Source organism: Schistocerca gregaria, chromosome 2 (genome assembly GCF_023897955.1).
Source record: "Schistocerca gregaria isolate iqSchGreg1 chromosome 2, iqSchGreg1.2, whole genome shotgun sequence".
Classification (NCBI taxonomy): domain Eukaryota; kingdom Metazoa; phylum Arthropoda; class Insecta; order Orthoptera; family Acrididae; genus Schistocerca; species Schistocerca gregaria.
Window position 1 is genome coordinate 419,487,267 of NC_064921.1, and position 128,058 is coordinate 419,615,324.

The 128,058-nt window shown below is 42.0% G+C and overlaps 1 protein-coding gene and 1 non-coding gene across 2 annotated transcripts; both read left to right on the top strand.

The window, feature by feature from the left end:
- The first annotated feature begins 38,043 nt into the window (after positions 1-38,043).
- LOC126323769 (MAP7 domain-containing protein 1-like) lies at positions 38,044-96,661 on the top strand. Its single transcript, XM_049994771.1, has 7 exons — positions 38,044-38,349; positions 50,883-50,999; positions 52,350-52,449; positions 59,021-59,220; positions 78,661-78,862; positions 90,306-90,388; positions 96,316-96,661. Exons 1-7 carry the CDS (start codon positions 38,240-38,242, stop codon positions 96,506-96,508), a joined length of 1,005 nt encoding a protein of 334 aa, XP_049850728.1. The 5' UTR covers positions 38,044-38,239; the 3' UTR covers positions 96,509-96,661.
- Trnas-cga (transfer RNA serine (anticodon CGA)) lies at positions 78,184-78,258 on the top strand. The gene has a single exon. It is a non-coding gene; the product is annotated as a tRNA-Ser (tRNA).
- Positions 96,662-128,058: the final 31,397 nt, after the last annotated feature.

Consider the following 128,058-nt stretch of genomic DNA (forward strand, 5'->3'; position numbering starts at 1 on the left):
GATGTTAAGTCCCATAGTGCTCAGAGCCATTTGAACCTTATGTTCAGGGTGTCACAGAAAAGCGGAAACATTTCCACAATGCAATAAAACTAGAACTGATGAAGGAAAGAAATTGTATTCATAGCAATTGGAACCTTACAACTTTGCCATTTACGAAACATTGATGGCATTTATCTTTTTTTTTTTAAATTACATCCTTTAAATGGTGTCCTCCTGTACAAATACATTTTTGAAATCTGTTGTTGCAATTCCTCATTGGCCGCTGCAACATCTCAGCAGGGGTACTGTGAACTGCATCCCCAATTCTCTGTTTTAACTCATCCAGGGTTCTTGGTCGAGTCGTGTAGACTTTGCTCTTGAGGTAGCCTCACAAGAAAAAATCAGGCCATCCAGGGGCCAGGGACTGTTACCTAATCGTGAGATCACACGGCTGCCAAACAATTCTCGCACCTATGACACTGATTGCCGTGCAGTGTGCGATGTATCTCCGTCCTGTTGAAACCAGGCTTTTTGAACGTTTGGAAAGTTGTTCAATTCAGGTGTAACGAAAGTTCGTAACATGTCCACGTAACGATCGTCATTGACAATTACTGTATTTCCCTGCTCATTTGCGAAAAATTACGGTCCGATAATCCCATGTGATGAAACACCACACCATACTGTCACTTTACTAGCGTGTAAAGGGCGCTCACGGACGTCATTAGCATTTGTGTTTGCCCAGTAACGGTAGTTCTGTTTATTCACATAATCTGTGAGATGAAATGTGCGTCATCTGGCATCCACAACTTGGTTAGAGCTTCATCGTCTTTGTTTTATTTTTGTTAACATTTGCTGACAGAATCTTCAAAAAATGGTTCAAATGGCTCTGAGCACTATGGGACTTAACTTCTGAGGTCATCAGTCCCCTCGAACTTAGAACTACTTAAACCTAACTAACCTAAGGACACCACACACATCCATGCCTGAGGCAGGATTCGAACCTGCGACCGCAGCGGTCTCGCGGTTCCAGACTGTAGCGCCTAGAACCGCACGGCCACTCCGGACGGCGACAGAATTTAATCGTAACCGGTAATCGTTGTCCTTCAATTGTTGCACCATCTGTAGTTTATACGGAAGAAATTTTAAATCGAGATGAAGAATTCTGAGAACGCTCTCCTGGGACATTCCAACCACTGCTGCTTGCTTACGAAATGAACGCTGTGGGCCCCGTAAGACAGACTCGCGTACATCAATGTTTGCTGGAGAACGCACACTTCTTCGTCGTCCCATTAGTTTCTTCTTGAGGGAAGATCCAGTCTCCAGAGCTATTAATCCAACATTTTATCGCTTGTTTCGACAGAACGCCATCATGACGTCCTAAATTATTAAAACGTCGAAACTCCCTCTGCGCTGCTACCAAATTATCATTGTTTTTATAAAACATTTTTCCAGCTAACACTCGCTGTTGTCCGTTCCACTGATCCAAGATTGCTGAAACGGCGGACTGTTTACTCGCTGTCACGAACCTGCAGTGCTGCCACTTGCCCGTGGCTGCCATTACTCATTTCAAACATTCCCATTATTCTGTGTCACCCCGTATTAGGATGAATAAATAACACTGTAATGCAGACAACGGAACACTCGTAAAAAATAGGCTGAGGCTCGTTTCTTCTTCGAATAAAATACACGCTGACACGCTGTTGGTAACACGCTGTTGGTAATATGCTTTCACACAGACGAGTAGTCACAAGGAAATCAGAAAATAACAACCGATGTGTTCTCATAACATTATAACTGAACGGGAAAAGCTGCTCATATAGTGTAACACTCAGTTCTCCTGTTCGCGGGACAGGAAAAAGGGAACCAGCACGGATGGAATTGGTGCGGCGGATTAACGACCTTTGGATGGTAATCCGGCCAGCCTAAGCCTCGTTTACACGACGACATTGGGTTTCGCCACTCGTTGCGTGGAATTAGTTGCAAACAAGTGGTTTCATATATGACCGTAGACATAACGACACCAGTATACACTTCAGTTTCGTCGTTTTGTGGATCCCTGAGTCGTGTCTGAAAGGAAAGTTTTGGCAGCTGCACGTCACTCGAGCTATGATGGAGTTAAAGCTTGTTGTGTGGAATTGCTGCATAAGAAACGTGTTTCGCTACGTGACTGGATGAAGAAAAGACGTCAGTTCGGTTGCTCAGCATCCTTGCTGAAACAATTTATAACAGAAGGCCCAAGAAGTCTTTTAATTATCTTGGAATGTCACAAGAAGTGTTCACGTTTCTTGTCAATTGAGTTAATTATGTGATAATGAATAAAGGTACTGCAGTGCATGAAGCACTGTCGCCAGAACTGAAATTGCGCACATTAAGGTCGAGAACACTCGGTATGCTATAAGATACGGTTTTAGTTGGTGTTGGCGCTTTTTCATTAACACCAATAATTATTAACATTAACAGTAATAATTATGAACATTAGCAACAATAATTATTAGAAGGCTGCATTAAGACGAGAATGGTTTGCAAACTACTCTCTTGAAGATATATCTGTACAGTGGCAATATTTCAAAATTCTAACAAATTTGAATGGGTAGCACTGCAGCGACGTTTTAAATAGATGAATATTAAATAAGGAATGCAGCTTCTTCGGTTTGTATAGCCTTCCCTCCTGTCTACAGTATCCTTAACAATGAGTGAGCCAACTCGTACGATGGGATTTTAGTCTTGTAGACGAGAGCGTTGCCACAGCTAGAAATACACTTGCTTTTATTTTTCTTAAATCAGTTGTGTATGTACTCCTAACTCAATAAATTTTGCCCTGGAGCTCATATATTGTCAAACCATATATGTTGTGATCGCTCATGATGATCTCAGCGGCAGCAACATGTTGCTTATTTTTGTAATCAGCAGCTCTGAAACCCCACAAACACCTATGCAAGGCATAGATATCCAAAAAGCGAATGTTATTCACCCTTCCCCACTTCATGTTTCAGTTTGTTTACACTTTACGAACACACATAACCTCAGAACTCATGCAATTAATTGGAACGCGCCGAAAGTGTTTCACCAAAGGGTTGCGCAAATGCGCGGCGAGCATGCGCAGTGGACGGTAGCGCAGTTGCTTGCAACCTAGTGTCGTCGTGTAAACTAGGCTTTAACTGTCAGTTTTAGACGGACTTCCCGGGCTCGTTTACGCAAACGATGGGCTGATCCCTAAACTCCGCCTCCGCGAATACGATACGCAAAATGTTAAAATACGATAGCACACACTACTAAATTTACACCATTGACTGACAGATGTCGCATGTGACTTCGTCCCTTCCGGCTCCGGTCATAGTGGCAACGACGTCCGTGGATTCCGCCGACGACCGACATTACCCGAATACAGCAGATGTTTCCAAATCATTACGCCAGTGCGTGGGCGGTCATAATGTGGATTACAGCTTATCCCACTATCCGGCCGTATAACAGTGTTGTCAGATCAACTATTTTGCAGGGATTTCCTGCTGTTTAAAAAATTTACGGCTCTAAAAGAAATAAAAGGGTAAATCACCAGTTTTTTATATCACATTCCTTCAAAGTAATTTTTATTTTGGCGAATGTTGGTACACCTATTGATGAACTCTTAACAGGTTCTTATTGTACAGTGTAACGACTTATAACAGTCTGAGCTGAAAATAAAAAGTCTCTCATTTATTTCCTTGTAATGTTGTCAAAATAAGTCTGCAGTAGCCTCTTCGTTGTTCGTTCCAAGAAAGTGGAGGTGTTCACATAGTATCTGAATTTTCGTAGCTAAAATTATGCGAAAGACGAGGATAACAATGACTGAATGCTTGCAAAACTAAGGTGGCAAAGGATTACAAAGTAATGGCGATGGTAATATGTGCCGCTTGGAGTAAACTGTTTTGAGTTATTGAAATGGTATGAGTGAAGAAATTGAAAACGCAAATAAAGTAATCGGTTATCGCGCCACATACTGCTAACAACAATGGCTTACAAAGTTTCACCGTTGAATCAAGATGTCTCATTTCGCTGTAAGTTGCGCATGGAGCCCTACAGTTAGTGCGGAATGGTTTGAAACAGCGAAAGCTGAACGCGTAAATGAGTGCACCTGGAGTTTAGAAAAAGTAAAGTACACTCAAAACTATTCAAAAGTGAGAGGTAAAGTGACGATATATGTAAGTGTTGCCTACAAGGTAGTAAAAAAGGCGATTATTTTGCGTATTTGTGAAACTGAAATAAATATTTTTTCGTCAGGAAAAACTACTCTTGACAGACATTTAGAAAACGAAGAAGCATGTACGATGGGCTGCAAGACGGTTAGGGTACAAAACTTATAACTTCACTTTCGTCCCAGTTCTCGAATGAGAGCAACAAAATTACGGAGTTGAAGTACGGATCAGTGCATTTATAGCTAACACAGCGTATACTTCAACGTTAAAGAACATTTGCCTACATTACTTAAGTCAGTACGTTACATTCATAAACTGTCGAAAAAGTTACATGTTGTAGAGCGAAAGGCAAAATGTAATAAAGGAAAAGCCACTCCTGTTGTGGATCATATTCCAGGTAGTGAAAATAAAGACGCGTTATGTTATTTACCTCGCAAAATATCTCAATAGCTGTTGATGAGTCAACTGATCTCATTAGTACCAAGCATTTGTGTGTTATCGCTTCAACAACATACCTTCAATAATATACCTTATAAGGAAAACTAATAGGTTTCGCAGCCGACGGAGCTAGTGTTATGACTGGCAGGCACAGCTCCTTGTCTTCACTCACGGAAAGATGATGACGATGAGGTCCGATACTCCGAAGAGCGTAAGTCGTCCGGCACGATGCCGGAGACCCGCACCGCCGTACTAGGCAACGTCCTAGCGGACGTGGTTTGCCATTGCCTTCCTCCGACCATAATGTGGATGAATGATCATCATCATCATGATGGAGACGACATAACAACACCCAGTCGTCTCGAGGTAAGAAAAATCCCTGAGCCCGCCGGGAATCGAATCCGGAACCCCGTGCACGGGAAACGAGACCGCTACCGCAAGACCACCAAAGAGGCATCGTTATCTGCTCACAATGAAAAGTGTATGCCATTCTTTCAATCTGTGCTCCTCCTATTCTTGTGCAAAACGTTCAAGGACCCAGGAGGTGTGATTCGATATACAGAGTGGTCCGTTTGAGATGTCAGAAATGTAAAAATATTATATAGCAGGAACTGTGCAAATTTATCGGCTGTTATCGGTATATACTGGTATAGGTTTTCTGAAAGGTCGCTGTAATCCGCCTCTGTAGGTCGGCCAGATTCTGTGGTCTTTGTTCATACACTGTTGACTTAATATAATGCCACCTTGTTGTGGCGTAACTATCATTTTCGCTCTACAATCGAGCACACCGAGTGCACTAATTTCTGCCACTCCGTATAATGGGTTTCTCAAGTCCAAGTGTTAGCACTATGAACTACGAGCTGTTAGCTTACCTCACGGAGCGAGGGGCAGGGAGGGGGTCATCTGTCTCTCCCCCCCCCCCCCCCAAAAAAAAAGATATTTGAACTCGTTCGCGCATATCCGGGAGTAATTTTTTTCGTCTTCGGCACATTACTGTCGTCAAATCCTAGAAGATTACTGCATTATTAAAAAGTTGTATTTTTAAACAAGTGCATTCTTACATTTAAAAAGATTATTGAAAGCAGTTTTTCACTAGTTTACTGTTTTATTTAATAAGATGTGCTGTGTGTTGTCTCGAGTCCTTGTTTCCTGAGACTAGTATGACCTGCCCCCCCCCCCCCCCTCCAGTTCAGATCCTGGGTACGCCCTTGCATTGTTAACTCCCATCATTTTCAAGCACATTAAAGCAAATTGCTTAGAAATATATACATTTGCTTGATAAATATAACGCTATACTTTCCTGACTTCTCGAACGGATCACCTTGTATATTCGATTACTTTCACACCAGCGCAAACGTCACAGCTGTCTTGCATGATTTTCAAGATTTTGTTAGGGTCAAGCCGGGAAAATTCCTACGTCCAGTATTTTGAGTGTCAGAATAGTATGATGCTCTTGTTCTTTTCTTCACACATGCTAATTCAGATGACCGGTTTCTTCCATCTCACACCATTCTTCACAAACCGAAATGTTCTTATTCTAAACTATACTTACAGTTCTTAGAATTCTTACTACCGATTTTCAATCAACCGAACAAGCAAATGTAAAGCGAAGAGCCTCGGACGCCTACTTTGAGAGACAGTTATTCTTCTTCGCTGTGTTTATGTGTTCCCTGCTCCCGCCAAATTTGTTTGGTGCTTACTTTTTATCTACCCCAGTCTACTGCTGCTGCAGAAAGAGTATTTCTGGAAACTGGGCTAATCAAGACCAAGATCAGAAATAAGCTATCCACCGAAACATTATGTGTGTCAGCGCACACACAAAGATTGGTGAAAATGCCTAGTATTTGTCCTTTGAAATTAAAAACTCAATGATAGAGAGACACAATTGTGCTATGTATGCCGACAGTGAGGAGCTATAAAGATACTTTTCAATCTTTGGTGGAAAAATTTCATAATGCATGTAAATGATGAACAGTCTTTTTCTGTTTTTTTATTTACATTGTTGCTAACCTAAGGTTAATAAGAATTATTATGGTCTTCAATCTTAATAAGGCCGTTCAATTACATGAATAAAGGCTGGCAAATATTTTAGGTAAATTATATCTGAAATGGTCATAAAGCACAGTAATGAAAATTATGCATAATGGCACCTATCGCACGTAAAATGCTGAGTCATTACACTGTATTAGTTTTGTGTGCACTTTTATTTTATTTTACGAATAATAATAATAATAATAATAATAATAATAATAACCTAATAAAATAAGTACTTAGACACATTGTTTTTGAAACCACTGTAGTAGTAATTTCCTAATTTAATAGGATTTTTGTATATATTTTACATTTATTAACGTATAGCAGTAGATTATTAGCAAGGATAGTAGATTGTCAAGTATCTACTTAAACTTCCTGCATTTTCGAGTTTCTGTCTTCTTGCTTTGAGATTGTTGCACCTGGCAACACTGGGGTACAGGCTTCGGACCGCAATCCATCTGGAGCGGTTGTTGGCTGAAACAGACTGTTGCGTGAATACTAATGACTGTTAATTTGAAGAGCAGTGCCAAAATAATTGCTTGAGCAGACGATGTCTCTGGTCCCCTGCGAGCGGAGAGGTTTTTCATTGGACTACCTGTCGGCTGCTATCCCGACTGCGGCTGGCATCGAACTAATTCTCTACTAGCAGGGATTCAGTTGTGGTTAACTAACATAATGGATGGGATAACAAAGAATGATACAGACAAGAGAAAATGCTCCTGTTCAGGTAAAATCTACAATATTGTTCCTCCAATACCATAAATTGGCCAGGTAGTATAACTGTAAATTTGGGAAGGCTACAACCTATTGCTTTTTTGTGCAGGACAAAAACATAAAATATCAAATATTCGATCGTATTAAAAGCACTAAATTAAATTGACCAGGCCCTTGAACTATGAGAGAGTACGAGGAGAGAAAACACGGAGAACATCGTTGACTAGCATGAAAGTACAGGAGGCCCGGACACGGCACCTCAAACTATTCTGGTATCACCTTAAATAGTGTCTGGCCTATTGCGCACTGAAAGATTAGCAGCATAACTACGAACGCTGCTGTATTTAAAGTGGGAGATGAATTTAACTGTCTGCAACTTGGTGAGCGGAACGGCCCATGGTGGCAAACGGTGCACAAAGCATGCTCACCGACACTAAGATGGCGGCGGCTGCCGAACTCATAACCGTCTTATCTCTCACCTCCGTCCAGTTCAATCTGCTAGTAGTAACTGGGGCAATCACTGCGTCTCTTGTGGCCGAGGAGGCCTCAACACAGTAAGCTTCAGCTGTAAAAAAGATGGCCGTGTAGCCAACCTAATTAGCGCTGCAATTACCGTTAGCACCCCTGAGCAGAGGTGCGAAGCTACGGCCCAGGGGTTAGGACTGCTGACGAGACGGCAACTTCCGCGATAACGACGGCCACTCTCGTGTCCTTCCGCTGCAAGCAGCCGTGGGCTGAATTTGAAACTAACGATTGGCTAGCCACTAGCAATATTCGCCGTGTTGCAATATTGCAGAATTATTCAAATTAAGATCCGGAAAATTCGTCCGCCCTTGTGAGTCCACAGTCCTCTGATTAGACAAGCCGATGGCGATCTAAAAACGTCCTGGAAAATTGGTTTGATAGCGGATGGTTAAAGATTAATTACGTCGACTTTGAAATAACAATTTAATCAACTCGATATGCATATGAAACGAAAGCTAATTTTTCAATTAACCCGAATCTCATGTTGAAAGTATTGATATCATTTATTTAATGCACTCTGCCTTTGTCAGTGAGCTGGACCATGCTGCAGTAGAGGCCAGGTGAAATTCAAACCTGTTTGTTTTCTTCGAGCGAATCGGCCGACGATCTCACACGTAAAATTTAGACTGTTAGTTTAGTCATGAAAAGAAGCAGTTTGTGGCATCCTGAGGATGAAAAATATCATAATCGGAATACAGCTCGGAATCTAGGGATTGAAATCGCAGCTTTATTGGATTCCACAAACAGGCAAAATACTAACTGGAAACTTTGGGTGTGAATTGTAATATCCAAAGATAATTTGGTCCAATGAGAATGATAGATTATATTACGCATAAAGTTACTGTAGTTTTTTTCTTTTTTTATTATGGTTTGTGGGCATTAGTTGTCTATGAAGTATTATTACTGCTTACTGGTATCTTTTCCATGATTCCTTTATATTACACTACTGGCCATTAAAATTGCTACACCAAGAAGAAATGCAGATGATAAACTGGTTTTCATTGGACAAATATATTATACTAGAACTGACATGTGATTACATTTTCACGCAATTTGGGTGCATAGATCCTGAGAAATCAGTACCCAGAACAACCACCTCTGGCCGTAATAATGGCCTTGGTACGCCTGGGCATTGAGTCAAAGAGAGCTTGGATGGCGTTTACAGATACAGCTGCCCATGCAGCTTCAACACGATACCACAGTTCATCAAGAGTAGTGACTGCCGGATTGTGACAAGCCAGTTGCTCAGCCACCATTGACCATACGTTTTCAGTTGGTGATAGTTCTGGAGAACGTGCTGGCCAGGGCAGCAGTCGAACATTTTCTGTATCCATAAAGGCCCGTACAGGACCTGCAACATGCGGTCGTGCATTATCCTGCTGAAATGTAGGGTTTCGCAGGGATCGAATGAAGGGTAGAGCCACGGGTCGTAACACATCTGAAATGTAACGTCCACTATTTAGAGTGCCGCCAATGCGAACAAGAGGTGACCGAGACGTGTAACCAATGGCACCCCATACCAACACGCCGGGTGATACGCCAGTATGCCGATGACCAATACACGCTTCCAATGTGCGTTCACCGCGATGTCGCCAAACACGGATGCGACCATCATGATGCTGTAAACAGAACCTGGATTCATCCGAAAAAATGACGTAGGCTACAATCGGACCTTTGTCAAAGACGGAAACGTGATGGTACGCATTTCTTCTCGTTACACGAGGCATCACAACAACGTTTCACCAGGCAACGCCGGTCAACTGCTGTTTGTGTATGAGAAGTCGGTTGGAAACTTTCCTCATGTCAGCACGTTGTAGGTGTCGCCACCGGCGCCAACTTTGTGTGAATGCTCTGAAAAGCTAATCATTTGCATATCAAAGCATCTTCTTCCTGTCGGTTAAATTTCGCGTCTGTAGCACGTCATCTTCGTGGTGTAAAAACTTTAATGGCCAGTAGTGTAGATAGTTTGCAAATGTGGTATGTGTGTTTCTCCTTTTCAGTGATTTAGGTGTTCAGAGTAACCAAAATAATTGTTTGCCTTTCACACATGTGCTAAATGACAGCGATTGAAGGTTAGCTGACATATGTGTTTTTAATAGCAAAAGCCGCAGTGCACACGTTCCAAAGCACAGAGGCGTCCTGGCATCCCTTCCCGCCAAAGAATTTAAAATAGATTCTTATTGTTCTTGACAGACGTTTGCTGTGTATGTTTATAGATGCAGATATAGACAGTTTGGATTCTAATGTAACGTAAGCTAACCTAACCTAATCTCCTTAATGCCGCCAAAAACTGAGGAAAGAGATCGGACAAACTGTCAGCCGAAGTTGTCGGGCGGCCTTGGCGTCTGCCGCCCTTTATCGGCCCCACTGAACAATTCCTGTAATACCGTGTCACCCAAATGTACTATTATAGGCGTCTCAGTTTGCGCTCACCCTTAAATTACCTCGAGGACTGTGCCGTAAGGAAGAGTATCTGGTCATAAAGTCAAGCAATAAATGAAATTTGTCAGATCCTAAACACTGCGGAACCCGTAGCCTACTAGCGAAAAGAATAGGACTCTTTTCCGTGACATGGAGGTACGCTGCGTGTTCGTTCCACAGTAGTAGTTACTAATGAGTCAAATTCATTAATGTAATTACTTTATGGATCTCAATTCTTTTAATGATTTTAATTATACCTGTAGCTGTGACGTGTGTGTGTATGTGTGAGTGTGTGTTATTTATAAACGGTGATGACACGTGGTGGAGGTTGCCCTCTTTAATTTGGTACAGAAGTTTTGTGAAGCTTCTTGCGCCAATAGTGCTCTTGTATTGTTACTGTCTGATCAAATTCTACACATGTTATGTCGATGAAGCACTATTGAAAGCTCTTTAGAATGCCACATGAAAATTATAGAGCTGAATTTCTTTTACATAAAGTCAGAGTCATAACTCGGCAACTGTAAATGTTAAAAGCTACTTCAAAAATTCGCCACATTTTTCGTTATGAGATAGCGAAAACCGCAACTCGATATGATGTCTTGTTCAGGATATATATTGTTCAGGATATATTTAAGATGGCTGCTTTAGCTGTCTCACCCTGTGTATTAAAGAAATGCATGTTATGACTAATCTTAAATTTACAGTACAGCATGAACATCCATAGACCTAAACGTCCTCGATCTTAGAATCAGAGAGTTTTCAACACATTTTAAGATCCTCAGCTTAAATAATCCCCTACTGTCACCCACTGAAGTCTCCTTTTCGTATTTTGCTTACCCACGGCAAAAATCCTGTTTTCTCACTCCGGTATGACCCTAGGCTAGATAAAAAGTGAGTATCTTTGTAACTAAACAGACTAAATGCCTAGTTTTCATACATAAGTTCGTTGTGCCCAAACTTCAAAACTCTGAAGATGGAACATGTTAACTGATTCTTTCGTCGCTTCATGATACAGCAACATAATAACAAATGTAAAGCATATTATTCTGAGTGTTGTACAGGACTATTTTATTTTGTTAACCCTTTTTTGCTTTCCAAGGTTGTCATCAGACTATCCTCGTCAAAGACTGTTTTTGTAAACTAAAGTGACCAAGATGTTACTCGTCTAGGCTGAGGCCCAAACACAATGGAGGTATAATAAAGGGAGTCGTTATTACGTCATAAACTTGAAGCCGACGTCCGCCATGTCATTTGCCCCAAGATTAGCTTATGATGGAAGCGTTTTGATGAAAAAAATGCCAGCTTTTGTCATTTAGGTGTTATGAACGCAGCGGAGGTTGCAAAATTATCGCTCCACATTTGCTGAGCATGTACTGAGTGAGGGCCACACCTACTAGCCACAGCCCTATGTCCTTCAGAGCAAACAAGGCGAAAAAATCAAGTTGTTGGAAGTCTTGAAATCAATGAACACTTAATATTGTATGACTCAACAGGACTTAATACTTCCCCTCTCTTAAACTTCATTTAATCCTCTCAGTTTTCCGTTGCCTCTCACACTTTCTGTTGCCTTCTATGCCCATTTATTTATTATTCTTTTGTATTGGTTGCCTGTGTACTCCATATACTCTGTTAATACAACTGTCAGTTCTATCTTCTACTCTGTTTGTGTATCGCTTTCCGTAAGTAATACCTCTTAGAGCTATTCTTTAGTAGCCTTGTCAAGTACTAATTTCATTTTATTTGGAATTGTTAATTTAATTTGAAGGATGTGGGCAATATGTTTTCGAGTTCAGTGGTTTTTCCCCTTATATTTATTTATGGTTAAGCTTTTTATCTTTTTAATTGCATTACCACCTGCCGCGCGGTTTGAGGCACCGTGTCACGGATTGCGCGACCCATCCCGCTGGAGGTTCGAGTCCTCCCTCGCGCTTGGCTGTGTGTGTTGTTCTTAGTATAAATTAGTTTAATTTAGTGTGTAAGTCTAGGGACCGATGACCTCAGCAGCTTGGTCCCTTAGGAATTCACACACATCTGAACATCTGGATTACCACCGCGCAGTCAAAGACGACATTTACTGTGTGGTTGAGCAATGGAGGTAAAAAAGAATGGAGCTAGCATTAAGCCACAAACTTGAAGTCGACGTCCCCCACCGTACGTAGCCCAAAACACTAGGTTCGCCATATTTACACCTCCATGGCTCACTGCGGTGCTACATCTCCGCGATGTCACTCTGGCTTGCCTGTGCCCATTTCCGACCGATATGGATACCTATGGACTTTCGTGCCCGTACCCCAGATAACACCTGGTGCTTTGATGGCGTGCAGACTTAGTTTTTTCATCAAAAACACAAGCTTGCTTTAGTTGAGGGTGTACTAGTCGATCCGGTCGCAATCTAACGGTTAAAGAAATCACATTTCATTCGTAAGTGGAGCATATGGAGTAATGTTTTCGGATAACGTATCTTTAAGAAAGGAGATATTTATTGCACGAAAATGCGCTGTAAGAATATGATGTGGTGCTGACCAACTATCATCTTGTAGACATCTGTGTAAGGCTTAGACATTTTGACTACGGTTTCGCAGAACATCAAACAATGGAACAGAAAATACAGGCTGGAGTATCAACAATATTGTGAAAAGAATAGATTGCCACTCACCGTAATGACACACGTCGAGCTGCACACAGGCACAGTGTGCACATAAGCTTTCGGCGAAACCCTCCTTCAGAAAGAAAGGTAAACAGAAACGCACATTCACGCAATCATACACACGAAACTTAACGCACACGTGACCGCTGCCTCCGGCTGCCTTAGCCACATTCAGCGAGTGGTGTTGATATTGCAACCTGGTCACTCAATTGTTTGATTTTGTCTAGCGGCTTTTCTTCTTTCTCACAAACAAGTGATGTTTTTATTTGTTAGTATCCTCCAAAGTTTTAATTTACCTATTGTCAGTTCTATCCTGTGTTATTTTTCTCTTCCCGCAAACTTTCCGACACACGAGTCATATCACATTGTGTCAAGGGTCTCGACCCGCACACAACATACCGCTACGTGTCCGAGCTGGTTGTTCATACAGATCTCATGCTCTTAATTCCTCCTGCTGATAACGATTCATCGTTCACATTTCCTCCCTCTTTAAAAAAAGATTTTTCGCTAGAACATCCGGAGTCAGTGATCATGTGTATATGATTTGTGTGTGTGTGTGTGTGTGTGTGTGTGTGTGTGTGTGTGTGTGTGTGTGTGTGTGCTTTGATTCCTTTCTGAAGAAGACTTTGGTCGAAAACTTATGTGAACACTCTTTTCGTCGTGCGTGCTTGCCGCTCAGGTGTGGGTCGCAATCTGTCTGATTCACAGCATAGTTATTTCCTCATGAAGTTTGTTGCAAACAATCCACTGCGCTTCTACAAGAACAATGATGTACATATTTACAATACCAGAAGAAAAAATTGGCATTCATTACGCCACATGAAGGTTGTTTGTAGGGCAAACAGGGGTTCATAATACTGCAGTCAAAAGTTTTGCATCACGTACCCAGTGCTATAAAATGCCTGACAAACACGAAAGTAAAATTTGAATCTAAACTGAAAAGATTTCTCAATGACAACTCCTCCTATTCCGTAGACGATTATTCGTTATTGTAATACGTAAACGGTGATGGGTATGAATTACTGACTAGCATTTGTCTCTCTTCAGTCCAAAAATAGTTTAAGATAAATGTCCAGCGTGGAAGCATATCTACAAAAAAAAATTGATGTTAATGTAAAATCACTCCTTCCATGTCGTTACGATTCATCGTAAAAATGATACATGCAGTATGAAACTATCTATTGTTGTTGTTGTTGTTGCTGTCTTCAGTCCTGAGACTGGTTTGATGCAGCTCTCCATGTTACTCTATCCCTGTGCAAGCTTCTTCATCTCCCAGTACCTACTGCAACCTACATCCTTCTGAATCTGCTTAGTGTACTCATCTCTCGGTCTCCCTCTACGATTTTTACCCTCCACGCTGCCCTCCAATGCTAAATTTGTGATCCCTTGATGCCTCAAAACATGTCCTACCAACCGATCCCTTCTTCTGGTCAAGCTGTGCCACAAACATCTCTTCTCCCCAATCTTATTCAATACCTCCTCATTAGTTACGTGATCTATCCACCTTATCTTCAGTATCCTTCTGTAGCACCACATTTCGAAAGCTTCTATTCTCTTCTTGTCCAAACTAGTTATCGTCCATGTTTCACTTCCATACATGGCTACACTCCAAACAAATACTTTCAGAAACGACTTCCTGACACATAAATCTATACTCGATGTTAACAAATTTCTCTTCTTCAGAAACGCTTTCCTTGCCATTGCCAGTCTACATTTTATATCCTCTCTACTTCGACCATCATCAGTTATTTTACTTCCTAAATAGCAAAACTGCTTTACTACTTTAAGTGTCTCATTTCCTAATCTAATTCCCTCAGCATCACCCAATTTAATTTGACTACATTCCATTATCCTCGTTTTGCTTTTGTTGATGTTCATCTTATATCCTCCTTTCAAGACACTGTCCATTCCGTTCAACTGCTCTTCCAAGTCCTTTGCCGTCTCTGACAGAATTACAATGTCATCGGCGAACCTCAAAGTTTTTACTTCTTCTCCATGAATTTTAATACCTACTCCAAATTTTTCTTTTGTTTCCTTTACTGCTTGCTCAATATACAGATTGAATAACATCGGGGAGAGGCTACAGCCCTGTCTCACTCCTTTCCCAACCAATGCTTCCCTTTCATGCCCCTCGACTCTTATGACTGCCATCTGGTTTCTGTACAAATTGTAAATAGCCATTCGCTCCCTGTATTTTACCCCTGCCAACTTTAGAATTTGAAAAAGAGTATTCCAGTCAACATTGTCAAAAGCTTTCTCTAAGTCTACAAATGCTAGAAACGTAGGTTTGCCTTTTCTTAATCTTTCTTCTAAGATAAGTCGTAAGGTCAGTATAGCCTCACGTGTTCCAACATTTCTACGGAATCCAAACTCCCCAAGGTCCGCATCTACCAGTTTTTCATTCGTCTGCAAAGAATTCGCCTTAGTATTTTGCAGCTGTGACTTATTAAACTGATAGTTCGGTAATTTTCACATCTGTCAGCACCTGCTTTCTTTGGGATTGGAATTATTATATTCTTCTTGAAGTCTGAGGGTATTTCGCCTGTCTCATACATCTTGCTCACCAGCTGGTAGAGTTTTGTCATGACTGGCTCTCTCAAGGCCGTAAGTAGTTCTAATGGAATGTTGTCTACTCCGGGGGCCTTGTTTCGACTCAGGTCTTTCAGTGCTCTGTCAAACTCTTCACGCAGTATCGTATCTCCCATTTCGTCTTCATCTACATCCTCTTCCATTTCCGTAATATTGTCCTCAAGTACATCGCCATTCTATAAACCTTCTATATACTCCTTCCACCTTTCTGCCTTCCCTTCTTTGCTTAGAACTGGGTTGCCATCTGAGCTCTTGATATTCATACACGTGGTTCTCTTCTCTCCAAAGGTCTCTTTAATTTTCCTATAGGCAGTATCTATCTTACCCCTAGTGAGATAAGCTACTATATCCTTACATTTGTCCTCTAGCCATCCCTGCTTAGCGATTTTGCACTTCCTGTCGATCTCATTTTTGAGACGTTTGTATTCCTTTTTACCTGCTTCATTTACTGCATTTTTATATTTTCTCATTTCATCAAGTAAATTCAATATTTCTTCTGTTACCCAAGGATTTCTAGCAGCCCTCGTCTTTTTACCTACTTTATCCTCTGCTGCCTTCACTACTTCATCCCTCAGAGCTACCCATTCTTCTTCTACTGTATTTCTTTCCCCTATTCCTGTCAATTGTTCCCTAATGCTCTTCCTGAAACTCTGTACAACCTCTGGTTCTTTCAGTTTATCCAGGTCCCATCTCCTTAATTTCCTACATTTTTGCAGTTTCTTCAGTTTTAATCTACAGGTCATAACCAATAGATTGTGGTCAGAGTCCACATCTGCCCCTGGAAATGTCTTACAACTTAAAACCTGGTTCCTAAATCTCTGTCTTACCATTATATAATCTATCTATTAGTATTTCATAAAGCGTGGCTCACATACTTTGAGCTTCAGAATGAAATCCTAAAGTAAAATGAAGCATTTGATCTGAGCAGACGTACATTCCAACTATGATATATTTGTTTATTTCTGAAAAACAGAGTTATTAGAGAGAAATATTCCGGCACAAGAAACAAACAGGCTACCGTTGGTAACGTTGTCCTACATATTACACATGTTATGCTATCATGACTTAAAAAGTACTTACACACATGTTAAAGCAAAATCTCCATTTTACGTAGTCTGAACGTTTGAGACCATTCCCTCCAACACTTTCATAGCACTGCACAGTGCTGGAACACCTTCAAGAAAGTTATATCCTTTTTTCGCTTTTTTTCTCAGTAAATTGCTATAAATCGCTATTATTAGCCACACACTGAATGACACATCAGATGTAACTTTTGAGAGTGAGAAGCGGTGTAAATTACAGTCAGGCTAATGCACTGAAAATCTAATAAAACAAGAACTCTATTCAGCATGGAGCTATACATTTCAATAATCATTCACTTTATTGACAAGCACAATGTACGATAGCATGCCTTGCAACTTTCCTTTCGTTTGGTACATTTCTTGGGTAACAAAGAAGATTTACGCAAGTTTTGTGCAAATGTGAACGTTAAAAATTTTGAGCACAAGAGGCTTTATTTACTAACGATGAAAATACAGTAAAAGTAGAATTACATGGATTCCGAAAGCATCCTTTTCACATCACATTTTTCTCTGCTTGGTTATTCAAAATATATCGATAAAAAACAAGTTTCAATAACGAGGCCAAGTGTATCGTATTAAGAGTCTAGAGGAATGTTCGATACGAGTCGTCCGTTTTGAATAGTGAAGTAATGTTAGTAGGTGCTGTCACGTCAGCTTATAGTGCAAATATTCACACTTTTGATGTCAGGTGACGAAGCCAAAGAATTTGAAAGCAAACATATAAAACTGGTTTTAGTGACACACTGACCTGTGGCTTAGCCCGGGGTTAAGTTAGGTTGGAAGGCAAGGTTGGGTTGTGATTTGACGAAGCCTACGAAGAAAGCTGTGGCTACAAACTAATCTGTAGCTTTGCCTAAGGTCTATGCTACGTTGGAAGATGACAGTTTGCTTGTGAATTGATGAAGATAACGGATGCGAAAACTAAAGAACCTGGTTGTAGTTACAGACTGACTTGTATATTAGCCCGTTTGAAGAAATTGCCAACATCACGTTATAGTCGACATATTGTTTACGGCGTTTGTCGCATGTTCCCATGTCACAGGTCAAAGCCGACAACTCGTATCGAACATTCCTCTATATCCCAAGCACTAGATTGAATACATATTCAAGACCAGAGGGGCATTCGAAATTACCCTTCTGAGACTATATTATTCATGTAAGAACAGCAATTTTTAGTATTTAAAGCAGCTGTTGAGTGCACACGACAGAAATTATGAAAAAGAAGCAGTGTTGGGCAGTATTCTACTAATGTTTTGGGCTATTTAAAATGGCAGCAGGCCCCGCTAACCCTGGCTTCAAAACAACGTACAGTTTAATTACACAGCGCCGTCTCCCTCCATTTTTTACCAGCATGGTTTGAACCTGTCTAGATAAGTAATATCTTGTAATATCTTTCCCAACTTTATATACAAGTATTGTAACTACTTTGACGACGATAGCCCGTTAAAATTTGATGATGGCCTTGTGAGCCGAAAATCGCCTAGGTAAATAAAGTTATCGTGCAGAAGTTATATAAGATTGCATTTTTCATTTATTCTTGGGAATTTTAGTTCGGAAATCGTTATGTAACTGAATAACCGAAAAAATAAGTACACACATCAAAAAAGTTTTGCATCAGCTCGGTTCCGAGAGCTCCGGAACCTATAAGAAAATGGGTACAGAGATAAACATAAACATCATTCTCATCCTTTTTATTGCTCATGAAAATCGCACATTGCGTGTTGTACCACCATACAGCGAGACCTTCAGATGTGGTGGTCAAGATTGCTGTACACACCGGTACCTCTGATACCCAGTACCACGTCCTCTTGCACTGATGCATGCCTGTATTCGTCGTGGCATACTATCCACAAGTTCATCAAGGCACTGTTGGTCCAGATTGTCCCACTCCTCAACAGTGATTCGGCGTTGATCCCTCAGAGTGGTTGGTGGGTCATGTCTTTCATAAACAGCCCTTTTCAATCTATCCCAGACATGTTCGATAGGGTTCATGTCTGGAGAACATGCTCGCCAATATAGTCGAGCGATGCCGTTATCCTGAAGGAAGTCATTCACAAGATGTGAGCGATGGGGGTGTGAATTGTCGTCCATGAGGACGAATGCATTGCCAATACACTGCCAATATGGTTGCATTATCGGTCGGAGGATGGCTTTCACGTATCGTACAGCCATTACTGCGCCTTCCGTGAGCAGCAGCGGCGTACGTCGGCCCCACATAATGCCACCCCAAAACATCAGGGAACCTCCACCTTGCTGCACTCGTTGCACAGTGTGTCTAAGGCGTTCCACCTGACGGGGTTGTCTCCAAACACGTCTTCGACGATTGTCTGGTTGAAGGAATATGTGACAGTCATAGATGAAGAGAATGTCATGAGTATCCTGAGCGGTCCATGCGGCATGTAGTTGGGCCCATCTGTACTGCGCTGCATGGTGTCGTGGTTGCAAAGATGGACCTCGCCATGGACATCGAGTGTGGAGTTGCGCATCATTCAGCCTATTGTGCACAGTTTGAGTCGTAAGACGACGCCATGTGGCTGCACGAAAAGCATTATTCAACATGGTGGTGTTCTTGTCAGGGTTCCTCCGAGCCCTAATCCGTAGGTAGCAGTCATCCTCTGCTGTAGTAGCCCTTGGGCGGCCTGAGTGAGGCATATCATCGACAGTTCCTGTCTCTCTGTATCTCCTCCATGTCCGAACAACATCTCTTTGGTTCACTCCGAGACACTGGACACTTCCCTTGTTGAGAGCCCTTCCTGGCACAAAGTAACAGTGCCGCTGAGATCGAACCGCCATATTGGCCGTCTAGGTATGGTTGAACTACAGACAACACCTCGTTCCTGGTGGAATGACTGGAACTGATCGGCTATCAGATCCCCTCCGTCTAATAGGCGCTGCGCATGCATGGTCATTTACAACTCTGGACAGGTTTAGTAACATCTCTTAACAGTCAAAGGGACTGTGTCTGTGATACAGTATCCACAGTCAACGTCTATCTTCAGGAATTCTAGGAACAGGGGTGATGTAAAACTTTTTTTGATGTACACTCCTGGAAATTGAAATAAGAACACCGTGAATTCATTGTCCCAGGAAGGGGAAACTTTATTGACACATTCCTGGGGTCAGATACATCACATGATCACACTGACAGAACCACAGGCACATAGACACAGGCAACAGAGCATGCACAATGTCGGCACTAGTACAGTGTATATCCACCTTTCGCAGCAATGCAGGCTGCTATTCTCCCATGGAGACGATCGTAGAGATGGTGGATGTAGTCCTGTGGAACGGCTTGCCATGCCATTTCCACCTGGCGCCTCAGTTGGACCAGCGTTCGTACTGGACGTGCAGACCGCGTGAGACGACGCTTCATCCAGTCCCAAACATGCTCAATGGGGGACAGATCCGGAGATCTTGCTGGCCAGGGTAGTTGACTTACACCTTCTAGAGTACGTTGGGTGGCACGGGATACATGCGGACCTGCATTGTCCTGTTGGAACAGCAAGTTCCCTTGCCGGTCTAGGAATGGTAGAACGATGGGTTCGATGACGGTTTGGATGTACCGTGCACTATTCAGTGTCCCCTCGACGATCACCAGAGGTGTTCGGCCAGTGTAGGAGATCGCTCCCCACACCATGATGCCGGGTGTTGGCCCTGTGTGCCTCGGTCGTATGCAGTCCTGATTGTGGCGCTCACCTGCACGGCGCCAAACACGCATACGACCATCATTGGCACCAAGGCAGAAGCGACTCTCATCGCTGAAGACGACACGTCTCCATTCGTCCCTCCATTCACGCCTGTCGCAACACCACTGGAGGCGGGCTGCAAGATGTTGGAGCGTGAGCGGAAGACGGCCTAACGGTGTGTGGGACCGTAGCCCAGCTTCATGGAGACGGTTGCGAATGGTCCTCGCCGCTACCCCAGGAGCAACAGTGTCCCTAATTTGCTGGGAAGTGGCGGTGCGGTCCCCTACGACACTGCGTAGGATCCTACGGTCTTGGCGTGCATCCGTGCGTCGCTGCGGTCCGGTCCCAGGTCGACGGGCACGTGCACCTTCCGCCGACCACTGGCGACAACATCGATGTACTGTGGAGACCTCACGCCCCACGTGTTGAGCAATTCGGCGGTACGTCCACCCGGCCTCCCACATGCCCACTATACGCCCTCGCTCAAAGTCCGTCAACTGCACATACGGTTCACGTCCACGCTGTCGCGGCATGCTACCAGTGTTAAAGACTGCGATGGAGCTCCGTATGCCACGGCAAACTGGCTGACACTGACGGCGGCGGTGCACAAATGCTGCGCAGCTAGCGCCATTCGACGGTCAACACCGCGGTTCCTGGTGTGTCCGCTGTGCCGTGCGTGTGATCATTGCTTGTACAGCCGTCTCGCAGTGTCCGGAGCAAGTATGGTGGGTCTGACACACCGGTGTCAATGTGGCTTATGTCCCTATCCACAAAAAGTAAAGTTACTTGTTACTGTTGAGGTTATGTCTGTAGACAAACTGTCTTGTTTATCGTCCCTACAAGTGTTTTCCTTAGACCACTTGTTAATTGCAGCTATTTTCTTTAGCGTCTGTCACTTTATGTGTTGCAGTATTGACATCACACTTCCTCGAAAACACAAATAAAATTAACGTCTGCTCAGTACGTTGCTCATCTCTGTATATGTCAATCCAATAAAAACAGATTCCATATCCTAAACAAACACTTCAGTATTAGCACCAGATTTTAAAAGATCTTTGGAAGACTTAAGAGCGAGGATTATCGTACAAGTAGTTCAACAGCTCACGCATCCAAGTTGCCGACAAAAATTATATACAGCAGAACGGAAAAGAAAATTTTGGATGTGTCTGTTGACGATCAGTTTGGCGTTAGGAAAGGTAAAGGCATCACAGAGGCAATTCTAATGCTGCAGTTGATAGTGGCAACAAGACTAAAGAGAAATGAAAACTCTTTCATAGGATTTGTCCACTTGGAAAAAAGAGTTCAACAGTGTCAAATAAAATGTTTGAAATTCTGAGAAAAATAGTGGTAAGCTGTAAGTAAAGACGGGTGATATACAATATGTGCAAGAGTCAAGAGGGAATAATAAGCGTGGAAGACCAAGAACGAAATGCTCTGACCAAAAAGGATGTAAGACAGGGATGTAGTATTTTGCCCATATTTTTCAATCTGTACAATGAAAAAGCAATTACGGAAATAATACGAAGTTCAAGAATTGAATTAAAATTCAATGCGGTGAAAGGATGCCAATGGTAAGATTCGCTAATGACATTGTAACCCCCAGTGACAGTGAAGAAGATTTACAGGTTCTGCTGAATGGAATGAACAGTCTAATGATTACAGAATATGGACTGAGAGTATATCGAAGGAAAACGAAAGTAATGAGAAGTAGCAAAGATGAGAACAGCTAGAAACTTAACATCAGGATTGGTGATCGTGAAGTAGATGTAGTTAAGGCATTCTGCTACCTACAGCTAATTTCAGAGAACCCCTTATGCGATGCTAGCGCTGGGCGTCAAAACGTGCCATTAGTAAATTAATCGATGACAGAGCTGAAGTGCCTGTTTTATTTGGAAGTGGGAAGGCGAGTTGCGATATGATTGGACTGGTATTGTGACGCGTTGTCTTGGTGGGATTCTGTGTGCTAGAGGGAATCCACGCTATTGGGAAGCCATGTAGAGACTTTCTGCTAATGGCCACGCATATGGCTTGTTGGGAAAAAAACTGCTGGCCGTAGGATGGTGCTAGAAAATAACGAGACGGTGGCTAGAGTTAGCGGTGGACAGAGTTCGGAGTGCGCGGCTGGGGCGGTGAAGTCGCATTTCAGAGAGAACATGATAGCGGGCGAACAGGATTCAGGATGCATCTGCAGCACTACACCCACTTGGTCTACACCAGAGCCATCCGGACGTCAGCAGCGTCCATCACAGCTGTCCGAGAATAATTGCAGTGAGCGTAAGCTGCAGTACTGTCACGACAGGGCATTCTTGATCTGAATTTGTGGATTTCTGTTCGGTAACCTGCCTCAGATTTACAGTTGCTGTGCTCAGTACATGAGCCTCTTGATTAACGAGCAGGTGTCCAGTGAATGTGTTCGTTTGGGATTGACGAATTTCCGGACAAAATTACTGTTTGATATTTTGCGTGAGAAGGGTTTAATTACCTCTTTCAGGAAAGTAACTCTGCAAGCCACTCTAAATCCAGTAGTTAAAGTCATATGCATTGAATTTATAAATCATTCAGCAATCTTGAATAATCTCTTCATTTCTTACTCTTTTTTTCTGGAATTAATATTTGTGTTTACTGAGAGGCTGTTCCATTCATATTAAAATAAAGTTTTTCTATTAATCTCCACTTTAGGACCTATAGCTGGGATCTTAGAAATCGTATTATCCATTAAAATTGCGCACATTAAAAAGTGTTAACATAGATCTTAAAGGTGTGGCATAAAAATACCTTTTTTTTGCACCTTTTCGTCAACTTAGAAGCCCAGTTGCAGATGAAATGAATAACATACTTCCGATTTTTGGGAGCAAGCCATGAAGGAATTCAAAGTGAAATTTGGAAAGGGAATTAAAGTTCAGATAGGAGAATTTAAATCTTTGAGGTTGGTTGATAGTTTAGTAATCCTGCCAGAGACGGCGAGGGACTTGAGAAAGCTTTCGAATGGAATGGATAGTACCTTAAAAAGAGTTTATGAGATTAACATCAACAACAGTAAAATAGGGTAGCGGGGTGCAGAAGTAAACTAGGCGACAGTGAAGAGGTTCGATTAGAAAATGAGACACTAGAAGTAATAGCTGACTTTTGTCATTTTGGCAGCATAGTAACTAACACAGTTGCAAAAAAAACTTTTTCGAAAATTTTTTGACATCGAATATAAATTTAAATGTTAGCAAGTCTTTTCTAACAATATTTGTCTGGAGTTTAACCTCGTACGGTACTGAAATGTTGAAGATAAAAAGTTCAGAGAAGAAGAGAATTAAAACATTTGGAATGTGGGGCTACAGGAGAATGCTGAAGACTAAATACATAAACCAAATAACTAACGAGAAGGTGCTGAATCTAATTGGGGAAGAAAGGCGTTTACTGCAGAAGTTGACTAACAGAAGGTTCGGTTGATAGGACATACATCCTAAGTCATGAAGGAATCCTCAGTGTGGTAAAGTAGCCAAGGACGAAAGTGTGTGTAATGGGGGATGCAGTAAAAAATCCAACCGGTGTTCGGACTGAAGACTACAACAACAACAACATCAAGAATAGTGGGAACTAAAAATCGCTTACAAAAGAGATTACTTACAATAAAAATATTTTTACGGCATGCACTGAAGTGTGGCATATCGACTCCTGTTTCTTCGTGTACCACGTTGACAAGTCTTGACCCTCATAGAGGCCTTCAGTATACTCTTTCCACTTATACGCTCTCTTCTCTACATTTAACAGAGGGATTCCCATTGTGCTGTTAATGTTACTACCCTTGATTAAATTCCATCGCAATTTTTTTTTCTTTTCTACATGTCGTGCCAGTCCTTCCAACAATCTTTTATTTTCCGATTTTTTCACATTTTCAAGCAGCCATTTCGCCCCAGCTTCCCTGCACTTCCCATTCTGTATTCTTGAATTTCTTTGAACATTTTTTACTTCGTTCTTTCATCGATCAGCTGAGGTATTTCTTCTGTTACCGGTGGTTTCTTCGTAGTTACCTTCTTTGTGCCTATGTTTTTCTTTCCGGTTTCTGTGGTTACCATTTTTAGAGATGTCCATTCCTCTACAACTGAATTGCGTACTCAGCTGTTCTTTGTCGTAGTATCTATAGCCTCAGAAAACTTCAAGTGTATCTGGTCATTGTTTAGTACTTTCGAATCCCATTTCTTTACGCGTTAATTTTTCCTGTCTAGTCTCTTAAACTTCAGCCTGCTCTTCGTCACTACTAAATTATGATCTGAGTCTATATCCGCTCCTAGGTACACCTTAAAATCCAGCATCTGAGGTAATCTAATTGAAATCTTCCCGTACCTCCCTGCCTTTTCCAAGTATACCTATTCCTGCTGCGATTCTTGAGCAGAGTATTCGCAGTTGTCGACTACACGCTGAATGAAAAAGTCATGCAAAATCGCTTGTTGCATTTTAGAGCTTAACTGATGTGCACCCACAGAAATTTTGGGAAGTGGACGCCCTTGAGCAAAGTTAATAAAGTTTGTGAGAATTAGCAACTCTTATCTAGATTTCAGCATGGGTTCCTGAAGCCCGTCAACATGTTAAAAACAGTCTGCTCTGTCATTTGTCAGAACTAGAAATGAGTCAACAATGGTGTGTAGTATTGTGCGGTGTTTTTTGACTTCCAGAATGCCTTCAGTACGTTTACCTGCTGCTGCCAAGTAAACAAAATATGTGCAATGAGAGGCAAAAAGGTTGCCCTACCTGATTAAACAGATTGCAAGAACAGAGCACCGCGCATCCCCAAGTTCAGAAGTGCAAGTGTTCACAACTCTAGAGGTCTGTGGAGCTTCAGCTTGGTGTTCACATTGTCAAATAGAAGCAATATAAAAGTCAGGATCAGTATTTGTCGAGATTCATTGCAGTTTAACTCATCATATCATTTCTTTTGAAAATCATTATTAAAGGAAGTAAAAACGGTTGAAATATAACAACTTCACGTCGATAGCATTACTAGAACGACGAGCATTTTACATGTGTTTCAATGGCTCAGTAGATTCGTCGGCACGGTAGCTCAGCGTGTACTGTCAGATGGTCAGCTGCTCTCTGAAACAAGAAACTGAATGAATGGATGAACAATGAACTTGAACGTGTGTCATGAGACGTCTACCCTGAAGAAATGCAACGAACAATAACGAACAAAAAAATGTTCAAATGTGTGTGAAATCTTATGGGACTTAACTGCTAAGGTAATCTGTCCCTAAGGTTACACACTACTTAACCTAAATTATCCTAAGGACAAACACACACACCCATGCCCGAGGGAGGACTCGAACCTCCGCCGGGACCAGCCGCTCAGTCCATGACTGAACCCCCTTAGACCGCTCGGCTAATCCCGAGCGGCAATAACGAACAAAATGAGATTAAAAATCAGGTAGATAGGCTGACGGTTTACGAATGTAAGGGAACAGCCTTCGAATCTAAAGGAGTCAGTTTTCATTTTTTTATTTTATTTAGACATGTGCCGGTAATATTTTAAACCTTAATTTGCTACAGATCTAGCTATTGTAGGCATTTCTAGGTTGAAAGTTTTGAAGTAATAGTATAGGAAAAAAATGGAAAATAAGAACTGGTAAAACAAGTTGAACGTTATTTTCGAGAAAGATGTAGTTTGTCCTACGACATACGAGGCTCACGACTGGGTAATCGACAATCTTGAAATAATCGATACTGACACCTGCGGAGTCCAGAGGAACATTACGGGAACCTTGTTTATGAAGTTTTATGTGCGAGAAGATTGCTAGTGAAAACGGTGGCTAGCGGAAATTTAAACACCGCGACGGAAGCGTATGCGGTGTGGTCCTGTGCCACACGGCTTTGGGATTCGTCAGGTCCTTATATTCAGTCTCCGGTTTCAAATCCCATTGCAGATGACTGCGCGCAGTCTGATGCAGTATGGGAAAGTGATTTCTGTAATAAATGAAAAATGGGGTTGTGGCTTTAAGCTACAAATTTACAGCGGAGTTAAAAGTATACGTGTTGAATTACAACATCAGATCCCGTCTTTCGTCGACATAGGCGGATAGAGGGCGTTTATCTCCTGCGACAGACAACCCCTAACTTGCTCGTACTGTAACGCTACGGATCAGTTTCTGAGATTGTCCGAACAGATGGCATCAGTCGGCTTTCCGCCGCGCGGTGGTCGCATACGGACTGGCTACGGGTGCCGGGCAGTGCTCCACCAAGGGAACTGCTTATTTCCGCGTCGCTGTATTTCTGTTGGGTAGCGTCAATCACTACCCATAGCCCCCCCCCCCCCCCCAAAAAAAAATAATGGTTCAAATGGCTCTGGGACTTAACTTCTGAGGTAATCAGTTCCCTAGAACTTAGAACTACTTAAACCTAACTAACCTAAGGACAGCACACACATCCATGCCCGAGGCAGGATTCGAACCTGCGACCGTTGCGGTCGCGCGATTCCAGACTGTAGCGCATAGAACCGCTCGGCCACCTCGGCCGGCTATTCCCATAGCGTACTCTTACCGCCGAGCGACCCTGAAAGCAACATTCCAAGCAAGACCACGCACTTATGAAAACGAATAGTTCACGCGCGAATAGCTACGCTTGTACGCACACGAAGTGATGGGTATTCACTGCCCCATCAACGGCAGTATCGTCTACATTAAAATGACGACGGAAGAAGCATTTTCTGACGTAGTTAAACGACATGCACAGGGACTAGAGTTCAAGCACTCTATCGGGCATATTGGGGAGTTGACGGTAGACCATGCTGGTTTCGGCGTCGGAACAACTCGGGTGTCGGAGCTCCCTTTTGAATTGCCACCAGATGTGATCGTCGAAGCTTTCCGACCCTACGGCAATGTTGTAGGTCACCCTTCGCAAAAATGGCAGACGCCCACGACATATCTCGTGTTAAATATCGTCCGGCAGATCTAGGTCGAACTGTCTGAACACATACCGCCCTATCTCCTGATAGGTGATGTGCGAACCATCGTTGTATGTGATGGCCACCTGCGGACTTGTGTGGGGCGTGGACAAGAGGGCCATATTAGGTCCGATTGTCTCCGTCGCCATTTGCTACAGATCCCGACCAGTGACGCAACTCCCTAAACGCTGGACACTTACACCTCGGCCTTGCGCAACCCGGACGTGTCACTTCGGGAACATCTGTTCACCCGCTGGCACTCCCTCTCGGCAATAACGGGGTGGCGGGGGCCTCACTGGCACCATCTCCTCTGACGGCGACGAGACCATCAACTCTCCAGAGTTCAAAGCGATGGACATCGAACCGAGTGTGATGCCTACCTCTGCTTTCCTTCAGATGGGCATGGCTCCAGACAACGAACGTCCACTTTCTGACTTGGAACAGCACCTCCAAAAGTCAAACGCCCTCCAGCAACACACTTCTTCATCTGGCGTCACAGGTGGTGGATTAAATAACACACAGTGATCTCCGTTTGAGCGCCCCGGCGACAGGAGTGGCTACTCCCGGTGTCCCCTATTTGGAGCGTCTTTTCCACCACCTGTGAGTCCACCTGACAACAATGGATCCCACTGAGGCAGTGTTACCACCCCTAACCCTCGATGGGCGTGGCAGTCGCCTGCCGCCGGTTCCGATCTTATGGGCTGACGATGTCGACGACAGAGCAGATCAGGATGCTGGCCATTCATTGACGAGTGCCCTGAAGTGGCGCCCAACGCAAATTCTATCCAGTGAGTTCAGTCACAGTGGCTCTACAGGACACTCTGTGCCAATAGGGGGAGCTTGTCCACAACACTGTTGCATGAATCTGGCCACCATTCAGGCTCCATATACACTGGCAATGTTCTGAGACACCATTTATGCTGCTGATTTCGACATTGTCCTCCTCCAAGAAGTGAGCATTGCTGATTTCTACACCCACACTGGCTACACAGCCCATATTTCCCATGCCTCTGACGATGGTAGTGTAGTGGCCATCCTCTGCTGCACAGGACTCCCTGATGAGGTTCTAGTGTACCTTCCTCACTCTAGGGGTAAGGCCCTCACGCTGTTTGGCGTATGCATCCTAAATGTATATGCACCGTCCGGCTCCAGTCGATGTCACGAATGACACAGTATCTCTACAGACGAGGTAACGCCGCTTTTTGAGGGTCCCCTGCATGAAATGGTCGTCAGTGGCGACTTCAGCTCCATACAGGGGCCTACTGATCGACTTACACAACATTCCCCATGTGCTGCCTTCACTGTCATCATCGACAGACTTAAGTTTATCGACACTTAAATGAAGGTTCATGGAACCTGCACAGGTTTCACATCCTATACGGAGCAATCGTCCAGATGCCTCGACCATCTGTACCTCACACGTTGGTGACATTAGACATCCTGAAGTTTGGCTTCTTGCTTTTTCCGAACGTGAGGCCTACATATGCGAGTTCACACTCAACTGCCAACTGGTGTTGCACTGTCGTGGCCTGTGGAAATTAAATGTTTACCACTTAATTCTCACTGACTGCTGACGGATTGTTGGTGATGTGTGGCCCCTCTGTCGTTGACGTCGCCCCACCTGCATATCCACCCTGTCCTGGTGGCTATAAGCGCAAAACAAGCTCTACACAGAGCAATGACAGGGATATCAAAGACATCAAGACTTAGCGTGCAAGCACCATGGAATTTGATTACGCAATCCTTTGATGGTAGCCTCCTTAGTCCATTAAGCAATAGTGCAGCATGCTAAATCACTTATCAATTGACTCATATGATGACACTTGAAGGGGACCCTTGTCAGGTCCCATGCCTATGACCATCTGCCTCGTTAGACACCATCGATGTACCAGCTCCTCACATAATGCTGAAATAATCGTCGATCTCTCTTACACAATTTCACTAATGTGGAAGATGACTATGTATTACCCAATGCACCATTAGTCACATTTTCCATTCCTATTTCAGCCAGCTGTACACTGCTGTCTCACATCACCCGACCTTAACTGAAGAGGTAGTGGGACTCGCCGTCAGCACCTTGTCAGAGGACGTGGATCAAAAACTTTAGGAAGATGTGACCACCGATAAAGTCCTATAAGCTTTCAACGTGGGAGCTGCCAATAAGTCCCACAGTCCTGACGACCTCCACCACAAACTATACAATTGTTTTAGCTATCTAGTGGTACCCACTTGAACGTCCATCTGTCGTAAACTGATATCCCAAACAACGACGACCCCAGCCGCCTTCCTTGATGGGGTCGGTATCCTGGTCCCTACGCCACATGGGTGCTCACGGATCTGTGATTAGTGGACCCATCACTCTACTAATCAGCAACATGAAAATGTTCACCCATTTCTTGGCATCACGACTGAAGAAGACATCAAGATAGATCACGTCCCTAGATCAGACCTCACAGAGTGGTGACAGCAATATTCATTCGGAACTTTGCAGTTACAGGGACATGATCGCACCCGCCAAGTCGTTATATCTAACTGTTGTATTGACATCACTTGACGTCAGTCGGTCCTCCAGCACATCGGTTTTCTGGTTCAAATAAACAGTTGTAATGCGTCTCTTGAGCTGCACTACTTCAAGAATACTCTAGTATGGTCTCCTCATGGCGCCTGTCCGATATGGTTGCCCACATTCCACGATACTGTATGCTTTGGCATTAGAATATTATTTCAGGGATTTCTCCAACGCCTGGTCGGCCTGAAATTGAATGAACACCACTTCTATGGCCTATGCTGACGATCTTGTTCTCTACCTATGCAGCGAAGATCACGGCCGCGCAGCTCGGACATGGGTGGCGAAATATGGGGAGGTACCTGGCAGTTCTCTTAACGTTTCCAAATCGCAGGTTCTGCTTATTGGTGACAGTCTACCTGAGAGATGTGCCGTTCCTCTAATTGTGGCCACCAATGTCTGCTGTTTGGTAACTGATTTTGTGAATGATCTCCGTCGTTCGGCGGCAACAAACCGCAGAAGTCTTCTTCAGACGATCAGGCCCGGCCTTGGGGCTCACTGGCTCAGATTCATCGACATTGTACAGCTTGCACAATTTGTGAATGCCTCTCGCATCCCGTATGTGGCACATGTATTCCCAGTCCCAATTACCCTCGCCCGTCGTTCGTTGATGGCGATGGGATCCTTTGTCTGTATCAGAATGTTATTTAACGTGCAATATTCCTCCCTTGCCCTTCCATGGGAGCGTAGTGGGGTCGGCTTATTCCATGTGCCAGACAGTTACAGCACTTTTTGTTGTCTCCCAACTGAAAGCCTGGCGCAGTTGCCTGACGAGCCTCACCGGACTGCTTTTACATGAGTATGCTCTGGTCTACATGTCGGATACTGTCATTTTATCAGGCAGTCCACCCCCCCCCCCCCCACCCCCTTTATCACTTTCGACATTTCTATCTGGAATTAAGTTACATCTTCCATTACTTACCACTTCCACAAGTACTCCATATAAAGACTGCGCACTATGCATTACAAGTGCATTGGCCCCCCAATCCTCACATCATATAGTGTCGTGTATGGAAAGTGGTGCATACAGCTTTCTCGATACCAGCGTCCAATCCGCCTGGTTTAATGCCGTCAATGGTGAACAGGTCAACCAGTTTCGTTTGCACCGCATCCACCTCGCTGACACACTCAATGTGGTGTGGACGACACAGACGCCCACCGATTCTCATGTGGTCCGCCATCTGACGTCTGGAGGTTGCGCAGCATATCTTGGCTCTCCTTACCTGACAGACATCCCCTCAGATTACTGTTCGGACACTTTTATTTTAGATGTGATTCATTACCTTGCAACCAAGAAATTAGCGACGCTGCTTCATACCTCCGTTAAAATAAGAGCAGTAAAAAGCTACAGAAATTAATTCCAGAACTATCTGTCGCTGGCTCTAGAACACGGATATAGCACGATACTCCGACACTGATGTAAACCCCCACGTATTACGAAAAAGATCTCTGAACAGAAAAGTACCAACTAGGAATTCACCAGTAAGTTTCGACACTTGCGCCTAATTTTACCCATTTTACCCAGATCAGACGAATGCCATCTAAACTGCTAGTTGCTCGTAGTATATACATAAGCTCCCAGGTGAACACGCTTCACAATCAGATTTGTCGTAACAACAGAAATACAAAAAGATAAGACGGAGCTGAAAAAAGAACAAAGACACGAAGACAGTACACACCAGATGAAAATCGTCTGAAGGGTATCCACTCTTCCAGTGACTGCCGGCCGGAGTGACCGTGCGGTTCTAGGCGCTTCAGTCTGGAACCGCGTGACCGCTACGGAAGCAGGTTCGAATCCTGCCTCGGTCATGGATGTGTGTGATGTCCGTAGGTTAGTTAGGTTTAAGTATTTCTAAGTTCTAGGGGACTGATGACCTCAGAAGTTAAGTCCCATAGTGCTCAGAGCCATTTGAACCCATTTTTCTTCCAGTGACTCTTCAGTACATACGCTCATCTGGACAGAGTTATCTTTAGAGAATTTCCTTTGGCATCAATGCATTTACTTTGTCACCTGCTTGAGTAACATGGGAGACTTTGCCTTACAATTTTCGAATCTAACTGGAGTCAATTGTGATTTTTTTTATTTAGACCTGTGCAGGAAATATTTTATACCTCACTTCGCTACAAATTGAAATTACTTCGACCGCCACCTGGTGCCTCTATAGTTTTCACGTAAGAGAAATGTATCAGCTGATTGGCATGCGTCATAGGTCTGCTTCAAATGGCTTATGTGAATGTTCACGAGCGAACAGTTGCTCTCTTTGAAAACGGTGTTAGTGCATCTGAGGCAGGACGTCGTTATGGTGTTGATGCTTACACAGCAAGGAGATGGATTAGACGATTTAGAGATAATGGTGAGGTGCCTCTATAGTTTTCACGTAAGAGAAATGTATCAGCTGATTGGCATGCGTCATAGGTCTGCTTCAAATGGCTTATGTGAATGTTCACGAGCGAACAGTTGCTCTCTTTGAAAACGGTGTTAGTGCATCTGAGGCAGGACGTCGTTATGGTGTTGATGCTTACACAGCAAGGAGATGGATTAGACGATTTAGAGATAATGGTGAGGTAGCGAAACGTCTAATACCAGGAAGGGCCACGAGTTTCTACACGGAGACAATATGAAGAATTGGTCAGTCATAGGGGAACTAAGGAGAGCTTCACATTTCCCAGGCTCGTTGAGAACTGCTCTCTTAAGATCATAGGACTATCGAATCAAGTCCTATTGCGCTCTTATCAAACAACCGTTGTCTGACGAACAAGCTGTGGATGGACTAGGAAAATGTCCGTTGGAGGAAAGTATTTTCTCCGACTAGTGCACAACTGAGTCCACGAGCAGAGGTCGTGCTCTCGTTTGGCGTACAGACGGGCAACGGTATGAAGCCATATTTGTGACCATACGTGCTAGAAGCGGATGCATAAGTGTGAAATGTTGGGGCTGGATGTCTTACATGGGTAAAGGAACTTTATAAAGTATTAAAGGCAACTTCAGTTCAGCATGCCATGAACATTTCTTCGAAAATATAATCATCCCTGGAGCACGACTTTGGTACCCCGAAGGACGTCTCACTTATCAACATGATAATCATCCATCACATACTGGCTTTAAGATTCAGAGCTGATTTCAAAGCAGGGGGAATATTGTTCACTGCCTTCTGCTGCCTCCAAAGTCACCTGATCTCTATCCCATAGAGCACGTATTCAGGACAGGGGCACACGAGAGAAGTATGTCGCTCGGCAGAGGCGTTTTGACAGTGTTGTAAACGCCCGTTGTGTACAGAGTTGGTGCCCATAAATATCCGCGAGTTTCCATGTTCGCCTTAGACTGCACGCTATAGATGGAGCCATCGGGTGGTGTTGTCACCCTGCCCGCCAAGTTTTTTGGATGCCTCTGGCCTTCGGAAAATTTTTTGCATGGAACGCAATATTTGTGGCGGCTCTGAAATGGTTTGTACTGGAAAACAAAAGCACATCTCTTACTTTAGTCGAGGCCCATGCTGTAACGTTTGGCCAATCAAGATAATGATCTCTGTGATAAATGTGTTGTTCACTTTAGGCCTAAACAAAGACTCTCAAAACACACTGCCTAAAGTGGCTGTGGGAAGCACAGTTTAGGAGCATTACGTCTTTTCCTCCCTAGACAGAAATTAACAAGTCAGGGATTGGCAGTTTCTCCTGCAAGGAAAAATATTATTGACTTTGCTTAGGATTGGCTGGGAGGTTGAGCAGACAAACGAGAGGGGTTACATGTGCTCATGGAGTCGTGATTGACATGAAACCTGTGTGAGGATGGTTGCGTTGGTGCACTTTTCAAATTTACCGAGTTGTGATTGAAACGTAGTAGGGGGAGAAATGGTTTTCTGATTCAGACTCCGATCTGGAGAGGAAATCCTGGTCTTGATTCTTGTTATGAGTGGGTTGCACTTGGGACACTCGTCCTGAACGTGACTTGGCACTGGCACTGATATTGACTGGGGAATCTGTGGTTGAGTCTTAGGTGCACCAGCAATTTGGACCTTAGTCACCTCAGACAACTCGCTGTGCAGAGGATAATCTTAGTCGTATCAGGTCTGACGCCTTAACGTCTGATCTCCTTATGCGCGCGTCCATATGAGCCAAATTGAACCATGGTATGATCAGTGAACGGGAGTGTCACACGCTGGAATCTGCCGACATTTCAGGGCTCCTTTATTGAGTAATTGCAATCTGTCTGACAGATCGCCTGCCAACGACTTTACATATATATCTTTACAGCGATAACGAATGACAGGCGTTGTGCATCGCTACCCTGCCGGCGCTTGCACCACGACCGTCACCTGAGACAGCGTTATGCATTGAGGAAGGGGTACAGTATTGCTGCTCCGGCTTGCTACAGCAATCAGAATCTGCCCCAGGATAAACAGATTCAACAGATAAACTTTAGTTTTTGCCAACCAAACGCCATCCAGTGGAATGCTAATTATTTGTTGCTTCTGTTTGTGTTTCCAGCAGTTCGTGATTTCTTTGTGATCTTGCTTTACTTGTGTTATTCATCCTACTTTATGATTAATAAACTCTTGCCATTTTTTATAAAAGATTAATCCTTTGTTGATATATTAACCACCCATCGCTTATTGAGTACAATAATGATCGAGCCATCGTTTTATTAATATCTCAGCATTCAATTTTTATTTAAGAGTCCTCTAAAAATGATAACCTCCAATGCAGACTAGCAGTAACAACCACTGTCAGAGGGCAAATATAATTCAGCAGATGCATGGCTAGGAAGATAAGTGGCAGGCGTACAAGCTGAAGTGAGTGCTGCCAGTGTGTAACCTTGCAGTCGTCCTGTAGTCTTTCAAGTCAAACTGCAAGACCAGTGGGGTAATGCAGATTATGAATCCTCCATATGGCCATTTCTTGAGTACTCTTCACTGGTCTGGGGCCTTCACTATATTAACGCAAGAGATAGAAAAGATTCAAAGAAGCACTTTATAATTTGTTAAAGTCATACAATGAAGGTTTTCATGGCCGGTTATGGTGTACATTTATGCTCCAGTCTCGCTGCTGGCACATCGCTGATCGCAGCTGGTATATTGTTCATCGCTGATAGCCGGAAGTGTTGTTACCACCAAGCTGCAGCTTCACTGTTCGCTTATGTAATTACCCTGCAGCTGATCACATAGGCAGCAGAGTGCTAGTGGAATGAAACATGGCCCTGCTGGAGCGACCCTGAAGCAGCCAATCACAGACATGTGGCGATGGTTGCGATGCAAGACACAAATCACTTGGAGAGAATCGTAGAGAAAAGGGAGGCTAGCAGCGATAATTCAGGTTAAACTGGATGGTAAAACTCAATGGGCTCGTTTCATCATCGCCGGGCCATATTGGCGAGCATTGAGGTGCTAACATAAAAGAACTCTTAGCTTCTGGTAAATTCACCAGATTATACAGACATGGTCCATGAAACTTCTCCGTTCCTAACATTTCATCCAGAGCTGCGCTGGACATCTTCAGAGATGCTTGTGGTCCCATTGACCCATCAGTCAGCAAGATTCAACAGAACCACGAGCACCTCTGAAAATGTCCACCACAGCTCTGGATGATACACTAGAATCGGAATCGTTTCATGGACAACGACAATGCAACCTGGAAAATTTGTCAAGGATTTGTTCCGTCAGGAAGAGAGTTTCACTGAAATGTTCAATAAACTGCACTGGGAGATGTAACGAGGGAGACAATGTATGCAGTGCAGAGCCTAAGACAAATATACTACCTCCTCCATCATGAATCTCGTATATGATAAAAACAGAGAAATCTGGCTCAAACTGAACGCTGGCGATAATCTTTCTTCAAACGTAACATCTGCAAATGGAGTAAGATAGAGAGCAAATTCCGCTTGTACATTGTATATCCTCCACCACATTTCGTGTGACTGCTGGCAGTGCTCAGTAGTGGATGCAAAGCAGGTGCAGATCGTTCATCCTCTTCCTTGTTACTCCAGTCAGTGTTTGTCCCATGTATGTTTATCACTGGAAACGCCATTGCATTAGGAAAGGGTGTCCAATGAAGAGCCTGCCAGTGTGGCCGAGCGGTTCTAGGCGCTTCAATCTGGAACCGCGCAACCGGTACGGTAGCAGATTCTAATCCTGCCTTTGGCATGGATGTTTGTGATGTCCTTAGGTTATTTAGGTAGTTCTACGTTCTAGGGGACTGATGACCTCAGATGTTAAGTCCCATAGTGCTCAGAGCCATTTGAACCAGTTATCCAATGAAGAAAGCAACTTTTGAAATGTCAACCGTTTCTGTTCAACCAAGTTGGCAGGACTGAACGTTGGAAAATTTTCACCTTTGTGATTAGTAATGAAGCGCTGTAAAACGGAACCTTCTGTTGTCATAGTGAAAAAAAAAGATTTAAAAAGTAGTGAATGTTGGGCAAAGACTGTCCCAAACTCCATGGTATGTATGGACACAGCAGTGACCTAATAAGTCGATTGTGATGAGACTAATTGCTAAATTTGAGAAAAAGGGTTCGGCTGTGGGCATTACACTCTCCGAGCGTCCTCGTGTTAGTCATTCTGCGGAAAACATTACCACCTTTAGTAGTAATGTTGCTGTAATTCCAGCGAAATCTATCCTCGTGTTAGTCATTCTGCGGAAAACATTACCACCTTTAGTAGTAATGTTGCTGTAATTCCAGCGAAATCTATTCGCCGACGCTCATAATAACTGGATATTTCCCAGAATCAGCCTGCAACGAATTCTGAAAGAAGGTCTGCTTTTTGGACCAATAAAATCCATCTGATGCGAGAACAGAAATCAAATGATCACGAAAAGCGCCGAGCATTTGTCCATTTGGGTGCGAAACACAACGGACAAACATTTCATCAAGAAAATAATGTTCACTTATGAGGCGCAATTTCTTTTGAATGGCTTCGTGAACAAGAAAAATTGGAGGATATGGGGTTCACAAAACCTCCAGTACTTATGGGGAATGCGTAGCGCTCACAGCAAGTGACTGTGTGGTGTGCCTTTCTGGATGAGAGCGTAATTCGGCTGTACTCCTTCGAAGATGACGCCGGAAATACATTAATAGTGGGCAGTGGACGCTACTACAATGTGTTAAGAGTGTTTTTGTGGTTTGAAATGGATCACGTGAATGCTGAAGACGTTTGACTTCAATAAGATCTCAGAACCTATCACATATCGATTGCACCACTGGGTTTGTTAAGAGAGAAGTGCCCTGGCTGTGTCATTTCTCATAACAGTGACATGAATTAGCCACCCAGCTCTTGTTATTTTATGTAATGTGATTTCTTTTTGTGGGGGTTCCACAGGTAGCATACATAGCAACAATATGTAAAACTTGTATGATATTATGCTCTCAAAAGCTGCATTCTAGAAACATCCTTTACTATTCGTGTAGAACAGAACGTTTTCCCATATCAACAGTTAATCTTTAAGTCACGGTAATATTTTCACATCACAATTTTCAGTGAATCAATTCTTCACTGATAACCTAGTCACCGGAGAAAGTTCTGGTACGTTTTACAAAAACCATTATTCACCACGTTATTAACACACAACACGAATACCAATGGGGATCACCCACGTTCATGGTGAATCAAAATTTTGTTCCCGTGCTACGTTCCACCTATCAAGATATCTTCTACCCAGTATCAAAGCAGGCTAGAAATCCCATTTCATTTCGCCAGCATTGATCAGGTACTAATTACAAATCCCTTCGGAAATCTAAACCTGTCGTGATTCTCAGGACACCGTTATGTGGCTGGTTGCGTAAAATCTAAAGCTGAGTGACTGCAAGAAATTGTGAAACTATGTCATCGTTGATTTGCGAGTCTGTGATCTATTTTCCGCTGTCTCATTTCATACCATTCTTCTAATAAGTAGTTCAACATCCGCCTCTTAGACAAAAATGTGATAATAGCTTAGCAATTCTTTCCTAACCAACTCTTGAACTAATCGTAATCCACACATTGCCGGTAAAATCGAAGGAAATTGTTAATTTGCAAAAACGTTTTTTGTTTATTTGTTCGTGTTGCCTTTTAAACACTTCCCGCATCCTTCACCGCCTTCAAGACACATAACACGCTTTGTCGAAACTGATCTGTATGTGGTTTCATTGTTACATAGTAATCATTTTAATTCAGGTTCAACAATACCTGCCCCTTCCCTCTAAACTCACAGTCTGCTTAACCCTAGCTTAGAATATCATCTTCTTTAATGCACGTACCAGCCGCACTATATCACTTCCCTGATAATGCGGCTAATATCTCTGATCGGGCCTTCGTTAACAATGTCTGTGTTTCTTTACTCTTTGCTTTTTCTCTGAGAACACAAAATGTGTTAAGCTAAATTCCTGTAAATCTCTGTGTAGTTTTATTACATTTCGGAGCCGCATGTGGTAGAAAAAATTTAGCGTGTAATTATACAGAAGAAAATAAAAAATTTCAGTAATAAAAGCATCATGTCTGCATCTGGTGAAGCTGCGTCAGATTTGACTGACAAGTTTAAGGAAGTCGAAGTGACTGATAGCCCCTGTCAGGACCATGGCGACGCGCCCAGTGACTTTGAAAGGTATGTTAATTCGCTGTATCTTCCATACAATGTGTTCAGTTCCTGAATATTACTCAACGTCTTGGCTAACCACACACTTAAGTAACTGTCATCTCATTGTAACAAAACTGACACTGACTGACACTTGAAGCACTTACCTTCGCAAGTGTTTACTTTTGTTGTGTAGTTCTCTAGAATGCTTATGGCTCACATTTCATTGATAGAGACGGGAAACAAAGTAACAAATATCCAAGGTGCCGCGTCGCCATTTCATTTGAATTGGTACCTAGTACTCAGCACAAACGAAATGAACTGAAGCAAAAACATCAGCTGCGAATTTTTATAGTATAATAGTTACTTCATGTAACATTTTCAATGAAGATTCTTTATTATGGTACTTGCAACATGTATTATGTCACATTAGGACATTATGTAGAGAATTATTAGTATGCTGCTAGATATTTTATTTTTATATGTAAGCGTATTTTCGCTTTATTGCCTTCATCAGCACAGGTCCTGACTAATGTCAAATTTTCGTAAACTATTTGTCTGAAGAAGTTCAATGAGTTGACATTGCACGTATATTACAGTACTTTATTTTTATTATTTTGACAATCTCAGAGATTCAAGTCCGACAGATAGCTCTTTACTCAAAGCTCTTTGAATAAATATCTAGTTGTCAAACTTGAATTTCTACGACTGTCAAAATAATAAACAACGTATTATAATATACGTGCAACGTCAAACCATTGAAAGAACTTTAAAAAGTTACCGAAATAATATTACATCCAACAACGACGTACAGCTGTAATACCTTACTTGTCATACGTCCGTCTACATTGTCGTGACAACTACTGAGGAAGGCAATAAAGCCGAAATAAGTTTACATACAAAACCAAAATGGTCAAGCTGCAAATTGTCTGATTACTCTTTGCATAATTTCCAATTATATCCATCTGTAATAACGTAGTTGATCTATAAGATCATCACTCGCCATGAATGAGGAAATTATGTTGAGACGGTCAGAAATTCTTTCTGGCCATTCTTATTTGCTGTTCGTATCGTATACATAGCTAAACGTAAGTATTAGTCGGAAAGGGAGGAAAGTTTGTGACGAAAACAAGAGCTATGGCAGCGCCTTCTTTGAATAATACACAAACCCTTTTCGAATCTCCACAGGTGTGGTGTCACAGAGTTTTGTCGTAGTTCGGGAAAGGATTCCTTTCAATAAATTATTTTCGGATCTTGTCGCAACCTACAATTTTTTATGTACATAGCTCACGCGATCCTTGTGATAAAACGTTATCTGTCCAATGCAGTGATACCGTTTTCTGTGCTGTAATCACCTGTACTATATTTTTTTAAGTTTTTGGTGTTAAATAAGCGATATATTTACAGTAACACATTCTAAATTTCACTTATATATATCGAGTTAAGTTGGCGTCACAAATTTTTGCATGTTTATCAATTTTTCTCGCTGTTTCCCCTTCCGAAACATACATCTTCCTGCGACTGTTCCCATCGATCTTCCTATGCGTGTTTGTACACCGTGTTTTTTTATGCGCGACAGATTGTGACACCGTGTACTTCATACTGATGTTCTCATCCGGCAATTACAATGCCTCATTTTTTCATTTATTTGGCATCTGGGAATAGACATATGGATCCATCAATGTAAAAGTATTTAAACCAATATACGTAATACAAATACACCAGTATACAGTCTCAGAACAAACACACAAACACAACCACGCGCCCGCTCGTGTTGTAAAGTAGTTTAAACAGTATCATCTTAAGAAGAAATTTCCTGCACTTCAGTTGAAAATGACTCTAATAGAAGGTACCTTCGTAAGTTTTTGAGGTACATCAACACACCAAATAGACATCAGCAGAGAACAGCTCTTATTGATCAAATGTTGTAGTAGTGGTGTTTTATCTGTGAGAACAACTAAAGGCATTGGCAGTCGGTACCTTCTTTTACACTACAGTTGGATAATTGAGATGGAAATTAAGTAGGTGTTAACTCTGGAGGTGTGGACTCTCAGACCGTGCGAAATTTTTCGTACTCGCTCTCCAAGATCAATCCTAGCGGAATGTTTCCACAACCTCGCTATCCTCCTGAAATCACCAACCCCACAATGTTTTCTGTCAGTTGCATTATCGTCTTCTTTGTTTCTCGTTAACTCGTGTTACTGACGTATGTTGTGGTCTCTAGACCGCACCTCGTGATTTATGTACCTGTATTCTTCCGTATACTAAACAATGTGCTGTCACGAATGTGTCAGTTTTCAGTTTTTAGGACCTTAAGTCCGATGAAATTATTTGTTAGTGGATGGGAGAAGATGTCAGTGAAATATATCAAGAAAGAGCTGGAAATGACGACGATTTTACAATAGCCAGTGAGCACAGTTCTGCTAGCCGAGGGTCATTCAGAAGAAGAACGTCAGGACAATTGCGATGGGGTCCTCTGTTTCTCCAATAAGATGCTTAAAAGTACTAGTTAAAATCAGATGTTTTCTCTGCGATGATGAAGAAAACTGTGGGTCCCAGCACTGAATGTCACTTTTGCAGACCTTCTTTTTATACCCATCGAGGACAATTTTTAGGTTCAAGCTTAAACCCTATAATTTAATTTTATGTGAAAATTTTGCTGCAGAGAAACTGTAATTTTTCAGTTTGTAAAATTCGCTTCTCTAACAATTCGTTTATATGTAACACACAAAAAAACCTCATAAACGGTGTGATTAAAAGTAAATTCCTGCAGACCTAGTTTGTTGTGATAAGATTAACAATGAATATTTGAATAACACTTAAGTTATTCTAAAACTAAACGTTATTTAACTTAAATTAAAAATGTCAAATGATTTACACCTTAAATTTCGATTTAAGCTTAGAGCCCCCAGAGACGTCACCTCGTAGTACACGTTACAGAAAAGTCACCTCGTGAGTTAAGAGTTACACCGCAGTTGGATAATCGGATAGGAGCTGTGTACGTGTTTCCTGTATGAACCATCGCTAGAGATGCCTTGTAGTGACCTTGAATCTTCCGGTGGAGTGATGTTTCTCATCTCACAAGTTAAGTCATCAGAGAGATGCTCATTGAGATCCTAATGTGTTATTGTATATTATGCCAAAACACTAGAAAATCGCAGACCAGGTAAGGAAGTTTTGGGTCCTTCAGGCGTTCATTAACTTCACAACACATCTTGATCCATATCATTCATCACGAAGGAGTACCTTCAGGGACGTGAAATGAACTAAATTATATATTAATGGAAAGAATCAGAAACTTAAGTCTAATTTTGTGAAGTATACTAACAATCAGTTACACCCAGTGCTAACCTCCTCGCTTTGATAATGATAACAATTACTTCTAGACCGCTTTTGTTGCAGTATACGTTACCAGAAAAACAGCTGTTCTGAAACAACCTCAACTATTTCTCTTTCACTCCTCAGCTGCTGTTTTTACCTAATAAATAATCTAAGGGTTCATGCAACTTCACTCTGTCAGCTGTCTACATAAGGGTTAATTTAAAGCTTGTTTAATCTGAACGTTGGCGTTAACTGCAGTATGCATCGTCGACTCCAAATATTCCGATTGATTGTAGAAGACGTGGCTTATAAGATACTCATTTACTTTGATATTTAGAAAATTTGTTCAAAATATCCAGACGTGTACACGACATGCCGTAAATTGACAGATGAAACAATAAAATTAACTCAGTGTGAAATTGTTAAGAGAGAGACAAGGAAAGAAGACGTAGAAGATGATACTACCTCTGTTAAAGAAAATAGGTGCATCATAACCGATGATTCATGTGTAGCGTACTTCGTTAATAACGACTTTTTAAAACACTTCAAAGTTGGAACGCAATAACATTTAACGTTCTTAGCCACAAAATTAATACTTCATTACTTCAGGTTATTTTCCACACAGATTCGTGTATTGCATTGCAAGGACTCCATAAAGAGAGGTGACTCCACGGATGTCATTAACTATAGATCAGTCTCACACTTTACATTATTTGTCCAAACATTTTGAGAAGGTAATATAGTGAAGGGACTTACCTATTTTTGTAAGAATGAGGTACTTAGTCAGTCTTACTACGGATTCTTAAAGGGCACCTCAATTACAGTAGTCGATTGTATCTTCGCTGGGAAAATAACATGATCTTTAAGTTGCAGATCATCACCAGTGGGGGTCTTCAGTCACTTCCCGCGGCCTTTCATTGGTAGTCATCATATTCTAGTGGAGGATTCAAGTTTCTTAAGTACTTCGTTCAGCATATAACTGGTGTAGTTTCTACTTAAGAATCATGATAAAAAAACTTCCACTAGAAGTAATAAATAAGAGGTACTCCACATAATATTCACGCGAAGATAATGCAATAGGCGTTCTACAGTGGTTAATCATGAGCCCACTATTGTTCTTACTCTACTAAAATGCTTACGTTCAACTGTATTTATCATAAACAATGCCATCTTCAGGGACTAAGTGGTTAATCATGAGCCTTTTACCGTTCTTACTCCACTAAAATCCTTTTATTCGACTGCCTTTTTCATAAATAATGCCATCTTCAGGGACAAAGAAATCAGTAAATTAACATTTTGCATTTTTTTTTCATTCGCTGTTGCCCTGCGGTACAATATTTTGGAAAAACTCCCATTTGCAAATCAGCAAATTATGATGTGTGGGACTCATGTACTCAATGCTAAGTACAGCACACAGTACATTTTTCACTGATGAAAGTTGTCAACAATCCATATATACATTCATAAAAACATTCTATAAGAGAAAATTATCTGCACTTCCCTCTGTTGAACCAAATATTGCCACAAAAAGGAGTGAAATACACTAAGACCCTTTGACAATTTTACATCCAAGTAAAACGTTTGAGAGGCACCAGAACTTTTTTAAAATATAGATTATTGTCGTTTCCCCTTAGCACCATTTTATTGAACAACAGTAGTTTGCCGACTAGAATAATTTTAGAAACCATGAAACAGAAATGTTTCATTTAGCGGAAACTATGTTTCTGATGTTGCGGATACTGTTATCTGACTGGATCGTACAAAATTGACAATACTGTTATAGTTACTTCTTCTCGAATAAGCATTCCTGACAAATATCACCTCTGTGAGGACTCACACTCACAATGGAATCTGCAGTATCTTTTTTTACGTTATAATAGTTAGATACCGATCATAGGTATGGACCACTTAGTATTCGACTTAACTGCTCTACATATTGGAAATTGCATCAAGTACGTCATTCTTAACAATTGGACCTTCCTGAAGCTTGTGGGATTCCATTGAATACAGACTGATGGTCGTAACTGTATGGTCTCTGCTTGCCATATTTTAACCTCTATACATTTTATTTGGCATGTAGTGTACCCGTCATTCGTATTTTTGTTTTGCGAGGCTACTGTTTCCGACTGTTGACTGATCATTATACAGCTTCCACTGCTTATTCTCACATTTGTTAATGCCGTGCCACCTAGAACAGAGTGTATAATCTTTCTGGCTACAGCATTGCTTACTAAGAAGACTGTGACGTACGCATTAATAATACTGTAAGATCCAGCAAGATATCGGAACCGTTCCTACACCTTAAACCTTCACTTGACCCGAAGAAGGGATCGGTTGATAGGGCATATTCTTAGGCATCAAGGGATCACCAATTTGGTATTGGAGGGTAGTGTGGAGCGTAAAAATCGTAGAGGGAAACCAAGAGATGAATGCACTAAACAGATTCAGAAAGATGCACGTTGCAGTAGGTACTGGGAGATGAAGAAGCTTGCACAGGATAGAGTAGCATGGAGAGATGCATCCATCCAGTCTCTGGACTGAAGACCACAACAACAAAGCTTACAAAACACAACAGCTAAAGCGTTTCCATAACCTGTTGGTTTTCTGTGCTCTTCATAACGAACCATTCGACTTAAAGTAGATTGCTCGACATACAGTCATTTACAATCTGACATTTTGTTTGTTATTCCCTCCTGCCTCGGCTGGAAAGTTGTTACACATATATCAAGTCCTTCATGTGAGAGTACAGGGTTTTTAACAATATAGTTAACAGATATTCGTTCTGTTTTAATAGGGTTGAGGTAATCCGATGTAATTTAATTACATTGTCGGTGAACAAGCTTCCATACACGCCGACGTTTAACTGTTGTTGTTGTCGTAGTCTTCAGTCCTGAGACTGGTTTAATGCAGCTCTCCATGCTAATCTATACTGTGCAAGCTCCTTCATCTCCCAGTACCTACTGCAACCTACATCCTTCTGAATCTGCTTAGTGTATTCATCTCTTCGTCTCCCTCTACGATTTTTACCCTCCACGCTGCCCTCTAATGCTAAATTTGTGATTCCTTCATGCCCCAGGACATGTCCTACCAGCCGAACCCTTCTTCTAGTCAAGTTGTGCCACAAACTTCTCCTCTCCCCAATCCTATTCAATACCTCATCATTAGTTACATGATCTACCCACCTAATCTTCAACATTCTTCTGTAGCACCACATTTCGAAAGCTTCTATTCTCTTCTTCTCCAACTAGTTATCGTCCATGTTTCACTTCCATACATGGCTACGCTCCGTACAAATACTTTCAGAAACGACTTCCTGACACTTAAATCTATAATCGATGTTAACAAATTTCTCTTCTTCACAAACGCTTTCCTTGCCATTGCCAGTCTACATTTTATATCCTCTCTACCTCGACCATCATCAGTTATTTTGCTTCCCAAATAGCAAAACTCCTTTACTACTTTAAGTCTCTCATTTCCTAATCTAATTCCCTCAGCATCACCCGACTTAATTCGACTACATTCCATTATCCTTGTTTTGCTTTTGTTGATGTTCATCTTATATCCTCCTTTCAAGACACTGTCCATTCCATTCAACTGCTCTTCCAAGTCCTTTGCTGTCTCTGACACAATTACAATGTCATCGGCGAACCTCAAAGTTTTTATTTCTTCTCCATGGATTTTAATACCTACTCCGAATTTTTCTTTTGTTTCCTTTATTGCTTGCTCAATATACAGATTGAATAATATCGGGGAGAGGCTACAACCCTGTCTCACTCCCTTCCCAACCACTGCTTCCCTTTCATACCCCTCGACTCTTATAACTGCCATCAGGTTTCTGTACAAATTGTAAATAGCCTTTCGCTCCCTGTATTTTACCCCTGCCACCTTTAGAATTTGAAAGAGAGTATTCCAGTCAACGTTGTCAAAAGCTTTCTCTAAGTCTACAAATGCTAGAAACGTAGGTTTTCCTTTCCTTAATCTCTCTTCTAAGATAAGTCGTAAGGTCAGTATTGCCTCACATGTTCCAACATTTCTACGGAATCTAAACTGATCTTCCCCGAGGTCGGCTCCTATCAGTTTTTCCATTCGTCTGTAAATAATTCGTGTTAGTATTTTGCAGCTGTGACTTATTAAACTGATAGTTCGGTAATTTTCACATCTGTCAACACCTGCTTTCTTTGGGATTGGAATTATTATATTCTTCTTGAGGTCTGAGGGTATTTCGCCTGTCTCGTACATCTTGCTCACCAGAGGGAAGAGTTTTGTCAGGACTGGCTCTCCCAAGGCCGTCAGTAGTTCTAATGGAATGTTGTCTACTCCCGGGGCCTTGTTTCGACTCAGGTCTTTCAATGCTCTGTCAAACTCTTGACGCAGTATCGTATCTCCCATTTCATCTTCATCTACTTCCTCTTCCATTTCCATAATATTGATCGCAAGTACATCGCCCTTGTATAGACCCTCTATATACTCCTTCCACCTTTCTGCTTTTCCCTCTTTGCTTACAACCGGGTTGCCATCTGAGCTCTTGATATTCATACAAGTGGCTCTCTTTTCTCCAAAGGTCTTTTTAATTTTCCTGTAGGCTGTATCTATCTTACCCTACATCCTTACATTTGTCCTCTAGACATCCCTGCTTAGCCATTTTGCATTTCCTGTCGATCTCATTTTTGAGACGTTTGTATTCCTTTTTGCCTGCATCATTTACTGCATTGTTATGTTTTCTCCTTTTATCAATTAAATTCAATATTTCTTCTGTTACCCAAGGATTTCTACTAGCCGTCGTCTTTTTACCTACTTGATCCTCTGCTGCCTTCACTACTTCATCCCTCAGAGCTACCCATTCGTCTTCTACTCTATTTCTTTCCCCCATTCCTGTCAATTGTTCCCTTATGCTCTTCCTGAAACTCTGTACAACCTCTGGTTTAGTCAGTTTATCCAGGTCCCATCTCCTTAAATTCCCAACTTTTTTCAATTTCTTCAATTTTAATCTACAGTTCATAACCAATAGATTGTGGTCAGAGTCCACATCTGCCCCTGGAAATGTCCTACAATTTAAACCATGATTCCTAAATCTCTGTCTTACCATTATATAATCTATCTGATATCTTTTAGTATCTCCATGGTTCTTCCATGTATACAACCTTCTTTTATGATTCTTGAACCAAGTGTTAGCTATGATTAAGTTATGCTCTGTGCAAAATTCTAACAGATGGCTTCCTCTTTCATTTCTTAGCCCCAATCCATATTCACCTACTATGTTTCCTTCTCGCCCTCTTCCTACCACAGAATTCCAGTCACCCATGACTATTAAATTTTCGTCTCCCTTCACTACCGGAATAATTTCTTTTATCTCATCATACATTTCTTCAATTTCTTCATCATCTGCAGAGCTAGTTGGCATATAAACTTGTACTACTGTGGTAGGCGTGAGCTTCGTTTCTATCTTGGTCACTATAATACTTTCACTATGCTGTTTGTAGTAGCTTACCCGCACTCCTGTTTTTTTGTTCGTTATTAAACCTACTCCTGCATTACCCCTATTTGATTTTATTTTTATAACCCTGTATTCACCTGACCAAAAGTCTTGTTCCTCCTGCCACCGAACTTCACTAATTCCCACTATATCTAACTTTAACCTATCCATTTCCCTTTTTAAATTTTCTAACTTACCTACCCGATTAAGGGATCTGACATTCCACGCTCCGATCCGTAGAAGGCCAGTTTTCTTTCTCCTGATAACGACGTCCTCTTGAGTAGTCCCCGCCCGGAGATCCGAATGGGAGACTATTTTACCTCCGGAATATTTTACCCAAGAGGACGCCATCATCATTTAACCATACAGTAAAGCTGCATGCCCTCGGGAAATATTACGGCTGTAGTTTCCCCTTGCTTTCAGCCATTCGCAGTACCAGCACAGCAAGGCCATTTTGGTTATTGTTACAAGGCCAGATCAGTCAATCATCCAGACTGTTGCCCCTGCAACTACTGAAAAGGCTGCTGCCCCTCTTCAGAAACCACACATTTGTCTGGCCTCTCAACAGATATCCCTCCGTTGTGGTTGCACCTACGGTACGGCTATTGTGTCGTTGAGGCACGCAAGCCTCCCCACCAACGGCAAGGTCCATGGTTCATGAGGGGAGGGACGTTTAACTATCGGATGTAATTTCTAATGGTATTCTCCTTTTGCTCACTGTTAATGAATGTTATATATGGATCAGCATCAAATTAATTATCTCATTGCTCTCTTCCGTCTGCAGGTGTTGATTTTCTTCGTAGCTTGAGTCGGCGCTTGTCTTTGGTGCTTACGGTAAAGCTGTGTAACGTTCACCTGTAGTAATCAAAATTTCGTAACTGGTGATTGGCTCTCCCCTGGATTTCGTGTACCCTTCTGAGCTACAGTTTTTAATGATTCAAAATTTTCCATATCTTGACTAGATGTTATCCCTTCAGTGTCATGTTGATGAACTACTGCTGACTCATCGGTGGCTACATCATTTACTGATTCCAGCTGCAAACAAATAAGTGCCAATTGATAAGAGTAGTTCACTGTTAATGATACGATCCTCTCCATAAACGCCATAAGACTAGTAGATAAAAATTACAGTCCATCATTAATACCTGCAGATATTAACCTCCAAAGGGAATAATGGGACGAAATCCTCATATGTAAAAGTAACTTCGGAAATACCCAAAGAGTGTGTGATAGTGCTGTTATAGTTATAATTACAATAAATCTCCATAAATAAAAGGGAGTTTCCTAACTGAATGACTCATCATCGCCCATACCAAACCGCTAAGGATAGAAACTTGAAATTTGTAGAGGGTGTGGATCTTATACTATACGCGTTGTTCAAGAATTGATTTTTCGAAATTCCAATCCGTAGGGGATGAAGGTTGTTTGACAAATGTCACTGTTAAGGCAGTTTTGAAGCTAGACCTATGAAAAATGGTATTTGATTTCTAGGTCGGAAACAGAGAAATACGTGCTTCTGCACTTTTGGAAATAACGGGTGAAACCTTTTTTTTTAAATATTTCATTATCAAATAACTGCTAAAGTATTTTTAAAGCAACATTATGAAAATTGGTATTTGTTTTTCAGAGTTTTTTCCAAACTGAAACCCGTTTGGGGGGGGGGGGGTGTGAAGTAGGGAACGAGATGTTTATGAAAATATTTTATTATGAAAGTGTGTTTAAAGTGAAATCTACGAAAATTAAAAATTGGCTTCTGAGTTACAAATAAAAAAGTACCCCTATGAGTGGTGAAACAGAGGCTGAAAGTTTATACGGAAATATTTCACCGTGCAAGCATTTTTAAAGCTAGATATATGAAAAGTTGTATCTAGCTTCTTTGTTAGAAAGAAAAGTAGGCAAGTTGCTATTTTTGGAAAGTCAGCCCCTAAGCGGGTGGAATAGGGGATGAAACGTTTTATGAAAATATTTCATTACGAAAGCATTTTTAAATATAAATGTTTGAAAACTGGTGTTTGGCTTCTCGGTTAGAGATGAAAAAATATGTTTCACTGTTTTTGGAAATTCAACTACTAAGGGGGTGAAATAGAGTGAGACTGATTCACTGTCTCATCACCACTCAACCCAAACCGCAAAGGATAAAAACTTGAAGTGTGGATCTTATAGTGTAGGCATGGTTTAAGAAGGGATTGCCCTAAATTCCACTCCTAAGGGGGTGAAATAGAGGATGAAAGTCTTTTTGAAGGGATATCGCTCTTAAGGGAATTTTGAGGCTAGAACTACAAAAACTAGTGTTTGGTTTCTGAGCCACAAAATTTTTAAAAAATGCGCTTTTCAGCGTTTTTGGAAATTTAAACACTAAGGGGGTACAACAGTGGGCGAAAACGTTTTTGACAATAAGTAATTACAAAAGTACTACTAAAGGATTTTAAGGCTACATGTATGACAACTGATATTTGACTTCTCGGTTAGAGATAAAAAAAATACGTGTTTCAGTGTTTCTTGAAATTAACCCATAGTGGAGTGCAAAAGGAGATGAACATTTTTATGGAAATATTTAATTACAGTAAAAAAATTTACAGCTAAATTTATGAAAATGGTGTTTCATTTCTCTATTAGATATAAAGAAATCTTTGTTAGGAGTTGAAAGTTGTTATGAAAATATCTCCACAAAAACGCAAAAGACATGATTAACAAAATCTTTGGACTCTAACGACCAGAATCGCTTTTTGGTCAGAAGCACATTCGGAAAAGACCATGCTTATATATCCTCAATTATCGTGAAAGGCTTAGAATTAACTAATAGTCGCGGACACTAAGCTAGTATATATACAAATGATCTAGTGAATAACGTTGGAAGCATCGAACCATGATGTAGCTCACTACAAAGTTGCAAACCAGATACCTTCAGAGAAATGCAGTGTCGTGGGGAATGATAGTTGACCCTCAACCTGAATAAAATGTAACGTATTGACATAAATAGGCGGAAAGATCCATTCTTTCTCAATAACACGATTCGAGATAAATCAGGAGATGTAGAAACAACCGTACGATTAAACATCCATAGTTACCTAAAGAGGAGCGGCCACATAAAACTAGTGGGAAAACTAGATGGAGACGGAGACAAGTTAGAAGACTCCTAAGGAAATATTATTTATGATTTGACGTATAAAACACTAGCTCGGATGATTCTTCGGTATTGCTCGTCAATGAGAAACCGTTTCCGGGTAGGATTAATTGATGAGATAGGTAAGACCCCAGGAAAAATGGGACATTTCGCCAAGGGTTCGTTCATAAAGAACGAGAGCATTAAAGAAACGCTCATCAACTTCGGGAGACAGACGTTACAAGCGAGATATTGTGCATCATAGAGAGGTTTAGTGTTAAAATTCCGAGTGCTTAAGCTCAAAGAAGTGTCCAGTAACATAGTACCTCTTCTCACACACATCTCGCAAAATGATTTAGCTGTGGCACTCCCGCACGCTTCTTTGTCTCGTTAGCGAAGCTAGCACCTTTTATGACGTTGTTAGGCAGAAAAGTATCTGTATTTCAACATTTACAGTGCATTCTTTTGAGTATATATGTCTTCCCAATCAACTTTAAATAAAGCTCCTTCAATTCAACATAACTATGACATCAAAGATAAAACATTTTAGCACAATCCCATGTGAGAATAGTTCAGGAGGATATGTACATTTATCAGTTCTGCATATACTGTAATTAATTCCAAATTGTGCCTATGTTCCTAAACTGCTGTGTTTCTTTCTTTCAGGTCAACAAAAACGTTGATGGATCTCGAGGAAAAACTGAGGGAGTTGCAAGAAATGCAGTTAGCTACCACCGAGAAAAACAACGCTCTCCAGGAAGAAATACGACAACTTCATGAGAAGTAAGTTACGTCATATTTACAATGAAATTGTTCAAAACATAATTATGGAATTTTTCTATGCTAAGCTTCCGTCAGCTGCTGCTGACAACAGACAATATAAGTTTTAGTCGAAAAGCATAAAAAATATACTGTAATTAATTCACGTAGTTTTTAAAATAAGTGACAAATGTCTCATTTAATCCATGCAAACTTTTACCTTGCATCTATTACCCTTGGAAGTGATTGGATGCACAATATTCAAAGCTTAGGCTTGGTGATAGTCTTAAAAATAGTTATTTAAACCAATGACCTAAACAATTGCCGTACTAACACAGTCAGCGTTACATTGCTCCACATTAATACCAAATAACACTTTTCACATGTACCAGTCGTTATGCACATAATATCTTTTATTTTGTGGACATATACATTCATATTCTGGAATCACTGTAAGGTGTGCTGCTGTTTTTTACTGCTCGATTCTGGCACACAGCATCTAAAAAATCTCTGATTACATGTCCGTGTGCAATTTGCTTAATCTGGCTCTGAACTGAGACGTAAGATACGAGAGCATCATGATGAGTTCTTATTCTGATAATGAAAGATATGATTTTCAGGTCTAAAATTCGTTTCCTCTCTGGCGGCAATCCACTTTGTCTAACTTTTTTTTCAGTGACTAGATTTCCCCTCAGCTGAGTGATTTTGGAAGGTCTCTAAAATACATATCTACGACTGTCATAAACTCTACATTGGAAACAAACCATTCCCAGACACAAATTTCACTAGTTGTGTCATAAAGTTCTCAGTGGACGAATGATTGGAACAATCTTTCGTACTTCACTCAGGTTTGTCTATATGTTGTGAAGACCGTTACATTGTTATGTGGAACAGTATTTCTTTCCATTAGCAGTCCAGCCTTCAGTTCACATATTTTTTTAAAAAATTCATTTGGTTATGATACTTTGTGGAATGTTTGTTTCTTATTTCATTTGATTCTGATGACTTGTATAATGTTTCTGTTTGTGACATATTTAACAGAAATAATTTCTTTTGCATCCCTAAAAACATTGAGCTAGCCTTTTCTGGCATATAAAATCGATTCCATTTTTTTCCGCTACTTGAGTGAAGTGGGTCGGCTGAATAATTTTCACAGCAGCAAATTGATGAATAAAATCAGTCGGAGGTTTTAAAAATAGTCCAAACATTGTTAGGAATTTAATTTCGCATTTACACAAATACAGCAAAAACGTTTCCCCAAATTATTTCTTTGTGACCAAGAAACTCGTATTTTCTGTTATACTTTCAGTCAAATAGACGCTGAGCCAACAGCTACGTTTCGCAGTTTTACACTGTTATTTATTCCTGTTCCAGGAGGGAAGCTGATAAACAGAAGTATAAGACACTGTTTTTAGGACACGAAAAATATGCCCGCATGAGAGCAGAATATAAGGAAATGTCCAAGTTCATTAAGGTGAGTACTGTTTATTATACCTAAATCTAATGCAATGTTCCGCCATTATAAACGAAAGCAGAGAACGGTTCTCTGAGTGATAGATCAACGTACCAAGTAAACAACATGCGTGGATGTTTTATCGTCAACGGAGAACATGGCGTTGTCTCAGTGTCTCGTGAAAGACAACCCTTGTGGCGTAGCATAAATCTTAGGCGCGTAAGCTTACGTATTTCTCTGATGGTCTACATCTATTTAATTTATTGTCACACGTTTTTGACCTACCATCTGTTTTTTTTTTTTTAATTGCTCGCACTCAGTTTTACAATTATTTACTGGTCCGCAGCTCGTGGTCGTGTGGTAGCGTTCTCACTTTGCGCACCCGGGTTCCCGGGTTCGATTCCCGGCGGGATCAGGGATTTTCTCTGTCTCGTGATGACTGGGTGTTGTGTGATGTCCTTAGGTTAGTTAGGTTTAAGTAGTTCTAAGTTCTAGGGGACTGATGACCATAGATGTTAAGTTCCATACTGCTCAGAGCCATTTTTGAATTATTTACTGGTTAACAATACAGTTAACAGAACGGCATACAGTTATTTAGGTATTACGGATCTATAAATAGTCGTAAATCACGTAACGAAGCAGATGTAGCCTAAGTCTGTATAATACAATAAAACAAAGAAAAGAAAGGCTGACAAAATTTAAGATTTTTCTTCCTTTGTTATTTTTTCATTGTTGCATCCCCATATAACGTTATGCTTGTCTTTCAATAACTTCAAGCCATAACCACGGTGATGGTCCCTTGAAAACAAAAATATATACATGTATAAAATGATATAATCATTTAGACACTTCTTTTTATGATTGGTTTCAGCTGTATCAGATTGTGATCTTCATCGTTCGAGGCACAAGATGTGTTTCTAGACGGCGATGATATCTTCGCTCGCTAAATCCAACTACATCAGTGTCCAGCATAATGTCAATGAAGTCTTAAAATAGTAAAGATAAAAGTAATGAAAGAATGGATGAGGAGGCGGTGGGGATGGGAGACCCCAGAGTAATCATCCAGGAGTGTCACCACGGATTAATGGTGGAATCTTACACAGATCCGGTTCATCGCTTATAGTGCCTGCTATCAGTCCTATAGGTGTTCTTGTTTACCCAAATAAAGTGTTGGTATTTTAACATTCTGATTTTTGGGCAGCATGCGTATCACAATATATCACAGTTAAGTAACTGTTATTTTTTACTACTATCCAGGGGCACAGAGTCCTTTAATGTCAGTTCTCCGTGATGCTGAGGGCATCTGCGTCGTTGGTGACGTTGGACGAGAACTCCTTACTGGTTCTCTTGGCGATGACACGGAAATTGCTTGCTGCCGAGGGAGGCACAGCAGAAACAAGTGCTCATTCGTAACTCATCACACTACATGTGACAGAATAATACATTACTCATTGGTATATGCTTAGAAATGAGAAGGAAGAGTATGGATGAGGTGATCACGCTCTTCTACGACAGGAGGGACAGGGTTGTAGGAAGTATATGAAACACCGCTAAGCGACTGTCATACTGGATCACGCCTCGAAGGCGACAGTTTGTCGCAACTGTGAACTCATTTGCAACAAATCAGATGGGCACAGTTCGAAGTGGTCAAGGCACGTTTCATCTGCTGCGATGATGTTTGACAAAAAATTGTCAGATCAGCCTTGTAACCTGCAAGTAACTCCGCGCAGAATCCAGCAGGCACACACCTCTGAGTATCTCAACTGACAGAGAAGTGTGTCAGTGCCACCAACAGGGACACCCAGTTGAGAAGCGAGGTGTTCGGACTGCGATCCATCGATCGACTAGAATGAGTGTGTCCGCACGTTCCAACATTTCAGGAGTCACAGCTGTGTGCGGCCGGCCAGCACGCGATACATCGAACAGGTGGGCGCGACATCGTTGCGATGATGACAAACGCCTCGCCCAACGACTCATTGTGCTTTTGTTCACTGCCGGGTCTCAGTAGACATTCTGCAAGTGCCTATGAATATTACGATGCACTATTTTTCCACAGTAAACAAATAAATAAATAAATAAACCTCAGTGAAGCTATCTCGTAGGAAGACACCTCCGTTAAAAATGTCATTTTGAAGGCTATGTATAGCGCCGCCACCTAACCGAACTTCATGAAACTACAGGAGATGAAGCTCGAATGTTCTATGATGCCCCACAACAAATTCTGAATTTTTTTCAATCGAAATTGCCCGAGAAAAAAGGAGTATTGTATTACTTACTGAACGCTCCTCGTAATTTTGACTTATTTGTGGATTTGTAAATAAAAATGTTAATGCCCTGTGACGTTGCTGACTGGGATTGGCTGTTAAAAGATCAAATATTTTATTGTTTTGCAGTCACTGGACAAACTTTTTTTTTTTTTTTTTTTTTTTTTTTTTTTTTTTTTTTTTTTTTTGCAAAGTGTGAGCATTGTACATTAAGTGCAACTATTTCGTGTAGAATCTAATGTCGTGGTAGTGTTGTGGACAGTAGAGAGAGAACGGCAGTGGTAAAACCAGTTACGCAAAAATCATACTCGTCTATCATCAGGCTTATGGTCACCGTCACCGGTATGACATGTTCTCTGTGATTGTTGGGGAGAGGTTTCAAATTTACTCCAAGATATTGTAGCAGTTTGGTAGCAAGGAAAATAATGTCACCGGATATCCTCCACTTGTTGTCCACCAAGATTGTTACGAATTAATTCTGGCTGGGTCCAGCACCAGCTTACTGGTGTTCGTTAACGTCCTCGGCTATAAAGACGAATCACGCACTACAGTTAAATGTAGTGAATGACTGTTGGTTTATTCTCTAAATATATGCTGCACCCTTGTATTCTTTCACTCTTTGGTAAGCTTCTCTTGACGTGTAAAAATAAATTGTAGCTACAAAAAAGATCATCCGTATACTGTCATTGCTGATAGATATGTATAATCATCCTGGCAGAACTTGGCTGGTTACCTTTACATAGAACATAGAGGTTTTAAAAATGGTTTATACATTACGGTTGCTTATTTTCAAAACAGGACCTGAGTCTGAAAAGTGTATACTGGACTGCAAATCAAACCGAATCTCCATCTTTTACGGGAAATACTCTTACCACCTGAGATTTTCAGGTATATCTCACGAACTCGGCCATACTTAGAGGAGAAGGATCACGATTTAACTTCGTGTCGAATATGGGATTATTGTAAAGGAGAATATGTACGTCTGGGAACGTTTAGGGAAAGAAATCGACGCTGTCCTTCTTCAAAGGAAGAATCAGATCGCGGGATGGTCTGGGCTGCAACGACTAAAATAATTAGAAGTCGTTGGTAAAAAATCATATATTGTACTTAAATGGTGGTACAGTAGTCTTCATAGTCAGGATGAATATAATTACAAACAGAGAGCTATAGAGGCATCACATAGGCCATACTTTAACTAATCGCCTTGTTAGAGGTTGCTTCCTATCAGCTGAAGGCTATACTACACTCCAACTTGACGTCTCGAGCTAGAGTCGCTCAGCGCAAGGTAGAGACTTTCTGCAAGCCGCGGAGCGGCACTAGCAGCGCCAGGCTCGACTCGCTGGTCCAGCTATACTAGTACGGACCGCGGTCGGTAACTGCAACCCCTAACAAGTGTGGTATCGAACGTTGATACCACGCACAGAAAGTGATTACGAAATTCGAAACGACAGATTCTTTTGACGTGCCCTGTAGCAGAGCGTGCAAAACAAATGATCCGATGTTGGTAGAAGATGTGACCACAGCACTGCAGGAGAGGTCGAGCAGTGGTGTGCAAACGTGCAGTGCTTGGGTAACTGCCCGACGTTTGGACATGCCTATCAGCACGATGTTCAGAATTCTACGAAACATCCTGCATTGCTATCCGTGTTCAGGAGTTTCTTCATGCTGAACCGCCATTACGACAAACGTTTTCTCTAGAATTTCTTGCTCGCATGAAAGTGGGCAATGAATGGTCATGGAACCCTCTTTGTCAGTATGCAGAACTGCGGAATGCGGGCGACGGAAAATCCGCTCGCTTATCAATAGGTACCGCTTTATTCTGCAAAGATAACAGTGCAGTGCAGGTTGACAGAACCCGTATTTTTTAGAGGAAATGGGTCGTGTGGGTCCTGCTACCTGTGCCGTCTCTGGTAAACACTTTGAGAGTCATTTGCACACCAACGACGTCATTCCAACCCTTCAACAGCATGGATGTTTTGGTTTGACCACTTTGCACAGTCAGTGAAGCAGCCGCTGTAGAAACATTATCAACCGTCATAATTTTTGTGACGTTTACAAACTTTGCGGAATTGGAGGCACGCATTCTGAACGATACCCCTGACACTCCCATCTGTTGTGGAACAAATCTCTCGATTTCACCTTGTGATATGAAGCGGTGGACAGCATACTGAACATATCTTGCGACAGTTTCACTTCCGATTTAGTTGTTGCGTATTTTGCAGTTTTTGGCCTTAGGTCAATTAAAAACAGATTTCTCCCGTCCATTGCGGTACGACCTTGCTGCGGTGGTTGGACTTACCTAACTATGACTGACACCACTGTAGACTGCCGAACTTGGGCGGTCATGCACAGTGTACAGTACAACTTGCTACTCAGAGCGTTGCTGTCGTATTGCGATTCATCTGTCAATTGTAGCCGAAACCATTTACGTTATGACGCTACAGGGACATCTTCGTTACAGTTTTTTTACTTCCATAACGTTTCCCCCTTCTTCGATAATATTACGTCCAAATTTGACGTTATCTTGAGCATCAGCTATTTTTTTTTTTACAGCGTTTTGTAACTGAAACTTTAATTGCAGTCACCCTGTGTACACAGTTTCTTTCTGTAACAATCGACTTATCTTACTAAACCTTTAACATAAGATTGTAGCTCTTAATGAGTAAATTATTACAGTATTTTTTAAATTCGATCAATAAGAGTTTGAAATACTGCACATTAAATTTATGTACATTAAAAGCCGTTATACAGGCAACCTGGAACTGGGGCTCTGTCACGAGTTAGCCTTTTAGTAATGTTGATTGCTTCAGTGATTGTCTGTACTGTCTTGGCTGTCCAGTGTAACTAAAACAAAACAGCTTTGGCTACGGTCATCCTCTTACTGACAACAGCACGTTCGTCATCGAGTAGTCGGTTCAGTTCTCATTTTCTGTCTTTTGTTTTGTCTAAGTTTTTAGGCATTCCAAACAGCTGCTCATATTCCAGTCAGTACTGCAGTTACATCATCGATGGTGTAGTTGCACACTTACTTTTCAAACGTCGTTTCCTTCAACAGCCATTTATCCGATTGACTGCGTTGCTGTAGCGAATACGCAAGTAGCGCGACTGTGATGCGGGTATAGAAGCATGGACGTGTAGGCAAGGGATTTCGTTGTATTCGTGTCTTTCTGACGTGCGTGCGGTAAATGACGTAACGCGAACTATGGCGAGGTTTTTACCAAATCCGTCCAAACAGGACCAACGTGCTGTTACTCTTTTCTTCGCTGTCAGAGGACAAACACATCCATCGAAGAATGAAGAATATGTGTGGAGCAGCACATCTGTCGAAAATCACCGTTGTCGAGTGGTGCGCGCAGGGGTGCTGCTATTTCATCATAAAACATGTCCCCATATCGCTAATGTCGTGACGCAGAAATTACACCAACTCAAATGGGAGACACTCGATCACCCGCCCTAGAGCTCTGATCTCTCCTCATGCGATTATCACGCCTTCCGTCCCATAAAAAGGGTCGTGAAGAGTCGACGATTCCTGTGGAATGAGGATGTGCAACAGGCAGTTACAGACTTCTTCTTGCAGGGCAAGTTGTCTTACCAACCTTGTATCTTCAACCTAGTGCGCAGGTGGAATGATTGCCTCAACGTTCAATGCGATTTTTTCTAATTGGTATACCGATTTTGCATTTTACGGTTCCCGAACGAAAACTTTAATCGCCCCTATAGAAGAGAGAGTGACTATCTAGAATATTGTAAAAGTTGTAATAAACTTCTAGGTTCATGACCATGATAACCTGAATGATTGGATCCATGAAGGAAAAGGTCTAATGGCGTCGATTAAGATCTAATGGCGTCGAAGATCCGTCAACATCCAGGTCATTAGAGACGCAGCACAAGCTCGGATTTTATCTAGGATGGTGAGGGAAAACAGAGGTGTCCTTTCAAACGAACCATTCCTGCATTGGCCTCGAATGATTTGGAAAGATCACGGAAAACTTAAATCAGAATGGTCTAACGCGGATTTGAACCATCTCTTCCCCAGTGAGTCCATGTTGTGATAAGAAAAACACCCCAAAAGTATCAAGGAACTCCTCCGGCATGAACTACACCCGCCACACACTGGGGTTTAAAGGTCTCATCCGACCTTCGTTGTACTGGTCGCCTTACATCGTTGGAAAATAGCCAATTATTCTACACACCCGACAGTGCTCCAAAGCAACCAGCATGCTCATTTAAGGGTGTGATTAGTGTTTAGTCTAGTAAGCTTATAAATTTTCAGAAAAATGCTTTGTTAGCGAAAGCAAACTTAGTGGCCCGCCTGCCGTTTGCTACAGGCCCACAAGGAAGAGGTCGAGGCCGCCAAAGCCAAAATGGAGCAGCAGGAGGCGCCACAGCCGGAGTCGCAGCCGCAGTCACAGCCACCGCCGGCGCCCCCGCCACCTCCACAGCAGGAGTCGCCCCCACAGCAAACCGTGGAGCCTGTCGCCATAAAACGACACGCCATCCGCGGGGAACCCTGCCTCACGCTCACCAGGTACTCACTTCCTGTCTCAGCTCGTATCTGTTAATGTAAGATTTTACGTACCTTTATGCATCAGTTATGCCCGGCAAAATTTGGGACACAAGATAGTTTATGCTTCTGTCTGTCGTACATGAAATGTACCATGAAGTCCCGGTGAACACAAATCGTGAATGTAACACTCAGATTAAAGTACGATCGTTAGTTATTAATGCGCCTACTTCCATCGTAGTTTTAGGCTATTTTATTTTTGTAGCCGGATTTCGTACCTGTCACCACATTGTCACTTAAGCTAAAATATGAAAAATGGCGCGTATTCGCCATCAATTTACGAATACCGTAAACTCTGAAATGCATGTTTTCGTGTTTGTAGTCGTCTCCACATTGTTTTTCTGAGGTGAAGTTGCCTTTAAGAATGTCGGTACCTCTTTAAAAAAAATTGTTCTGTCTACTGTGTGTACCTGGCCAAAATTTGATTATCTTATATGTCAATTCGATCCCCTCAGACTCACCTCCCTACTTAATTAACTAAGGCCCAAGATATTCACAACACAAGCAGTCTCGTAAGACTGTCAGTAATGACGTTAATAAAGGTATTAGTAATAGCAGTATTAAGAATATTGACACTAAAAACAATGTGTTTTCTAAATGAGTTGATGTGGGCTGAAAATGTATAACTGTAGGAGAGACTGATGTATCTCGAGAATTGTGTACCTAGGAATACACGATGTTCTTTGGTACGCTCTTCAGTCTAGTGACTAATTTTAGATCACGTGAAAAAATGTCCACTAGAGGCCGCCACAAGCAGTTTCGAAATTTTCTTCAGTTTTTGTTGTTAGACATGAGGTTGCATGTTGCGTACACTTGTGTACAAAACGTATGGATAAAACCATCCTTCCCACAGTGTGTCTCTGCTAGGTAACATAGCTCGATCAATATTGGACCATACATAGTAAGAAATTCTACAGTAACTTAAAGAAATACACATCACAAACAAAAACCTCCTACCAACTCTAACCCCATCTTCCCCCCCCCCCTCTCCTCCTCAGGGCTCCCTCTCCCTTCCCCTTCCCTTCCCCTGAGCTGTTTTCCTCTCTCCTACATCCCTACCTTCTCGCGCCCCCCTTCTGTGTCTCTGCACTCCCTCCTGCCTTGTCCTTCCATGTCCATCTCCCGCCCCGCACATCTCCTGTCTCTTGGTGCGCCCCCTGATTCTCCTATTCTTTTCATCTCGCACCCACCCCGCTGCACCTTGCTCACCCCTCTTTTTCCCTTCTTTCAAGCCTCTCCTTCGACAGGTCCCTCCCGGCAGTTTTTATTCTTCGTCGTGTGTGCTTCATTTCTTACAGTGGTTTCACAAGTGTGTATTTTATTACTGTGCCCACTTTCAATGCGTGTGACTTCAGTGGATTTTATGTGCTCCACGGATCGCCAACAGTTTTTTAACTTTGTGTCGACTTTTTTAACTGTCCCACCATAAACGTCTCTGTGTCAGTTTATATTTTAACCCCCACTGTCTCCACTTATTCTGTTGTCATGTCCCCCTTTTTATCGCCTTTTTGTGTATAGTTTTCTCCTTTTATTCACTGTCATGTCACTGGGCTGAAGAGCGGTGGATTGTGCTGCTGCCAGCCCTCCCCTGCCCATATCGGGCAGGGGAATAAAATCACAATAAAGAAAAAAAAGCGACCTTTTACTTCAAGGCAATAACTATGCTGAAGTCACCACGATTTATGATGGTCTCCTGGACATTACAGAAGCTGGGACATGTTTCTTAATAGGGTATGTGATCACCATAGAGGGCAACGCATACTCTGCAACTTGTTCACGTGATGGACATAATGTGAGTAAGGAGTTCTTGTGGGAGGGCGTTCCATTCCTCCACCAGCGCAGCTGACAATTGCTGGATGATCGTTGGTGGATATAGGCGTGCTACAATACGCCTCCCCAACGAATGCCACACGTAATCGATGGCCTTAAGTAGGGTGAGTGAGCAGGCCAGTCCATCCACCGAATATCCTCTTGTTCCGAGAGCTGCCCCACCTGCGCTTTTTGGTGAGGGAGGGCATTGTCATCCATACAAATGAAGGGGCGATTGCACTCTCAAAAGATACACATGGTGTACAGTGTCACAATAACAGTGTCCTGTGAGTGTACCGTGTCCAAAGATTCGGAGTTCAGGACACTGTACTACATTATGCCTCCTCAGAACATAGCACACGGACCACCAAAACGAACATGTTCCACAATGTTCATGGGTGTATAAAGTGTTTCCACCTTTCGCCATATGAGAGTGCGCCCTGCATTGTCGAACATTATCGTTTTGGTGGCCCAGATATTATGGTGTCAGGAGGTGTAATATTACATGGGCATACTGTCCAAATCACTGTACAGTCACCTGTCAACATTATTGTGACATTGTACTCCTTCCGCTTGTGCTTTTTCTCAGTCGGTTCTGACTTTATTTTTACTGATGTTAACGCGCACCCACGTCGAACAGCGCAGGTGGAGGAGCTCTCTGAACGAGAGGATATTCGGTGAATGGACCAGCCTGCCCGATCCCCCATCTGATATCCGATCGAGCACGTTTGGAATGCGTTGGAGAGACGTACTGCAGAACGCTCACATGCATCGACGAGCATTTAGCAGTTATCAATTCCGCTGGTGTAGAAATAGGATGCTCACCACAAGAATTCCTTACGTACCTTGTGGCCATCATGGGAGCTCGTTGGAGAGCTTGCACTGAATTCCATGGTGTAGTGAAAGGATTTTAAGGTGCAAATTACGGTCAGAAAAGAGGGAGAAGGTTATCAAAATATATGAAAAGATGCAAAAAATGTTCTGATCAAAATTACTTAATTTTGATATAAATCATCTACACTATCTTCATTTGTCTCATTTACAGAGTTCTGTTATACTGGATTACACGCTATGTAAGCGTCACTTTGAAGTGGAAGATTTGAAATTTGTGGTAAGATCTTATGGGACCAAACTGCTGAGGTCGTCGGTCCCAAAGCTTACACACTACTTAATCTAACTTACTCTGACTTACGCTAAGGACAGCACACACAACCATGCCCGAGGAAGGACTCGAACCCCCGACGGGAGGAGCCGCGCGGACCATGACAAGACACCCCAGACTGCGAGGCTACCAAGCGCAGCCACCTTCGAATTAAATAGCTCCTTCTACTAAAGAGATACTTAGCTCTAAATTCACAAAAACCATGGAGCATGTCTTTTTCAGCAACTGTAAGGGAAGTTCAAAGTTGCAAAGGTTTCAAAAGGTTCAAATTTAATTCGAATTTGTCTTCAATGTATCGAACAAAGAATTCCATAATACTCGTCAACTTCTTCCACTGTTGCGCCTCCTCCATTCTTTCTTCGCACAAACTTTCAATCATATCAGGCAAATATTTGCAGCCATAAGCTGCTAAAAGTTCCAAATCTCGGGCTTAATTTTACACAAAAGAAGACGACTGAAATTTGGACACTTCAACTGCATTTGGTGTAGCTCTCATAAGGCCTTGCATGGTGCAGGTGGTTGGTGATGAGGAACACTGAAGGAAATGGCTGTTAGTCTGCTCAACACCCCACTAGCAAAGAAGTGAGTCCACAGAGAAACCCCAGGTCTACATACTGGTCTTGCATATTGTTGTGTACGTGAAAGGAGCCTCACCGAATATTGCAACGTTTGATGATAATTACAGAGATATGAATTGCAATAGTGCATACCCTGGGCAATGTCAGAGTCCAACTCAGAATGACCTGGCGACTGATCCTTTCATACCAAAAGGAGTTCACTAATTATTGGGCCTGCTTGATGGCTGCCGCCTCCACTGAGTCTAGGACACATATAAAGTGTCTGATTTTGTCAAAGTTTTCGCACAAGAAAACTGCGCCTCTTATTCAAGTACCCGACTTGTAATGTCAGGGAACTGTGAAAGATGGAGTCCTGTTAATAATTGACGTAAAACTTGACAGTTGGGAGCGTTTACCAGAATCTTCTTCAGATCAGTAATGAAGTCATTTACCCTGCGGTAATTTTCCCTGATATTTTCCCAATTGTGTTGTAGATCATGTGCAATACATGTGACATGGTGGAGGTTAGGGTCTTCAAGTGTTGGAAAGCCGAAGGCATATCAGGTGCTATTCAAAATTTTTGGGACTGGTGCTGCCGTCTGTTGAAAATCGTACCTTTGGACTAGTGATCACCATCACCCTCGAAGTAGTTCCCAACCACACGTACACATTGGTCCCAGCGCTTCTGCCATTGGTCAAACATTTTCTGAAAGTCCTGTTGTTTGAGGGTGTTTCTCACCGCCAGCAATGCTTCTTGAATCCTCTCTAAAGTGTCGAATCGACGGCCTTTCAACTTGAGTTTCTATATTGGGAATAGCGCGACGTCGCAAGGTGCCAAATCTGCCAAGTACAGTGGGTGGGGTACAACCGCCATCTTGTTTTTTTGCCAAAAAGGACCTGGTGAGCAAGGACGTATGACAGGGCGCATTGTCGTGATGCAGCAGCCAGATTCCTTGACGCCAAAATTCAGGCCATTGTTGCCCCACGTTTTCACGGAGCCGTCGCAAAACGTCTTAGCAGTGCGCAGAATTCACTGTTTGGTTGGGTGGGACGAATTCTTTGTGCACAGTTCCCTTGGTACCATGAAAATGATGATCATGCGCTTCACTTTGCCCTGCACCCGTCTGGCATTTTGGTTGTTGGAGTGCCCGGCCTCTTCCACTGGGACAATTGTTGCTTTGTCTTTGGCAGTCGTAGTTGACGGAAACCAAGGATATTGCTACGTCAGCTATAATGCCTCCTGCAGTTGTGGTCGGGTTGACTTAAATGGTTACAGGATTGCATTGTAAAAACGTGAAACCATCACTTAACTTTCCCCAGTACAAGCAAACCTCCACTGGAAATTTCATGATGGCTTCCACCTTGTTAAAAGATTTCTGTAGTCTCCCATTCTGATATTTGAGCTGAGACTACTCGGGAGAAGCTACTAGACAAAACGAGGATGCTTTTTATTGAATGATAGGAGCTAAGGCACTGCATGAAATTAGAAAATCAAAAGGTATAAACTAAAATGATGTTCCCAAATATTTTAGGTAAAAGTAAAATGCAATGACCAAAAGTTTAATATATATTGAGTGAGGATCATAGTATTATTTATAATGGATGCATTAAAAGTAGAACAAGATTAGGCATAATAATGAATAGAGAAACTAACAATAGAGTAAAAGGTGATCTTGTTACCCGGTACCACCTTTTTACGACCAATACTTTTACTCAATTTTACATGGCTGTGAGTAGTGCATCATTGCTTGTAGACATGCTGGAAAGGCCACGTTGATATACCACCATTTTGTATATCATAACAAGCACAGACCACAGTTCTAAATATTTGATCTCTGGAGGAGGTCGAGTAGATGCTACAACTTACAATAAATGTTAGATCAGTTTCAGTAAAATACTTGAACCCTAGGAGTACAAACATATTTTCCATAATGTGCATTGCAAGGGAGCTAATTTACGCCCATCCTAAAAAAAAAATAAAAAATCGTTACTTGTTGCTGACTTATATTAGCAACATGCATTTTAAAGAAGTGCTGGTGTGTAAATAGAGTCTAGAACCAGAAAACATCTTTTTCCAAGCTCTTAGCAATATCAATGAATTTTTAATAACGTGTATTACCAAGCTGAAGGTATTTTATGACTACGGCAAAAAAAATTTTGAAGAGGGAAATTTCGTTCATTTTGTTGACTTTTACTTGAAAGTATTGAATAACATTCATTGTGGGAAGTAACATCTGCTACTTTAGTGTTAAACTTTTGGGTTCAGTTTAACTGAAAATTTTAAACATTTACAGAATCTGGTTAAAGAATTCATTAAAAACATTAAATATTTTTTTTCCAAAATTTTAAAAGTAACTGACTGGATTACAATATTTTCAAAATATTGCGTGGGTTAATACAGAATAGTTCATGTTGCTAGACATCCATGTCAATATGGAGGATGATACACATTTGATACAATTGCTAAACACCCTGATAATCTGTTCCTTACTTCAATAATAATGCTGCACTGTAGCAATTACTTTTAGTCTTGTACAGACTTACAGTCAAATATCAGTTAACTTTAACTACGAACTTTGGTACACTGATCTGAGTAGTTAGTTACACAAGCTCGCTCCTGCATCTGAACTGCGATGAGGTTGCTATCAGAATGGGCTATCAGAGTGGGCTGTCAAAGAATGGAGGGAGCGGTGATGCGCTATGACGTAAGTAGAGTTCCAACAGCAACGGCGTAGGAACCTTTTGAGGGCATGTCCTCGTCAACATGTCTCATACGTGGCTACGGGTGGCAGCCACCATCTTTAGTTCAGGGTTCCGTCGTGGTATACCAACTTTACCGCGGAACCTCACTCTTCAGACGACACTACACAACAAATTGGACAACTTCATTCAAGGTGTGGTCATGGGCATGTCCAGCGAGAGGTCCTTTGCACCATTTTGTCACTTCTCCATGTCGACCGATCTTATTGCGTTGCTTCCATACAACCGGCTGGAATGTACGCACCACTACAGTGACATAACCTATACCAAAGCCGCTGAAACTTTGCACTTGACGTATGCGTTTCAGATTGGCAGCTTAACAGGTTAACAAGTGTAGAACGAGAAACGCGAGGCACTAGGCTTGGGACCTGAACCAATCCGGTGCCGGTCGTGACGTCATACCCCCAATTTGCCGGCTTTGTTCGGTGTGAACGTAAACGACGTACATTTCTTATCGTTTCTACAGAGTGCTTGCGTTGGACTGTGCTTTGCTCCAATGTGGTTTAGAAAATTCTGATATTCGAAAAAACTTCGTTCGCCTAATGACAATCCTTTGCGTCAAGGCGTGCCACTGGGAAGCGAGACACTGAAGTTACTACAGAGCACTCGTGAGTTTTGCGTGCAAGAGAAAGAATACTTAAGCATTCATGGACAACCATCAGTTCCTGTGCAGAAGCTGAGAGATGCAGACATGTGCCTTAACGATTCGGAGCCGTCTGGATCAGCTAAGAAGAAAAAGCAGCCTCAGGCCTGTCACCGTCTTTCAGACTGGTGCAACTCGCAGGCGTATTTATGCTTACTGTAGCAGGAACGAGCATCATACAGTAGCAAAGTTACTAGTGTCATTAAAAGAAACTGGACTTTCCAGGGGTGGGGAAACGTCACTAAAACTGTGCTGAAAAGTACGGATTTCCGTTAGAAAGCGCTAGACGAACGCCAAGTCCTGTTACAAACGGTGCATATTGAAAAGCTCAAAGGATATTCTTCATGAAAAAATTTGTGGGCAAGGACATTCATTCGATATGTATTTGTGGTGACGACCGTGAAGACGGATTTGGCGGTAAATTCCGACTACAGTGACGATGGGGAACTACATGGAACTGCGCCATAGTCTCAATAAAATGGTGAGTGGAGAGCAACAAATATCTGTTATTTATTGCATCATTGTCATTATAAGACGTACAGCGAGAGTTTACAATCTCGGTAATTACTTGTTTTGTAAACTCTTTTCCGCATTGTTTTCAAGATATTGGTGACCATCAAATGCTTATTTTCTGTATTTCTTTGTCCATTATCGAAAGTGCGTCCTTCATTATGATTATATATACATTAAAATTTTACAGAGGGCCATATACGAGGTGTGTTTTTTAAAGTAAGGTCCGTTCTGTTGCAGACACTAGTAGTTCGCGCGCATACCGCAACGAGCGCGTGCGTCGTGTACCGGCATGCCTCAGGAACAATTGTACTCAGCTTCAGCTCTGTAGCTAACCTGTACGGTTCTGTTCTGTGCTTTCAAAATGTTTAAGACTATCAACACGGCCGCCGCGTGTGAGGTTCGCTCAGTGATACGGTTTTTGTCAGCAAGGAACCTATCTGCTGCAGAAATTCATCGACAGGTTTGCAAAGTGTACGGTGATGCTGCTAAGATTGAAAGCAAAGTGAGTAAGTGGGTACGAGGGTTCAAAGATGGCCATGACAACGTCCATGATGAGGACCGCTCCGGTCGCCCTTCTTTGATTACAGACGAATTAGTGGCTTCAGGTGAAGCGAGGATTCGTGAGAACAGGCGCTTCACAAGCTCTACAAACGAATTTCCTTGCGTGTCGAGAATAGTCCTTTACAACATTGTTTCTGAACACCTAAAGTTTAGGAAACTGTGTTCCCGTTGGGCCCCGAAACACCTAACATAGGACCACAAAAACCAAAGATTTGAGTGTGCGATAAAGTTCTTGACTCGTTATCACGAAGATGGTGACAGCTTCTTGAGTCAGATCGGAACTGGAGACAAAACATGGGTTTCCCATACCACGCCAGAATAGAAGCAACAGAGCATGGAATGGAGACACATACGCTCCCTTTAAAGCTGAAGGCCAAACAGACTATCCCATTGTAAAATCGTGGCGTCGGTGCTTTCGGATAGGCATGGTGTTTCGTTGGTCGACTTCATGCAACGAGGAATCACTATCAATGCAGAAGCATACTGTCAAACCTTGAGAAAGCTACGCAGAGTGATTAAAAACAAAAGACGCGGCATACTTACTAAGGGAATTGACCTTCTCAATGACAATGAAAGACCTCACACTGCAGGTCAGACCCGCGATTTATTGGACAGTTTTGGCTTGGAAATTTAGACCACCCACCCTACGGTCTTGATCCTGCGCCGAGCGATTATCATCTGTTCCTCCACATCAAACAACACCACAGTGGCACCCGTTACAATGATGACGACGACGTGAGAATGGCAGTGAACCCTTGGTTATCAGAGCAGGAGGCAAGGTTTTATGAAGAGGGTATTTTAAAATTGGTTGTGAGGTATGATACGTGTTTGAACATGTTTGAACAAACTTGGCAACTATGTCGAAAAATAGAGTGAAGTAAGTACTTTCTGATAATAAATTTCCTTTTTTGAAATAAAATTTCGTTGTGTACTCATGTTCGAACGGACCTTACTTAAAAAGAAACACGCCTCGTACATTGTTATGTAGTTATTTATTAGCTACCATTGAGGTAGCAAGTCAAAACGTATTCTTATTTTTACTGTTATTGCTTAGTAGCTTACATTTACGAGATAGAACAGAAAACCCGTATCGTGTAGAAGCTACTGTTGCAGTGTAGCCAAGCTAACTTGATGTAATGCTAACAGCCAAGTGCAATGTTTTGCCGGTGCTGGGTATACTTCAGCAGTGGAGTGTCAGATGACCCGGACAATTCTACACCATCTACAGCACCCCAAAGCGACCTGTTTGGCCTTGAAGGGAGTACCTAATATTTAATCTGGCGAGCTCAGTTTTAATGAAATGGCAACTAAGATTAAAGAAGAGAAAGTAGCCCGAAATGTTGCAACTGACTCAATCTGAAGAAACTAAGAACTCAGATTACCTTGGAAGTACACATGGCAAAAGAAACATACACATTTCATGAAGCTATTGGTGCTTAAAACCGACGGAATAGTTTTAAAACAGGCGTAGTCAATGCTCCAGAAAAAATATTAGCATTATAAAATGCAGACAAGTTGCAGTCATGAACGACAGAAAATACCGAAATTATAAAGAAATGACGAAAATGTAAAAAATATTGAACGTAGCAGCAACAATACGTATCACTTAAACATCAAATTGTCTGCTAATTTTGAAGAGCTGAAGAATGGATGGAAAAAATATGTCTTGAGATAACTCAGCAGGAAGATTGAAGGGAAACTGATTTGGATTAAGAGAGAAACAGAATGAGATTTTCACTCTGCAGCAGAGTGTGCGCTGATATAAAACATCCTGGCAGATTAAAACTGTGTGACGGACCGAGACTAGAACTCTGGACCTTTGCCTTTTGCGGGCAAGTGCTCTATCAACTGAGCTACCCAAGCACCACTCACGCACCGTCCTCACAGCTGTACTTCTGCAGTACCTCGTCTCCTACCTTCCAAACTTTACAGAAGCTCTCCTGCGAACCTTGCAGAAGTAGCACTCCTGAAAGAAAGGATATTGCGGAGACATGGCTTAGCCACAGCCTAGGGATGTTTCCAGAATGAGATTTTCACTCTGCAGCGGAGTGCCCTAGGCTGTGGCTAAGCCATGTCTCCGCAATATCCTTTCTTTCAGGAGTGCTAGTTCTGCAAGGTTCACAGGACAGCTTCTGTAAAGATTGGAAGTTAGGAGACGAGGTACTGGCAGAAATGAAGCTGTGAGGACGGGGCGTGAGTCGTGATTGGGTAGCTCAGCTGGTAGAGCACTTACCTGCGAAAGGCAAAGGTTCCGAGTTCGAGTCTCGGACCTTCACATAGTTTTAATCTGCCAGGAAGTTTCATATCAGCCCACACTCCACCGCAGAGTGAAAATCTCATTCTGGAAACATCCCCTAACCTGTGTCTAAGCCATGTCTTCGAAATATCCTTTCTTTCAGGAGTGCTAGTTCTGCAAGGTTCGCAGGAAAGCTTCTGTAAAGTCTGGAAGTTAGGAGACGAGGTACTGGCAGAAGTGAAGCTGTGAGGACGCGGCATGAGTCGTGATTGGGTAGCTCAGTTGGTAGAGCACTTACCCGCGAAAGGCAAAGGTCCCGAGTTCGAGTCTCGGTCCGGCACACAGTTTTAATCTGCCAGGAAGTTTCAAAAGAGAAACAGTTTTCATTTTGGAGAAGCAGGAGTACTTGAGAAAAATTTTAGCGCTACAGTTAACAGAAGGCAGACGTAGGAACAACTAAGAAATGGACCCTACACCCTGTCCAAATACTCCCCGGAAGGGCCAACGGTACTGAATGACCGCCATACCAACCTGAGACAATAGGCGTCATGAATGCGACTTTGGGGACCATGTGGTCAGACACTGCCCTCCCGGCCGTCGTCAGGTTTCTTAACCGGAGCCGCCACTTCTCAATCAAGTAGCTCCTCAATTGGCCTCATAAGGGCCGACTGCACTCCGCTTGCCAACAGCTCACGACAGACACGGACGGTCACCCATCAAGTACTAGACTATCCCGACAGAGGTTAACTTCCGTGATCTGAAGGGAACATGTGCCACCACTGCGGCAAGGCCGTTGGCAGATCTGCAGAAGGCTTTTGATAATTTGGACTGCAATAAAATTTCATCCATCGCAGACTATGTTCTGTTAATGGTGCATCAGTCATCGCCTTTGCTTCACCTCGCTATGCTTTTCGACTGTCAGGCATCATCATAAGGTTGAAGGCATCTTTTAGATGGCTGTTTCTATTGGCAAGTATTGACGATTTCTTGCAGAGCGTATGAGGTTGCCAAGATATTAGCTTGCGACTTATACTGATTATTAACTGAATTAGCCAAAGCGCTAGAGATGTGACGTAGTAGATAGTTAAGAGCTTTAAAAGGTACTTACAGTTCAGTAGAAACATGTGTACTGCGCTCTTATGCAGAAAATCGCGTATGTTTCTCACTGTGTATGACTGCGGCTGCATTCAAACGTAGTTATATTTTTCGCCAGGGGTGTTAAGGCCAAAGGAAAATGAACTAGAATACGTAAGTATATTTTCTTTTTTCTTGTGGCACAGAAACAATCAGGATTTTGTGTATACTTTTAACAATAGTAAAAGCTGATTGAACTATTTCTGAATGTCACACAATTTCATTATTTTACAAAATTTGTGTAATGGACTTATACAGTAGAACACACAGCACCCATGTCTATATTTCTATTGGCACAACGGCTGTTTCACGAAAAGTTACAGTGTGGATGCAAAACCAACGCCCGAAATCCTACGGAAATGAGAAATCTGCAAGTAGGGGTTTAACGGGCGGGGGTCGTTGCGATGTGGTGAGTGGAAAGTTATGAATGGGTCTGACGGAAAGAGTGTCCAGATTGCCAAGGGGAACACTGGGATGGTGGGTCAGCGTGTTCGATGAGAGGGCTGGCTGCTCTCTGTAATAAAAAAAGCCGAGTGATGAATTCAACAGAGAACTTGGAGGTGAGTCATGTGACGTCCACCCAGACCAAATTCCGAGAACAAAGACAAACAAAATGGAAAAAAAGTGAGTTAAGGCAAACATTCTAGAGAAGCGGAGCATCCACAAATTTTCAACTCTCGCCATTGCATTGCCGCAATGCCCTGTGCGGCTAGTAGTCATTATTAGCTTCCTTTCTATTTCCCATCTACTTTCCTTTCCATTCGGTTCACCCCAAAATATTTATGCTTTGTTCCTCTTCATTCTGTATCCTCATTGTTGAGGCACAGTAAGAGGAGTGACTGACCGTAACAGACGAGAAGCTGCAGTAGGTGAATCGTTAAGACAACTGTAGAATCGTTCTTGTAGCCACTGCAACGAGGGAAAATGCTCTTAACACTCCTCACTGCCCTGTAATACATGGATGTCTTACGAGTAGATCCACCAGTGTGTGGTGTTGCGGCTTATGAAGTTCAGTATTTCCCATATTGCTGGAATTAAACTTGTTTGCTAATGAGTTAGGAGTCTGTATTAAGGATATAAGCTTTCTATGTAATGTACCTGTATGTGAAATACTGAACATTCTTTTTTCAAAAACTTTCTCCTCGTGTAACATGTGCTTATTAAACTGCTGAGCAAATCGGAGTACTGGTTGGCCCCAGTGTTGCGCAAGTGAACAGTGTCGTGAAACAAAACTTAATCTTAATGAAATACTAAATTTGAAATAACGAAAATGAATCTAATTAAATACCAAAAGAAGCTAAATACGTCCTCAGTGAAAACTGACACTCAGTGTTGAAGCATCGAAAATTACGTAGCATGAAATGCAATATCTGATTCGAAATATTTACACAATAAAATGCTACTCAACGCGTTAAAAAAATATCTGTCTCAGATAACCTACACTGTTGACTGTAAATTAATCTGCGTACTTAGAACAACACCTGGAAGTTCTGACTACCTAATGCTTACTCACAAGAATGCAAAGTGAGATCTGCCCTGAAATAAAAGTAATATACCACATGGTCAGCATACCGTTTTGTATCTGGTGTACTGGCGTTCTCGAAAGCAGTTTGAAATTAGCAAATGCAGCAGCTAAAGACAAATAGTCTACTCTAAAGTTTTCCTTGCTTGTCAGAAATAATCTGTGGCTGTGTGTGGAGTAAGGCGCTCTCCACACATGAAAAATATTTTAACTTTACGAAGAGGATGGAAGAGGGTTTTACTTTAAAGAAAAAGTTTTCTGAAAAATTAAACTCTGATTATTGTCAGCGTTCTTTCGTTATAAAAATTGCAGACGTTTCAACCAAATGCGTAATTTGTGAGATAATGGAAAGAACAGGATCACATTAATATAAATTATGAATATTATTAATTATGTAAAAGACAAAAAGAACAGCTGACGCCAGACAAAAAATTTAAATACCTAAGCTCTTTCATGCAAAGTGATGGAGGACTGGAGGCCGAAATACAGCTCCGGATAAATAGTGGATGGATGAACTGGAGTAAACTGAGCGGAGTACTGTGTGATACGAAGGCTAGCTGCAGAATGAAATGAAAGCTTTACAAGTCTATGGTGATGCCTGCGATGCTGATAGTGAAGAAACGTGGCCAATTACCAAACCCCAAGAGGAAAAGATGGAAGTGGCAGAAATGAGAATGTTAAGGTGGATGAATGGGGTGACACGAAAGGATAGACTACGGAATGAGTATATCAGCGGAACAGGGAAAGTGGGGCCCATAGGGAAGAAGATCCAAGAAAGTGGGCTAAGATGGTATGGACATGTGCAGAGAAGAGGGGAGTACTACGTGGGGAGAAACGTTGAGGACCTAGAAATCGAAGGAGAAGAAAGGTAGCAGAGGACCTACAGGAGAAAGGATGGCACAGAGAAGCATTGGATAGGCATTTATGGAAGAGAAGGATCCAGCAAAGCAACGCCGACCCCACATGACGTGGGAATAGGCTGAAATGATGATGGTGATGAAAAGACGAAGATTTCCTTCGATTGATAGTTCTGACAAACAAACATTTCAATCTTGCACTTGCATATGTTACCTTTAAAAAGGCCTCCTTAATGCTTATTGTTGTGGTTGGCAGGAGAGCCAACACCGTGTTACTAGAGGAGACCGAAAGGCACGCGTTTTAGCTCACGCAGGCTGGCGTGAGGTCTGTAACAGGACAAGGAAATTAGAATTTAGAAAAACGGACGTAGCTGGTGGAATACTTAACTTTAAGCCATTAATGACGAACGTCGGTTTTGACGGTACATAGTAACTGATAATGGCGCCTTGCTAGGTCGTAGCAAATAACGTAGCTGAAGGCTATGCTAACTATCGTATCGGCAATTGAGAGCGTATTTTGTCAGTGAACCATCGCTAGCAAAGTCGGTTGTACAACTGGGGCGAGTGCTAGGAAGTCTCTCTAGACCTGCCGTGTGGCGGGGTTCGGTCTGTAATCACTGATAGTGGCGACACGCGGGTCCGACGTCTACTACCGGACCGCGGCCGATTTAAAGGCTACCACCTAGCAAGTGTGATGTCTGGCGGTGACACCACACTTATCCATCAATATGATCAATAAAATATCTTTAGAAATAAGTTTTCATCTCCATTATAAAGTATTCCAGATAATTACTTCCCAGGTTCGCAAATATCATTTATCCTGCTTTAAAACTCAATAGCCCGCTACTGTTCCTCTAATAACAATGCCCCAACGTCGCTCACACTGACTGGCGACCAAGCGCGGCGCGCTTATGCATTTGTGTCCGGGTACAGTAAAGGTGAATTATTTACAGTGGCAGAAAACCTATGAAAATCTTACAAGTGAAGCAATAACTGTTCAGCGTGGCTTTCGAACTAGGTATGGTGTGGATCCTGCTACAGCACAGAGCGTTAGACGATGGCATGAAAAACTGCGAGAAACAGGTTGTTTGTGTAAAGGCAAATCACGGGGCCTTCCCCGATTTTCTGACACAGGCGTCGAACGCATCCGCTATAGTTTCACAAGGAGTCCGCAGAAATCCGTTCGCCGTGCAGCTCGACAGCTCAACATGCTCTCGATGTCCGTCTGCCGTGGGTTGCGTCGACGTTTACACATGAAAAATGGTTCAAATGGCTCTAAGCACTATGGGACTTAACATGTGAGGTCATACGTCCCCTAGAACTTAGAACTAGTTAAACCTAACTAACCTAAGGACATCACACGCATCCATGTCCGAGGCAGGATTCGAACCTGCGAGCCAGCCGCTGAGGCCGAGCAGTTCTAGGCGCTTCAGTCTGGAACCGCGCGATCGCTACGGTCGCAGGTTCGAATCCTGCCTCGGGCATGGATGTGTGTGATGTCCTTAGGTTAGTTAGGTTTGAGTAGTTCTAAGTTCTAGGGGACCGATGACCTCAGATGTTAAGTCCCATAGTGCTCAGGGCCAGCTGAACCTTTTTTTTTTTTTTTTTAGAACCTGCGACAGTAGCAGCAGCGCGGTTCCGGACTGAAGCCCCTAGAACCGCTCGGCCACAGCGGCCGGCTTTACACATGAAACCACGGAAAATTCAGCTACTGCAAGGTCTTCGTGAAGGTGACAAACAGCAATGTGTGGAGTTCTGTAGTTTCGTTCTTGGCAAGCTGGTGGATGACGTATTTCTTCCGCGCTTAGTGTTTAGTGACGAGGCGACATTCCATTTAAATAGAAACTGTTTTTCAAAATACTGGTTCAACCGAAGTCCTGCCTTGTACTCTGGAGCATCTACCTGATTTTACATTTCATAGTTTTCAAACACTAAAAGAACATCTTTTATGAACTCTCTATCATTTTTATACACCATATTTTCAAGATTCTGCTTTATCAAACCTAAATCCATAGATTTCTTAATTATGGTGTGATAATCAGGAACCTCTGTTTTGCTGACTGACAAACTGAATGGCCATGCTTCTTTATGATTTATCATGTTCTTTATTAACTTGGCCAATACAGGATAATTGAGCGGCAGGTCTGGATTAGGGGAATGTCTGCCACTCCGACGCGAGCGTAATATGTCTTCACTGTGTGTGCTGTCTTCATCTCTAAGAACTCTCAGTTCCTTTCCACTTTTGCACAACGAACAGTTCCACTTGCCTCTTGGTGGGTACTTCAAAGGTGGACTGCAACAGTCTAAATGATACACATGAGCTCATGTGCTACATGGAATTAACTCCTCACCATCTTCCCCACACTCGTTGCAAACTTCATCATGCACCAAATCACAGGGTTCTTCTTTTTTGCTTGGCTCATCCTCATCTGAGAGATCTGAGAAAAGGCGTCGTGATTTCTTTACGTGAACCTTTGTTGGCGGTTTGCAGGGTGGGCAAAACCAATCACCTTTTGGGACACATTCAAGTTTTGGTTTCAGACAATATAAGTGGTAGCCTTCGTTGCATCCGTCACAAAGCAACAGGTTTTCTGCATCTCGTCTTCGTCTGCATACACGGCACACAGCATTCAGAAGTGATTTTGACCACTGAATACTATTTTCTAAGGCCAACAGATGAATATACAGCTGTGAGAAACTGGACGATGCCATCAAGGACACTTCCCATCGATCTGTTAGAGATGAGTTTTCACTGTTGGCTTCCTCAACCAGTGGTTTCTGAAGATATCTCCTTTCCACGCAATGAGCGAGCTGCAAAATGTGAGAATATGGGGTACGGAACAACCACATGAAGTTGTACAACAAGAGAACAACTCTCTGAAATTTAATGTGTTTTGTGCAGTTTCACGGGAAAAGGTGTATGGTGCATTTTTATTTGCCGAGAACACTGTTACAGGAAGCGCATATCTCGATATGCTTGAGAACTTTCTTCCCACAGTTGGAGACTGATTCGAACGACTTCATTTAGCAACAGGGTGGGGCATCGCCACTCTGCCGTCTGCAAGTGCGGGAGTTTTTCAATCAAAGGATTACTGAGCGATGGATCGGTCGCACTGGACCAGATTATTCAGCCTTACTTAACTGGCCTCCAAGGTCACCGGATCTGACTGTATATTGTTATTTCTTGTGGGTGTTTATAAAAGAGTCTCTTTATGTGCTCTGTTACCATCAACAATGAATGAACTGGGACAACGCATAATAGCAGCTGTGCAAGCTGTCAGGACATGCTCGCTGCAGTGTGAGAACAATCTGAATACCGCATTGACATGTGCCGTGCATCTTATCATCATCATCATCATCATCATCAACAACATCAGTGTTCTGCCTAAAGGCAGGTTTTCACATGGTAGTTCTCCAGGCTGTCCGGTCTTCCGCCATCCCCTTCAGGTCTGCATAATTTCCTCTTCCCTTTATGTCATCTATCATTTTGTATCTCCTTCTTCCTCTCAGTCTTCTCCCACAAACCAATCCTTCCACAGCATCTACTAGCAAGCACTCTCTTCTCAATGAATATCCCAACAAGTTCTTTCTCCTTTCTCTTACAACCTTCAGCAGACATCTTCCCTCACCAACCCTTTCCAATACTCTTTCATTACTCACTCTTTCCATCCAGCTTATTCTCTCCGTTCTCCTCCTCATCCACATCTCAAATGCTTCTAACTTTTTTTCATCCTCTCGTCTCAGTGTCCATGTTTCTGCCCCATATAGTGTCACACTCCAGACAAAACAACCTTGTCTAACACCTCGTCCAATGCTGCTTCCTTCTGCTATTTCATTTCCAATCCTTATCCTTACTTTCTGGTGTAAATATAGATTCTGTATGAATCGTCTATCTCTCCAATCTACTCCTTTCCTCTTCAAGATATCCATCAGCTTGTTCCACTGAACTCTGTCAAAAGCCTTTTCTAAATCTATAAAAACAGCAAAGATTTCACTAACCTTTTCCATATATCTTTCCCCTATAGTTTTTAGCAGGCCAATAGCATCTCTTGTTCCTTTTCCTCTTCTAAATCCCAACTGCTCCTCTGCAATCCCTCTGTCCAGCTTGCCGTATAATCTACTATTCAACACTCTCAGCAAGAGTTTAACTGCATGAGAAATTAGACTGATGGTCCTGTGCTCTTCACATTTTTTAGTGTGCATCTCAACGGGGGCATATTGGAAACATATGAAAAAGTATGAAAAAAAAAATTTTCGAGTCTTCCTTACATCAAAAACCAAAATTCATTAAATATATGAAACTTCCTGGCAGATTAAAACTGTGCGCCCGACCGAGACTCGAACTCGGGACCTTTGCCTTTCGCGGTCAAGTGCTCTACCAACTGAGCTACCGAAGCACGACTTTCACCTGGCACTCACAGCTTTACTTCTGCCAGTACCTCGTCTCCTACCTTCCAAACTTTACAGAAGCTCTCCTGCGAAACTTGCAGAACTAGCACTCCTGAAAGAAAGGATATTGCGGAGACATGGCTTAGCCACAGCCTGGGGGATGTTTCCAGAATGAGATTTTCACTCTGCAGCGGAGTGTGCGCTGATATGAAACTTCCTGGCAGATTAAAACTGTGCGCCCGACCGAGACTCGAACTCGGGACCTTTGCCTTTCGCGGGCAAGTGCTCTACCAACTGAGCTACAGAAGCACGAATCTAATTCTGGAAACATCCCCCAGGCTGTGGCTAAGCCATGTCTCCGGAATATCCTTTCTTTCAGGAGTGCTAGTTCTGCAAGTTTCGCAGGAGAGCTTCTGTAAAGTTTGGAAGGTAGGAGACGAGGTACTGGCAGAAGTAAAGCTGTGAGTACCGGCCGTGAGTCGTGCTTCGGTAGTTCAGTTGGTAGAGCACTTGCCCACGAAAGGCAAAGGTCCCGAGTTCGAGTCTCGGTCGGGCGCACAGTTTTAACCTGCCAGGAAGTTTCATATCAGCGCACACTCCGCTGCAGAGTGAAAATTTCATTCTGGAAACATCCCCCAGGCTGTGGCTAAGTCATGTCTCCGCAATATCCTTTCTTTCAGGAGTGCTAGTTCTGCAAGTTTAGCAGGAGAGCTTCTGTAAAGCTTGGAAGTTAGGAGACGAGGTACTGGCAGAAGTAAAGCTGTGAGTGCCACACGTGAGTCGTGCTTCGGTAGCTCAGTTGGTAGAGCACTTGCCTGCGAAAGGCAAAGGTCCCGAGTTCGAGTCTCGGTCGGGCGCACAGTTTTAATCTGCCAGGAAGTTTCATATCAGCGCACACTCCGCTGCAGAGTGAAAATCTCATTCTGGCATTAGATATATGTTTATAAGTCTTTGAAACGCAGACGTGCCAAATCGGATGACTGTTTTTGATACACACTGTATATTCGCCATTCTAAACCCAGTTGTTATTTTTAGCATATTTTTCTTCATCTTCCTGTCCCTCTATCTTTCCTTTTTTCAAGCATTTATATATTCTTCTTGTTAATGCTGTACTGAACGGTTATTGCGTTTAAGTTCCGAAATCTATATCATTGTATTGTTGTACTTAATTTTCAGAGTAATTATTTGCTATGTTGTTGGAGTGGTGATGTTAAAGAGGGCATTATCACGTGCACAGTACTAAATGACGGCCACTCGCCAGGTCTGAGGTGTGCCGCCTGGAGCAGGACGTTCTGGGCCTGCGCGACTTGCTGTCTCGGCGCGAGGAGAGCTGGCGCCGCGCCAAGGCGCGTGAGCTGGAGGCGCGCAAGAAGATCGCCTCTCTCAGCACCGAGCTGGCCACGGTGCGGCAGCTGGCGCAGATGCGCCGCAACCAGTCCGACGAGCTGGCGCACCGCCTGCAGGTAGCGTCGTCTGTTCACTTCAGGTTCACGACTGGCCCGGTGGGGAGGCCATTTACACGGAGATGACAAAAGTCATGGGATAGCAATACGACTATACAGACGACAGTAGTATCGCTTACAAAGGGTATAAAAGGGCGGTGCATTTGGCGAAGCATTTCTACTGAGGTACTTCACGTGGAAAGGTTTTCAACGTGATTATAGTCGCACGAGACGGGAATTAACAGACTTTGAACGCGTAATGGTAATTCGAGCTAGACGCATCGGACATTCTATTCTTAAAATCGTTAGGGAACAATAGTCCGAGATCCACAGTGTCAAGAGAGTGCCGAGAATACCAAATTTCAGCCATCAGTTCTCACAATGGACAACGCAGTGGCCGACGACCTTCAGTTAACGACCGAGAGAAGCGGCGTTTGCGTAGCTGTCAGTGCTAACAAACAAGGAACACTGCTTGAAATAACCGCAGAAATCAATGTAGGACGCACGGCGAACGTATCCGTTTCTCAGTGCGGCGAAATTTTGCGTTAATGTGTACGGCAGCGAACGACCGACGCAAATGCTCTTGCTAACAGCACCACATATCCTGCAGCGCCTCTCATGGCCTCGTGACCACAACTGTTTCATCCTAGACGACTGGAAAACCGTGGCCTGATCAGATGAGGTCCATATCTGAGCTGGTAAGAGCTGATGGTAGGATTCGAGCTATTTGGAGACGATTTGCAGACATTCATGGACTTCATGTTCCCAAACACCGATGGAATTTTTGTGTATGGTTATGCGCTATGTCACTGGGTCACAGTTGATCGCGACTGGTTTAAAGAACATTCTGGACATTTCGAGCAAGTGGTTTGGCCACCCAGATCCCCTGACATGAATCCCAACAAACATTTATAGGACAAAATCGAGATGTCAGTCCGTGCACTAAATTTTGCATCGGCAACACTTTCGCAGTTATCGGCGACTGTAGAGGCAGCATGTTTCAGTTTTTCTACAGGGGACTTCCAACGACTTGTTCTATCCATGCCACGTTTAGCTGTTGTACTACGCCGGGAAAAAGAAGGTCCGACACGTTATTAGGAGGTATCCAATGACTTTTGTCACCTCAGTGGATAGTTCACATCAGTTAGACTGCTTGCACTTCAGGCGTCTTAAACGAAAAGTATCACAAAGGTGACAGAATGAATGGCTGGGGACAAGAATAATTATTTTTGATGCTCCACATGGTTTAATATTAGGTCTACTTTTGTTTCTTCTAGAGGAAAATTGTCTTCTACATTATAAACGGACGGCAAAAAAGGTAATCCTTTAGATAAAAATATTTCAATCGTTCTCAATGCAGCTACAAAACAAGTGACATTACACAAAATTTGTTTAAAAGATTGTTGATTTATTTTCTTTAATATATCATTGTCGGCACCACACGACACAATACCATTTACCAAAATTAATATGCTACACATAATTTTGAAATTTTGCTCTGTATAACCTAATGCGAATTTTAGCAAATTTTAGACGCTGAACACGGTTCAGGCAAGTTTGCACTTGATATCATTTAAGTTAAGGATAAAAACCTATCAATAAAGGAACCATACTGAGCTTACTTTCATTCAGTGGTAAACTATTCAGCAGCCTTTTCAGTAGTTGTAGGGGCAACAGTAGGATGATTGACTGATCTGGCACTGTAAAACTAACCAAAACGACCTTGCTGTGCTTGTACTGCGAACGGCTGAAAGCAAGGGGAAACTACAGCCATATTTTTTCCGAGGGCATGTATCTTTATTGTATGATTAAATGATGATGGCGTCCTATGGGTAAAATATTCCGGAGGTAAAATAGTCCCCCATTCGGATCTCCGGGCGGGGACTACTCAAGAGGACGTCGTTATCAGGAGAAAGAAAACTGGCGTTCTACAGATCGTAGCGTGGAATGTCAGATCCCTTAATCGGGCAGGTAGGTTAGAAAATTTAAAAAGGGAAATGGATAGGTTAAAGTTAGATATAGTGGGAATTGGTGAAGTTCAGTGGCACGAGAAACAAGACATTTGCTCAGGTAAATACATGGTTGTAAATACAAAATCAAATAGGGGTAATGCAGGAGTGGTTTAATAATGAATAAAAAATAGGAATGCGGCTAAGATACTACAAACAGCATAGTGAACCCATTATTGTGGCCAAGATAGACACGAAGCCCACGCCTGCTACAGTAGTACAAGTTTATATGCCAACTAGTTCAGCAAATGATGAAGAAATTGATGAAATGTATGATGAGATAAAGGAAATTATGCAGGTAGCGAAGGGAGACGAAAATTTAATAGGCATGGGTGACTGTAATTCGATAGTAGGAAAAGGAAGAGAAGGAAACGTAGTAGGTGATTATGGATTTGGGCTAGAAATCAAAGAGGAAGCAGCCTGGTAGAATTTTGCACAGAGCATCACATAATCATAGCTAACACTTGGTTCAAGAATCATGAAAGAAGGTTGTATACATGGAAGAACCATGGAGATACCAAAAGATTTCAGATAGATTATATAATGGTAAGACAGAGATTTAGGAACCAGGTTTTAAACTGTAAAACATTTCCAGGAGCAGATGTGGACTCTGACCACAATCTATTGGTTATAAACTGTAGATTAAAACTGAAGAAACAGCAACAAAAAAAAGTGGGAATTTAAGGAGATGGGACCTGGATAAACTGAAAGAACCAGAGGTTGTAAATAGTTTCAGGGAGAGCATTGGGGAACAACTGACAGGAATGGGGGAAAGAAATACAGTTGAAGAAGAATGGGTAGCTTTGAGGAATAAAACAGTGAAGGCAGCAGAGGATCAAGTAGGTAAAAAGACGAGGGCTAGTAGAAATCCTTGGGTAACAGAAGAGATACTGAATTTAATTGATGAAAGGAGAAGATACAAAAATGCAGTAAGTGAAGCAGGCAAAAAGGAATACAAACATCTCAAAAATGAGATCGACAGGAAGTGCAAAATGGCTAAGCAGGGATGTCTAGAGGACAAATGTAAGGATGTAGAGGCTTATCTAACGAGGAGTAAGATAGATACTGCCTACAGGAAAATTAAAGAGACCTTTGGAGAAAAGAGAACCACTTACATGAATATCAAGATCTCAAATTGAAAGCAGAAAGGTGGAAGGAGTATATAGGGGGTCTATCCAGGGGCGATGTTCTTGAGGACGATATTATGGAAATGGAAGAGGAGGTAGAAGAAGATGAAATGGGAGATATGATACTGCATGAAGAGTTTGGCAGAGCACTGAGAGACCTAAGTCGAAACAAAGCCCCGGGAGTAGACAACATTCCATTTGAACTACTGACAGCCTTGGGAGAGCCAGTTCTGACAAAACTCTACCATCAGGTGAGCAAGATGTATGAGACAGACGATATTCCCTCAGACTTCAAGAAGAATACAATAATTCCAATTCTAAGGAAAGCAGGTGTTGACAGATGTGAAAATACCGAACTATCTGTTTAATAAGTCACGGCTGCTAAATGCCAACGCGAATTCTTTACAGACGAATGGAAAAACTGGTAGAAGCCGACCTCAGGGAAGATCAGTTGGAATTCCGTAGAAATGTTGGAACACGTAAGGCAATACTGACACTAAATTAAGGGAAGGCAAACCTACGTTTCTAGCATTTGAAGACTTAGGGAACGCTTTTGACAATGTTGACTGGAATACTCTCTTTCAAATTCTGAAGGTGGCAGGGGTAAAATAGAGGGAGCGAAAGGCTATTTACAATTTGTACAGAAACCAGATGGCAATTACAAGAGTCGAGGGACATGAAAGGGTAGCAGTGGTTGGGAAAGGAGTGAGACAGGGTTGTAGCCTCTCCCCGATGCTATTCAATCTGTATATTGAGCAAGCAGTAAAGGAAACAAAAGAAAAGTTCGGAGTAGGTATTAAAATCCATGGAGAAGAAATAAAAACTTTGAGGTTCGCAGATGACATTGTAATTCTGTCAGAGGGAGCAAAGGACTTGGAAGAGCAGTTGAACGGAATGGACAGTGTCTTGAAAGGAGGGTATAAGATGAACATCAATAAAAGCAAAACGATGATGATGGAATGTAGTCGATTTTAGTCGGGTCATGCTGAGGGAATTAGATTAGGAAATGAGACACTTAAAGTAGTAAAGAAGTTATGCTATTTGGGGATCAAAATAACTGATGATGGTCGAAGTAGAGAGTATATAAAATGTAGACTGGCAATGGCAAAGAAAGCGTTTCATAAGAAGAGAAATTTGTTAACATCGAGTATAGATTTAAGTGTCAGGAAGTCGTTTCTGAAAGTATTTGTACGGAGCGTAGCCATGTATGGAAGTGAAACATGGACGATAACTAGTTGGACAAGAAGAGAATAGAAGCTTTCGAAATGTGGTGCTACAGAAGAATGCTGAAGATAGATGGGTAGATCACATAACGAATGAGGAGGTATTGAATAGAATTGGGGAGAAGAGGAGTTTGTGGCATAACTTGACTAGAAGAAGGGATCGGTTGGTAGGACATATTCTGAGGCATCAAGGGATCACCAATTTAGTACTGGAGGGCAGCGTGGAGGGTAAAATCGTAGAGGGAGACCAAGAGATGAATATACTAATTAGATTCAGAAGGATGTAGGCTGCAGTAGGTACTGGGAGATGAAGAAGCTTGCAGAGGATAGAGTAGCATGGAGAGCTGCATCAAACCAGTCTCAGGACTGAAGAGCACAACAACAACAACGACATATATTTTCCATTAAATTGTTTTTGAATTTTCAGACAGGATAATGATGTCCGTATTACAAAACTACAAGTATTGGGTTGCTTCGTATGCTTGTAGTTGTTTTTGCTTTTAATATTTGTGTTCTGGCTGCTCATCCTCAATTGGCTCATGAACAACATCGACCATTCCCGTCCTATATCGTTGCTGGTGACGAGAAATCTTATGTGTATTCTAACATAAGCAAAAAAAAAGGAGTGGTTAACCCCAAACAAAACTCCAACTCCTAGTAAGAAGACCTGCGCCCATCCTCAAAAGACTAGGTGGAACAGCGACAGTGTGGTGTACTACGAATTGCTTCCCGAGGTGTAACCATCACTGCTGACACTTATTATCAACAACTGAGATGTCCTGCAGATGCAGTCCAAGAACGACGGCCAGGAGGACCGCGTGAAGTGATGCTACTCCAAGATAACGCCCGCTCGCGTTCTGCTAGTCTGACAAAAAACACTATATAGGATTTGGGTTGCGAAGTCATTGCGCACCCACCTCATTCACCCGATCTTGCGACCTCAGACTTTAACCATTTCCGCTCTCTGTCGAACAGCCTTTAAGGAACTTTCTTTTCGGGTGAAAATGCACTCCGAACATGGTTTGACAAGTTATTCGCCTTAAAACCCAGTCATTTAAACAGTCGCGGACTCGAAAAGCTACTCCAGCGCTGGCAAACTGTCGTAAATAGTGAGGGAGAATGTATTACTGATGACTAAAATCTCTGCTATGTGTATTTGTTGTGTTTATTAAACTTATGGAAAAACGCCACTAATTTATGCGCCAACCCAATAATAACTTAAATTCTTCTTCTTTAAAAGTGACTGTAGCCTAAAAAGAAGAGAATAATGATGCCACCAAAATGTTTGGTCACTTACCAACTACATAAAATTCCAGGTAGATAAATAATCAAGTTCGAGAGCATGTTAAATGTATCCTTCTAGACAACTTTTACGTCAAGGAAGAATTTTCGTTTAAAAAGTTGATGCTTTTTGTACTGCAAAATAGTTATGTACTTATGTTATTAAACCATTTTTGTATTGCTATGTAATCTTCTCACAAGCAAATGGTCAGTGTGCAACCATTTTCGTATTGACTCATTCTACACCGTGACGCATGTAACCTGGGGAGTGTTGTCACAGCTCTGTGGCCGCCTGTAGCCGCTTTCTCTTCACAGTTGAAACCTGGCAACAGCGTGCGGTGTCAGAGATCTTATTACGCTGTCTCGACTTTAGGTGAAAACCAGGCTCTTACACATGTCTCACCTCAGGTACATGCTAAGCAAATCTTTAGTAAACTTTCTCACACTTGCAAATACCAGGTACACTGATTCTGTTCTAGGGGGTGAGTAGGAAACTGGTGACCTTAGAAGTTTAGTATCCTTAAACATGTAATCAACAGCAACAATGAGCCAAATGAAACTCAATCACCAAACAAGCTAACTACTCGTAAGTAACACCTGTAACACAACGATCATATCTTTGTTTTCCCTTCGCACAGCATCTCTGAGTCCTTAGTATATCTCTGATTGCTCTGCTCTTTGATTGCTCTATTATGGCCCACCTTACAGACTTCTAATTAGGAAAATTATTAATGTATGCTTTACTTATTTACTCTTGACATTAGTCAACAGTACTACTAGAGACAACAGCTACCGTACCTAGTATCATGACATTGATGTAACGATAGTGGAACAAAATCTAAACTTTCAGACGGCGATAGAAATTGAGGTGACTACAGAACTTAATACGCATCTGGAGTATACAACGTGGAATGAGAACAGGTAGACCCATAATTATCAAATCTCATGTAAACAAGGAAAAGAAGGAAGATGGATTTAACGCCCTGTAGACTCATCGAAACAAGTTGAAAGCTAAGAAGATACTTCACTGGTCCAAGGAGCATCAAATAGTCTGCTGTTGCACTGTTTACCTTCGCATGCTCTCAAATGGAAAACACCGTGAGAAACAAACAACTCAGTGTGAAGCCTGATGGACCTTCTTCATTGGTTTGAGCGGTCCTTTCATGGTCTCCAGTGGATGTTTCATCACAATGAAATACAAGGTAACTGAAGGGCGTGCCGGTGACCATGTTTATTCCATGCTGTAATCAACATTCCCAACAGAGAGTTGTATCATTCAAGATGATAATACCCCACTGACATGGCTGGAAAGTCGAAGATTTATTTGTTGAGCAAGATTACCTCGTTTCGGTGTGCCGCAATCAATAAACATCGATGTAATCGAGCTGTTCTGACCAGTACTGGGCCAACAAAACAAAGATTCGTAACTTTCCCGCAGCATCCTTTAAGCAAATAGAATAGGTTAGTTATGACATTCAGTCGGCCGCTGTGGTCGAGCGATTCTAGGTACTTCAGTCCGGAACCACGCTGCTGCTACGGTCGCAGGTTCGAATCCTGCCTCGGGTATGGATGTGTATCTACATCTACATCTACATGCCTACTCTGCAATTCACATTTAAGTGCTTGGCAGGGAGTTCATCGAACTACAATCATACTATCTCTCTACTATTCCACTCCCTAACAGCGCGCGGGAAAAACGAACACCTAAACCTTTCTGTTCTAGCTCTGATTTCTCTTATTTTATTTTGATGATCATTCCTACCTATGCAGGTTGGGCTCAACAAAATATTTTCGCATTCGGAAGAGAAAGTTGGTGACTGAAATTTCGTAAATAGATCTCGCCTCGACGAAAAACGTCTTTGCTTTAATGACTTCCATCCCAACTCGCGTATCACATCTGCCACACTCTCTCCCCCTATTACGTGATAATACAAAACGAACTGCCCTTTTTTGCACCCTTTCGATGTCCTCTGTCAATCCCACCTGGTTAGGATCCCACACCGCGCAGCAATATTCTAATAGAGGACGAACGAGTGTTGTGTAAGCTGTCTCTTTAGTGGACTTGTTGCATCTTCTAAGTGTCCTGCCAATGAAACGCAACCTTTGGCTCGCCTTCCCCACAATATTATCTATGTGGCCTTTCCAACTGAAGTTGTTCGTAATTTTAACACCCAGGTACTTAGTTGAATTGACAGCCTTGAGAATTGTACTATTTATCGAGTAATCGAATTCCAACGGATTTCTGTTGGAACTCACGTGGACCACCTCACACTTTTCGTTATTTAGCGTCAACTGCCACCTGCCACACCATACAGCAATCTTTTCTAAATCGCTTTGCAACTGATACTGGTCTTCGGATGACCTTACTATACGGTAAATTACAGCATCATCTGCAAATAACCTAAGAGAACTGCTCACATTGTCACCCAGGTCATTTATATAGATCAGGATGTCCTTAGGTTAGTTAGGTTTAAGTAGTTCAAAGTCTAGAGGAATGTTGCCCTCTGATGTTAAGTCCCATAGTGCTTAGAGCCATTGTGACATTCATCTGTATTCAGGAAATTTCCATGAGGTTACGGGATGTATTCAACGTCAGAACGTGTCCACACATCGTACCAGATTGCAATGCTCCAATCGTCCCACAATATCGGACGGGATAACTGACTCCCCAAAAAGAATTCGTAGATGTTTTGGACAGGGAAAGACATTAAATTGTTTGGTAACCACATTCAGACTTAATAACGCGAACTTGGTAAAAATGTAGCCACGGTAGGTGATTGCTGGCAGCGGTGATAATGGGAAGGTACAGTCACAATAAGACCGGGCTCCAGACGGCCAGTGCAGTGGTTATCACACTGGACTCGCATTCGGGAGGACGACGGTTCAATCCCGCGTCCGGCCATCCTGATTTAGGGTTTCCGTTCAAAATGGTTCAAATGGCTCTGAGCATACCGCTGTTGTAGCCCAAAGTACTATACAGAGCGTCGATGTGTTGTCTTGACCTGCTCAATCACCATATCTGAATCCAATCGAGCACGTATTGGACACCATGGGACGACAGCTCTAGCATTATCCACAACCAGGCATTAACTGTCCGTGTATTCACCGTCCAAGTACAACAGGCACGGAATTCCATCCCACACACTGACATGCAGCGCCCGTACAACAATAAATGCGCGTTTGCATGCTTGCATTCAGCATTCTGGCGGTTACACCGGTTATTAATATGCCAGCATTTCACATTTGCAATGGCTTGTCTCGCGCTTATATTAACCTGTGGTCTTTCAATGTTAATCACTTAATAGTTACCTAGAAAAATTTATTCCTAAAGTTTCATTACCCAACATTAATTATTTTTTGGTGTTGCGATTTTGTTACGTCGATGTGTTACTTCTTTTCGTGTTTCATTCGTCTGAAATTAACTTTATCACCATTGTCTTGATGTTCCACAGTGCACATTTTTTTTCCAGTGCACTGTGATACAAACTTTGGAACGTCGTGTAAGAATGAAATCAGACATCGATAACCTCTCCCATGAGCCAGCCATTTGCTCAAGTCTTCACGAACAACGGCTACGACAATCATCAAATAAACGAAGATATCTAAAGTAAGAATCACAATAAGACCATCGACGAGGAGCAGCCACAGACGTTTGCATTTCTACCGTTCTGTCGTCCAATGTTGCGTAAGATAAGCCACCCGCTGAAAATCTGGCAATTACTGAGACCAGTTCGAGATGTGGCAGGTCTCAGACATCTGGGGTTTACAAATTACCCTGCGAGTGTGAACAGCCTTACATCGTAAAAACTGTGCGCACTGTAGAATAAAGCGGAAAGTAGTAAGAGAAGTTTTATCTCTCACGCTACCCCGATAAATCTGCTTCAGCGGACATTGCTCTGAAAACGGCCACTGGATCAAATTTAGCGACTAAAGTTTTCAGGGACGTTGTAACTGAGGAAGCCATTAAAATAAAAATCACTGACAAAGCTCTTAATAGGCACAGCGGCCTACACCTCACCCCGGCGTGGTATCCGGCGATCGCAAGGTTGAAGCGGGCGCATCCAAAGCGCAGTCACCGGCTAAGGAATACTTGGTCGAAAGCTCATGGCATTATAAATATTTGAGGCAGTTGGAAGCCAGAGAAAATTTATTTATGTAGCTGCAAAGAAATTCAACATTGCTAAAATCGAGAGAGACGATCGTATTATGAAACTGCTGCATCATGAAACTGTTGCATCGTCAAGACGAAGCTGAGTCACAAATATGCTGGGACGAATCTGTAATGTTGCCTACAGTTTCCTTAACTCTACTGTTCTCTCAGTCAAATAAGAGCTTCTATGCAGCGATGAAACGTGAGTAATTCGAGAACGTAAAGTCGATAATTTACCTGTACGAAGGCAGATATACGCGGATATGTTTTCAGGAAACGTAGTCTCTGTCTTTATTCATTCATCATTGAAAAACGCAGTGGTTCAATAATCTGGCAAGTACAAAAATGGTTCAAATGGCTCTGAGCACTATGGGCCTCAACTTCTGGGGTCATCAGTCCTCTAGCACTTAGAACTACTTAAACCTAACTAACCTAAGGACATCACACACATCCATGCCCGAGGCAGGATTCGAACCTGTGACCGTAGCGGTCTCGCGGTTCCAGACTGCAGCGCCTAGAACCGCAGGGCCACTTCGGCCGGCTGGTAAGTATATAAGTTTGTTCATATGACTTACATGTTTAACATGTACATTTAATTATGTTATAAGATCAGACGATGACACGTAGATCTGTCGACACCGGTTATAGTAATAAAAATAATCACTAGCGATCTTGGCAAACTTGAGTCTTCAAGAATAATTTTGCTGTGCCTCAGCCTCTGAATTGTTTATTCTGGAAAAATCTATCGCTTCATTTACAGCGGTATTGACATCATGATTAAATTTATGTCTTACTATCAGTAACTACTAATCACTTTCACTTAATACCGAAAACACTAATATTTGAAAGAAAGCCCCTGGGTACCCAGTAAAGAGCTCTGCATCGTATACTCGCTTGGCGAGATAACTGTGTTCAGACGATGGGATATTTAGTTAATACCCAATCATCTAAAAACATTTTTCCACCCATCACGAAGGCATGTAATCCAAAATTACCACATCAGTTAAGGAAAATTTGCCTACTGATTACCCTTATTGTCAAGTGGGATGCTATTAGCTGAGGAATCACAACACAAGTATCTAGGGCATGATTCAATAAAAATTCCCAAATACCCTTGTAAGCAACTGACTACTCCTGATACTTCTGTCGCTGCTACTGCCGCTGCTGTCTCGAAATGTGGAAGGAAATCGGATCAGCTCAGGTAAATGAAGACCAGGACGCATACAATACAGAATTTTGAAATGCTCTTAACTTCTTAAAACAATGTCTGTTATCACTTCTACATTACTCCAATGATAATCCCCAGAAATGCAGTTCTTCTCAGTGAAACACATCAGCTTATATTCAAATATATATATATGATTTGAAAAAGAAAACATACAAAAGAACAAAAACCACTAAGTTTCGTTTAACGTGTACTTGTCTTTCATTTATGTGCAGTATATGACTTGTGATGTGATTGACTGTCAACTACACCACAATTTAAAAATTTATTCAAGTTTCATGTTGCACACCGAGACGTAAAATGTGAGAGAAAGAACTGCTGTTACTGGTTAATATCTGGTGAACTGAAAAACAAACTAAGTGATGAAGGGAAAAGCTTTTTCGTATTTTTCACATAAATGTTAGAATCGTATGATTCTTTCGCTCATAAAAACCAATTTCCTTGTGCAGGAGGCCCTGTTGGAGCTCAAGAAACACAAAGTGGAGAACGACAAACTTCGAAACAATGTTGTGCGACTACGAAATCGTGAAAGGTAAGTTGCTGAATATGAGTTGCACAGGTAATACCTTCCTCTCTGATATCCTTGCATAATTGCAGTTCCTCTTTATGAGACATTTTCCAGTTTTACGTCGTTTTTTGTTACTTGGCCATTCTTGAATTGTGTTTCTAGTCACTTTTGATTGCTACGTACTAATATGAGGTCCCATACCTTGTCGAGTTCACAAAAAAGTACTTTAGATGGATGTCGTAGAGAACAAACTTACGTTCATTAGAATTAAATCGAAACCATTAACTTTACCATTGTTGCAGTTGTCAACTTTGTTGAAATTTCGTTTCGCTTATGTTACATTGTATACGCGCGTTTAACTCTGGTCTCCAGTTAACTGTTTGTTTACTATGATTCGCCATTCGGATGCACAGCCATAAGGTCGTCTTGAACCTGCATTCATTTTTAGCCACTTCAAGGTATTAGAAATAACCATGTACATTTTAAGCCTTCTGCAAATTCAGTATGTCGTTTTATTTCTCTGTGAAAGTTGCAAAGATATGATGAAAGTGTACTAATAAAATGACACTTATAGAATATTCGTAATGTAGCACTGGTGTGCAAAACTTAAAAGACGAAAATAACTTTAGCACGATGTTTCACAACCAAGTAACGAAGCTCGATGGAGAAACTGCTATAGTATAATGCAGTACAGTAGGTCTACAGTACAGACGGCAATTGAAAGAAGTACGCAATGAGAAGAACAAAAATGACTTTTTTATTCAAATACAATAACACAGATTGAAAATGACCTTTTTTTTAAAGGTATTGGGCTTTTCTGGTGCATTTTTTGATGCCTTATTTCAGGTAAAGTACTTGCAATGTTAAATCACATGCAGATTTGACTCAAACATAGTATTTCTCTAGGTATGCAGAATGTAACAATTTAATCGTTATAATAATGCCAGCATTGTTTTGTGAAAGTCTACAATTTAACCAGCTACAAAAACTTGTTTAATTTCATAGGCTATAATTCTGATAGCTACATGTTTCGGTGATTTTGTAACGCTGGTGCCTATATGTTTGTTTTACATATCGTTTTCCATGCAAACCTCAGCAGTAGGTGATTAATCCAGTGGCGCCTGCATTTGTCAATTCCATGGCTTCAGGTAGTTATATTAATTCTCTTGAGCACTTATGATACATCCGTGGAACGTGTAGTAAAAAATCAGTGGCGGACAATCTCATATTTTGTCAAAGAAGTGTGTGTTTACCTACATTGATGTAGGTCATGGGCCCCACTTCCAGAGTTATCAATTAAAAATTAGTGAGGAAGGACCTCTGCTTCCTATACAAATGGGACAAGCATTGCTATCAAAAAGGCCGTAAGTAGGGAAAACCCCACAATTCGATTCAAAGGTGGAGCCAAAAGAAACTTAAGCCACCACTTCTTATAAAATTTGGCATTATGAACCAATTTATTAAAGCATTACGCAAGATACTAGAAGACACTGACACTTTCAGCTATGTGCCAAGTACAAGTATGTTACTGCGGCTATTAGTAGATGAGAGAAGGGGGCTTTCGTCAGCCATGACGTTCGGAAACTAATGGAAGACGGAGCTTTTAAACCTGATCGAATTGGTAAATAAGCCTTCCAGCACTATAATGTTACAACGATCCCACGGATATTTTTGAGTTAAGCTCATAATTATGGAGGTCATCAACACTCCCAAACATGAGTACCGTACAACTCGTTACTCAGATAACAAAAACATTGTACCTGACATTAACTTATTTAGTTGATGAAGCACTTACGCATTCGAAAATGTATAAAAGGCTCTGCAGTTAATTATTTTTATAAAGCAGTTGTCGTCTCAGGCCAAAGATGTATTGGTTACTATGGAATCAAACACAATTTATTTACATCCTCTGCTAATAAAGTTTACATGTAGTCTTTTGCACTAAATCAGAATTCTTTCGTAAGTAAATCTTTTCGTATTGGTTTATAAATGTGAGCATTTTTGAACTGTAGCTCCAATGGTACCTTTCAAGACATTACATAAATAGTAAACCTCGGTTCGTTAAACGCTTTCTTTTTAAAGACTCGTCATTCATTTATCTGTATTATATCGCTGACTTGAGCGTGCTTGCTCTACTTGTTATACACCTGATCACTAAACTATCAACCGTTATTATTTTTTTCTTTTATGAGTTCAAAATTGGATTTCACTTTATTTAATGATACTACGGGGACGTGGTTTTAATTTTAACGAATCAGTGTTTGTTTAAAAAGAAATCAGATTTTTATACCGGCAAATGTTGATGTTGACGAGTGATCAGAAGTCTAGTCCCCATGCTGAACGAGGAGAAAAAAAAAAAAAAACGCACCCCCACCATTTCCAAGGTCAACTTAAAATCAAATTTTCCAACTCAACCGCTTCAGATATTGGTTTCTCGTGTACCCACTACAAATCTAATTGAATGTCACTTGTCACTTACCTGATCGACCACCTGATCCAGAGTAATGCCAACCCATTGTGCGGCCTGTGTACGTGTGTGTGGTGATCCCATATTCATGTCGGGATACATGCGCAGAAAACAGTGGCGTTTTGTAGCACATGTGTTTCGGGACGGTTTTCTCAACTTATCATCAATACCGTGGACTTACAGATCTGTGTCGTGTGTGTTCCCTGTGTGCCTATGCTATTAGGGCCAGATTTGTGTAGGGCCACGTTGTGTGGCACCACAGTCTGCAATTATCCTTAATTTATGAGCATGAGTGTAGATGAAAATGTGTGTCCACATCGGACTTTGCAGGTAGAGGAGCTCTTGGAACGAGAGGATATTCGGCGAATAGACGCCCTGTCCGATTCCTCGATTTCAGTGCCATCGAGAACGTGTGGGACAATTTTGGGGAGACGCATTGCAGCACGTCCACATCTACCAATGACCATCCAGCAGTTATCAACCGCATCGGTGGAGGAATGAAACACCCTACAACAAAAACTTCTTACATCCTTGTGGCCAGTATGGGAGCACATTGCAGAGCATGCATTGCCGTTTTTGGTGATCACACACCATACTGGCATCTATGATCCATTGTAATACCTAGTGTACATCAAAAACGCTGTGACGTCACTGTAACCATTGTCTTTGAATAGAAGCGTCATTTTTGTTCGTCTCACTAAGTATTTATTGCAATTGCCTTGTGTTTTCTACTGTAATAGTTCTTTCTGTATTTGGTCCCAGTTTCATCGTGCTATGTTGCTTCGTAATTACACATCATGCGGAAATTACTTGCGTCCTTAAGTTTATTAACTGAGCAGCCTGCTCTGGATGGCTACTTTATTTAGAGTTATGGAACTCTCCATGCTCGCTGGGGGTCCAACCGTTTTTGTATTCAAAGTCAATATTTAATTGTTTCAAGCCGAAAGTTTTAATGTACAGTGATTGTAGACTGCACGTTTTACGCACATCAGAAGCTTTGTTACTCATTTTACCAAAGGTGTTTTTACTTCTCCATTATTTTTCACCGCTTGTTGTCGTCAGTGGCCCTAAATATAAAACGCGTCAACTGGTTCTATGACTTCATTGGTAGCTTTTGATATTTCCTTCTCGACGTTTTTATTATAAATTATTTTAAAAAGCTGCATGATTTCAAAAGAATATTAAACGCATAACCATTAATCCCTAAGAATACAATTAGTTTTGTGTGTGTCGCTTAAAATTTAATTACCGCGCGGGATTAGCCGAGCGGTCTAGGGCGCTGCAGTCATGGACTGTGCGGCTGATCACGGCGGAAGTTCGAGTCCTGCCTCGGGCATGGGTGTGTGTGTGTTTTTCCTTAGGATAATTTAGGTTAAGTAGTGTGTAAGCTTAGGGACTGAAGACCTTAGCAGTTAAGTCCCATAAGATTTCACACACATTTTATAAAAAAAATAATTAATTTCTGGAGATAACATGTCGTCAAACTGATCTGTTCTGTAAAGTAAAAAAAACGAAATTTTATAAACTTTCTACCCCTCCACCCCTACCACCTCCCAGCCCCGTGGATAAAATTCTGCACACACTCCAGACTATTGACATTTTCTGGATGACCATGACGTACAAATGCAAGTCACGATCCATGGATTGTTTGAAAAGTGGCAGACGTCCACACTGCATTTGGGATTTACGGGTGACACTCTTGGCGTCAACACGGACTACAAGGAACTGTCCAAATGTGTGAACTTAACCACATCACCACCTTGCTCACCTACCCTGGAATCATAACAGAGTCATTTGGAGAGACGTTGCCATCATAAATGCACCCCCCTCTGCCTTCTGCCCCCCCCCCCCCCCGGCCGCCACCCCCCCCCCCCCCGCATACGTGCGCGCACACGCACACACTCACACACACTTGGCTCCATATGATTAGTCTTTTTGCGAGGGGGAGGCATTAGTCACATCTTGAGTTCGCCTTTGGTTTTTATGGGGGAAAGAAAAATTTCAGCTCTCAAGTTAATCCTAGTTCCTTTGACAGCAATGCGATTACGCTCGCTCACAAACAGCTGCTACAACACAACATGCTGTGTATCCTGTTCATGAAATGCTCTGACCAAGGAGATACCGCTCACCTGTTTCCCATTAAACGTATATACCATGATTGGAGTAGCAACTAACTCAACCATCGCAGAACCATAACAGTAGGTGCAAGATACTAAGGCCGGTAATAACTACAGGATGACATCGACACCTGTGCCTACGCCTACAAATGGGAATTTTGCCTCCATTTCCTCCTGTGCGAGTAACGCTGTGTATTGGTGCTACTGTTCGGACACCAACACCAATCATCTGGTAGATTTGCTCTGATTTTGTTACCATGATTCCATGTTACATGGGTGAACAATAAATAAACGAATAATACTCAGATGTACGATTCCACACATGAAAATAGGAACAAGTCATATCAATGTGGACATGTAAATAGATTCCGAGGTAAAGAGACATCAGTTTTGAGATTCCACACATATTCAGACTTGCTTAAATTTGTGAACCACCAACGTCACATGATAAGTCAGATTGACCATTAACAATATCTCTCTTCCACATTTCAATGATGTGGGCAGCAGAGCACTACAATATAAGTCCTTGACAGACATGACACAAGTGGTCGAGAGCCTTGCCCTCTTAAATCTTTCTTTCCTTATCAAGTATAATATCAGAATTTTTTCTCTGTTACCTTATCCTACATAAATCAAACCTGTCGTCATTTAAGAAATTCTTTTAGACATTATACTGATTAAGTAACTCTTCCTGCGTGAGGTGCAGAAGACTGTGAAACAGTATATAATATACCAAGGGTACTCGACCAAGTTCGGTATTTAACGATGCTGCTTTCAGAAACTAATCTTTCGTAGACAAATTCTGATCTCAGCTATTCTTACTTTTACATGAGGAATCCTATCCGCAAGTATTTCCATTCGTTTCGATACACCCTGTCTTTGTTACACTTCATTTTTCTAAGCAGAAACATTGCTTCAGAGAGTTACACTTTTTCCCCTGACATATCTGTATCCAGTTAGTGCTAGATGACGTTCATTTTGATATTTATAGCTTACATCGCACCAACTAAACACATAAATAGACACAATAAAATTTTATTAGGATTACTTACGATTGTAAATGCTGTCTTTTTGCAGATCTTTACGACTGATTCAGTTTTCAACAACGATTGCGTACTTCTTTTGCCATTATTGTCGAAAAAATGAAAGAAGCGATTGAATCTTCTTTGTTGATTAGCCAAGTAACAATCTATTAGTACGCACTCGTCTCATCAGGTGATTTCACGTGGAACTGTTCGATGTGAAAATTTTCAGAATTTGCCGTCTTACTGACGTCGGTGCAAGGCTTGAAAATACTTCATCGCTTATTCTTGCAGAGAGGGAGTTTTCTTTCACTTCAATCAAATGTCGAATTCTTTTCTGAGCAGGAGTTTACTAACCACACTGACGAAGAAATGCAAGAAAAGTTCTGCCAAAGCCGAACACAAGAAAGGGCGACAACAACGGAAGAAGTCAGCGAAAAGTTCCCTGCAACCGGAGAGCGTCATCTCTTCACCTCGTGGTGAGACCTCACCAAGGGGCATACTTCGTGTTCAATGCAGTCCTCCTACCCGCACATAAGTGTCTATTGTCTTGAGGGATACATGTGTACAGAAACGACGTTTCAAGTGAAATTCCTGATCTATTTCTTCAAAATATGTTGTTATGTCCGTGTAATTACTTTCCGATTTTCAACAATAAATGTAATAAAACATCTTGCGGCAAAAAGCAGCACTTTTTATTTGGATGTGATATACATCAATATATGTAAAGATACTGTGAGAGTGGAAACCTAAGTGAAATAAAAGAAGTATGTTCCTGTTTATCAACAGGTAACGTATGATAGTAAATAGATGCGTAATTTTAAGGTTACTTTTTAATTAGCTATACATATTTCATCTGTCTATAATTAGATTAAATTTGATGAAATCAACATCCAAAAACATAAAATGAGTCGTAGACCAAAAGATAAATATATTCAATGGATGTCTGGAATAATTTGATCTAATAAATCTAGTCAAATTTAATTCACAGAAAAAACATTTAGTTAAGTGGTCCCAAAATCTTAGAGAACTTCATGTTCTGAATTATAATACAGCCACGCCGTCGCTCGAGACATCGCTTGTGACGTCACTGGTGTTCGGTCCCGCACCATATATGGCAGGCTCGTCCAAACTGCGCCCCTGGGGCGCCAGCGTCCGCGATCGCCGGCGGTCAGCGCCCCGGGCCAATTCGTGTGTTGTCGCAGTGGCCGAGCCGTGTCGCATAGCTGGCCGCGCGGACCGCCCGACCGCCCGCCGCGCCTCTCGACCTTATACCATTAAAAGACACAACCACGGGTTTGGATATTTTTCTAGCCGTGGGAAACGTGTTCGAGGCAATGGGCTTAAAATGGGAACGCCTGACCAGTGTAACGACGGATGGAGCCCCGGCGCTACGAGGGATACGCACTGGATTCCTGGGTTACGTCAGGTCAAAAATAGCTGAAGTCGGCTGTTCTTTATTCGCGGCAGTTCACTGTCTGATATACCAGGAGGCACTTTGTGCGAAGATTGCCAACATAAAAAATGTTTTGGACACAGTTCTTCGAACGGTTAATTATCTTCGATCGCATGGACTCACACATCTCCAATTTAAAGAATTTCTGGCTGATATGGAAGCGGAATACCCGAACATCCCCTACCACGCCGAAGTAAGATGGCTGAGCAGAGGAAAGGTGCTTCATCAGTTTTTCTCCTTGAGGGGTGAAATAAATAGCTTTTTGAAATGAAAGGACGTCCAGAAGAATTACTTTGTGATCCTAAGTGGGTGGCGAATTTGGCTTTCTTGACTGACCTTACTTGTCATTTAAATACTTTGAACATTTCACTCGAAGGCGAAAATCACTCTGTTGCTGATTTAGTGCAGACGATTCAAGCATTTAAGAAAAAAAAACTTATTTTGTGGGGAAAACGGTTGCGCGAGAAGAATTATGGACACTTTCCTGCACTAGACAGGGTTAAAGAAGATGTGGATTTTTCAGATTATGTTCAAATCATTTGCGAATTACAAGAACAGTTTGGTAACAGATTTTTGGAGATAAGTGAGCAACAACCGGCCTTATACACTCCTCGAAATTGAAATAAGAACACCGTGAATTCATTGTCCCAGGAAGGGGAAACTTTATTGACACATTCCTGGGGTCAGATACATCACATGATCACACTCACAGAACCACAGGCACATAGACACATGCAACAGAGCATGCACAATGTCGGCACTAGTACAGTGTACATCCACCTGTCGCAGCAATGCAGGCTGCTATTCTCCCATGGAGACGATCGTAGACATGCTGGATGTAGTCCTGTGGAACGGCTTACCATGCCATTTCCACCTGGCGCCTCAGTTGGACCAGCGTTCGTGCTGGACGTGCAGACCACGTGAGACGACGCTTCATCCAGTCCCAAACATGCTCAATGGGGGACAGATCCGGAGATCTTGCTGGCCAGGGTAGTTGACTTTAGTTGACTTACACCTTCTAGAGCACGTTGGGTGGCATGGGATACATGCGGACGTGCATTGTCCTATTGGAACAGCAAGTTCCCTTGCCGGTCTAGGAATGGTAGAACGATGGGTTCGATGACGGTTTGGATGTACCGTGCACTATTCAGTGTCCCCTCGACGATCACCAGAGGTGTACAGCCAGTGTACGAGATCGCTCCCCACACCATGATGCCGGGTGTTGGCCCTGTGTGCCTCGGTCGTATGCAGTCCTGATTGTGGCGCTCACCTGCACGGCGCCAAACACGCATACGACCATCATTGGCACCAAGGCAGAAGCGACTCTCATCGCTGAAGACGACACGTCTCCATTCGTCCCTCCATTCACGCCTGTCGCGACACCACTGGAGGCGGACTGCACGATGTTGGGGCGTGAGCGGAAGACGGCCTAACGGTGTGCGGGACCGTAGCCCAGCTTCATGGAGACGGTCGCGAATGGTCCTCGCCGATACCCCAGGAGCAACAGTGTCCCTAATTTGCTGGGAAGTGGCGGTGCGGTCCCCTACGGCACTGCGTAGGATCCTACGGTCTTGGCGTGCATCCGCGCGTCGCTGCGGTCCGGTTCCAGGTCGACGGGCACGTGCACCTTCCGCCGACTACTGGCGACAACATCGATGTACTTGGAGACCTCACGCCCCACGTGTTGAGCAATTCGGCGGTACGTCCACCCGGCCTCCCGCATGCCCACTATACGCCCTCGCTCAAAGTCCGTCAACTGCACATACGGTTCACGTCCACGCTGTCGCGGCATGCTACCAGTGTTAAAGACTGCGATGGAGCTCCGTATGCCACGGCAAACTGGCTGACACTGACGCGGCGGTGCACAAATGCTGCGCAGCTAGCGCCATTCGACGGCCAACACCGCGGTTCCTGGTGTGTCCGCTGTGCCGTGCGTGTGATCATTGCTTGTACAGCTCTCTCGCAGTGTCCGGAGCAAGTATGGCGGGTCTGACACACCGGTGTCAATGTGTTCTTTTTTCCATTTCCGGGAGTGTATATATTTGTTCCGCCGTTTTCCCTTCGGGCAGAGGAGCTGATTGACCTGCAGTGCGATATCCGCCTGAAGGACCCCTTTCTTATGTGTAAAACATTGGGTGACTTTTACAGATGTCTTCCACGGGAGAAATATCCTCTTTTGCACAAGCACGCAGCCATTCTCTCTCTTAAAGCTTGCTAAAAGTAAGAACCGATCATTACTTGGCGATAAAAATTTGACTAATTCTTTGAGGTTAGCAGTCTCACGGAATATTGTACCAAAACTAGTCAAAATCGTTTCCTCGAAAAAGAAAAACGTGTAAAATGTTAATTGTCTTCTTTAACAACGTTGACTGTAAGAATTAAAGAGCTTTATAACCTTAATTCTCTTTTTAATAAGTTTTCAAACTTGGTCAGTTAAAATTATGACGTACAAAACAGCAAACTTAAGGATCCGATTTCTAAATTCTGAAAAGGGATACCAAAAGCTGTAACACGAAGTATAATAAAAAATATTTACTTGTAACTACTAACAGTAGGAATGAGATTCTATATCCCTTACATAAAACTATATCTAAAATAGAATATTTTGTTTACGTTCGATCAGACCGCGGGACAGTCCAGCGCAGTGCAGTGCTGTGCGGTCTCACTCGCTCCTCTGCTATCTCTCTCTGTCTCTCTCTCTTTCGCTCCTATGCCGACACTAACCGCGCGACTGCTACGGTCGCAGGTTCGAATCCTGCCTCGGGCATGGATGTGTGTGATGTCCTTAGGTTAGTTAGGTTTAAGTAGTTCTAAGTTCTAGGGGACTGATGACCTCAGATGTTAAGTCCCATAGTGCTCAGAGCCATTTTTGCCGACACTAGCGACACACGGTCGCGGACGGGGGGCTGAACTACACCGCCCCGCTGGGCGCAATCCTTGGGTAAGCCTGATATATGGTAATGTTTTCGCCACGCGACCGCAAGGCCCGCTCAAACTCCCCCAACACCTCATCCCACGCTGTACTCAGCTGCAATCCACCGTTTCTATTGAAGGTGTTGTCAGAAATTCTAAGCTCTATGGCCTCGTTTATCACGCTATCCCAGAAGCCATTAGTCCATTTAATAATAGACGTCTCATCGAATGCAATTTGGTGTCCGTTTTCCAGAGCATGTTCAGCTACGGCTGACTTTTCGGGATAGCGCAGTCGGTAACACCTTTCATGTTCTATGCGGCGCTGTTTAGTAGTGGGAACAGTCTGGCTGACATAGAACTGCCCACATCCACACGGTATCTTGTAAATACCTGGCACTCTGAGGCCACCATCGTCTTTCACAGATTTTATTAGTTGCCGGATCTTTGCCGTAGGCCTGAAGATTGCGTCTATTTTACGCCTCTTCAGGAGCTGACTAATCTTCCCTGTTGTCGAATCACAAAACGGTAAAAATGCAACCTGCTTTGTGTCTTCTTCAGAGGTCTTCTTCCTTTGAGGCTTGGATGACACTGCTTGTGAGATCTGTTTGTTGTTGTAACCGTTTTCCTTAAAAACTTTGCGTAAGTGGCGCAGCAGAGATAGAGCTAGCACGACGAAAAATTCTTCTGGCTGCCATGGTGTCGATGTGATGGTTAACGATGGAAAAACGTGGAAACGTCTTCTCATCAAAGCAGCGTAGTAGGAAGGCGAACGAGCTTAGTAAATTAGCCTTCTTACACGCCTTCTTCCGCCGTGCTATTCTTCGCCCTGCTGCGGGAGAGGATACATTTCACCAGAAAACAGCTGGATACAAACGGTCGTGAGCTTTTGGCCGTTCACCTGCAACTGACAAGGTCACTTTCAGCTTTGGATTGGGACTGGATCGACACAGCAACAATTGCACAGCAAACATGGTCAAGACAGCAACGGAGAAGCAGAAAGGGAAATTTCAGTAGGCTTTCGCTACAACAACATGGACCAGAACATAAAGTTAAGGAACATGCTGCGATCAAAATGACAGCAAGAACATCGACGCAGGTGCCACCTCAGCACTTAAGAAGGGACTTAACTTTGCTCCGTCGCCGCGAAGCATCCCCTTCACTGACAAATTGAGTGGTGTTGAACAAGCGGTTCGTAAGTTTCCAAATGATGTGGCTGAGGAAATTCGTAGAGAAACGAGCTGTATTCTTTTAAAATCCAAACCACCAGCTTCAAACATGACTAGAGCTGAACGCAATGGCCTCTGTGCTCTCCGGAATGATCCTCTCACCGTCGTCCTACCGCCTGACAAGGGAAATGCTGCCGTCTTAATGGAACGAGTCGACTATGACGCAAAAATCAGACGGATATTGGAGGAAGGCACATACCAAAAATTATCCAGAGACCCAACATCCAGAATAGTGAGGAAGACTTCAGAGCTCCTCAAACGGTCATCGCTGGAAGAGAATACCATTAAGAACCTGCTCCCCAAGGCACCAAGACCGCCAACGGTGTATGGTATGCCGAAGGTGCATAAGAAGGACACAGTATTGAGGGCGATAGTGAGTACCATCGGATCGCCGACCTATAAACTTGCTAAACGTTTGGCCAGCCTTCTCTCTACGTACGTTGGACACTGTGGACACAAAAAATTGGTTCAAATAGCTCTGAGCACTGTGAGTCTTAACATCTGAGGTCTCAGTCCCCTAGAACTTAGAACTACTTAAACCTAATTAACCTAAGGTTATCAAACACATCCATGCCCGATGCAGGATTCGAACCTACGACAGTAGTGGTCTCGCGGTTTCACACTGAAGAGCCTGGAACCGCTCGGCTTCCCCTGCCGGCACACTGTGGACACCATATAAAGAATATGGCGGACTTTATCAGTCGATTTAATGGTCTGCGACTTGCTGAAGGGGATATTATGGTTAGCTTCTATGTGGTTTGTTTATTCACGTGTGTCCCCATCACAGACTCTATTGACTTGCTGCCCAGCTCTTTAACGACGCCATCGTGGGTTTATTTAAGCACACTCTGATGTCATCATATTTCTTGCATGATGGAGAATATTTTAACAAAACTGACGGCATGGCGATGGGAAGTCCATTAGCTCCAGTGGTAGCCAACCTCTTTATGGAGCATTTCGAAGACATCGCCTTGGACACGGCTCCTGCAAAGCCGAGCAGTTTTTATCGCCACGTCGACGATACCTTCGTCATTTGGCCACATGGACAAGAAACGTTAGAAGAGTTCCTCCAGCACCTCAACAGCATCCACGATCACATCAACTTCACAATGGAAGTAGAGAAGGAGGGTTCCCTGCCGTTCTTGGACGTGCTTGTCCGCCGTAAACCAATAGGTCTTTAGCCCACATCTCGTGGTCGTGCGGTAGCGTTCTCGCTTCCCGCGACCGGGTTCCCGGGTTCGATTCCCGGCGGGGTCAGGGATTTTCTCTGCCTCGTGATGGCTGGATGTTGTGTGTTGTCCTTAGGTTAGTTAGGTTTAAGTAGTTCTAAGTTCTAGGGGACTGATGACCATATATGTTAAATCCCATAGTGCTCAGAGCCATTTGAACAATTTTTGAACCAATAGGTCTCTAGGTCATAGCGTTTACCGCAAGCCCACCCACACCGATCGGTATCTGCACGCAACAGCTTCCATCACCCAGCACAGAAACAGTCAGTTCTGAGGACCTTAGTACATCGAGCTGCAGCCGTCTCAGACGCTGAGAACTTGCCGGGAGAATTGAGCCACTTACACAAATTTTATAAGGAAAACGGTTACAACAACAAACAAATCTCACAGGCAGTGTCATCCAAGCCTCAAAGGAAGAAGACCTCTGAAGAAGACACCAAGCAGGTTGCATTCTTACCATTTTGTGGTTCGACAGCAGGGAAGATTACTCAACTCCTGAAGAGACATAAAATAGACACAACCTTCAGGCCTACGGCAACTAATGAAATCTGTGAAAGACGGTGTAGGCCTCAGAGCGCCAGGTATTTACAAGATACCGTGTGGATATGGACAGTTCTATGTCGGCCAGACTGTTCGCACTATTGAACAGCGCCGCATAGAACATGAAAGGTGTTACCGTCTGGGCTATCCCGAAAAGTCAGATATAGCAGAACATGCTCTGGAAAACGGATACCGAATTGCATTCGATGAGTCGTCTATTATTAAACGTACTCTTGGCTTCTGAGAGAGCGTGATAAACGAGGCCATAGAGATTAGAATTTCTGACAACACCTTCAATAGAGACGGTGGATTGCGGCTGACTACAGCATGGGATACGGTGTTGCGTGAGTTAAAGCGGGCCTGGCGGTCGCGTGGCCAAAACATTACCATATATGGTGCGGGACCGAGCACCAGTGACGTCACGAGCGACGATGCGGCTATATAAGCACGTCAATGACAACCACCCAGCAGTCATCCACTTGACAATGGCAATGGAGATCTCTGCCGAAACCACTTGACGCGGTTTGAAACACGAGAATGTTTTATTAAGCTGGATTAAATTTCAAAACAAGATTTAAAGAACATCTGAACCTAACTGGTGTGAACCTATCATCCTTTAACAAGCACTTAAAAGAACAAAACCACACAGCTAGTGACATGTCTCATTGCCTGTCAGCACTACACATTGCCAAAAAAGGCAGCTTACTAAATATTTAGGAAGAAATGGAAATTTTCACATATACTCATACTGTCACACTGCAAAACATATTGGCATTATTTTAAACAAACAGACCAAACTAAAAAAGGGAAAAAATTCATCGAAGATTTCGCTAGTATATTTTAATGTAAACACATTTCTTTGTCCTGCTAACAGAGATAACACAAATCAGCAATAAGTTTATATTATTCTATGATGTATACCAAAAGTAATCTTTGCATGTATAGTAATTGCCAATGAGAACTGCATATACTTCGTAAAAAATTTCTTATGCTGACTACATGTATGTATATATAAATCACTTAATTGTACATATAATGCTAGTCAAATTAAAATAAATCGAAAAATCACATAAACACAGAACACAACAATATACAGTGTAAGAAATTAATTATAATAAATTTGCGTCTTTTGTGTAATAGTGGTACCCATGATGGTGGGTAACATCTAAAACTAGTACAGTGAAATAAACTACTACCACTAACCAGCTTGTGTCGAGCAATTAATTAATAATGTGATAGATTTACAGTATTTTGTTTTCTTGATTACCAGTTGCCCTCCAACCAACCATCTTTGCTGCACTTATATCTCTCTTAGTCCCTGTAGAGGACAGTTTGTGTTTAAATGCGCCAACGTCTTTAAATAATGATTTTTCATCCGTTTCTGAACTCTGCAATGCATCTGTTTTACATAATATTTAAAACATGCTTAGCTGTTTATTCTATGACCAAACTTTTAATAATTCATTTTTATAAGTGTATTCCGTGGAATGTAGTCATGTCTCACAACCACTGGGTAATAGTGATGTTGTGCCAGAGGCTAGTAGCGACTGAACCTTATTCAGCAATGTTTCTCTTGCTTCCCCAGTATAACTGTTCTGTATTGTCCATACCATTCGGTTCCATAGATTAGCCTCAGTAATGACGTAATTTTTGGTTCGGTAGCCGAAGCTGCTATTGTGTACAGCAGTGAGGCCTGCTAACGATCGGTCCACGTTTTTGTTATTCGCCTGTTGGTCTGGGAGGTGGTGAGATGTCAGTAAGGCCATACATTCGGTTTCGTGTACTCTGATTGCAGAAATAATTTGTTATTTTAGAAATATTCAGTAATTTTTAGTTTTGGATTTAGTGATTAGGTTTTACTGAAGAGTCGCTGGAACACATCCAGGTATGCATCTCGGGGTAGCATAACGAAAGTGGACATGGTGAACATAGTAATGTTAAGAAGAAGTAAAACCATAAGGGCGGGCAAGGGTGCTCAAGGAAATGCAGCGCCATGTGATATGGCAACGTAATCTGTGGGATGAGACGAACTCATATGAAATGCTAGAGAGCAACTTGGTTGAATCTCCAGAAAAACCTTAATATCTTCTCTTGTATAGTGCAATCCTTCACAACACTAATAAAAAAAACTTGTTGCACTGCTTGTTATCCATCTTTTTATGGAAGACTAACTTAGTACCAGCAATAACATTTTGCTCAGGTGTTGCTATGAAGCTTTAAGTAAGGTATCTGATGCAGTTACACATAAATGTTACAGGCCCAAAACATCAAGTGCACAGGTGGCTTGAATAATAAATAGAAAAACTTAAAACACTGGTGTAAATGGCTACAATTTTTGAAAACAGTCCATAACAGATTTAGTATGGCCTGTTCAGGTATTAGCTGGATGCGCCACCGTTTAGTAGATTTTGGAAGCAAGTGCAGGAAAGCGCTAGGCGTCACATGCTATTTACGAATTACAGATCTCAGCTGTGGCCTAATGGCTACAATTTTCTATACTGGTGGTTGTTGTGAGAAAGACCAGACATAATGATCGAAACTGGCCAATAATAAAATGCCTTGTTGCATCCTCGTTGCTGGTTTTGTTTCAGATATAGCACACACACATAACAGACACGCAACGACAATGTGTCAAGTCATTTCAGTGTCACTGGGATGTGAATGTATCAAAATTCTCATTTTTTTCACCATTCCCACTGATGTCTTATACGACGAACGCTATTCGCTGTAAACACACGTTTCGAAAACTATTGGGAATGTACGGTAGTTGTGTCGACAGGTTGCTTGGATGTGAGGCAGTGTGCGGGTTGCGGTGCAGTGTGCTGGGTGTACAGTTGTTGGGTGTGTATGCCCACAGCTGTGGTCACTTGTCTTTGATTGTTTGGCGTGAAAAGAGACGGCAACACAGCACGGGCCTACCTCTGTTCCTCAGGAGTTGTACAGACTCGGTACCGAATGGCTTATGGAATTGCATGTACGATCAGTAACCTTACTGCATTCCCCTACCGAAACGATCGGCAGAGCGACCGAACGATGCAGAATGGGAGTACTGAGTGACCTGTTCCAAGCCACCATCTCCAGCTGTCACCAAGAGCATATCAACCATACTTTTTTGTTATTTTACTATTATGATTGTATTCAAGTTCTTTGTCTTCTAAGAAATTTTGTTACTCTTTTTCACATAGTAAACTGGTCTCATGATGATTCTATAAGAGATTTAAATCCGTCACAGAATGAAATACATAACTTACAAGCTATCAAGAAAGCTTTTCTTGAAATAATTTTATATTGTTTTATCGATCACTATATTTCCATGAAAAACACTCCAAAGGAAGCAGATTTTTCATGAGGGACGAGGCTTTTAAACTGCACAGACACCTTGTTAGACAATATGGTGGGAAAATATAGGCAGTTACCAAAAGAATTTTCCTTCTAGAGATCAAAGGTACAAAGAATGTGCATTCAAAATATTGAGCAACAAATGGGGAATTTTTCAGAGACCTTTGAACTTGGTTCTTGATATTTCCCTAGTCATTGTGAAAGCCTGTGTCGTTTTGTATAATTTTGTGCTTGACAGTGATGGCTACGAAATTGAAGACACATTATCGATAACTGGCCTTGAATGAGTGAAGATAGCTAGTCGTAATTTAGGAATTTCTGCAGGAATATAAAGATTGTTTATTTTTTTGTCTCCAACTGGGTCTGTAAACTGGCGTTTCTTAAAACATAATTTCTGGAAAGATTGTTATTGCTCCATTCAGTGTAAAGATTTTTGAAAATGGTACAATAAAATATCTTTATGTTTAAACAACTTACTTACCATATTAATTATTTTTCCTTGTCGTTCATGTTTCGAAATGATCCACTCAGTTCCTTCAATAAATCGATCTACGCAAATTCTGTTTGAATCCTGTTCTTGTAATTTTCTAGAGTGCAGTGGCACAAAACTGGCCCTTCTTCCACCAAAGAAGTTAATCGTTCAATATCTATTTCCCAGCCACGCATAGCCCAACGAGAAGAAATTACGTAAACAAAAAGAAAGGCAACTAGTACAAGGAACGAACTGATGCACACGCTGTTGTTTCCTCGAATACCGACACAGTGCCGTCCCTGACAGACGCGGAGGCTCCTTCCTATGTTTAGTGAGCCCCCAGTACCTTATACATTACAGTTTCAACGGCACTCCAGTGGGAGTGTCCGGCTGCACCACGCCTGCCGTGTGCCGTTCAGACGGCAACGGTCCATGCTGCGTAGATTCAAAAGGCGCCATATGGCTCGCCATATTACGGCTGTGTATAGACAGCTGCCGGTCAATAAGTGAGAAATGAGCCTTAGGCGATTTTTGAAAAAATAAAAAAGTAAGTCTGAAGTAATCCGTTATAATTAGAACCATATTTTCTTACAAAATATAAATTACCGATTGCTGAGACACAAATGATGAGGTTAAATGTGTATCAAGCGGGACTGGAGTAGCTGGCAAAATTTGTTAGACCGTATTAATGTTTTATCCTTTTGGAAAGGTTATTTGATACGAAATCCAGTGTGTTTTAAGAGTAATTTCCTAAAGTTGTCAGCTTCTGCAGAGAAATGCATGAGTAATGCACTGGCTTTCGAGTGTGGCATGTAGCAGGTTTTGTAAATATGATATAGAGCGTTATAAGACAAAAACGCGTATTTATTACTATCCATACCTTTCAGTTGTTCGTGCAGTGCTGAGTCTGCATTAACCAAGAACATCGAGAGTGTTCTGTATTAACTATTACTGTTGTTTCTTTTTCAGTCATGAAAGCCGCATTTAAGAATAAAATATGGATGACATTCAAATTCTGCGATATGGGTACACAACACTAGGTTGTATTAGTTGGTTATTTGCATGTCCCGTGGCTCATAATTGCGACCTCTCGCTATTATATGAAACGAGTCGGTTTTACTATTTACATATGTGTTTTCAATGGTAAGTGGTAAATGTGGCAAAATACCAACTATTTGCATGTTATGATAGGGTTTTTACGTGCATACAGTGGTTTATACGTCTTCAAAACGTTCAACATCTCTCTCTCACTCTCTCCCTCTCTCTCTCTTCCCACTTTCTTAAACACTCATAAAATTATACTACTGCTGAGGTGGCCCGTTGTGTGATGGTGCACGCACGAAAAGACAGTTCCCAGGTAGCCATGAGCTACAGAATTTATTCCTTTACAGATGCAACAAGAAAACATGAACACGAGAAATTGAATATCGACGAAAAATGCAAGAGGTCGTCCTGATCTGATAAGAATAATTGTCACTCTATGAATACAGTTCTACCAATGTTCAAGAGAAAGCACGCAGTCTGTCGCCATCGATCACTCTCCAAGATCGGAATCGATTGTGATCATGATCGGTCTTGCACTGGCATTTTCTTCGTGCTACCGTGCTGTACTGGTAACAAGTTGTTTATTCGGCAGTTTACTTGGCGGCACACACTTCTGTAGAGCTGCAAGCAGCAGTCCTTTAGAAGCCGCCCGGGGTAGGGATGCTAGGCAGGCGTCACTTGGCTTCGCGGATGCGAAATAGTGCCGGCTGTGTCCAGTGTCCTTGGAACCCTCCATACTGCATAGGATGACGCAGTGAAGCTACAGGCGCCTGTCGCAACAGCAACCCGCAGGGCATTACTGTGTAGCGGGTGTGCCGGAACATGAGGCATCGGAGGTACGAGGCATTCCGCTTCCTTTAGGAGGTTGATGGCGAAACCATGTCGAAGCATAGGCGGTGGCCATGGTGCAGGCGACAGCCAAGGACACAGCAACTACACACTCAGAAATTCTTCTCCAGTTTAGAAGAAAATGGTAAGCAGACTTGATTTATGTTCAACTGCTTAAACTGCAAATGATTCTAGAGCGGACACCACCTATTATCCTTTTCACACAATCCTGTGCAGCACTTTTTCCCCCTCAGTGATGAGTCACTCCCGAATATCACGCTAGAAAACATTGGTGAATGAAAATAGGAAAAGTACAGGTAAGACAACTTCTTTCACATATTCATCTCTAAAAATCTGGTGTTATCTATAACTCAAAGGTTGCAGAGCTAACACATTTAAGAAGATCTCTGTAGCTTCCAGTTCAGGTTCTCATAAAAATAAACAACTAATTATTTATAATACTCGGTTTCATTTATTGATTTACCATCAGGAATTATATGTAATGGTACGGCTAGGTTGTGTGCAGTACTTAGTTTTATGTGTTGTTTTTCACCTATCAAGTAAATTCAGTGACAGTGCATTTGCGGTGAATCAATTACTAATTTTGATGAAAGTATTATTTACATTTTCAGGTTATAAAATTACTCTATAAAGCTTGATTATAACACCTGCATCATCAGCAAAGAGAATTGTTTCTATTTTTTGGTATATTGGAAAACCATTTGTACACTGTGTGACAGAAAAAAAGTGACCAGCTAAAAGATACAGTCTCAATCTGACTTCCTACACACCCTGAGCGGTAAGAGTGCCACTGGAGGACATTAGTGTTGTCTATGTTTCGTATTGTTGCTGACAAGTAATGAATACAATGCAGTGCAAGACGGATCCATTGAACCAAATTGTTTATTGACTTAGCTATGTTACATGACAGCAGCGGTATTACATAAACGTAAGTGCAAAGATAAAGTACTCAGGACAACGATGTATGGTGTTGTTGATCTTCCACCTCTTCCTCACTTGGTCGACATCCAGTGGGACGACCAGCTGGACTGACAGTTCGAGGTAGTCCCTCTCGACCTGTTCATAGTTCATTTACTCCTTCTCTCTTCCCCATATGGCGGAGAAGGACATCCTCTTGTAGAAGTACAGTATCTTCAGACTGGATCTTCAGTGGTTTGCCAGGGCTCTTGACTTGATGGAAAGTTTGAAGTAGGAATAAGTACCCTTTGCTCCACCGCTTCCAAAAGTCGTCGTATATATTCTGTTGAAGCTTAAATTACCTTATCAAATCTGTTGTTTTTGGTGGCTCATGGCCTGTGGGGCGGGGTAGTAAGTCTCCCTCCAACGAGAAAGTGAGCTGGAGTAAGCACTTCGTCCTCTTGAATTAAGGGCGGCTTCTATGTTCACGAATATTGTTTGTAGTCCTTCCTCATCCATGCTGCAACAAATTAGAACATCCAGAGTCACCGTTTAGTTGAGCCAACCTACCATTCCCACCATTCTCCCCATCAAGCAGATCATGGTCCTATAACTTTCCGTGTGATAGCCTATTGTGCGACGAACTGGCGTGTCTTGTCAACAGAGATATTTCTGTCATCTCTCGGTTAGCTGCTTGGAAAATTTGGTCGTTATCACTGTATCACGCGGACCTATAAACTTTTGAAGGGCTAATAAGAGTCGATCCGTTGTTGAGTTGGTGGTTAGTTCCAGGTGGGCACAGGTGATTAAAGGAATGTAACAGTTATGTATAGCAATGGCTGTTTTTGAACATAGGTGCTCAGTGCAATCAATTCCAGAAACTTCAAACGGTTTGTGAGGTTTCACTCTCTCGGTTCGTAGTAACGCTTCTGTCTGTCGGTCAGCAGCGGTATGTGCAATTTTACAGGGAAGACAACTACATTTTGATCACACAGTGGGCGTGTAGTATCCAGAAGGACTCTCTTAGTTATTAAAGAACCACACTTAATCCAAGATGTTGTAGGTGGAGATGTTTGTACACGATAAAAAGGTCGGTTAAGTGATGGGTTACTTCTAGAATAAGGGTATGCCATTCTTCGTTAGAAGTCACGGCGTATTGCAGACGGCTTCCTAAACGTAATGTACTGCCATAAAAATATAGGTGGAGGCGGTTTATCTTTGCTGTGCTAGAAAGTGGAAGACTTTTACCTAAAGTGATGATTTCCTAGGAGAAGGATTCTTGTTGCACTGTCCTAATCCATTGGAAACGATCCTCAGATACCCCTCCTACAGTGAATTATTCGCACGTGTCTGTTTCCTCACGAAGTTTCCGTTTGAAGCGAAGAACGTAAGCAGTGGTTCGTAACGGTTTCAAGTAGGAGTCGAATTAGTTTCATCTGTGATCAGCTGTGGAGTCTGAATGAATAAAGTCTCTCGAAGACATTGAGCCTAACATGTACGTCCTTGCATCTGCTACTTATCTTGAAACGCTCAAATCTGCGAGGTATGGGTGTCAAAGAAGATTCCAGTGCATTTGCTGAAAAAAGCTGAGTTTCGATAACCTTGGATTTAGATTATCTACCTAATTTCGTCAAATGAATGTGAACTGGCTACCTACAGTTAAAATACAATGTGTGAGTCTGCTCTCACATGTGGGCCGTATTACAAACACGCATGCCGTCTAAGGGTCCATGAACCTTGAGCGTCCCATGACGATTTTTCCGATTGAACTATTAAAGGGGACGCTGAGGGAATCACGTTGTTGGCGGGACTGAGTCTAATCTTCACAAACTGATCACTGTTGACCGCCTTTGCAGTAAGAGCAGGCGGCTCATTCTTTCTTCAAACAGTCTCTGACAGTTGGCCTTGATTGAGATAAAGAATACACCGATTTCTCAGCTGAATATCTTGAAGAGCTCTGGAATTCCTTTACTATCTAGCAGTCTTGTGTCCAGCGTTCGTTATGTTCAACAAAAAAAAGCAATAAGTCTTCACAGTACGTGTGATGTGCTTCGAACAACCTTGCTTGAGATTAACGTGAAGAGTGGCTGCAGCAGGAGGTAATATGCTTGGAACGGCATGTTCTGATGTGTCTTTTCCACAGTGAACGCACCATCGACCTCTTCACCTAAAAATTACATTAAACGTAATACGTTCTCTTCAGATAATTTGTCCTTCTTGACGTAGATTATTGAGCCCCGACAAATGTCTGTGGGGAAAGTGTGCAAATTTTTTGCGTGAGGACCTTGCCTTAGGCATTTACAGCCTCACCCAAAGATTTCAGAGCTTGAACACGTCTATTGCATTGTATGAATGTTTTATTAATAGTTTTAGGACATTCAACTCGAATGGGTCGCAGTTCTTCTAAGTAGTCCTAGTGAGCTTGTATTATGCGGTTACAGTCACCATACCTTGCTGAAGAATGTGCTTAATGTCTTCGTAAGTCGAAGTAATTAATGAAGTGCCATCGACCATTTCTCTGGGTTCGCCTTCCAGATTTGCTCTTAAGGACAGGTGTTTTTCTAAAGTTGACACGAAAGTATTACCATCGATACGTCTTTAAAAATGTTTCCGAAACGTGGTCCACCTCTCACTGTCTGCAGAGAAGGGTTCAAGCTTAAAAGGCGGCAGCATAATAGTCGTATGAATCTGAACCACAGACGAGATTGGACTATCCGAACGTAATGTCGCGGCAGAAGCAGGTTATTTTTTCTCGATATCCTTTTGAGCCACAAAAATTGCGTGTTTCACCTTTTCCATTATGTTCCTCGCAAAGAACTAAACCCGTGTTATCATTCTCATCCGGGGGATGTTTGTGTAAAGTATCGTCATGCCGCGTGGGAAACGACAGTTCTTCGTTCAGACACTCATTGCGATATTTAACATCCATCTTCAATCACAGATACCATACGCGTGATAAGACTTCTCTGCTGAGATCGTTTTCTTTTCAAACCACATAACTCTTTGACAGCCGTTGTTGTTATTAGTTTTCAAATACTTCACCATGGGCGTTGCGAAACAAGACACTGCTTCAACTGAGCAAAGATTGGCTGCGTGAAGATCATAACAATGTGACTCGCTGACAGTCAGAGATATTAATGCCTATTGCGTGCGAACAAATGACAAGCAAAGTTTTGAACCAAATGCGCTTAATTATGTTATTCTTTTGGATTAGACAAAGCGTTTCCCAATGGTTCTCTAACGACAACAGTAAGCATTGCGGCCCATAATAATTGCCTTCTGAGCCATGAGAGTAGTGGGCCATGTAATAATTTTCCTTATAATGCCTGCTCTACAGCATGTAATTGCGCTTCATACTCTTTTGGTGTTGTAGGAGCTCTGTCTTCCATTAGTGACAAGAAGCCGACAGTGTTTCATCCAAAAGTGGCCCACAAGCCCCCTTCCCAGGTTTCAGCACCAGAAATTTTCGCCAATGAGTCATGAATATGAAGAACTACAAGACCGATCGCTTGACTTAGCTATATCAACATGACAGCAACGATATTATACAAACTGAGAGGCACCCACATGCCTTGCTCAAACTGTGGCACCAAGCAGTCAGGCCTGCAAGATAAGTGGTCTGCCAAGCAAGTGGACTCATTCTTATTTATCGAGTAACATGAACTCTAGTACTCACAATTAAATTACAAGTTATTCTCCTGTTTGAATATTACGCAACAAAAACGGAAGCGCACGTCTGACTATTAGTAATTTACACAACTCTGACTGTTCACTACGCACTGGCAATACCACATTTTCTTTCTTATGTAATGGCTTTGATCAACACGTGGCCATCACACTGAATATAAATGGCGCACACATTATAAATTCTGGGTATCATGACAACATACTATTCGAAGGAAAAGGCCCCCAATCTTTTTCTTTTCACTATCTTATTTATTCCGATAAATTCTATACCCTAAACACACAAATTCTATAACCTACAACAATAACACATGAGAAATTCCGCCCATTGGGCATGGCTTTACATTGGTGATTCTCTATCTTATGGTCTCGTAATTATTTAACGCTACAGTGCACTTTCTGGATAGGATGGTGGATCTTTTGCTATACCACACACTTCGACTCTCACACCCATCATCACGAAAATTTCTTCCAGACCGAGTGGTACAAAAATGAACATGCATAATCCACTGCCTCTGAAACTATCTTGTTACTCTCCCATGCCAACCACACATACTTAAATTTCATAAAATACATCACACTGGCAACATTCAATACAAAGAATAGTCACAACGTTATAATCACATCACTTTCAGCTTTACCACTTCAATTAGTATTTATCCCACACAACACTGCCCTCCCCCACTTTGTAACTTTTCTTTCCTACTATGAACTCTGGAGGATACATGCACGTCGCGGTTCTAGGCACGCAGTCCGGAACTGTGCGACTGCTACGGTCGCAGGTGCGAATCCTGTCTTGGGCATGGATGTGTGTGATGTCCTTAGGTTAGTTAGGTTTAAGTAGTTCTAAGTTCTAGGGGACTGATGACCACAGCAGTTGAGTCCCATAGTGCTCAGAGCCATTTTTTGTTTTGCAAGCCAAGTGGCGTTGCTGGATAGACAGCTGACTCATCTTGCTTCTCTCTCAGAGTATTATAGTTTGAATCAAGCGTCACACGGAAACATAACACGCAAAGTAATATTAAGAACATATTCATCACACATGTCAGTCCTCAACTGATACCATGGACGAGTAGTTCTCGTTATCCTTTGTCTCATACACAGATTGAGACTCACACAGTACTCACCATGTGAAAGTACTTATTGCTACATATGGTTTCATTGTGACCGTCGGTCACTTCCAAAGATTACTACGATCCCCTTAATATTACCTGCCTGACATTTAATTCTCCCCACAAAAGTTCCTGAAATAGAGAAATTATTATTCCAAACTATGTAAGGTGTCAGGCAAATCCAACACCTTACATGAAAACCCTGACATGATAAGCAAATCCAGTAGTATGTCACATAGCTCGGAATAAATCGTGACATTAAATTAACCAAAGTAATACGAGCACACTCCGCTGCAGAGTGAATATCTCATTCTGGAAACATCCCCCAGGCTGTGGCTAAGCCATGTCTCCGCAGTATCCTTTCTTTCAGGAGTGCTAGTTCTGCAAGGTTCGCAGAAGAGCTTCTGTAAAGTTTGGAAGGTAGGAGATGGATACTGGCAGAAGTAAAGCTGTGAGTACCGGACGTGAGTCGTGCTTCAGTAGCTCAGTTGGTAGAGCACTTGCCTGCGAAAGGCAAAGGTCCCGATTTCGAGTCTCGGTCGGGCACACAGTTTTAATCTGCCAGGAAGTTTCATATCAGCGCACACTCCGCTGCAGAGTGAAAATCTCATTCTGGTAGCAGTCGAATATTATCCTACAGAAAGTTCGAATTCACAAGGGAAATTCCTAAAAAGACTCATGTCTGATTCAGTGGAGGATTCGTTGATGCAAGAAGAAGAAGAACAGAACCAACCCTTTCAAATTCAACCAATTGTGAAGGCTATGGTAAAGCATATCCCAGTCAATATTGTAATTGATAGCGGAAGTGAACTGACTGCGATCTCAGAAAATTTATTCATGCAGTGTAATGCCAATGAGGAATTGCCAGTTCTGAAAACACGTAAGATTAAAGTAAGAGGTCCTATTAGAAACAATGCTGCGGAAGTTACGAGACAAACAAGGTTAACTCTTCCATGCCAAGGTCAAAAGATCGAAGCCAACTTCGTAATTATACCTAAACTAACTGTAGATTTGATTATAGGTGCAGATTTTTTAAATGAGAGACGAGCGATAATAGATATGGGGAAAGGTAGCGTAACATTCGGGAATGTCACACTTCTCTTTGAGCAAAAGCTAAAATTAGAAGAAATACCAGTTATAAACAAACAATTAAGAATGACGCGAGATAAAGAGGATGAAGAATTAGAATGGTATGCACAAAAGGGGGAATCGCCTCAACTCATGTTAGAAGTCCATAAAGAAATCGACGAAAAATTGCAAGAAGTTCAAGGTATTTCGGAACACAGTAAAAGAGAATTGGAGGATATTTTACGAGATAAAGCAGAGGTATTTTTACCTAAGACTGGCAGTATTAAGCACTTTCAGTACAAGTTTGAAGATTAATTTTATTACTGGTAAATAATCAGCACAATATTTCAAGATTATGTTGCAGATAAGTTCGTCAGGAGAAAGAAGAATGAAGAGAGAGGAAGGGGGGAAAAAAGACAGTAGTTTCAATAATAACACCAATAGTACCATAGCTTAAGGTGAAGGGATAAAGCGTAGATAGTCTAACAGCATGAAATACTAATATGCTTTACACCACGACACTACACAAAAATAAAAAACGAATTTGAGGATTCTTGAGTAGACTTTAAGACTCCAAATATCTTAGAATTGTAACATGGAAAGGGCGCCGAAATTTGTAAAGCTTTTTAAGTAGGCTCAAAACAAGTAGATAGTAGATATATGTTAGATGATTATAAGTAAAACTTTTTGTAAGAACCATTGTAAAAACTCCAGCAAGGAAGAGATGCAACGACCCACAAGTTGCAACGCGAGATGTATCAAGAAAGAAAAGGACGTAATTAGCAAGACACGATTCCTACATAGCAGGAGCCTCGAGAGAAGGGAAAGGCGAAACTAACAGACGGCCCTTGTAGCGAAAGTGGGCAATAAATGTGCCCGCTAGGTGGAACCCTGCTGGGATGGACAGTGACAGAGCCCTACAGAGAGGCGCCTAGGGTCAGTAGGGGATGGCTGCACGGACAGACAAGCAGACACCGGATTTTCACCGCTCGTAAACACCGGGGCGCCCCCGACACAGCGGAGCGAGCAAAAAACAGCCCGAAGAGAAGATCACTTGGGCAAGCCACCGCTGGCAAAAAATATGCGTAAAAGTCCCCCTACTGCTATTAAACAGCACGCTGATGCACAAAACTGAAGAAGAATTTCCACAAATTAAAAATGACACGCCCAAGCAATTTATCAAACTGTTACTAGGAGGAGAGCTTCAAAGCGACTAGTTATCAATAAATATTTCCATATCCTGCCCAGAGAAGAACCAAGAAGCAAGTAAGAAGCAGAGAAAAAGAAGGAAGAACAGAAGTTGAAGATTCGCAAGATTGAGGCCAAGAAAGAAGATGGGTGAAGAATAGACGACATACCTTCCCAAATCCCTATCCTATTGTAAACTAGTCGTCTGCGAAGTATTATAAACGAAAAACGACCGCTTTCAGCGACACATAACGATGACTTTCACGCATACAAAGCCAGTAAACCACGAGATTCTGCACTCACAGCTCCATTCCATTGTGGGACCTCCACAACAGCAACACACACTTACAAAGCCATCAAGGAACGACGAACGAAGCTGTACATCAAATACTTGCCCACATCCATCTCGCTCAAGTCCATCACCTTCGTGCAAAAACATTCGCCAACCTCATGCTTGAACATTCATAGGATTGTGTGAAATTAAATTATGTGATGTAGGAATTGTGCAAAAGAAACGTGTGAAAAACTAAATACGTTAAGCACACCAGACAGCTAATAAACTACAAAATAACAGTCATTGACTATGGACTTACATAAAAAAATAGACTATCGATAAAAACAGTCATTAGTTCTGAAATGGACAGTATATAAAGAAACAATATGCCACTTATTTTCTCCTCATAAAAATGAAAGAATAACTATATTTTACTTATTTTTTCCTTATAAAAACAAAGAATAAAAAATTATCTTGTTGGATGTTTTCCCTTTCTTTAACATTTGTATGATTTATTAGGATAATACCTCAATACGTGTGTATGTATATTTCTTTGTCAAAGCAATTTTTTTAGCATTTGTAAAATTTGTTAGGATAATATCTCAATACTTGTGTATGTATATTTCTTTGTCAAAGCAATTCTTGGAAATAATTCTTACTTATTAGTGTAACAATGTTGAAATGAGTGTCTAGGAACAAAAACATTTTTCTTGCACATGATATTTAGAAAATGTGTTAGGAACAGATTTTACTTAATTACTACATTTATAAAAACAATATATCTAAGAAAATCGATGTGAAAGACTCCTCACTTTCGATAACAAACTTCTTAAAAAACAAACTTCACACTTAAATAAAGAAAGAAAATAATTAAAAACTAATAATAGTATAAAAATATTCTTCTCTTGTCATTTTAATTATAATGTGGAAGAATATAAAAATATAAATTAGTAATACAAACTAGCATAGAACAGAATAACGTGGCTGAACAATACGCAACAAAATTTAGATAAATTAGAAAATTTTTGACTGACTTAGACAACGATTCAATCATTGCCAAATTCAGTGCAAAAATTAAGTTCGAAGGGTGGTGATATGTAAGGTGTCAGCCAAATCCAACACCTTACATGAAAACACTGACATGATAAGCAAATCCAGTAGTATGTCACATAGCTCGGAATAAATCGTGACATCAAATTAACCAAAGTAATACGAGTAACGAGTAAGCAAATGGAATACCACAGACTAACACAAGAATGCCTAAATGCATGTCGTACCTTCCCACCGTGAGGCAGACGCAGTTCCGAGGGGAGAAACGAGGACAGAAGCCGAGAGCAGAACCGTGTTAAGCTAGATAAGGGAGGGGCTGGGCACCCACGCCGCGAGCCTACCTGTACAACTATACAACCCGCACCTTTTAGCGTGAGGCTTTTTCGCGTCTCAGGTACGACAAGGATCACCCCCAGCCCATGTTAAAAGAGAGAGCCCTCCAGAAGAGCAGTATAGATCTTACGATAACGCTAAAAGGACCACACTAGCTGCAGGTTTTAGCGTGAGACTTTTTAGCGTCTCTGTTACGTTGCAAACTTTAAATACATTGCCCCACCACGAAAAGTATAACGTTTCTCATTGGATAGACAGAATTTTTGTAGGTGGAGCCTAAGGTTAACATTGAGACCCTTATTGGTCAGATGAAAACATAGCCAGATAGTTTTTTTAAACTAACTTCGGTAAATTGTAGTAAGGAGAAGTTAAGAGAGTTAGTTCCGAGACGGCGGGCTGGATGGCTGCTGCGCCGGCCGCTGCCGCCCTGACGCTGCTTAGACACCGACAAGGTAATAAACGCACGCGATGCCGCATTTTTGAGCGCATAAGGCTTCACTCAGAACTGCAGAAGTCTTATCTGTTACACCCCTTTTTTCTGTAAAACTAATGGTGATCGTTAATTAAAACTCATAGTGTTCACATTTGCCACTTGGAGAACAGATCTGAAACGCGATGATTTTTCTTTTATATAGTTATTGAGAAGCCACATCAGCCACTGTAATTTACAACAAGTTAGATAAGTTATTAAAGATAATTGAGGGTCACTGTAGACCATTTTGATAGTTTTCTCTTTTGTGAAACTTAAATTAAACCTAGATTATACACTCCTGGAAATTGAAATAAGAACACCGTGAATTCATTGTCCCAGGAAGGGGAAACTTTATTGACACATTCCTGGGGTCAGATATATCACATGATCACACTGACAGAACCACAGGCACATAGACACAGGCAACAGAGCATGCACAATGTCGGCACTAGTACAGTGTATATCCACCTTTCGCAGCAATGCAGGCTGCTATTCTCCCATGGAGACGATCGTAGAGATGCTGGATGTAGTCCTGTGGAACGGCTTGCCATGCCATTTCCACCTGGCGCCTCAGTTGGACCAGCGTTCGTGCTGGACGTGCAGACCGCGTGAGACGACGCTTCATCCAGTCCCAAACATGCTCAATGGGGGACAGATCCGGAGATCTTACTGGCCAGGGTAGTTGACTTACACCTTCTAGAGCACGTTGGGTGGCACGGGATACATGCGGACGTGCATTGTCCTGTTGGAACAGCAAGTTCCCTTGCCGGTCTAGGAATGGTAGAACGATGGTTTCGATGACGGTTTGGATGTACCGTGCACTATTCAGTGTCCCCTCGACGATCACCAGAGGTGTACGGCCAGTGTAGTAGATCGCTCCCCACACCATGATGCCGGATTTTGGCCCTGTGTGCCTCGGTCGTATGCAGTCCTGATTGTGGCGCTCACCTGCATGGCGCCAAACACGCATACGACCATCATTGGCACCAAGGCAGAAGTGACTCTCATCGATGAAGACGACACGTCTCCATTCGTCCCTCCATTCAAGCCTGTCGCGACACCACTGGAGGAGGGCTGCACGATGTTGGGGCGAGAGCGGAAAACGGCCTAACGGTGTGCGTGACCGTAGCCCAGCTTCATGGAGACGGTTGCGAATGGTCCTCGCCGATACTCCAGGAGCAACAGTGTTCCTAATTTGCTAGGAAGTGGCGGTGCGGTCCCCTACGGCACTGCGTAGGATCCTACGGTCTTGGCGTGCATCCGTGCGTCGCTGCTGTCCGGTCCCAGGTCGACGGGCACGTGCACCTTCCGCCGACCACTGGCGACAACATCGATGTACTGTGGAGACCTCACGCCCCACGTGTTGAGCAATTCGGCGGTACGTCCACCCGGCCTCCCGCATGCCCACTATACGCCCTCGCTCAAAGTCCGTCAACTGCACATACGGTTCACGTCCACGCTGTCGCGGCATGCTACCAGTGCTAAAGACTGCGATGGAGCTCCGTATGCCACGGCAAACTGGCTGACACTGACGGCGGCGGTGCACAAATGCTGCGCAGCTAGCGCCATTCGACGGCCAACACTGCGGTTCCTGGTGTGTCCGCTGTGCCGTGCGTGTGATCATTGCTTGTACAACCCTCTCGCAGTGTCCGGAGCAAGTATGGTGGGTCTGACACACCGGTGTCAATGTGTTCTATTTTCCATTTCCAGGAGTGTAGATGTGATATGGCATAGGTCATCCTTCGATCGATTGTAGAACTTGGAAACCCATTTAGGGAATATTCGTTCACATTTTTGTTGAACGCTGTTGGTTTTTACCATCCTGTATTAAAACATTTCCTTTTATCAATAGTGCAATTTATAAACGATGTTTTGTGATTATAATAAATTTCCAATGGTAAACTTAACTGCTCTTTCGACGTTATTTTACCAGCTAACTAAAAATAGGTAAGCCTTGAACCCTTTCCACTATATTTAGTTAGAATTAAGATTCTTTTACAGGGAGTGCAGTGGAGCTGACGCTGAGATCATTTAGTATTTGGTTATATCATCGCTAGTCTTACTGAACTCTTCTGAGTTCTACATGTCATGTGTGGTCTGGCGTCTCCTTACCAGCAACAGGTCCCAGATTCAAACTAGTTCCCTAAAAAACAGGCTCAGAGCGTCGTTGCGCGAAAGTGGTTGGGAGACACGATATAGTACAAACAGACACCGCCATGAATGCTTAGAACTACTCTTAAGTATTTCACATGCATACCATGTCTCCACACTTTTGTCTTTACAGAGCGCACCTAAGACAGGTCTTACCAACACAATATCCAGCTGCAGAGTGCTGAAACATGGCCGTTTTTGAGGTCAGCTTGCACTTCTGTCATGGTGGGGGAGCACCATTCTACCGTATTGGTCAGCCACATTTCAGGCGCTCAAAGCTCAGATAAATTTCATCTCTTTGGTTCCACCAAAGGTGACCAAAGGACCATCTCAAAGATGATCATATATTGCACATTCGCTATCTGTGGTTATCAGACAACTATACATTCATTCATTTCGCAGATCTCACCAAATTGGATGTAGGGATTTATTTTGTGGGAGTGCACATATGATCAATTAAATAAAGAAATTGTCATTCTTTCCCACACTGGTATCCAGCTTCGCTGTATTAATTGAAATTGAGTTATTATTAGAAAAAAATATGTTGTTCTGACAAGAATAACGAAGAATGTTGGACCTATTTTCAATGTCAGACAGTACTGTGCTCTTTCATATGTGCAAAGATGAAGTATTCAGGTTAACGACATACGGTATCACCGCTGCTACATTCTCCTGGCGTCCAGAAGTTCTCTGCTCATCTCACCACAAGCTAAATTACTTTCTGCTAATTATTAATTGGTGTAGGGGAATGTTTATAGCGTAATTTGTATTGTTTGTATTTGTGTTGTTAGTTTGTAGTGTCATTTGTATTGCTTAATCTGTCGTCATATGTGATAAATATGGATGTTGTCGTAGATTAGTGAGCACAGGAGTAAAATGTCAGGATTGTGGGTTGGTGTTTCACTGGGGAGACTGTAATGGGGAAGCTGTTACAGTGCCAGATGAAGCTCGCCAATGGAGTTGTAGATTATGTAGCCATGACAAGAAAATCATGGAACAGGGAAAAAAGATTTGTGCCCTTCAGGCTGAACTACTAATAGTGTACTTTGAATTAGACTGGTTGAAGGGGGAAAGATACAATGGGAGCTGGGAACAGGTAACAAGTCGTAGTCAGAAGGAGAAAACCTCAGAAATCACTTTTCAGATTCCAGTGAGCAATCACTTTGATTTGTTACCTGAAGTAGAAGAGCCTCAAACAGTTTTTGAGCAAAGTAGTGTGCAGCAGACTCATGGTAACAATTGTAATGCTAAGTCGGGAGTAAAGTCAAGCAGAAAGAAAAGAAACCTGCTGTTAGGTAGCAGTTACGGGAGAAGTCTAGGCGAGTTGCTACTGGATAGGCTTGGAGTCGAATACCAGGTCACAAGCACTGTGAAACCTAGTGATAAGCTAAGCCAGGCTACAGAAAACCTAAGGGCCTTGTGCAAAGATTTTGATGCTGAGGACCATGTTCTTATAGTAGGAGGAGCAGGAAACAGCCTGGCTAGCAATTCAGACTATAGTATTAGCTGTGACCTGGATGTCACAGGTGCAGCAACAGCTTACACTTGTGTGGGGTTTGTGAATGTTTTGCAGCGAAATGAGCAGCCCGGGGTTAATACGCCTGTCAACCATGTTAACGGAGAGCTGGGAGGGGGGGTTACTGTTGGCAGAAATTAAATCTCATATCTGTGCTTTGCCTGTTGATGCAATTGGGAGGTGGGGTTACACTAGTCATGGCCTGCACCTGAATAGGAGGGGGGAGGATAAATTAGTTGATCTTCTTGCAGAAAATGTAAGGGGGGCCACATGTACATAAGACAAAATACCTGTGATTACTGGAGTGAGAGAGGCACATTTTTTAGGTTAGAGTCAGGTTACAGACAGAGATTATTGAAAGAGATTAAAACAGAACAGTATCATAATGTCTGCAGCAGAATGCAAAGAAATAAAATTTATGTGTTTCATCACAACATTAGAGGACTGACAAATAAGATAGATGAGCTTTCTGTATGCCTAGAAAATGGGGTAAATTCTGAAGGTATAGATGTTTTGTGTCTCTCTGAACACCATGTAACCGCAGGGATGGAGAAGTTAAATTTAAGTGATTACATATTAGCATCTTATTCATGTAGAGTCAACATGGAAAAAGGAGGAGTTGCTATTTATATAAAAACAGGTCACAAAGTCAAAAATTTTGAAACAAATAGTTTTTGTGTAGATCAGATACTTGAAGCATGTGCTTGTGAGTTGCTACTGCAATATACCTCTATAGTAAATGTTACAATCTACAGATCCCCTCAAGGTAACATTCAAATATTCATGAAAAATCTTGAGGCATTATTGAGCTACCTGTCAGACAAAAAGAAGCAGTTAGTGGTTTGTGGTGATTTTAATGTAGATTTTTTTTAAAGATGCAGATAGGAAAAAGAGCTTGAATCTTTGTTTGGTTGTTTCAATCTAGTATCTGTTGTAAATTTTCCAACTCATGTGTAGCAGGATAGTAGGTCACTTATCGATAACATTTTCATAAACAGTGATCAGGCAGAGACAATTAATGTGTACCCAGTTGTTAATGGGCTATCTGATCATGATGTACAGTTAATGGAAATAACATCAGGCAGGTTCATACAAGGCAGGGAAGCATATTAATTCGAACAAGATACGGAGCTTTAAGTGCAACCTAGAAGAGGTAGAATGGGATGAAGTATACACAGAAAATGATGCTGATGCCAAATTTAATTTATTACACCGTAAATTTGTCTCAATATTTGAGAGTTGCTTTCTGGAAACATAATCCAAAAAAGCCATTACAAAGTCAAGTAAGCCATGGATTACTAAGGGAATTAAGATATTGTGTAAGAGAAAGAGGGAAATATATGGACAGGTCAGAATAAGTCAGGATCCGACGTTACTTGCTTACTACAAAAGATACAGTAATATTTTAAGGAAAGTCATTAAGAAGTCGAGGAGCTTATGTGTTCTGACAGAAATTAGTAATGCAGATAATAAGATTAAAACTATAGGGAATATTGTCAAACAGGAGATGGGACAGCCTGACAGTGCACAGCATACCAAAGCAGTAAAGCTAAATGATGATGTTGTGAGTGATAATTCACAAGTTGAAAGTATTTTTAACAATCACTTTCTGAATGTAGCAGCAAAAATAGGGTTAAAGGATTCAGTCGAAGAAGCAAAAAAATATGTTAAAAATGTCATTCTCCAGGACTTTAGGCCTTTAGAAATAGCACGAACATCCCCCACTGAAATTAAAGGAATTATAAATATAATGAGAAACGAAAGCTCATGTGGTGTTGATGGAATGTCTAACAGAATTTTGAAGCATTGTTCTAATTTAATAAGTGGAGTCGTTAGCGGTATATGTAATGCTTCACTGGCACAGGGAATATTTCCAGACAGATTGAAATAAGCAGTTGTCAAACATTTTCACAAGAAAGGGGGCAAGAATGACTTAAATAATTATAGGCCAATCTCATTGCTGACTTCATTTTTTTAAATACTCGAAAAAGTTATGTATTCAAGAGTAATCTCACATTGAAGTGAAAATAATTTACTCAGCATGTCACAGTTAGTATTCTGGAAGGGTTACTCGACTGAGAATGCTATCTACTCATTTACCCATCAAATAGTACAAGCCCCAAATAACAAATTATCGCCAGTTGGGATTTTTTGTGATCTCTCCAAGACATTTGACAGTGTGGATCATGTCACACTCTTAGAAAAACTCAGGTTTTATGGAATTGAAGGCTATACACAGAGCTGGTTTGAATCATACTTAATGAACTGATAGCAAAAGGTTGTGCTGAATGCCACAAACAATGTTGGAAGGGTGGTAAATTCTAGTGAATGGGGAGTTATCACGAAGGGAGTCCCACAGGGTTCAATTTTAGGTCCTCTGATGTTCCTTATTCATGTGAATGGTCTCTCACTTAACGTTCAGCAAGTGGAACTAGTATTTTTGCACGAGTGTCATAATAAATCCGATTCCAGAAAAAGCAGCTGATGGTATTGTTAAGGATGTCTTTCAAAGAATTATTAAGTGGTTTTCAGAAAATGGTCTCTCCCTTAATTTTGAAAAAACTCACTATATCCAGTTCTTTACTCTGAATAGAGTCATAACGACAGTTGATGTAGCATATGAACAGGACTCAGTTAACAGGGTAGATTTCTCCAAATTTTGGGGTGTTCACACTGACGACAACTTGAACAGGCCTACCGTCTGTGAACATGTAATGTTCTCCGTTCAACATTCTGTGTACTCTCACACAATGGATCAGAGACTAATAGCAGACTGAGTACAGAATTACCGTCCCATACCATTGACATCATAATACAAACAGCTGCATTTGGAGTGGTGCCTTCACTGTGAAGCATGGACTTCTGATGAATGGCGTTACACTGTATTCATTGTTGAATTGCTGTTCTGGTTTACTCCAGATGACATCATTGTTAGAATAGAGGTGACCTGGAGAGAGGCCCCATTCTTCCAATCTTTTTAGAGGCTCAGCTGTGTTACTCCTAGCATCATAATGTGCAGAGCCATGGGGTATGACTTCAGGTGACATCTGGTAGTGATTGAAAGAAACACTGATGGTGTAACTCTACTACACAGATATCCTGAATTTTCCTGTGTTACTCCTCATGGAACAGTATTGTAATGTCATTTTTCTGGGGTAACTCGCCACTTAGACATAAAGTATTGATTGCACAAAAGATAGCATTGAGAATAATTAGTCGTGTTCACCCAAAGATGTTATGTAGGAACCTTTTCAAGGAGTTCGACATTTTAACTGTACCATCAGAATACATATATTCACTAATGAAATTCGTTACAAATAATCCATCTCAATTCGAGAAGAACAGTGATGTTACTACCTACAACACTAGAGGGAAAATGACCATTCCCATCCGTTATTGAAGCTGTCAGTTGCTCAAAAAATCTTTGATCATTTGCCCAAAAACATGAAGTGTCTACCAGGTAGAAGATCAAGTTTTAAATCTAGCTTAAAATCATTTCTTTTGGACAATTCCTTCTACTCCATGGACGAGTTTCTGTTTCAGAAATGGTAAACAAAAATTATACCTGCATGTGTAGAACTAAAAATTTCAGTAATATTAATATTAGCACTATTTATGTGTGTATATTTATATATCTTGTAATCTGACTTGTTCCACATCATATCGATAAAATAATCAGGAAAATGATCTATGTAACATGACATAACTAAAACTAAAAAAACTAAAACTATGTCGCTGATCGTTCAAAAGAATTTTTAACAGGCTTGGTGGGGTATATAAAAGAGGCATGTCCAGTGTCAGATGGTGAGTGCTCACTGTGAAGGACATGGAGATGCTGTAAATACATGTGAGGCAGCGTTAACAGCACTTAACAGAGATTGAAAGGGGGCTCATTGTGGGTCTCCAATTGGCCAGCTGGTCGAGTCATGCAATACTCAGATTTGTGGGGCAATTTGATGTGACCAGTAGCCCGATGCTGGACTGCTTAGGAGTTGGAGAGCAAGCATACTCATCTAACCACCACAACAGAAGACCACTATACTGGGTACCAAGTATACTGTAATCCCTTCAGATCTGTGCCTACTGTCTGCGAAACAAGTAATGTTCTCCGTGCAACATTCTGTGTACTCCCACAAAATGGATTAGAAACTAATATCAGCCTGACTAAGGAATTACTGTCCCATGCCATTGACATCACAATACTAATGGCTGCAGTTGGAGTGGCGCCTTCACTGTGAAGCATGGACTACTGATGAATGGCATCACACTGTATTCATTGATGAATTTACTCCAGACAACATCATTGTGAGCATGGAGGTGACCTGGAGAGAGTTCTAATTCTTCCAATGTTTTCTAGAGGCTCAGCTGTGTTACTCCTGCTATCATAATGTGCGGAGCAAAGGGGTATGGCTTCAGCTCACAGCTGGCAGTGATTGAAAGAAACTTTGGTGGTGTAACTTGTAACATTACAGGACATATTGGGACATATTGAAGTATTCGATACTGTAGACTTTTAGGGGATGTCGATACAGATATGCAAAATGTAAAGGGAAACTTTGGTGATGTTTAAATATTGTACTGTGTCAATATTAGGACATTTTGCACAGAAAGAACAAAAATAGAATTAATGTAAATATATATTAGTGTTAGTAACCTATTTTCATTCAATTTTGTAATTACATTTCATTTTGTAAAAGAAAGACTCACTGTTTGCTGTAGCTCTGATTAATTGTATAAATTATCAGTTTTGAGCTAAATTATTTCGTATAAAATGGACAAGATACTTTTAAAAACTCACCAGCTAAAGAGAAAGTCTGTAAATGAACGTTTAATGCACACTTCTGGAACTTTCTATGGAGAAATTCTATATTATGATCGCAAAAATACGAAAACTTGTGAAAACTGTTTCATAACCTAATTTCGAAAGACGATTTATATCAAGAAATATTGCTAAAAAGATTTATTTACGTTTTGAAACACGATTTAAATCATTTTACATATAAATAGTTGTTCTAAATCACTCAAGAAATATCCAGAATCAAATGTCAAGATATTTCTGGAAACATCGGTACAAATCTGGTGAAGGTTATCCAGAAGCTGGCAGAATTTATATGTACTGATCCTTTTACTTACTTTAATCTGTACTAAATTTCTGTAATGTCTAATTTAGTTTTAAGTCGTGAATTGCTATCGTATTGTAAACAAAACATTGTCAAAGACTCTCATTGTTTGGAAAGATATTAATACACCTAGGAGTTGTCAGTTGCCAGTTCGG

What these genes read in the sequence shown, in the direction of transcription:
- LOC126323769 (XM_049994771.1), top strand. Translation starts at nt 38,240, where the DNA reads ATGTCTGCATCTGGTGAAGCTGCGTCAGATTTGACTGACAAGTTTAAG. An exon ending in CCCTGCCTCACGCTCACCAG is followed by an intron (nt 59,221 to 78,660) that starts GTACTCACTTCC and finishes GCCACTCGCCAG; the next exon opens with GTCTGAGGTGTGCCGCCTGG. An exon ending in CGACTACGAAATCGTGAAAG is followed by an intron (nt 90,389 to 96,315) that starts GTAAGTTGCTGA and finishes TTTTCTGAGCAG; the next exon opens with GAGTTTACTAACCACACTGA.